The sequence below is a fragment of the Cyprinus carpio genome, chromosome A3 (assembly GCF_018340385.1).
Source record: "Cyprinus carpio isolate SPL01 chromosome A3, ASM1834038v1, whole genome shotgun sequence".
Taxonomy (NCBI): Eukaryota; Metazoa; Chordata; class Actinopteri; order Cypriniformes; family Cyprinidae; genus Cyprinus; species Cyprinus carpio.
In genome coordinates, this window is record NC_056574.1 from 21,014,338 (window position 1) to 21,158,516 (window position 144,179).

At 36.2% G+C, this 144,179-nt stretch overlaps 2 protein-coding genes across 4 annotated transcripts; both read left to right on the forward strand.

Moving 5' to 3' along the window:
* The first annotated feature begins 32,641 nt into the window (after positions 1–32,641).
* On the forward strand, positions 32,642–41,186 carry LOC109048063 (nicotinamide riboside kinase 1-like). 3 transcript variants are annotated; one of them, XM_042723010.1, is made up of 11 exons: positions 32,642–32,860; positions 32,948–33,038; positions 33,361–33,409; positions 34,001–34,166; positions 35,975–36,046; positions 36,134–36,240; positions 36,392–36,434; positions 36,516–37,862; positions 38,705–39,022; positions 39,972–40,117; positions 40,380–41,186. In XM_042723010.1, the coding sequence occupies exons 1-7, from the start codon at positions 32,832–32,834 to the stop codon at positions 36,424–36,426; spliced, it is 549 nt and encodes a 182-aa protein (XP_042578944.1). In that variant the 5' UTR covers positions 32,642–32,831; the 3' UTR covers positions 36,427–36,434; positions 36,516–37,862; positions 38,705–39,022; positions 39,972–40,117; positions 40,380–41,186. The 3 variants fall into 3 exon arrangements, with proteins under 3 accessions (XP_042578944.1, XP_042578940.1, XP_018921299.1); XM_042723006.1 differs by having other exon boundaries at positions 32,643–32,860; positions 36,338–36,434; XM_019065754.2 differs by lacking the exons at positions 32,642–32,860; positions 32,948–33,038; positions 33,361–33,409; ... (2 more) ...; positions 36,134–36,240; positions 36,392–36,434 and having other exon boundaries at positions 37,553–37,862.
* Positions 41,187–42,355: 1,169 nt separating this feature from the next.
* LOC109048039 (septin-9-like) lies at positions 42,356–114,181 on the forward strand. Its single transcript, XM_042732942.1, has 13 exons — positions 42,356–42,635; positions 50,544–50,621; positions 75,457–76,204; positions 88,519–88,582; positions 89,272–89,464; positions 102,625–102,768; positions 102,985–103,066; positions 103,429–103,566; positions 108,085–108,202; positions 110,449–110,544; positions 110,629–110,725; positions 111,740–111,791; positions 112,757–114,181. The coding sequence occupies exons 1-13, from the start codon at positions 42,611–42,613 to the stop codon at positions 112,887–112,889; spliced, it is 1,968 nt and encodes a 655-aa protein (XP_042588876.1). The 5' UTR covers positions 42,356–42,610; the 3' UTR covers positions 112,890–114,181.
* Positions 114,182–144,179: the final 29,998 nt, after the last annotated feature.

The window sequence follows — 144,179 nt, forward strand, 5'->3', positions numbered from 1 at the left end:
CTGAAAAAGAAAACAAAACAATCGTTTGATACGTTGGATTAATGCCATTAATACCAATAATTAAAAAGAGGGCATTTAAGAAACGTCTTAACGATAAGATTCATAAACATTGACAATAAAATAAATCAAGTGGTTATGCAAATATGTATACAACTGTCAACCCAAATTTATGAGTGACAAATGTGGTTGTCACACATTTATCCTAAATGTTTCGAGCATTAAGAAGGCATTTTGGGACTCGCTATGCTGTGGCTACCAAACTATCTCTTAAAAAAAAGTCTGAGAAACGTTTTTTTTCCCACTGTGGAGAATAACATCAGTGACATGGAAGGGCACACGAAAATTTGCTAAGAAAATACGTAAACATAAAGACGAAACAAACGTTATAGGCCTACTAAAATAATACATAACCATTAGCCTAAACAAACATAAAACTATGTAGACTCTCTGCGTAAAAAAGATTAAACAATCTTTCTACAAAAGGGCGGGCTGTCGGAAGAAAACCGTGAGCAAAAACAAGAACACGGAGCGCGGGAGGCGGCAACCGTGGTTACTAAAATGTATTAAACAAAATTCAACACAAAGTGATGATATGAACGAAGGGGATTAAATGAATTTGGGAGCTAATTGTTTCAAGAATTAGACGTTACTTCTAAAACATGTAAGACCAGTCCTATTTTTACATAGCCTAAATGAAACAATATAGTGTAAACAATATTATCAACAAGATTATTTTAACTTCCAAACAATATACTATTTTTCATTAAAGATTTTATACAAATATTTTACAATAACTTACTACTGTTATCTTTAAAAATAGCCTACGTATTTTTTTTTTTTACCGTATTGATTGTAAGATAATTTGCCGTGGTATTTTCGTTTAAATGGCTAAAGTTAATATTTTGGGGATACAGGAAAGTTTCAACAGAAATCCGATTATGTTATTTTAGTCAAACAGTTTAACAGTTTTCAAGGAAATCATTATTGGATAACGAAGTCAGACAGACAAGACAAAGTGAATGCAGCCTCCCACAGATAAAACTCATTTTTATCGCGGTCGAGAGGAGAAGCCTTGAAGAGAGCCCCTACTGCTGCTCGAGGTTGTTATATGTTTTGGTTGAAGGACACGTGTTATTAAACCGAAATAATAGGGCGAGACAATAACACAAATTATAGGTGCTTTTATCTTATGCCAACATTCCTCACACACAGGTACAACCAACCCTAACCGTCACGACACGCCCAGCCTCGATGCTCAGTCCTGAAGCCTGAAAACCTGACCTTTAATGGCAAAACTCCAGGAAATCTATAGAGAACCACGCTGTAGCCTAGATGTGTTTATTTTGAAAACAGACAACCTATTTAAATGTGATTCTATATTCCTAGACAATTTTTTAATTTTAACACATGATGACATGATGCATTAATACAGAACTGCAGCTAAAAGAGAATGAAATATTTTAATCTACCCAACAGTATTTGAGCTGAACAGTATAGGCCAACAGGTCATAATCCTCTATGATTGACTAAGCACTGCTTTAACAAATATGACACAAAAAGGGAAGGAGAGGGAGATACAAAGTATGAGTCTGACAGGGATAAGAGAGATAAAGAAAGTGTACTCCGTCTCAGTCTGTAATTATGTGTACATTATAGAGGAGAACAAAACGAGCCCCTGAAGTCATAACACAAGGACTTACCCTCACTTTGGTTTTCATTCACACTGGAGGAAAAGAGGTTAATAACAATACTTCCCATCTTAGGCCAGACTAGCTGGCGTCATCACTGTGTGTGTCTCTCTTCTAGTGTGTATGTATGGATATTTCTGTACTCTGTTGCCGAGATACTGTGTATTGTGTAGGTGAGTTTATGTCACCTATGATTTGAGGGCAGGTGATAATGCTGTGGCACATGTTTCACTGGCTAAAGCTGAAGCCCAGTGCTGATGAATGCTCTGCTGATAACTCCAGTGGATGAGGAGGGAATAAATCACAAGGCCTATAATCAATACTAAAAGAAAATGTTAAGGAGAAATTTGTAGGAAATTAGTTTGCTTTGAAATGTGTGAGATAATACTAAGGCATGACAATTTGGATAATTTGTTTAATTGACAGGCAATTCAAAGTCTTTGAAGTAGGTTGTAAATAGGTGTGGATAAGTTGTCCATCAGTTTGGCTAATGATGTTTAAAGCATGGAGTGATACACAAATATGACATCCAACGCAAAAGTAGGCCTAGGCCTACCTAAAAGTCTGCTGACACTTGTAATCTTTCCTATAGACAATGCCAGGTGAATGTAGTCGTTATTTATTAATTATCAATGTAACCCTCTCGTTTATCCTTATAATAACTCGATTTAAAATACGAATGGTCCAAAAGAGCTCATTTTTACTTTCCAAACCGCACTGAAATTTAGAAATTGATTATATGTTTAAAAATGTTAAATAGAAATGACTTATGCAGGAGCAGAACAAAACTGTCCTCTGCAGTACGAAAATGAAGAATCATCCAAATAGGTCCCGCGACGCGGACCGTAAACCTCTTCCGCTAAAATATATATTTCGGGTATTACCTTTTTTACAGTCTATGGGTAGCTATTACTAGAGGTTTCCAAACGTTTTTACTCAAAAAGGCGCTTTTGTTCTGGTTTAATCGCGATTGATAAAATGAACCTGCTCAATTAGGAGTCTCGATTAATCTGCATGCTTATGCACTTGCTGACCAAATGGATGTAGCACTGTTTCATCATCCTAAAGAGCCGTCATCCTCTTATATGGAAGGTAGCTTATCATAATTTGAATGCAGGCGTGGCAACCCACATCTAAAATAAACATATCCTGTAATTATAATGCACGACACGTAGGCCTATGCCCATTTTAACGAGGTAGTTTGACAAAAACATTTTGTTTTCAAGACTGGATGTTCTCGTGAACGAATTCATTTCGGTATTATTTTTTATGAAACAACTTAGATATAGGCTAATTTATTATAAAGACGTGAATTATTTGCTGGCAAAACCGCATTAGGCTAATATTGTTTTAGCAAGTGCTCTCTTTAAGTGAACATTTTCAGTATAATGCTATATTAGTACAACAATCAACAAATCATTTTTGAGCAAAGACGGCTAGCTAGACAGACAGACAGACATACAAATGATAGATAGATAGATAGATAGATAGATATTAAGTAATTTATTCTTATGCTGTCAGCATGTAAATACAGTCGGACAGGTATATTTTATGAACGATTAATAAACAGATGTGAAATCATATCTTGAGCACTGCAACTTTGGAGTGTGTGACTAAAATAATAGATCACTTGTAAACAAGCACTCTTTATTTAAGTTATAAACCAGAAAGATTCTTCTAATAGGACTAATACAGGAGGTGTATTTGCCCAAGGCACTTATTTAATTTAACCCTTTCTCCTTGGAATTTTTTTTTTTTGAGTGCACTGTCAGTGTTTTAAAAAAATGTGCATTGAATATAATGTTGTTTAAATGTGTTACCACAACAGAAATAAACAATAAATAAATAAAAATGAAATAAAATATAAATACACACAATACAATACAAAATGTAAATTTTCTGACCCTCTTTCTGCACTTTCAGACCACAGGTTGTGCATTTCAAGACCATTTCAATGCATTATGATGAGTTTATAATATGATTATCATTTGAACTTCCATAAATTATGAAGCACTTTGAATAACCAAATGACTTTGTACACTGTAAAAAAAAAGAGATTTTGCCCTTTTATTTTGTAGACATAACTATTTTTTTATAAATTGTCCAGACAACAAGACAATGTAAGTTGATTGGTAACAAAGTTTTTTGAGTTGACTCAACAAATATTTTTTTACAGTGTAGTTTTCTTAGGTAAAACTCAACCTCTGACACAATAATCACTGACCTCAATACATGCAACAGACTTGAATGATCATCAAGCACAATTCATCTTTCCTGGGATGAATGAGTTACTTATCTTGTAAATGGAAATTAGTTTGAGCAATAGTCCATATATTCATCTTTTGTCAATGCTAAATGGTAAAAGTGAATTTGAGAGGTGTCAGCATTCAAGACTGACCTGGCAACTCTGCACCTCACTGGTGTCTCAGATGCCTTTACCTGTCAGTGTAATTAAGGTGCTTGATGAGCATGTTTCAGTCTGTGATTGTGTTTTAAATCTAGCTGCAGGCCTTTGGGTGGTTTAAGGCATTGCTCAAGCTGGGCGGTTCACCAGAGAGACAGATTGTCTCCTTCTGTCTGGCAGCTGCCAGCAACATCAAAGGTGTTGATGTGAACTCATTTTGCCTTTGAACTTTACCGAAGTTCTCTCTCTACCTTACACTGTGTGCTCATTTTATTTCTATCTTCTTTCTCTCTCTCCGTGACCTGGCATCTGGGAGCAGGCTTTGGCAGGTTTACCCAAGCCTGGGGGGTCTGTATGGCAAGAAAGGAGGGACATGTGGGTAGACTGTGAAGGGCACAGGATTTGGGAGAAAGGTCTGACCTATACCAACCCTGAGGATAGAGATGATCTGTGCTTATCATTCATCCATCCATCCATCCATAAAACGCATCGAATTATCTATATCAATAAAACACCTGTCAATCCATCCATTTATCAATCTTCTAAAATATTATACTAAAATATATTTTTAAAATATTTATATTTACCTAAATATATTTTTGCAAGTTTTAGTTACTTATTTCTCTCTCTCTCTCTCTCTCTCTCTCTCTCTCTCTCTCTCTCTCTCTCTCTCTCTCTCTCTCTCTCTCTCTCTCTCTCATATATTAACCATATTAAAAATATAAAATTTCCGTCAATCGATCTATCCAAAATATACTGCTAATACATTTATCAGGACTGTCAGTAGATACATTGTTTTTAAAAATCTAATTAACTACACAATGTGGCAATTATTTAATCTAATTAAATGCAAATTAAATTTGGCTGTGAAAATACCCCCAAAGATAATTTAAACCCAATATTGATTCAACATAAAATTTATTACAGATAATCATTTAGGCAACGGTGACCTGACATAAACTATGGAACATAAAAAAAGATAATTTAAGAAACATCTGGGCTGCATTTCCCAAAAGATTGTAGACCCATTGCCACCAATGGTCTCTACGATCAATTTAGCCTATGATGCTTTTGAGAAACGCGAATCTGATTTAGAATAGATTCATTTTGAGATAATGAGTGGTACTTTGCATAAGCGATTAATCCCTTTTTTTTTTAGAGTTAAGATAGACAAAACCAATACACTGTATAATCCTTTGTAAAAAGAATCTCTGAAGGAAAGCAGAGCTGTGAGTATATCAGAAAGATTACAGGTGCATCTCAATAAATTAGAATGTAGTGGAAAAGTTCATTTATTTCAGTAATTCAACTCAAATTGTGAAACTTGTGTATTAAATGAATTCAGTGCACACAGACTGAAGTAGTTTAAGTCTTTAGTTCTTTTGATTGTGATGATTTTGGCTCACATTTAACAAAAACCCACCAATTCACTATCTCAACAATTTAGAATATGGTGACATACCAATCAGCTAATCAACTCAAAACACCTGCAAAGGTTTCCTGAGCCTTCAAAATGGTCTCTCAGTTTGGTTCACTAGGCTACACAATCATGGGGAAGACTGCTGATCTGACAGTTGTCCAGAAGACAATCATTGACACCCTTAACAAGGAGGGTAAACCACAAACATTCATTGCCAAAGAAACCGGCTGTTCACAGAGTGCTGTATCCAAGCATGTTAACAGAATGTTGAGTGGAAGGAAAAAGTGTGGAAGAAAAAGATGCACAACCAACCAAGAGAACCGCAGCCTTATGAGAATTGTCAAGCAAAATCATTCATGAATTTGAGTGAACTTCACAAGGAATGGACTGAGGCTGGGGTCAAATCATCAAGAGCCTCCACACACAGATGTGTCAAGGAATTTGGCTACAGTTGTCGTATTCCTCTTGTTAAGCCACTCCTGAACCACAGACAACATCAGAGGCGTCTTACCTGGGCTAAGGAGAAGAAGAACTGGACTGTTGCCCAGTAGTCCAAAGTCCTCTTTTCAGATGAGAGCATGTTTTGTATTTCATTTGGAAACCAAGGTCCTAGAGTCTGGATGAAGGGTTGCTTGAAGTCCAGTGTTAAGTTTCCACAGTCTGTGATGATTTGGGGTGCAATTTCATCTGCTGGTGCTGGTCCATTGTCTTTTTTTGAAAACCAAAGTCACTGCACCCGTTTACCAAGAAATTTTGGAGCACTTCATGCTTCCTTCTGCTGACCAGCTTTTTGAAGATGCTGATTTCATTTTCCAGCAGGATTTGGCACCTGACCACACTGCAAAAAGCACCAAAAGTTGGTTAAATGACCATGGTGTTGGTGTGCTTGACTGGCCAGCAAACTCACCAGACCTGAACCCCGTAGAGAATCTATGGAGTATTGTCAAGAGGAAAATGAGAAACAAGAGACCAAAAATGCAGATGAGCTGAAGGCCACTGTCAAAGAAACCTGTGCTTCCATACCACCTCAGCAGTGCCACAAACTGATCAACTCCATGCCACCCCCAAATGAGGCAGTAATTAAAGCAAAAGGAGCCCCTACCAAGTATTGAGTACATGTACAATAAATTAACATACTTTCCAGAAGGCCAACAATTCACTAAAAATGTTTTTTTTTAATTTATTTTTTATTTTTATTGGTCTTAAGAAGTATTCTAATTTGTTGAGATCGTGAATTGGTGGGTTGTTATTAAATGTGAGCCAAAATCATCACAATTAAAAGAACCAAAGACTTAAACTACTTCAGTCTGTGTGCATTGAATTTATTTAATACACAAGTTTCACATTTTGAGTTGAATTACTGAAATAAATGAACTTTTCCACGACATTCTAATTTACTGAGATGCATCTGTACATCTTTTCATATGTGTTTCATTGCATTGATTTTCAGATGTATATAATTCCTTATTGATAAGATTGTGCATGTTTTAACACTGTGGTACAACCTTGAAGAGGTTTTTCTTTGGCAGATAATTTCTTACTAAGACAATTTACAAAGTATTGTGTAAGTGGTAATTACTTAAACAAGTGGTTCAATATACAAGTCAAGTACCAAGACCAAACCCATAGTTGCCAATAAAAGCATTAATACAACAGTGAACATACAAATGACGCTTCGTAGATTTATAGCTACAAATGTTTTGTGGACTGTCTAGTAATGTATTGATGACATAATGTGTTTGTTCATTCATTGATTGTTCCTCAATTTAAATGCTTACAAAATTTTAGAAATACCATTAGAATTTCTGTATTGCTTTTTTTGCCACTCTGACCAGGAACAGAAGATCTTCTTTATCCACAAGCATTGAGTGTTTACAGTAAATGCAGGGAAATGTCAGATTGTTTGGGTACAGTATGTTCATGCTGGCTGAACTGTCGTTACTCCTATTGGGGATTTCAAATGCTGTTGTAAAGGTTTTGAATGATATCCAAGAGCCACATCGCTGTAAGATTCAACTGCTCCACACAACTCACACAAAGGAATGTAGCCCAGCTACTCTGGCTGATTAACCAAATCCGCTTTCAGCAGTGGGTGTGTCTGTGTCCCGAGGCTCCAGAGAGGAGATCTGAAAATTTAGGAGAATCAAAGATGGAAGATTCACACCTCTGCCAGGAGGAAACACCCATAGCCACCTTGCAGGTGGTAAGAACTTAATCTCCCAGTACACACCCTCTCGCGTACTCATTTTTAAGATCATCAATCATTTGGGGGCTAACATTACAGCTGAGTGTCAAAATATAAAGGAGGATAAGAGCGGATTAGAGGAAGATGGACTCGAAGTTTACACATAAACGCAGGCACTGGAGCTTCTGTTATAAAGGATTTGGACAGAATGTAACACTGAATAATTGTACAATAATCACTTCTTTTTCTTTTGATCAGTCTATTGTCTATACATCTTTTTTTAGCCTTTTTGGTGAATAGGCCATATAGGCCAGACTTTTTGTTGTTATTACTATGGCTTTGCGATAATTTCAAGAATGTCTAAACAAATTTTCCTATCTCTGAATTAAATTTGACCCATTTTCACATACTCTTCTTTATGATCTCTACACTCTTAAAAATAAAGAAAAAAGGTTCTAAAGTGTTATTTTCTTTCTTTCAGCAATGCCATAGAACGTTTCATTGAACAAGAACAACTTTTTTTTTTTTCTCAGTGTGAAGAACATTTTAAAAATCTAAAGAAACTTTTACCACTATAAAGAACATTTTGTTCGATAAAAAGATTCCATGGAAGTTAAAAGTTCTGTACGGAACTGATGCCAATAAAGAACTTTTATCCTCATTGCACCCTAATGGTAAAATGCTATAGTAAAATACTGTTAAATAAGTTCCCTTATATAGTTAAAGACATCTAATGCAACATCTAATGCATTTCATTTCATTTTACAGTAAAAATCTGCAAAAAATAAAATAAAAATGGAATTAAGTAAACAGATGTTAGGCTCTGTTCTATGTCTAGTGTTGTGTTTTCCTCACCGACCTGCTCTGTTTATTTTTATGCCCATATTTGGTCTTCCCGTTCCTGTCATCATGTTCATTTGTTCCCAGTTGTGTCCCATTAGTTTCTGTGTATTTAAAGTGTGTTCTGCCACTTGTTTCCCGTCCGCTGTTGAACGTCATCTCATGTTCTGTGTTTCCTGTGTTCCCAGCTTTGTGTTTTCATTAAAGACTTTGGATTTGCTTTAATCTTCGTCTCCTCGCTCCTTCTTTCCCATGCCCCATGTGTGAATCGTGACAACAGAACTGATTGCCTTTATTTTTAGGTAATAAACTTGAAAATTGTATTTTTTTAGATGTTGGATTACATGCTACATGTAATTAAAAACTTTGTCGGCAACCGAATGCCTCAAAGACATTGAGTGCAACTAACTCCATTAACTTTAGTAATGCTCGTGTGTGTGTGTGTGTGTGTGTGTGTGTGCGCGCGTGTTTTTGTGACATATCAGGACACAACTTTGTATAATGACATGGGTATGACACAGGTATTACAAGGAGAGGGTGTTTTATGAGGACATAACCCATGTACCCATTTTTCAAAACGCTTATAAACCATACAGAATGAGTTGTTTTGAGAAAGTAAAAATGCACAAAGACTCCTGTAAGGGCAATATCAAATACAATTTTTGGTGTAGGGCAATATCACATACAGTTTGTAAAGTATAAAAACCATTATGCCTATGGAATGTTGTCACAATTCACAAAAACAAAGATGTGTGTGTGTGTGTGTGTGTGTGTGTGTGTGTGTGTGTGTGTGTGTGTGTGTGTGTGTACGTGTGTACAAGGCTATCTGGCTTAAACACTAAAATTACAAAATGTTATCATTTTAAAACAAAATGAAATCATTTCCTTTCACACATGTAGTAACACGTTTACTACACTGTTATTAGTGATAAGGTTGGACGCATATATATATATATTTTTTCATAAAAAAAAATAAAAAAAATTAAAAATTATTGAGCAGACAAGTGTCACTCATTCAAAATATGAGAATCTCCAGTTTCAGCCCATCTGCAGTTTGGAGCGGTTAGCCAGGCCCAGGCCTGGATCTACGGGGGTTCAAGTGAAAGCAAAAGATCCCTCACTTGAAGCTGTAATAATAGCATAGTGGCGAAACAGATCTGGCAAACTATCAATGGAACATCTCCAAGATCTGCTCATTTAGACTCTTCCTGAAAAAATGTGTTAGAGAGAGATATTAATCGCTAACTAATTTATAGCAAGTTTATTTTTTAAAACCCAGTTAATGATTCTTTTCTGTTCAGTTGCAGGTTCAGCAGAAAGGTTATTATATGGTATGAATTTGAAAATTCTATGAACTAGAAGATTTTACAACATTTATTATACTGTTACAGTACAGTCATATTCATTTAATTTTTGTTTCATATTAATTTTGTTTAGGCCAGATAGCATGGTAAGGAAGTGGATACTTTTAACAGGTGATTATAAATCTGAGCAGGTGCTGGGTTGAAAAGTTAAGTAGTACAAAGGTTATTCAAAATCAAAGCACTTTGCTACACAACACATTTACTAAGTACAAAAATCATAAAAATTCATATTAATCAAACAGTCAACTCCCATACTGAATGCCAGTGAAAAAGTCATATACATTATTATTGTACATTAAACGTAAATACTCACTTAATGTCAGCCAATATAGACAAATTAAAAGCAACTATATTAATAGGCAGTGCAGAAACCAATAATACAAACTCAAAGCCTTAAAAAGCCTTTATAAACAGAATTCCTCAATTCAAAGTTAGAGACTTACATTCCTAAATAGAAGACTAAAGATTGTTTTTAGCTAAACCTGTGGTCCTTGGTGATTCATGCAAGTCCACTGGTGCCTGGCGATATACTGAAGTCTTCTGAAACAAAATGACTGGTCTGTGTATGGACATTATTTACAGCATTATTACCAGCATTATTACCTGTAATCCAGAGCCTCAGGCAAACAGTCCTGGAGTTCACATTTTGTCCCATAATGACATGCAGTTCTTGTCAAACGTTTGGAAAATTTTCGATTTTTAAACGTTTACAATGAAGTCTCTTCCGCTCATCAAAGCTGCATTTATGTGCTCAAAAGAAGTTAACTTTACTTAATCTGTTTAATTACTTTGAACATTTGGGTTTATGTTACATTTCATTTTATCCAATTTACATTTAATCATTTAGCAGACACTTTTATCCAAAGCGACTTACAGATGAGAACAATAGAAGCAATCAGACCAACCAGAGAACAACAACAGTATACAAGTGCCATGACAAGTCTCAGTTATTGTAGTACAGAACACGTAGCTTTGTTTTTTGTATTTGTATTTGCGTGCATGACACAGTTCTACATGTGATGAGCTTTGATTCATCATCTGGCTTTCTTGGCTTTTTGGTGGTTGTCAGTGTATTATAAAGGTACAAAACAGATTTTAATACTTCGGTAGGCATATTAACATTATTTTAGCTTATTAAATGCATGGTTTTATTGTAAATTTGAGTTCAATCCATAAAAGCTAAAACGTTGCAACCATATTTTTCATGATGAAGTTCTGGCAACCATAGCTGTCAGATTTTTACTATAAATTTCCCAGATTATTTTGTAATTCTGTTTTTTAGGACAGGAGGATAAAAAATGTTCCACCTGTTCAGAGTTTGAAAATAAAGCATAAATATTGATGATTTTGCCCAGTGAAATGTTCTATATATAATGAGTAGCAAATCACTGGTCGGTGTCTATTAACTTTTTTTTTATTATTATTATTGAATGAGACGTCAGTATATCTTTTCTTGCATATTGTGAAGTATTATACAAAAAAAGAAAAAGAAAAAAAAAAGAAGAAGAAGTAGAAAAGGAAAATGGATGTAGGGATTGTAGGAAAGGGATGGGATTTAATTTAACTAAATGTTTGGAGAAATCCTGCAAAACAGAGAAAAGTCTGACCTTTCACCAGAATACTGAATTCTGACATGATTAAAAAGTATGTGGTAAAAAGGTTGTTTTAAAAAAAAAAAAAAAAAGTCATTTAAAGTCATTTCATGCTGACGTTAAATCCTTAACCATGCATTTGGTTACTGGGACTATGGGATAAGTCTATGAATATGTTTTTATATACACACCTACAATTTAATCAGGCATCACCTTGGACTGCGATAGCAGTAATTGCAAGAATTAAATTATGGGTAATGCTACCACACATTAATACATTAAATTACAGCTTAGATGAAGACTGGCCTGGCTGACAACTGAGTCTGCCAAACACAAAACCATTAAACTCATAAATCTGTACAAAGAAAAGACCAAGCCCACTCTTAGATAAAGAGGTGTTTCTACATAAAGACATCCTGAAGAAAACCACTAGAAAAACAAAATCTCTCAATGTAACGACAATGTAACATCTGACTTCATTTGATTAAGTAACTGCCCTGCCAAACATCTGCTGTAGTATCATTCTCATTTATATTACATTGTCAACAATCTGCCAGCCTTAAAAAACTATTTGAGAGTCACGTGTCTTTGGTCCAAAGTATTTTATAGTCTCATCAGTCAAAGTATCTGGGTAACTTTATCAAAGGAAGCGATTGCACATGGATAAAAGATACAACAACACTTGTCTTAGGCTACGTTTACACGACAACGATGTAGTCAAAAATGGAACAGTTTTTCCCTAGCGTTTTTAAAAAGTTTCACGTATACATGAAATCGTTTTCAAAATGATTCACGTTTACACATATCTGCGAAAACGGCCAAAAATGCTGTATTACTTATGCCAGGCCAGAAGTTGGCATAGTCACCTTGTTAGTAAACAGTGCCTGTAGGGAAGTGACAATTATATGTTTATATGTATATGATGCTGTTGGTTGTTATATTGGTGAAGTAAATCCACACTTTGCTGAAGAAGCATTAGCAAACTCTTGAGCAGCAATAATAATAGCATGTACTCCGTGATTGTTGTGTATGTTTGTTCGTGCTTGCCTTTAAAATCAACACGTACTGCGCATGTCTACATACCTAACACATACTACGCACGTGCATGCCCTCACAGTTTTCAAAGATTCCTGTATTAGGTGTTTACACGGAAACGATAACGGTGGCGTTTTCAAAAACGTTCACTGTGAAACCCATTTTCAAAAATACGCGTTTTCATAAATGCATAAAAAGTTTCCCATTTTTGGCTGAAATCATTGTCGTGTAAACAGCCCCTTAAACAGGATTACTTTACAAGCAGCAACTTCGAGAGGCACTTCACTTACTCAAGTTACCAAGGAAGATGTTTCAAGAATTGGCAAGAGTCTTTCTGGGTCTCTCTATATTAATGGTTCAAAATCACATTTAAAAGTTTTGATTTGCATTTACAGAGGTGAGCATTTGTATAAAATATTTTAAAAGCACATTTATACGATTTGAAGACACTCATTTAGCAAAGACGTTGTGTAGTGTGAGAATGCTGCTTTCTCACACCCTTGGAAAAGAATCAAAACAACACAGACAGATACATGCTGTACCTTAGGCAACCCACGGGCTGAGTTGGCATTGCATTTATCAGGCGTCAATGCCCTATATAATTCATACCTTTGAAGAACTAGGTGTCACAGTGTCTGCTAAACACAGGGTTTTTGTGGCATGCTTTTGGCATTAATCATTATCAAACAATTAATTTGACAGAACGCAACACCTTGAGTCTGATTTTCTAAGAGTTTGCGTGCTTTGCCACCACAATTTTAGCATTCTTGTGATCTTTTTGGCCTGATATCAAATCCTCACCCAAGAGAGACACGCGGATCGCAAAAGGGAGACAACACAATATACAGTGGTACTACCTGTAAAAGTAAAATGACCTGCTTGCATTAATCATTAATCTCTGGAACTGGTGACATGACGAAGCAGTCTTGTTACTTATAGAGACAGTTTACTTAAAAACTACAAATTTTTTATCATTTTCCCTCATGTTGATCCAAATCTGATTTGATTTCTTTTGTAGAAAAATACAAAAGTATAGAAGAATACTTGAGTTGCTGTTTTTACATTGACGATATGTTGAGATAGAAAAACTACACTACCGTTCAAAATGTTTAATAAATATAATATAATATAATATAATATAATATAATATAATATAATATAATATAATATAATAATATAATATAATATAATATAATATAATATAATATAATATAATATAATATAATATAATATAATATTCAAAGCTGCATTTATTTAATCAAAAATACACTTAAAAATGTAATATTGTGAAATATTACTACAATTCTAAATATGTTTTCTATTTTAAAACTATTTGTAATTTATTCATGTGATGGCAATGCTGACTTTTCAGCATCATTACTCCAGTCTTCAGGGTCACATGATTCTTCAGAACTCATTCTAATATGCTGATTTGCTGCTCAAGAAACATTTCCTATAGTTATGTTGAAAACATAACTATAGCTCTTTCTTTAACCCTTTTCTGAAACATTTTTTAGAAACCATAATGATTTTTTTTTTTTTCAGAATTCTTTGGATGAATAGAACAGCATTCATTTGAAATCCTACCATAAATATATCAAAACTTAATTTTTGATTAGTAATACATGTATGCATTGCTACTTAATTTGGACAACTTTAAAGGCGATTTTCTCAATATTTTTTTTTTTTTGCACTCTTAGATTCCAGATTTTCAAATAGTTGTATCTCAGTCAAATATTGTCCTGTCCTAACAAACCATACATCAATGGAAAGCTTATTTATTCAGATTATAATGCATAAATCATATGCATATAATGCATATGACTGGTTTTGTGGTCCCGGGTCACATATTTGATCAGTGTGTCCTTTTTAAATAGAAGCATTGATTTAAAAAAATAAAAATAAAAAAAGAAAGAAAAATCTTAATGACCCCCAAACTATTGAACAGTAGTGTACATTGGAAAAATCATTATGCAGCTGTTATGCATTGTTTAGGTTGGACTTTAATTCTTGGGGACATACAGTAAAAACACAAAAATAGTAACAAGAAACTGCTTTTTCATCCACACTGAGACACTGAATAGTTTGGTTATGAATGGTCAGAGGCTGATTAGACTCATAGATAAGTTAGCCAAACTCCTCCCTGTCTGACCCTGCTGCTGCCGTGCCCTCTGTGGACTGTGGGAGATGGCAATCTGTCTGTGCCCTCCCCTGTGTTTACCCACCCAGTGATTTCATCCTGGAGGCTGAGCTGCAGGCCTGGGGCACATATGGGAACTGGTGGTCTGCTGGTGGTGCCCCTTCCTGTGGCTGTGGTTCATTACTCTCTGTAATCACAGCACTGTGGGTGTCTGAGATACAGGGGACCTGTGTGTCGCACCGGGCATCATCAGGACACCCAGGCAAACAAGATGATGCCAGTCTGACTGACAATCTGGTGCTTTCATAAAGCCCATATTTGTTTTATTTAAATTAAATATTTTATATAACTCAAAATAACAGTAAAAAGTCAAAAAAAAAAAACTATATACATAAATATATATAAATAACTAAATAAATAAACTATATATATATATATATATATATATGTATATATATATATATATATATATATATATATATATATATATATATATATATATTTGTGTGTGTGTGTGTGTGTGTGTGTGTACATACTCATCCACACACACACATAAACAGAACATAAATAAAAAATAAATCTATTAGAAAAATGAGGCCCTTATAAGGGTTGAATGTATAATGAATGAGTAAAGTTTGAAGATGTCATCATAGACGGTTGGATTAAGAACTGTAAATGGCCTAATGATTATAATAATTTGGCAGGTTGGGACAAATTTACCATTTCATTTCAGGATTCTTGAAGGTTTTACGTGGTTCATCATTAAGTCTTCATTTAAATCAAACATGAAAAAAAATCATGATAATGATAATGATCAGAGAGTGCATTTACAGTTCAGAATTATTATTATTAGTATTATTATTATTATTTTGATTATGCAAAAAGGAAATTTGATTTGTGTATGTGTGATGCTATTTTGGAATGGTAATGAATTTTACAGTAGTTATACAATATTGCATCTTGTGTTGAAATACACTGCTCTATCTGTTTGTAAGCTAAAGAAAAGCACCAGAAATTCAGACACAAGGCAAACAGAGGAGGAAAAAAAAAAAACATTGGAATTTTTTTCTCAGATCTTCAGGGTTTTGCAGCAATTATTGTGAAGTATTACCAGATGTCTCATGGTGGAGGTTATCTTATCCTTGAGCATTGCTTTGCTTTGCTTAAAGCTTTATCAGTAAAAAAAAAACAAAACAAAAAAAAAACACCATGCAACCACATGGCAACAAACTATGATTTATGATGTCATCAACAGGGTACAGCTAAATCAGTAAAATACAAATCTGACTCTGTCTTTTAACTTTTCTCAAGCTCTGCTCTGTATTTTTCTCTCTTGAGTTTATTGACAGCCCATCCCATAGTGGATTGCATTTCAACTTTCAGTCTTTCTTGGACTGAACGATTTTACCTAAATCCTCAAATTGCACTGAAAATGGGGCTGTATTAGCTATTTTTTTTCTTTTCTCTCTCTCTCTCTCTCTCTCTCTCTCTCTCTCTCTCTCTCTCTCTCTCTCTCTCTCTCTCTCTCTCTCTCTCTCTCTCTGTATGGATGAAATATTTACTTAAACAGTATTTTTAGTCCTTCAGGGTAGTCTCACTCAGTTATTTAACCCAGGGATGGTTTTGATTTTATCCAACAGTGTTTTTCAGACAGAGAGCGAGTTCTGTTGTTTTTGGATGAAGCAATATGATGCCACGTTTGGTCTTGAACAATTTTCGGTGTGACAGCTTAGATTTTATTCAGTTAAACATGCTAGACTTGTTTCAAAGCCAAACCTTCGATACCCATGAGAATGGGTAAATTGCAACGGAAGCCTGTGCTACTAAGCACCGGTTGTTCATTTTACAGATAGGGATCAGCAGGCAAGAGCGCGGAACACACATCTGGGAGGTTTGATGCAACATACATGAGACGTGCCATGAAGCACAAAGGTATGCACCGACTATCTTAATTGACCTTCACAAAGTCAGCATATAATGTTTAATACAACATATTCTACATCAAGCAGATGATGCAAAGCATGGAGCAAAGCATGGAGCCTCGAAAACACATGAATTGGTGGAAACTTTGTTCGTGAGGCAAAGTGGCAGGGAATGTCTGGCATGAGATGAAGATGGCAAAGTCTGCTTTCTCCAGTCTGAGGTGACAAAGAGCCCGTAAAGTCCCAGCAGGAGGTGTAATTGAGCCATAATGAAACATTTTATTCTCTAGTAATTGTGTGATGAAAAAGAATAGCATCAAAACCAGAATAAACGCACATATGCACTCGCACTCGCACGTGCATGCTTGCAATGGTATAAATTCTCTTTGAAAGCTGTAGATGCTGTCCAGTCATTGAGATTTGATTGCGTTCTTGTATAAGTTATGTCACTTTAATGACATGATTGCAAACCCACGCGGTGTTGTGTGGAAGCCTCCAACCCTGTAACTTGGAGCTCACGGAGGCATTTAATGAGGGACCTGCAGATTTAAGAAACAACATTTTGAATTCAGTGCGCGGTAGGGCAAGAGCACAGAGGTGGAAAGAAGGACTAAACAGAAAAACGGGTAAGGAGGGCCCAGCTAACATGGAGTGTTCTCAGAACGTTCTAGCAAGGTTCTTTCAAAGTTATCTTTTAGTTATATTAATAGAACGTTGGTTCAATGGTATCTGGTCTTTAACTAGTGTTCTCAAAACATTAGCACAAAAACATTATTTATACATCATTTATGAAACATTTTTCTGAAACATTTTAGTTGGATATTTGTTTAGAGAATAACATTCCCATAATGTTTGAAAAATAATCAAGTGGAACATTTGCCTTAATGTTGTGTTTAATGTTCACATAAACAAGAAATTGTTTTAAACATTTAAAAATGGCCATTTTGAACGTTCAGAAATAAAGTTTTCATGACTTCATGGAAACTTTAGTAAAATGTTCTTAGAACAAATTTTTGCAAGATGGGAAGGTGCTCAGGAATATTTTACACTTTAAAAAATGTTGCATATTTTTAGGTTAATGGCCAAAATTATTTAATGTGTTCCTGCTGAAAAGACCATTTTAGGTCAGCGTCAGTTAATGCTGGTTTGCTGCTGGTCCAGTATCATTGTGCCATTAACCAGAAGAAGCTTGAGCAGCCCAGTCTTAGTGATTGGTTGACCAAGGTCATTTTAATAGTTTAGTTAGTTTAGACACATGGTAGAGTATAACCAGTAGTCAGCATATGTTGGTTTTCTTAGCATTGAGTTAATTTTATTTTTCATAATTTTTCAACAGAAATTCAAAGAATAAATAAATAAAAAAACAAATAAATTACAGGATATCTTTTAAATAATTTTACACTGAGAATTAATTAGCAGGTTATGTGTAATTTCAGTGCACATTAATCTCACATCTTCATATGATTTTAAATAACATATGGATTTAGCTACTGATGAAGAATGATTAAGGAAAAGGTCATTTGACTGTGTTTAAGCCAAAGAAATGATGGACATATGACTGAGCGAACCCTCCCATACTGGGCTAAACCCATGAGAATAACTTATAAAGAATAGATCAGGTTCAAATGTTTCATTAAAGTTTTTGTTCATAGTTTGAAAGCACATAGCTTTGCTTTGAGCAATTTAAGTGAATTTGTAAGGACTGATGAAAATGTTCCCTCGTTGGTATAAAGAACAGGGCTGGAATCAAATGTTTGATAAATTGTGCCACACTTATGTTTGACTGGAGTAATTCCCCAGTGTTTGATGAGTCCACAGACAACATCACTCACAGAAAGCAACATACTTGTAAACACTTTATCTGAATGCATATGTGTGTTAGTGGGAGGGACAATCGAGGAGGCAGACCGGCCGCCCCCCTGGCCTGCTAGCAGATGGCTTCAATTGAGCAGGAGATGGTGGGTGGACGTGCTTGCTGGTAATTACTAGGACACCTCTATATGATTCCTTAAATAGCAGCCTTGTTTGGACTAAAAATAAACTCTAGAGTACATAAAGGAATCATGACCTCTGACCTTTGACAGAAGGCTCAGAAGACTTTGACCATGGCCCCATTAAATAGCGGAGGTCACATTTATAGATCACCTGCAAACGTGTACACACACACACACACACACACACACACACACACACACACACACACACACACACACACACACACACACACACACACACACACACACACACACACACACACATACACACATAATGAACTACAATTGAAGCACAGCCCCAGGCAGCAGGGCTTTGGCTCAGAATGGATGGCAACTCTAGTTTAGATTGCAGAAAATTGTAGTTCAGAAATCCCATTCAAGTGCTGTAACATCAGTAGTTAACAATTAATGTTTGTCACTCACAACATAAAGATATCAACTGACTTTTTACAGAATACATGGATGTTTTGTGGCAAGGAGTTTGAATGACTCTGGAAAGGCTATGTCTTCAATCATTGACTACATTGTCTGAGTAGGTCATTAAATCTTTAATTTAACCAGTTTTTCAAATCACTTATTCATTCAGGAACGCGGAAAGTGAGTCATTGAACTATTCACTCAGTTGACTAAATAAACACTGCTGTGTGTGTTGCTCGGAAATGCACAATGGCCAGTTGTGTTTCAACACTTTGTTTGTAGCTATTTTCATTGAAAGAGCGATATTAGTCAAAATAATGGAAATACTGTCTATAATGTAAGTTCCAATATTAACTTCTTGAACTGTTGTGCAAAAGCAATATTCCAATTACACTGTGCTGTTTGAGTGAATTGCAAGCACAATAGCACTCTTGCTCATGTAGAAGGGCCATTGCTTAAATTATCCGTCAAAGGATTTCTTTTATATGCCATCTGTATATTCTTTTATAGTCTTACAAGCTAATAAAAAATATTATAGATTAATTTCAATACTGGATCCATTTTTTTAATTATTTGGTTACACAAGCCATCCAGTTTTAAATATCTATGGCAACAAAATATAAGACTCACAAATACTAGGCTATTTCTCTTTTCTGTGGCTTATAAAATGTGTCCCTCTTTCTTCAGAGAATGTCACCTGACTAATGGGCTGCAACAGATGTTTGAATCCAATTGAAAGTCTAAAAACAACACAGAAAAGCACAGACACACACACATGCAAACCAAACCTTCTCGTTTCACCTGGGAACACTCTGCAACCAGCCATTGCCCAAACCATCGAAACTGCATGAACTTTGACCTGGCCTTCACCAAGCTTCAACCAATAGTGAGCTGGCATGCCGTAGACATAAAGACAAATGGCCCTATCAGTGTAAAGTGCCTAATGACTGACAGGTGTGTGGGGCTTGGGGGGGTTCATGTGGTCAGACACATGTGGTGGCCCTTGATAAGCCGCTCTGAAATGAAAGGGCTCATTTGTGGGTGCTCTGTGGATCAGGAACCTCACCTCCAGCTGAGAGAGGAAACAGGTCGGTTTGCCTCAGCTATGAAAGAAGCAAAGTCTACCACACAACCATTATCCGAACTTGACCATGGCTGACAAGTGTACTCAAGCATACAACCAGCATCCAGGATGCTTTTCAATTATGGTTGCCTTGTCATAATATGGAATGCATTATCGTAGAGGATTCAGACATGAGTTCTTTCTCAGCGTTTTTGCAGTATTGTCATCATTCATGTGTAAATGTATTCTTTCTCTCCCAAGGTGATAAAAATAAATAGCATAGATAAGCAGATCTTTTCATCTCAGAAGAATTTAATAATGAGAAATGTTTGAGTTTATATAAAAAATGCAATGATTGCATAATTTGGTGTGTTGTCAGGTCTGAGCAGGTTGTGTGACATTAAGATCTCTTTGGAACTCTAGATGATTTCTACAGCAGACAGTAAAGCTAAAGTCTCCATTTGCGATCCATTTAATCTTACTGTTGTCTAGAAAAAGCATTTCGATTTTTTTCTTTGTATTTGTGTGCAGTATACACTATCATTCAAAAGTTTGGGGTTAGAGTAGTTCTCTTCCTTTCTTCATTTTTTTTAATTAGTACATTTTTTCAACAACAAAGCAATGAATTGATCAAAAGTGACAGTAAACACATTTATAGTTTTATAAAAGATTTCTATTTTAAATAAATGCTGTTCTTTCTGAACTTTCTATTTATCAAAGAATCCTAAAAAACATCACAATTTCCACACAAATATTAAGCAGCACAACTGTTTTTATCATTGATAATGAGAAATAGGAAACAGTTACTTTTAAATTGCAATAAAATTTCACAATATTACTGTTTTTATGATCAAAGAAATGCAGTCTTGAGACTTAAATCCAACATGGGAGACTTAATATTACAAAATCTTACAGACCCCAAATCTCTAAACTATGAACGTGTACAATTTACAACGTAAAATCATTATTGTTTTAAATTATAAAAGATTTTACTGAATTTCAATTGAACATTGTAAAATAAGTCTTAAATTTAATTATGACACAATGTGTTTTCAGGAAATATATTATTTTTTTCCATATATATTTTATTCCACACACATATATATATATATATATATATATAAACAAGTTAAGTTTTAGTTTTCCTTTTCATTCATTCATAATAATTTTGTTATTTGCATTTTCATTTTCATTAGTTTGTTAATTTTATTTTATTTTATTTTATTTTATTTTATTTTTATTATTATTATTATTGTTTTTTGCAGTGATCCATTTGGACGCATTCACTGCACTCTCCAGAAAAATGATGGCACGTCTTTGGCCCCAGTGGCTCTCCCTGAGACTATAGGAACTGATGATTGTTTCAGTATGTCTGCTGGTGCAAAGCCTCAAGAGTGAAAAAGGGAAGAAAGATTCCTGAGATCCATTCAGCTGCAGGTTTTTTTTGCATCTGTTTAAACAAGTTCTTTATAAAAGTTGAGCTTAAAAAAGCTGAAAGTTAAAGTTAAAATAAAAGTTTTAATCTTGTTTTTTTTTCTTTCTTGTTTCTCAGGCCTATAAAATAATAATAGAATCTAGAATTTTTCAAATTAATTAATATATAAAAACATTAAATAAATGAAATATACAATAAATTATTTAGTATTACAACAAAAGCAAAACATTGCAAAGTTTCTGGATATTTCAGGGGAAAGTCATTCATGACTTGATATCTGAATTCATGATTATGTGTTCATTTTGGAAACTTTTAGTATAGTATTAGTATAAGCCTTACATATATATATTTAAGTATTTAAATATACATTAGCGTGTGTGTGTGTGTGTGTGTGTGTGTGTTTGTAAAAAATAACATTTTCAGTAATCTTAGTTATTTATTATGGAACAATAGCAAAATTTAAAATACAAGGCTGTTTTGTAATTGTGTCTGATACTTGCTATATAATCAAGCAAGCTGTTTTGTTATTGACCTGTTTACATCTCCTTACACATTTTTAACACAAGACATTTTACTGTAAAGTGTAAAACATCTAGCAGTGGTTTTTTGCAGAACAGCTGCACTGTAAAACTATTACTAAGGCCAGGAATTAACCATCCAGCTGTTCTGTAATAGATCTGTAATGCAATCCCTCCAGTGCTTTTGTTTTTCACTATTGTGTTAAATCTTTTGCAACATTATATTAGCATATTTCTTGAAATGTCCATACTTGAAATTCAGCAGTTTCAACTGTTGACAGTTTATGATTGTCTTTATTTGTTTTGTGATTTTTAATGTATTATTAATCCCACAATTTTTTAGAATGTACAAAAAGTACTTTTATTGGAGATTTGTCAAATATAGTACACTTTTTAAGAGTTAATTTTGAAGATGGGAAGTTCTAGTGAAAGAGTTAGAAAAGATAAGATAGTAGTGAGAATATATTTTAATTCTTTTTAAGATTAAGTTCATTATTAAGTTGTGAAAATGGTTAAAACACCTTCATACACTTTTTAAAATACATTTTTTGTCACTTAATTTTCTGTATTTAAATTCATTTGAAGGTTTCAATTTGATTGTTTTTGTTGAGCTCTTTTAGTTAGATTTATAATGGTGACCTGGATGGCTGTGGATTCACAATACATCTCCTAGCCATGATTCAACAATGACTCAACTGATAATAAGGTTAACTGAACATAGTAAAAAATACATAAAATCCAACAATTAAATACAAACTACATCTCATTTGGTGTTATGATATAGTCTACCTCTGATTAAATTATCTCACTCCTTCTCTCAGAGAGAGAATATAGCTGTGCAAGAGTAGAAAGAAAATGCATCACTGTCGCACTTTGTTAACATTGGCAAACTGTACGTAAGTAAATATTTGCATACTATTACAGAAAAGACATTATGCTCACAAATTTAGTACCATTCTGTAATGGTTGTTAGGTTGTGCTGCCCTCTACTGGTGACAGTCATTGATTAAAAAATTTTTTTCCATCATGCACTTAAAAAGAAAATGTAGATTCTATTCAGAGCAATAAATAAATAAATAAATATATAACCAAACCAAAAGAAAACCTCTTTATTAAGTAATGGTGATTTCTTTGTCCACTGGGAGTCCCTGTAACTTATCGAATGAGGACAAAAGAGACACACTGCTGTGTGCACAAACTAAAGTATCAACAGAGAACAAAGCAATATTCAAATGCTGTACTGTCGCAGAGTTTAGAAAATAGGGTGTACTACATGGACTAGAAAGACTGTGATCTGAATACAGGGAGTGTTTTTCCTCAGTGTCAGACAGTGTTCTGCCCACGGGCTGTTCACTTGATGCTGAAACACAAAAGTCTGTCTCTGCAACATTATAGGGAGTGTTTGAATATTATACTTAGATGAGCATTAATGAGATAATTCATAATAATTGAAGAAGCCACAAATGAACAGTAAGATTGAATTCAAAGGCTGCGACTGAAATGATACCTCTGGTGGAGAGCTTGGGGATTTGCATGTGGGTGTTAGCATTTTCCCCCCAGTAGCTAAAGTCTCATGTATAATTTTAACCGAGTTGCAGAGAGTATTTGCTCTTGAATATCTGTAAAAACCAAATGTCCTGCGATACGAAGTTTATTTGATCCTGAGAGCACAAACGTCACTGTCCATCTTCCTTGATCCGTTTTTATTCCTTGTGAGCACAGTCTTACTAGATGTCTTTCTCTAATGCAAAAAAAAAGTATGTATTTGTGAGATCAGTGTAGTCAGTGGAAACCCACCTGTTTAATAACAGCTTTGTCCTTATTGTGTCCAACATTCATGTGTGAGAATCATGTACAGTCAAATACGCATGTTAACAGTAAAATATTGTTGAAAGTAGTCTTTAATTAATTATACATTATAAAAAAGTGTTTGAGTGCCTTGTGAGATGGATATATGGATTCATCACTCTCACACTGCTATGAGCAATGCAAGCCTATATGTTCAAGGCAAATTCACTGAAGTGAAAAGTCAAAAATGGTTTTCTGTCCAGTGCAAACAACATCTTGAGTGTTTTTAGCCCTAGACTTTTTTTATTGTCACTTGGTGTGTAGATTCTGACCTTATAGTGTAAAAAAAAAAAACATAATTTAACAGACAATTCCGTTAACTTTAAAACACAATGCAATGCAGTGTAAAATGTAATACTGGTAATAAATAAATAAATAAATATGGAAAAATTCCTGGAATATTTATGAACTATTATACAATATGCATAAGCAGATGATGTTATGATTAATATTTAAAGTGAAAAGATATTGCAAGTAATATGGAATTTTTTAACCCTCTTGAAGAAAGAAAGAATTTTTCATGCAGTATAGATTTGCTGAGATGCTCACACTTTGTAGCAGTTGGTATGCTGTTCAATCCATCGTTAACCTGGAGGTGATCATATAGCTACTGAGTCATAAAAATATAGTGACAGAATGAAGAAGCAATCAACATGTCAAGACCTGCAAACCCAATCCCTGCTGACACCCTCCTGAGGTGAGTGCTGTGAAAAATGAGAATGACTGAGAAAATGGAGGATATGATTTCAACAGTGCTGTCTGATATCAGACAGCGAACATGCAACAGGATACATGACATTACATTTATGTTCCTGGGATATACTTTCAAACTGAAGTGAAAATACTCAATGCAATTATAATAAACTAATACAATTTTAGTAAGAACTCGGTGTAAATGTTATGTTAGAAAGTCCTCAAAATAACATTAAGAACAGAGGATATAAATGCAGCATTAGTGTAATTTGCCGAGGTATTGCAGTAGAATGCTCAAGTATATTTAAGCATATATATTCAGTAAATAATAAATATAATAAATTATTATAGTTAGTGTTGCTTTATAGTAATGCAGTACAATAAGTCTTCAGGTTTCTTGAGGCACTTTTCCATCCAAAACAACCCTTTAAAATGTATGTTAATATGTACGTTAAATGTTTGTGTATAATCACATCTGGAAAATTTGAGGTTGTCTAATTTAGACATGAAAGAAAGAAACCGAAACTAACACCACACCTGTGATCCAACAAATAACACTGATATTTCGAGGTATTTCACAAGACTGGAAAACACTCTAATTGTGACCTTTTTGCTTAGAGTAAGGTGGATTAGATGAAAACAGAAACAGCAGTTCGCCTGTCCACTGGCTAGACATTGAGATGAGGACCTAAACATTAAGCTACTCAACTCATATGTGCTGGACTCTGCAAATACTCCAGTGCTGGAAGCAATACATTCATCACAGCATCTTGTCCAAAGCTATCAGACAGAAAGGAAACAAGACTGGACACTAATGATGAAAAGCAAAATGGTTAAAAGTATGTATTGTTTTGCATGTGATTACATATGTTTTAACCCCTTACCTTTGAACACAGATGTTAAAGTGCACCATCCAAACTTAAATTGTTATTAATTCATGAACGCTTTTGAATACAGACCTAAGGGTGGTCTCTTTTTAAAGAAGACAATCAGCAAATTATGGCTGAAATAAAATCGTTTAAAATAAATGTTTGAAAAAGTATGAAAAAGTTATAGAAGTTTAAATTTACTGTAAAGAAAATGTACAATTTTTTTTTATTTTGTATAAAATAAATATTTTACAAAATAGTAGTTAATCCAAAATTGCTAAAAAAAAAAAAAAAAAAAAAAAATTGAAGCCACATGTCTACATAAATTGTGTTCCAATTTAATTTGAAGATGATATGATATATATATAAATTGAGGTTCTATGCAATTTTGTTTAGGTGTTATACCAAAAAAAAAAAAAAAAACACCACCAGGTGCCATCCAAACTCCATTTAATTTTTTTATGCCTTTTTCTGTCACAAATGTATACATTTCTCTCTCAGTTTTACTTAATTACTTAATCTTAAGAGTCAGACCTTCCCAACAATATGTATCAAGATTATAAAAAGTTTTGATTTTAAAAGACCGTAATACAATTTGTAAGGGGGAAGTCGTGGCCTAATTGTTAGAGAGTCGGACTCGTGATCCAAAGGTTGCGAGTTTGAATCTCAGGCTGGCAGGGATTGTAGGTGGCTGGAGTGAATGTAGTGTTCTCTCCACCCTCAATACCACGACTGAGGTGCCCTTGAGCAAGGCACCGAACCCCCAACTGCTCCCTGAGCACCGCAGCATAAATGGCTGCCCACTGCTCCGGGTGTGTGTTCATGGTGTGTGTGTGTACTTTGGATGGGTTAAACGCAGAGCACGAATTCTGAGTATGGGTAACCATATCTGGCTGTTTCTATGGTAACCCAATGTCCGATTTCAAAATGGTTTTCACAGGATAAATTTTGAGATTATAAGCTTTCAAATGATATTTGAAATTATATTTATGATGGTTACTAAAACATTTGATATGGAAAAAGGCAATGGAAAAAAATACTTTTTGTGACAAAGATCAGATCTCCTGCTATGATATAGATTTGTTATGATGTAGAGGTGCACTCTTGTCATAAATTAATCTATTACTGTTCCCACATCATTTGTAACAAAAACTGGTGAAATATCTATTTATGAGTCTAAGACCTTTCCAACGATATATAGTTTGTCATGATTAGATTAGGTTTTAATAATAATATAGTGAAGTAAACTTAGGCGTCCTGTCAGCGGGACGGTGCAGTTAAAGGTTAAACTCATTTTTACAAATAGAAGTTAGAATGCTCTAAACAGATGTCGTGGTCACAGGTGGGGTACCAAAATTAAGCATTGCCTGATTTACAGATTTACACACCACAGAACCCTCCAGTGTTAGCTAACAGTGCTCAGGAAGCCAAAATACCATTTTGGGTTGCTCAAGACGAACCGCAACCGCCCTGCTGACAGACAATATGCAACCACTTATTTACTGAACTTATTAAATATCTTTATCTGTTTAAACTTATCTATTTAAAAAAAAATGTGGGGGAAAATTCTAAAAGATGAATAGCTTATAGCCTACTTGGAGATTCATGAGCTAGCCTAAATAAAATAGGAGTGAATGGGAGGAGCGCGTGGCTGATGTCTGATCTCTAAGGATCTGCGGCAAACAGCAGAGTTTTGTATTTTTTGGGGAACTGAAACACAAAACACAAAGCACATAATATCTTCAAATAATGGACATTTTTAAACATTCTGTTTTAGCTTTCGTCCTTCGCACAGGTGCATGTTGTTGGATCCAGTCTCAGTGAAGACAGGGATATCTGGAACGTGGAAAACCTGCAGGTTGAAATGATTTATCATTATTATATCAATAATTTGCTAAATAATCTGCAGTTTCAAAATCCGTCATTAAAAAAGTAAACTGTCTACATTAACTGAAACGCCTTTTATTTGTCTTTGTCAGGAGAAGAGCCAAGGCAACAGATAGGCTTTAGGCCATTAGTGCACATTGCTGATCTGGTGAAGAGATCCAAATCCAGGAGCAGGTCAGAAGCGTCATGCCCATTCCAAGCGAGGGGTCAAAATAAAATACACAAACACAAAAAAACAAAAACACACACACACAAACACACAAAAAATAAAAGACACACACACACACACACACACACACACACACACACACACACACACACACACACATATATATATATATATATATATGAAGAGTTCAGATGCGAAAGCATAAGTGCCATCTGAAATTTTCTTCTAAAATTAGCATCTTCCCAGGCTCCTATATTTGTGTTCAGTTATTTCACTTTAATGGCAGTGAAAAGAATCTATTTGTTGACATTAAAGTGAAATTACTTAAACTACAAATAGGAGTCTTATAAAAATGCTAATTTTAGAGGACAATTTCAAATGACACTTAGATGCTTTTGTATCTGAGCTCTTCATATATATATATATATATATATATGTGTGTGTGTGTGTGTGTGTGTGAACTTTATATAATATTTCCATCCTTAGCTTTACATAAAAATAAAATAAATTCTTTCTTTCTTTTTTTTAATTAAAGAGAACATATTAGATATAATATGGGCTGCTTTGGTGCTTGACACTTCTTTATTTGTCATTTTGTGTTTCAAGTATAAGGTCCAAGGTTAAGAATATGCTAATAGTTACTTAAAGGTGCAATGTCTAATATTTACAACGATCTATTTACAGAAATGCAATATAATATACATAACTATGTTTTCAGAGGTGTATAAAGACCTAACTTAATGAACCGTTATGTTTTTATAACCTTAGATTGAGCAATTTTTATCTACATACACCGCGGGTCCCCTTACATGGAAGTCGCCACCATATGTTTCTACAGTAGCCCTAAACGGACAAACTGCTCTACAGAGCGCGTTTCGTCACTTTGTTGTTCTTGCGAATAAAACACTGACACAGTGAAAAACAAGTACATTAACATTTGCAATAACATCGATTTATTGAATAATTAAGTAAATATAATTCCTTAATTTACCTTTGTAAAGAAATCTCATTGCTCTCTGCTGTCTTTACCAAAGACATCTTTACCTGTGTCGGTAATATTTTGAAAATTATCTGAGTAATTGGTGGTTAAAATCACAATGCTGCATGAACTTAACCAATCAGCATGTTTAGTGCCCAAGTCCCGCCCCCGAAAGTTCCGGACCTTTGAAAAAGTACTATCTCGCAAAAAGGAACTTTATTTAGATCCTGGTTCCTGCAGTGGAAACACACTGAGTACCAGCCCAAAGTCCCTAATTCCTGGGTAAAGTTCCAGTGGTGGAAACGCAGCTTTATAGAACCTTTTTATATGCATTTTTCTTAAATATTTTCTTTGGATTACACATGAAAGGGTGTATATTTACAAAGATACTTCTAAAAATGCATTTACAGAGAAATTACAATTTCAGGAATAATTTATTAAATGAATGTTTTAATGTGAAATTATATATCAGAAATAAGAAACCATAAAAGACAAAATATATGACCGAGTTTAAGGCTACACTGATACTGCATCATCAAAACATTGGTGTGCAAAATTTTTCAGTTTTGAATTTATCGAAACATCTGGCGACACCTGCTGGTCAAAAAAGTATAAATGCAACAAATTTTTTTAATTATTTTTTTATGTGGTCTATTAAATGCAATCTAAAACTTATCAAATACTGTTAATTATGAAACATCTGAATAGTATGTTTTTTTGTTTTTTGTAGGGCTTGTTGTATGTGTTCTGTTGAGGGCTTGACAAATCATGCCTACCTAAGACAATTAAATACTACTGTTCCTTTTTATTACATAAATGTCTGAGGGAGAACCTCCATCAGGTGCATGCAATCTGTGTTCTTGTTATTCTGTTTTAATTGTTATTCTTACTTGATGTATATTTTTCATGTTTTTTCAGTCCATCATGGACCATCCTGGGTGATGAAGCTCTCGATAGAAGCTTGACTATTCCCAGTGGATACTGTCTGCCCAGTAATGAACACTTTCATTTTTCATATAATTTTTTTTGTTCATTCCTAAACACCAAAATGTGGTTCACAACAGTAGCTCTTGTTTTTCCTTCAGAACATCCACTGGGATGGAGATGATGAATTAAATATTGTAAGTAACTATGCTGTACTGCTGAATTAAAGAGAGTTCTAAATAAACATTTCCTAATAGAGTACTGTAAAAGTGTTGTTCATCAATACATAATTCTCTTAATCAGATGCCCCATGCGACTTATGGACTTTTAGGAAAAATGAAGCCCCATAAAATTGAGGTTAACCCCTATTTTGATTTACGTCAGAACTGTGATGCAACTATTGTCACTCGGTATCTGCTAGGTGATGACAGGATAACCTATCAGATGCTATCCTCTGATAGTGCTTAATAAACATTCTAATTCTTTGAGAATAGTGAAATCCACACCACAAATATAATGGTAACATTGTTGGAATCACTTTCAGAGTAACTAAAACACTGACATCAAAATCCATTGCTGTGGATGCCAGTATAGTTATAGTTAGGCCTTTAAAGATAACAGAACAGACTTAGATTTTTTTTAAAAACTGTAGCACTGCTTTTCTCTCAGGTTAAAGAGAGGTGGGAATGGCTCGGGCTGGATGTTAGAGGCCCATTCTCTCCCACAGTAGACCAGCACACACACATCATGATGCTGACTGAACACCATTGCAGATGGGTGGAAGCTTTTCCTTTGACTCAGAAACTCAGTCAGGATGTGGACCAGTGTCTCACTGAAGTCATCAGTCAGCAGGGATACCCTCTCCGAATTCTCTCTTGGCTTCCCAGGCAGATCCTCATGAAAGTAAGAGACACGTACACCTAGGGCTGTGCAATTAATCGCATTTGATTGTCATGCGCATCTCGTCAGTAAAGCTGATCCGTGATTAGTATTAAATCACCATCACCTGCTTTCGATTAATTGCACAGCCCTACATACACCTTTCAGAAGTTTAGGGTCGGTAAGATTTTATTTTTATTTTTTAATAAATTAATACTTTTATTTAGCAAGGAGGTGTTAAAATAAAAAAAAAATCCTGTAAAAAATGTATCATGGTTTCCACAAAAATATTAGGCAGCACGACTGTTTTCAACACTGATAATAATAAGAAATGTTTAGTGAGCAGCAAATCAGCATATTAGATTAATTTCTGAAGAGTAATAGGTGCTGAAAATTACGTTTGGTTGTCACAGGAATAAATTACATTTTAAAATACTCAAATGTAAAACAGTTATTTTAAGTTGTAATAACATTTCACAATATTACAGTTTTTATGGTAATTTTGATCAAATAAATGCAGCCTCAGTGAGCAAAAGAGACTTTTAATTCAATACCTTTAAAATAAATTGTGCCTACCATAAACTTTTGAACAGTCGTGTATGTATCTAGGAATTCCTTTTTCAGTCAGTTGTTTTGGAAAAACGGTTTCATATCATGGATTAGTGATTGTCATTTTTCTTTTTGCTCTCTGCAATCTAAATCTTGAGAATAAAACAACCTTATTAATAAAACACCACCAAAAAACTGGATACATGGACTTAGTCAAAGATTCACTTCTTAATGAGTATGACATCTTCAGACATGTACTGCTCAATTTATCTCAGCTGTCACTATCAATTTTGAATTTTGAATTAGTATGATTTAATGCTAATATTTATGTCTAAACTAAGACGACATTTAATTATTTCATGATCAATTTATGTTCTTCTTTTTTATCATGCAAATAGGAAAAGCTGTATTGCGAAAACTAAAAGTTTTGTCATATTTACTTGACCTCATGTTTTCATGTTTTCCCATGTACATATACAGTAAGTAGAAAAGCAAATGTGCACTGTTGCCTTGTACAAATATTATAAAGAAATATAATTATTTTAAAACTGAAAAAGAAGCAGTATCTTTTGTGTTTTATCTCTTTTGTTTATCCTTTGTCTTCATTTGTGTTGATATTATAAAATTAGTTCCAACTTGATTGGTGTTCCTAAATTGCTGATATAATAAAGTCTAACGGCACTGAGAAGTTTCACTTCCCTCTGCTTGTCTGTATTTTTGTGCTTTCTAGACAGACTGTGGATTTTAATGGTGGTGGGAGTTTTACAGAATAACACAATGCATTATGTCTCTTCCAAGCACATTTATGTGGTTTATCTACGATATGAGACCTAGATCGATCAAAGCCTTAAAGGGATAGTTCACCCAAAAATGAACATTTTGTCATCATGACATTTTTTCCGTGGAACACATAAGAAGATTTATTTATTTATTTATTTATTTTGAGGAATATCTGTAACCAAACAATCTTGGAGCCAATTGATTTCCATTGTACGGAGAAAAATTGCTGAGACTTCTTTTAAAATATGTTAATTTGTGTTTCATAGAAAGAAAAAAAAAGTCATATAGGTTTGAACAATATGAGTTTGATTAAATGATGGCAGAATTGTAATTATTGTGTGAACTATCCCTTTAATTAGCATTAAAGGGATACTCCATCCCAAAATGAAAATTTTGTCATTATTCACTTACCCCCATGTCATTCCAAACCTTTAAAAGCTTTATTCGTCTTCGGAACACAATTTAAGATATCTCGGATGAAAACAGGGCTGTGCTGTGCAGTATGCAGAGGACGTACACTCTTCTGTGTCAGCCACGTTGCGCCGATGTGCTGTCTGCTTTCAAACCAAAGCATAAATACACGTAAAAAACATATCCTTGTGGCGCGGCTGAAACAAAGAGCGCTTGTGTACTAGTCAGATTTGTCAAAATGGCGCTACGCTGATTTGGAGTGACACAGAGGAGAGGAATTGTTGAATAAAGTCATTATTTTTGTTTTCTTCGTGTACAAAAAGTATTGTCGTCGCTTCATAATGTTACGGTTGAATCACTGATGGCAGATGGACTTGACGATGCTTTTCATACTTTCCTGGACCTTGACACTGTTATGTATTTGGCAGTCTATGGGACAGTCTCAAGCCTACCTGTTTTCATCCAAAATATCTTAAATTGTGTTTTGAAGACGAACGAAGATTTTACGGGTTTGCAACGACATGGGGGTAAGTGAATAATGACAAATTTTTCATTTTGCGGTGGAGTAACCCTTTAATACTGGATATTTTGTACTCCAGTGAGCGCCCAGCGCTGCAGGCGGCGCTATAGAGCAGTTTTGATCGGTAAGTGAACAACGAAGAAGAGCTGCACCAGACACGAGTTTCAGTTAGTTGAGCTGAAGTCCACTAACTAACCGTTTGCAAATGTATACTCTTAATCTTAATGTATAGTCTTAAATGCATGCATGTCGCTGCTTAACAAAAGTTTAAATGTTGAAAACATACGTTGAAAAAACTGATTTAAAATGAGAAAATTAATCTTAGGAATTGGTGGGTGAGTAAACTAAGCGCGTATAAAGTTCAAATATTGTCCCATGTTCAGTCCCCGCATATGTGAATTATACATGAATCGACTTGGCAGGATGACAAATGGAGGAAAGACGACTCTGAGTAAAAGCCTCCAGGAGCTTCTGCAAAACAGCTGTGTTATATCTCAAGACAACTTTTTCAAGGTACCTACCACAGCCACTTTATTTGTTTGTTCATTTGCCATTCTCTGTGCAAGTAGATCAGTTAGTCATTTAACATGTAGAGCAGGGGTGTCAAACTCGATTCCTGGAGGGCCGGAGCCCTGCAGAGTTTGTTCCAACCCTGGCCCAACACACATACCATGTAGTTTTCAGTTAATCCTGAAGGACTTGATTAGTTGGATCAGGTGTGTTTAATTAGGGTTGAATCTAAACTCTGCAGGGCTCCAGCCCTCCAGGACTTGAGTTTGACCCCCCTGATGTAAATGATAAATTCTTGTTAATTTGTGTTTTTTTTTTTTCTCAGGATGACTCCGTGGTCCCTGCTGATGTCAATGGCTTTAAGCAATATGACAGTAAGAACAGTTCTCTTATTTGCTACTTAGCTTTGCTTTTCTGTTTAATGTCTCTCAACATGGCAGTTGTCCTGTTTCGCAAAACACTGTTTTATATAGGGTAGAGTGGGGGAAAAGCCAAGATACATTTTTGTTGTAACTATGGACTACGTTGAAAAGTGGACGTATTTGACGTATTGACCATAAAGCTTACACTGGTGATGAACCTGAGAGAAAACGGATTTCACAATAAAGTGATCTAATTTTTTTTTAGCAGTAAGCGGGAAAAAAATGTTTTAAAGCTTGTTGTTTTGTAGAACATCACAGTTATATATAATGTGAATATAAGGCCTGTAGATAGAGAGTATGTGTTATTTAGTTGAAAAATAATGATATTTTCAGAATGACATTTTTTTTCCAAACCTAGTCTGTGGGGTAAAACAAATGTCATTTTTGTTAAAAATCGAATAGACATTTTTCCTATGCGGTTTATAATTTGTCATTGTCACTTAAACTATGATAACTCTTCTGGACACATTTTACCTGTTTCACAGAAGAAAAAAAAATTACACATTCCTAACCCTACATCATTTTTTACAAAACTCTCTGCAGCTTTGGACGCCCTGCACATGGACAAGATGATGGCAGACATTGGCTTGTGGCAGGAGGATCCTCAGAGCTTCATGACGTCTCGTGGTCATGCAGTGAAATCCACAGCATCTGAGCTATCCAGTGTGTTTATTCTTATAGTGGAAGGATTCCTCATTTTTAATCATGGGTAATTTATCTGAGTAACTATCTGCCTTTTATGAAAGATGAAGAGGAAGTCATACAGGTGAAAGTTTTTGGACAGTTGTTATGGTTTGAAAGACAAGATGGGACAGAACTCTATCAGTCTTGGAGAAAAAAAAATGATCTCCTCATCAGATGCAAAAGATCTTTTATGACAAATTTGTGACATTATAGTTCACCCAAAAATGTAAATTCTGTAGTCAATTACTCACCCTCATTTTGTTCCAAACTTGTACAATTACTTTCATCTTGGAAACACAAATGAAGATTTTAGATCTAATAACACCTGACAGATTTCACAGAAGGTCTGTGAAACCAAAACCAAAACTTTGATGCTTCTTAAAAAGTTCATAAAGTCATTGTAAACATAATCCATATGAATTGAGCAACGAGTCTTCTGAAGAGACACAGTTAGTTTATATGATGGAAAGATTTAATTTAGACTGTAATTGACTTATAAACACTGATCAGTGCACATACATAAAGCACTTTTTTTTTTGGTTGTCACATCAAAAGGGAATGCTTTAGATCATCACTGAACAATTTTTAATTAAAACCTGGTATGTTAAGATGTTGAGGTATTCACATATTTGCAATACTCCATGAGTATTGCAAAAAATTTAACATTTCCATTGCATTATTCAGAAGTGTGGGGTCACTTAAAGGGGTCATATGATGCAATTTACATTTTTCCTTTCTCTTTGGAGGGTTACAAGCTCTTGGTGCATAAAGAAGATCTGTAAAGTTGCAGAGACTAAAGTCATAAATCCAAAGAGATATTCTGTATAAAAGTTAAGACTCGTCCACACCCTCCTGAAACGGCTCATTGAAACACGCCCCCACATCTCTACGTCACTGTGTGGGAAGATTTGCATAACGCTGCCCAAATGTTCATGCAAAGAAAGAAGGCATAACTTTTATTCTGGCTGTTGCCGCTGGCGCCATGTCGTGGAGACGCTGTGTTTCGTTGTGAAAGCGAAAATACTTTGTTTGGCCTTCCAGAAGAGGACACAACTAGAAATCAGTGAAGTTGTATTTCAACACTGTTCCAGAACAGTCCAACCCAAATATTCAGATGTGTGCAGCACATTTTATGGAGGATAAGGACTGTTTCCTGAACCAGTAGCCTACGTTGCGTCTGTGACACAAAGGCTGTTTCTATAAAGTGGGGCAATTCCAACTTTGCAAGGACAGTCTGGCGCTTCTGACTCACAGCCTGTAAGAACTTTTTTTATATTTAAAGAATTTGCCACTGATGATTCAAAAGCGAGTTTTGAGCAGTGTAGAGTAGGGTTTGTTGTTTCTCCGATCACGAATGCAGACATGGTTTTACGTTTACGTGGCGCGATACGCAAAGCAACACACAAAAAGACAGTATAAGTCATTGTAATCAGTAAATATGTCCCCACTGGATGCAACAAATGCCTCGTTTGTAATGGGTTTTATTGTTTTTGTCTCGTCACGCCAGGACTCAGCATCACAGTATGTTAAGGGGCGTAACACTTCCGTCACATGCTTGAGGCATTCGGCCAATCACAACGCACTGGATAGCTGTCCAATCAGAGCACACCTCGCTTTTCAGAGCGATGAGCTTTGTAAAAATCGAAGCGTTTCAGAAAGGTGGGGCATAGAGGAGAAACAATAATGTACGTTGTTTGTAAAATATGTTTTTTGAACCTTAAACCACATGTTCTTTTTAGCAATGTCATATGACCCCTTTAAACATACTTTAACATGGATTGCACCATCATGAACAGTTTAATGTGTTTTAATCAATCCATGTTGTACTTCCAGGCCACTTAATAGCTTGATCAACAAGAGGTACTTCCTGCAGATCCCTTATGAGACATGTAAAGAGAGAAGAAGGTTGGAACGAGACTCCTGTTTGATGAGTTTGATGAACCATTATTGTTTTGGCTGACACCATCACCTTTTTCTGTTTCTAATCAAAAGCTCAAGAGTCTATGTGCCTCCAGATCCACCAGGCTACTTTGATGGATATGTCTGGCCCATGTACTTGAAAAACAGAAAAGTGATGGAAGAAACTGTAAATGACATGGGTACTGTAATATTTGAACACTCAATAAGCACAGTGACTTCAGTCACTTTTTTGAATTGTGGTGAATTGTGTGAGTGAGGTCTTTGCACTTCATACAGTGTTTCTGGATGGGACACAGAAGAGTGAGACGTTGCTCTCAACTGTTCTTGCAGACATTCGGGAAATGCTTATGGTTATACCGAGATGAGTTGTCACGTGAGTAGTTCAGCAGCACACTTATATGATTTTGCCATTTACGCTCATTCATTTCTTTCTCTGTCTGAATTTAATTCCCAGATTTTAAGGACCAACGTTTTTCCAGCTGTCTGTTTCTGCAAGTATACTATCAGAATCAGAAACAGGAGGAGATTTATTACCAAATATGTTTACAAACACAAGGAATTTGACTTGGCGACACGAGCTTCCAGTGCAGAAGTACACACAAAGTGCAAACATACATAGAATTACACAGTAAATACAAGATAACAATGATATAAGAAAAACAGAAAAATAAATAATGCACTATATATAGAAATATAGAGAAAAACATGAATGTTTAAATGAATGTACAGATATGTTATTTACAAGTGTACCGTGTATACAATATACAGTTTCCAGATACTATGTATAAGTGTCAGTTATGATGGACAGTGTGTAGTTGTGACACTTAGCCTGTTTAAAAAAAAAAAAAAATGGTTGCTTGTTTGGACAATCTGACAAGCAACTTCGTTTCTTTACCTTCATGATAGTCATATTCTCCATTGCATTGACTGACACTCTGTCTGCTCACAGTAACCAGTCAGTGCAATAGTATAAATGCAGTAGGGTAATTCGTCAAACGGAATGCCCCTTCATTGGAGAAAAATCACGTTCAACATGAAGTTGTGTGACACTGTAATCCAAGTGATGTAGTAGACGTAATAGAGGAGTGGAATGACTTTCTTTTATGAGGTACATTTTTTAATTTTTACAATGTTTTTGTAATGTATTAATTATCATGGGCTATAATAAAAAACAAGTAGGCCTATACTGATGCTAACAGTATATGCATTTGGTTTGAATATATTTTATTAGCCCATTTTTTCATAAGCCCACATATAAATATGTTGCTATGTTACATCTCCCCCTTAAAGCTCTTGTCTTCATCTCATTTTCCATCTCTCCAACCCTGTTCTGCTTGCAGGTGTTCGGAGATGAGTGGATAGTGAGTGCGTCCCGCTTTGTTGCAGTTTGCAGATTTTTGTAAAATAACATCAGTTTTTACATTTCAAATAAAAGAGTGGTTTCAGTTTAATAAGTTGCAGGCTCATTTATTGGTAATAAATAACTAATAATAAATAATATTGATGATAATGATTAATTAATAATATTGGGCTTGTTTTTGAAGCTGCGGTTGCTCATTTGTCTCGCGAGAGTTGGCAACAGCCTTCTGCCAAAGTCCCTTTATAACTAAGTTCAGTGATGTAAGATGTGGGCTGGAGCGCATATAAATACACTTGTGCAGTGCAGACAGAAGAAGTTTTATTTCCTGTGTTAGATGGAGCACACTGACTAAGAGAAGGATTGCAATAACAATGAGGTCTCTGCAAGTCATCTTCTTGCTGTTGGTTGTTCTTTGTCTCACCAACTTTGTTGCAAGTGCAGGTCAGTGCTTTGTACATTTTTGTAATGTGTGTGTTACAAAGTGTTGCAGCAGTATTTACATTAGTTAAGATTTGCCCTACTTTCGATTACTTCACAGCTAGTCTTATATGTGAAGTGAAAATAATCCTTTGACAGTGATACATTTATTTTTGTTTTTTATGTTTGTAAATGATGGTTTCCCCTCATGTCATTCCAAACCTATTGTGGAACATAAAAAAATATATTTTGAGAGATGTCTCAGTGTTTAATTTTTTTTTTCTCCATATTGGACAATTTTATTTAATTGAATTTATTAGACAGTAACAGAAATAAATGCATAACAAGATGCCATCACAGTGACAATTATACATTAATCAGAACCGACGAGGATAACAAGAAAGTTACACACTTATTTCCATTGTGGTCCTTGTTGTAGAAACAGAAGTGAATGGTCACCAACATTCTTCAAAATATCATATTTTATGTTGCACAGAAGAGAGTCATACAGGTTTGGAATGGTGTGAGGGTAAATGAATAAATGATGATAGAATTTTCATTTTGGGGTAAAATATCCCTTTAAAGCATAAAAACATGTAAACTGTCAATGTCAGATGTAGTGACAACATAGCACTTACCTGATGTACAAAAATAAGCCAAATTACTAATGATGATAAGAAAATATTTGACTTAATGCAGGAACATTCATCAGCACTGTCCAGGTGTTGGTTTTGGTGTCTGAACTAGTGCCAGAAACACCTGATTCTTCTCCCTCACAACCCTTTTTTTTTATCAAACTAAACACCTTAACTTCTGTTTGTTTGGATGCTGTGAACTGATCCAAGCTATTTCTTTAATCATTTTAGCTGAGGTCAAATATAAAGGTGACAATTACACCATTAAGTGTCCTGAACATCAGAAAGAAGCAGTAGGTGTGAGTCTGCTCACCAGACGTGAGGTCAGCCGATCCGTCCTCTACTACAATATTAAAGACGGGAAAATTACTCCCCATGAAGACTACAAAGAACGTATTAAAGTCGAAAATGACAACAAGACTCTGACTATACACATCATTAACCTACAACTGACAGACACTGGGGCCTACTGGTGCACCTGCAAAATTCTGTCGCAAAACTCTGCAAAATGTAAAATGTCAGAATCAGGTGTTTTTCTTCTGCTGCATGGTGAGTGTACATTTCTGTTTTGTTTTTTGACATGTAATTTTCAGTATTTAATTACGGACGATTTAGAATTCATTATGCCTGTAGTGATAAGTATGATTTAAGACCATTATCATTATCATTACATCAGGGGTGTCAAAGTCAATTTCTGGAGGGCTGGAGCCCTGCAGAGTTTAGATTCAACCCTAATTAAACACACCTGATACAATTAATCAAGTCCTTCAGGCTTATTTGAAAACTACGTGGTATGAGTGCTTGATCAGGATTGGAACGAAACTCTGCAGGGCTCCGGCCCTCCAGGAATTGAGTTTGACACCCCTGCATTACATTATCATTCAAACGTTTTGGGTTAGCTAGCCATTTATTTATTTATTATGTATTTATTATTAGTTTGTTTATTTGTTTATTTTAGTTTAGTCAAAAATAAATTAATGCTTTTATTCAGCAAGGATCCATTTAATCAAAAGTGACAATAAAGATGTTGACATTGTTACAAGAAATATATTTTAAATAAATTGTTCTTTTGAATTTTCTATTTATGAAAGAATCCTGAAAAAATTATCATGGTTTTCACAAAAATGTGAAGCAGGTCAACCGTTTTCAAGACTGATAATAAAAAGAAATGTTAGTTGAGAAGCAAATCAGCATATCTGATGTTTTCTGAAGGATCAGGACTTGAGTAATGACTGTTGAAAATTCAGCTTTGCCGTGATAGGAATATATATATATATATATATATATATATGGATCTATATATATATATATTATGTTCTATTGCTATAGTTTAAAGCTGCTGATACTGTTTTGGCTGTACTTTTTCTATCCTGAAGGTACAGCTAGTGACACAAATAAATAAATAAATAAATAAACACATGCATAGTTCTATTGCTATAGTTTGAAGCTGCTGATACTGTTTTGGCTGTACCTTAATTATTTGGACTTCTCTTACCAGAGCCATCGATCGAACCAGACCGTTCTGTAAATGCTAATTCAAAGTCGGGTGGCATGAATGACCTACTGATACCAGTGACGGCTGTGACAGCTGGCAGTGTGCTCTTACTGTTACTCCTTGTGTTTGGAGTGTGGTTCGTGCCCAAGGTGAATGAGATAGACCCAAAACTGGTTGCATGTCTGTACATCCGAAGGTCATCAGAAACTTTGTAAATGCATTACACATGCACACTGGAAAGTGCTGATTTCAGATTTGTCTGTTGCAGTGTTTTTGTTGATCTCCAGCCATATGTTTAAACACTTAGTGTCTCTGACCAATACTTGTGTATTATATATCAAGAGGCATTTTTTTAGCAAATGTGTCTAGAGGTTAATAATCAAGTAGAATTGTTCCCCTCTTTTGTCCCAGATAAAGAAACAGATCAAAAGAAGAGAAGAAGAGAAAGTAGACGAAGATGACAAAAGGTGTAACAATGGAGTGTACGAGGTCATGACTATTCAACGAAGGACAGAGTGTATATAAGGCATTCATACATATCCCCTGTATCACAAATATCCCTAGTACTGGGTGTTTTTTTTATTTTATTTTATTTTATTTATTTTTTTTCGGGGGGGGGGGGGATAATGCCAGGCTACTGGAAAATCACATATGTGATGTATGTGTATAAACATATATTTATATATAAAACAAAAAGTAACTTGTTTTTGTACTGTTGTGCATAATGCTGTGACTGATTCAGCTCATTTAGTCCCACGCACCTACTTTAGTTCAATCTGACCTATTGAAATATGGCAACATTCAAGGATTAAGATAAATGAGCCAGTCTCTTTGTTTGCAGTGAATTTTCTGTCCTCTTCTATTTTCTGTAAATATTTTTTTCTGATTTATTTTGTATATTTATTTCAGCTTTGCATTAATGCTCAAAATTTTTAGCATTATATGAGTGATTCAGTTTCGGCTGTAGATACTTTGATTCTCTTTTATCTATGCATTTTTTTATTCAGTTTTCAATTAATGAATTCGTGTATGTGGGTTCTACATATTGTGTAATATACTTCAGTGTGGATGTTGCCTTTAAACACCTGATGTAAATATTTTAATAACTTCAATGTATAGATTCAGTAATAAACATTTAAGTTTTGCTTTACAAGAACAATGGCAAATGTATGTCACTCTCACCCATAACAAAAAAAAAAACAGGATTTGAATATGTTGTCTCAGTTTCAGTCTGTGCTTTTATTTGGCTTGTGGTCTAAGTCTATATTGGGGGCTTGCACAATGTGCTTCTCTGAGACAGCTGCAGACTTCCTCCCGTGCTGAGGCATGTAAGTATCAAGACCCCTCTAGAGGAAACCTGCCTCTCCTTCTGAGAATTTCACCTCTATTCTCACTTCAGTCCACCAGCACGTACATTTTTGTCAAATGGCTTTATTCAGATCTGAGTAGCATTTGGGGACAAACTGTTGTGATAATTTTACCAGAAACAAGAGGATGTGTGAGAAAATGTGTGTGTTTAAAAATGCTTGTCAAATCAATTTTACTGTCAGTCTTGTCTAACTACATTTAGAATAGTTTATTCTGTACTTGGGAAATGTCTATTTCAAAAAGTATTTTCTCGAAAGAAAAAAAAAGTCCAACATTTGCTGTAATGTGTGCTTACACTGACTGGAAACATGTAACCAGTGCAAGGTTTTGGTTTTAACAGCATAGGAAACAAGTTTGTGTATTGCAGTTTTTCTCAGTTGTTTTTTAAAAAACAACCTCTTAAACCATAATGACATTTCACACAAGTTCTGAACCACTTTTCAAAACCTGAAACACAAATTCTGCATTTCCCAGCAGGTGCTTATGTTGAAAGCCCTAGCATTTAGAAAACCCCACAGCGGCATTACAGCTTGACTGGTTGACATACAATTGTAACCAGGTGAGTCATCTCGTGAACCTCTCATGGGTTATAACTCAGTAAGACTGATTGAAAATACGACTGATATTAAAATGTCAATATTACCATGTTTCTAAATCTTAAAAATGTATACAATTTATTAATATTTGCTGGCCTGGAAATATGTATTTTGATATTTGTATATCTTTTTCATAACTTGTTTGTGTTTTTACTGCTTTTTTAACAGAATAAAAGTTGTGGGGGGGGAAAAAACAAACAAATAAGAAGAAACTATCTTTTAAGACAACTTTGTTAGAACATCTAAAATAAGATTTTCAATTTTCTCATACAGTCATACCAATTTAACCTAAAAAGACCATTCATGTCCATGTTATTTGTCAACTACTCCTGCAGTTGCAGCGTGAAACCTTAAGGTGTGTGTATAGTCTTATCTCTATCCATAAGGCGGAGTTATACACAGGTGTGTGTGTGTGTGTGTGTGTGTGTGTGTGTGTGTGTGTGTGTGTGTGTGTGTGTGTGTGGACAGGTAAAGCTGGAGGTGTGTGGGAGTTTAGTTCTAACCGATTTAGTTGGTTTAGTATAAGGACGATTTAAAATACATTTTGATCGTTGTCCATGTGTTTTGCGGACAGCCAGAGAGAAATTCTACGCAACTATCGATCGTTTTTCAGATGTTGCAATCTCAGATACGGACCTGATAGAGTAAAGTCGACATTCTCAGGATAAAAAAGACCCCATGAACATGAAGAAAACATACTCTGGTAAGTACTGGACCACTGAAAGTTTAGTGTCAACAACTGACGTGACATTTGCAGTAATAAAATAGCAATAAACTTAGATCTTATCATCATGAAAAGGGCGTTTTTTTGGCGCTGTGATATACTCTTTTCCTATTATAAACGTTTAAACTTACACAATATGTAGGCCTATGCAAATTGTTAGGGAAACAAAAACAAATAATTTTTTAAGCAATTAAATATAGTTAGGCCTTTAATATGTAGGCCTAATTAACATATGAATTAATAATGACTACCTATAATTTCAATTAACTAAGATGAGAATCTGATACAGTTTGGCTCGTGTGCTCTGCATTTTCCATCAGGGTGAGTCAGATGCATTTTCGACTTGGTTTATTGGCATTATTTTGTGTATCTTTTTGTGGATAAACGTGTCCAGTACTTTCTGACTCTTTTTTAGGGTCTTGGACAATTATTTAACAGATAAATTATTTTCCTAAGAATGTGATTACAATTTAGCAAATTATAACATGACTTTTAGCGTGGTCGACTATTCTAAAAGAACGTCCACTTTTTAAACGAAGGTTCAACGCCGTGTGTGACGCAAGTAAAGGTTTTTTTTTATGAATTTTTTCTTAGCGCAATTTGTAGTGTCGTGCCACTAGCGCAATGAGCCAAATGGCAGTTATCTAAGAAATATTTTATTTATTATTATTATATTTTTTTTGCACAATTTGTAGGCTCGTGCCACTAGCGCAGTGAGCCAAATGCCATTTATCTAAGAAAGGTGTTTTTTTTTTTTCATTTGTATGGTAAACAATATTACACAGGGGCGCCGCTATGGTCTCTGGGCCCACCGAACAGCATATAGACTTGGGCCCCTCCGTGATCGCGTTCTGGGGGGTTGATGTTGCCCTCTGTAAAAATCGCATTCCGGTGTTGTGCCCAATTTTGACCCCCTGCCAAATTATTTACCCCCCTCGTTCAAATCGCTACCTGATTGCCTAATCCTAACCCCACCCCTAATCCTAACCCCTCCCCCAAACCTACTCCTAAACCTACCAATACTAGGGGGGTAATAATCTAGCAGGGGGTCAGAATTGGGCACAACACCGGCCCCCCTCTCCCTCATCGGGCCCTTGGAATCATCCTAACCTACCAGCCCCACCCCCCTTCTCAAAAGTCTGTGATTTAGAGTAAGGCCTGTTTGTATTTGATTTTGAGTTATCTTGTACAATTAAAAGACTGTATACAGCTAGACAGCTCAAGTAGGAAAACAACTTGTAAGTGCACTGGCCTTAGCAAAGCATCATGCGTTATAGTGTTAGTACATGCAGTTATCCACAAACTAACCAGAAGCTCTACTCTTCTGCACAATAGTAATGAATAGAAACTTAAACATAGCAGAAACTCTTCCTTAATTTTATCAGCTTAATCAGTTCCTCAATTCAAGGCTCAAAATTGCTTACGTTTCCATTAAAAAAAAGGAAAGGGAAACATATCTCTTGGTTTTATTAGAGAAATCTTATCAATATTTTCTATATAACATGATTATTATTATTCTTTTTTTTTTGTATTTTACAGTGTACTGTTCCTTAGCATATATTTGGTAACAAGTTAAAATATGCACTAAACTATCTAAAATACAGAAATGTTTGAAAAATCCACTGAATGAAAAAGAAAGCACAAGAACCTGCACCCCATCTTGGGGTTTAAATTTTTTTTTTTTATATTAAGCATTATAATAATTACTTTTCCTGACCTTGAAGGCATGTAATCAGAATGAGAGTGATTTTAGTATTCTACTTTTGAGAAATCAATTTTGGTGAGACCCTAGAAGAAAGACGAAACTTACAACCCTAGAAGAAAACCTCAAGGCTGGTCTATACATTAACAGTGATTGCAGCAACTCATTTGTGCAACCATTTTCACAGTCCAATTTTTTGAGACACTATGTAGTATAGAGAACATTTATTGCTTGTTCTCATATCTTTAACCACACTGCTTCCCTTTTGTTGTGCAACGAAGCCTGCAGTGCTACATAGGGCCCTTCCATTTAGAACAGCCGCATGTTTCTTCCCTATAATCTCGACGCATAAGCTGAACTCTCTGTGTACACAATGATTTTGCAGGAATGTAGAGTTTCCTCAGGCCTACCAAAGTCATTGTCACAGCACACCCAACTTCTAGCACACACATGTTGGATCATGTAATCAGTCCTTTTCCTCTTTCCTTCTCTGGCAGCACATAGCGTATGTGATCTCATTCAGAGAATATCCCTCTAGTACAACCTTGGCCTCCACTGAGAAAACAATGGTGCTTAAAGGGATAGTTCACGCAAAAATTTAAATTCTCTCATCATTTACTCACCCTTTTGTTATTCCAAACCTGTATGACTTTATTGGACAATTTGAAGAATGTTTCAACTGCTTTTGTCCATAGAAGGAAAGAAAATGGTGTGAAAAAAAGTGATATTCTTCAAAATATCTTCTTTGTTTTCTGCAGAAGAAGAAAGCCATACAGATTCGGAATGACATGAGAGGGAATAAATTATGACAGAATTTTCATTGAGTGAACGATCCCTTTAAAATCATAAGTGCTTTAAGTTTGTTTAATTGATTTATGTATTTTTGAGAATACACGACACTTTGAAATGCATGTGCACATGTGTGTTTTGTCGTGTAACACACCCTGAGCACTTGAGGTAAATCAGTAACTCACAATAAGAAGTAATCAAACATCAGCACAATAAGACTCTGCTAGACATGTTCATGCATAGACGGCGTAAATCACGCAGATTATTTATTAATCACGACACACTGTCAGCTCTTTCTCCAACAGTTTAATGCTTGGATGAACTTCTGATTCCTGAACAGTTATGAGTCATTGTTTGTTGGACACCGTTAAGTGTTAAGTTTACCCTGTGAAAACCGAATTTCTGCATGTTGGATTGCATGCTGTAGCCTACTGCCCATGTGAAATTCTTTAAGAATTAATGCTAGAAAATGTCTCCCATGTCTCATCTGGAAGTGAATCATTTTGAGCGGATGAATGAATCTCTGTCAATCCTTTATTTTAGATTATTGCCCAACAGAGATTACTGAGGCAACAGAGACTCTGAACTATAGCACTTTTTTTTATGAGTATCTGGCTCCTTTTCCTTCTCTGCCTCCCTCCCCTTTCCTGGCCTGCCCTGTCATCACAGTCGAGCTGACAGGTGAGTCAGTGGCAACACAAATCTCCTGTGAAATTAGCCCAGGCCAAGAGAGCTTTGAAATTCCTCTTTGCTCCAGAGGCATGTCGACTTGGAGGGTTGATCACAGTCATTTTCAGTACCATATCACACATTTCACATGCTAAAACATCTCCTTTGACAGCACTTGACACTGAAATTGAAAGATGGTTTGATCTTATGACTTTTGCCTTTGTCACTCAAGACTGTTAGTTTAGTGAGTACTGAATGCGGACACTGGAATGTCATGGATTGATAATGGACACTTCGTCTCACATGGTGTGTACGGCTAAGAATCTGGCGAGGAGTTAAAGATTATCTACCGTCACTATCACATCCTGCAAAGCTATGCATTTCTGTTAGCATCACCACATAGAACTGCAAAAATCATGACTGTATTCAAGCAAACTTCCCAAACACTCCCCCATCTTTCATTGGTCAGTCAAACACATAGCCCCGCCCCAAACTCACACCATTGGTTGAGTGGGTGTTGCTATGTCAGGCATGTTCGGAATGTTTTGATAGCGCCACAGATATAGAGTGTTTACATTTTTCAGAGGAATTAACCTACATTTTTTTTATTTAAACAGTGTGTTGTTGGTTGGATAAACATTTTACCAGAGATAAACTGACTCATTTAAGCTTTAAAGTTCAGATTAAACTTAACTGAAGTGTCTCTCTGACTAAGATACTGTTTACTCTGTGCTAAGCCGCTCACAATTTTTTCCTGTTCTTTCTTGATGTATCAGTTTCAATTAGAGAACTTGGCTATCGAAGAAACAAAAGGCATGATTTTATTTTAGCTTTTTCTTCTTCTTGACCCGTGCTTGAGGAGGTGAACGGACCCGCCACCCCCCACCTCTGGAACGCGATCAAATCGCCAACAATCAAATCCAGCTAACTGAGTTAGTGATGTAAGAAGAACGGATCACAGAATAAGATATTTCACATAAAAGACGTTTACATATTATAGTCCACGGGAGAAAATAATAGTTCAATTAAAAAAAAATGACCCCATTCCAAAAATTCACATATGGTTGATTCTATATACTCTTTTGGATGATCTACAGCTGTTTTTATTATTATTATTATTATTTTTTTTTTGATAGTTGTTCATGAGTCAACTGTTTGTCCTGAACAGTGAAACTGCCCACTGTTCTTCAGAAAAGTCCTTCGGGTCCCACAGATTCTTTGGTTTTCCAGCATCTTTTGTGTATTTGATACCTTTCCAGCAATGACTGTATGATTTTGTGATCCATCTTTTCACACCGAGGACAACTGAAGGACTCATACGCAACTACTGTATTACAGAAGGTCACTGATGCTCCAGAAGGAAACACAATGCATAATGTCCAATATTTGAAACATGTAATCATAATAATAGTGATTTCAAAATTAACCTCTTATTTTCCTTCAAATAGAACAAAAAAATATTATTAAAAAAAGACAGTTAGCATTATGTAGTACATAGATTAGAGGCTGAAAAAAAATAACTGGATTTATTTACCTTTCATACAAATAAGTAATGCAATGTTTTTTTTAAAGCCTTTTAGTTTAATTAAGCTTAATTTCTGCCTTCTCAGTTTAAGTAAAATCAATGCAGTCACAAAGTTATTACTAACAGTAATAAAAGGTGTATATTTTTATGATAATCCAATTAAAAGAATCTGAATTTATTTGCTGATGAAGAAAATTTCTGTCACTCAGCCTTTTACCTTCATTGTGTGAATATTTCCTGTTATTTAGCCTGTGGTGTATTGCATGTCAAGACCATTATGCTTCTTGAGCAGAGGGACCTTGCTGGCGCTGCAAGATTTCAGTTCATTGCGGCGTAGTGTGTTACCAATGTGTTGTTTGGTGACTGTGGTCCCAACTGGCTTAAGATCAATAACAAGCTTCTCCTGTGTAGTTCGAGGCTGATGCCTTACCTTTCTCATGATCATCCTTACCCCATGAGGCATGATCTTGCACAGAGCTCCAGACCGAGGCCGATTGATGGTTGTTTTGTATTTCTTCCATTTCCAAATAATCACACCAACAGTTGTCTCCTTCTCACCAAGCTTCTTGTAGCCCATTCAAGCCTTGTGCAGATCTACAATCTTGTCTCTGACATCCTTTGACAGCTCTTTGGTCTTGCCCATGGTAGTAGAAGAGGTTGGAATGGAAGATACAGATTGTGTGGACTGGTGTCTTATAAACCTAATGAGCTGACATTAGGAGTAACTTCTTAAAGAGACAGGACTAATCTGTGTTCAACATGGGCACCTAACCAATCTGTGGGAGCCAGAAATCTTGCTGGTTGGTAGGGGATCAAATACTTATTTCACTCACTGAAATGCAAATCAATTTCTAACCTTTATATATTGTGTTTTTTTCTGGATTTTTTGGTTGATATTCTGTCTATATCTGTTAAAATAAACCTACCATAAGTATTACAGACCCTTCATTTCTTTGTAAGTGGGCAGACTTACAAAATCAGCAGGGGATCAAATAAATATTTTCCTTACTGTACATTTGAGCGTATGCATTAAGCAACGCTGTCCTGTTCAGTCATGTCCAAATGTGCAGGGACCCCTCATATTTACACAGCAAACAACTCAAATGATCTCACCCTTTCTTATCTCTGTAGTGTGTCAATAAAACAGAGGACACTTTCAGCAAGTTCATAACATAATGAACACACATTGACAGCTTGTCAGTCACAGTCATGTATGAACTCCTGAAGGCACTTTTTAATTTAATATATACAGTGTTACATGATATAGATTGTATACCTGATACGTTATTTCTGTCACTCAACCTTTTACCTTCATTGTGTGAATATTTCCTGTTATTTAGCCTGTGGTGTATTGCATGTCAACACCATTATGCTTTTATCTTTGGACTTGCTGAATTGGGTCTCTCAGGGCTTGATGAAAAACACAGTAGTAATGATATTTTGGTTCATGAATGTAAGAAAACAACAGATAGCGAACTAAATCATCATAGTACTGTAGTATCATAGTAACAGCCTGAGTTCATAATGCAAAATAAACTCAAAGAGCAGCTGTTCGTCTAGGCTGAGGTAAACCAAAACACTTTATATTGCTCTGGGCTTGACTGATTTAGTCTGAACTGGCAACGTTGTGCTAGAAACAGTACAAGGGCACTGTTCCTCTGAATCAGCCTATTTTATCTGTTAGATTTCATCTCTATGTTTGCATGACTGATTTTGTTATACTGTTGACACATGCCCCTAAGTGTCTGGATGCTTTAGTCTTTAACAGACATGCCAGTTGATGTTTTATTGGTGCCCAAACATTCAACCACAGAACTATTAGGAGGATTCCTCTGCAGGAACAGTAAACTGACTCAGCAACTCACCACATTGTTTCAAGAAAGAGTATGATGAATAAGCATGCACATCTGAATGGAAACAAATTAATGCTTTGTCCCCTGCGAAATGCAGTAATTGTTATGCTTGTAGGGACTAGCACAGAGTCGGTTCATTATTTCCTTTGTTAGCGGCACACAGGAAATTCACACATTTAATATATGTTTTTTTTTTTCAGCTTCTTGGTATCAGCAAAATCTCAGACCTGTAAGAATGTGCATTCAAACAGACATAGATAGCAGTATTTCTCAGTGATAAATTTCACAGAAGAAAACAGCAGATAGTTGCATAAAACCCTCTAAGTTGTGAAAACTGTTATTCACAAATAATGTTTTTTCTTAACCTAAGTGTGTGTTTTTTTACTTTTCATTCTTAGATGTATTAAAACGTTAGGGTTTAGTGACCTGTGTTGTTGTGTATGATGATGGGGCCTGGTTTGGGGGGATATGTAGATGTTTTCTATCCCCTGCTTGAAGAAGAACGAAAGAAATCTTGAACATTTTTATGTTTATTGTTTTTGTATATCTGTTTTAAGAATAATGGTTCATCGCAGTACCATGTTTTGTTCTTGTTTCGGTATCAGAATGAGTAGGCTTGACATCTTATTTCCTCTCTTTTTTTAAATAAAATCAGTCAGGAGTGGTACCATAATTACAATTACAGTGATGAGAATAAGCTTTACTGCATTATTCTGTAACTGCATTACAGTTTTGAGAATTAGAAGTTAAAATGTACTTAATTATCATGAAAACAAAGTAAAAAATAAAATAATTACTGGTCCTAAATTTTAATTGATAATGTTTTATAGTTTTATGAAAAATCATCTGAACATATATTCTTTTGTGAGTTGAGCCGACCGGGAATGAAGTTAGTTTGATCTTTGTTCTTTAAATGATCACATTTAGCAGTAGCACCACATACAGCATGACCTAGATTGCTGTTCAAACCTGTGCAAACAGGGGACTTTAGTTTGACCTTTAGAGTCATCTCTGTATCTCAGTCTATCACTTTGCAAAAACTGGAACACTTTTTGTACATTGTCTGACACTTAAACACTCTCCTGGTGATCTTAAAATTGATTTTCAAAAGACAGCAGTGTTTGATTAGTCTCTGTGTTTGTGACCCATCTGACTTGATTTTACAAACACATGTGGCACATAATTGAGTGGGCCGAGCTTCATTGCACTGATGTCTGTTCCCAACACATCTGCTTTCCCCCTGCTCCGTTTCTTCTAGACACAGTGTCTAATACATCTTGCTCTATATCCTTCCTCCTATAATCAGATCATTCTGAAAAGTGTTTCTATTATGTCTTCTGTGTTGACAGGCATTGCGAGGTCCACTAGTGGCAGGCTGAGGAGGCCAGAGAGAGGAGAGGCAACAAGTCCTACTGGTACTGGTTCTGGTAAGTGTTCACATTCACACGCAGGTTTGCTGATGTTCGCTGCTGTGATGCACAAATCAGTGGTTCTCCAAAAATGGCTTGCAGGTTTTCCTTGATAGGGTCTTGGACAGGAGGGAACGACAATGTTAAGTGCAAATAATGAAATGCATCTAAGCATATAAGCATGCAAAATGAATACTTTTAAAAGGAGGAGGAACCTCTGTTGTTGTTGTTGTTGATGATGATGATGTCAAAAGCAGTGTGTCCAATCAAAATGTACAGTTTTTTGGTAGAAGCAACCAAATTAGTTAGATGCCATCCTAGACAAGTTGTGTGACAAGAAACCATGGACAATCCTATCCAGAAAAAAAAAAGATCCAGATTACATTAGATACAGCAAGGAAGAACGTGGTTTATGCTGTACACAGTTTGTTTTGTGTGGTGAATTATTGGCAGATGAAAATTTGTTTAACGTAAAAATAATGTAAAAGACATTTGACAGCTATGTTGTTCATGTTATAAGTCATTTATAAGAGGAAATATTTAAAATATTAACATTAATACTACTACAACTATTATTAATAACAACAATACTAATAATAGTCTGTATTTAGTTTTATTACTATTAGGGCACATGTATGTTTTCATAAAAGACTTTGCTGCATCAGACATTAGGCTCTGAATTATGATTGACATTGCTTGTAAATACAGCTGTTTATGGAGTGCTTGAAGATGTACGTATACAGTTAATAAAGGCATTTAGTTTCACATTCATAATCCGGTTTCTTGCTGCCATTGGTAAAAAATAAAATAAAAAATTATATATATATATATATATATATATATATATATATATATATATATATATATATATATATATATTATATAGTCTATGTATATATAACACTATATATAAATATAATGGTTTATATAAATATTTTCAGTTTAGTGGTAGTTTGAGTAGCCTTGAGTAGCAACACTGCAGACACACACAAACACACAAACAAAACAGATCTGTAGATCTTAATTAATCTTTGTACATATTTTATCTTAAAAATTGATAAGTAACCCCTGAAAAGCTCTCAATCTTAAATCAACAAAAATCATATTAACAACATTTTTGTTGTTTTCAAACAACTGTATGTCACATGTCACACTGGTTCATGATAAATAGACACAAATGTGTGTTCTTTTGTAAAAAGTTTTTAAATGTGTGTGCATATCTGGGTCTTAGGGGACAGTGGTTACAGCAGCTATAGATTGTTTGTATATAGGTTGTTTTCTGAGTAAGGTTAAATATATCTAGAGAAAAACCACAAAGAGCTGCACAGTTGTTGTACATCTGTTGGTGTATTTTTGGAAGCATTCTCTTGCAGTGGACAAAGCATATGATTTCTGACATTTACATTTGTGGAAATGTGTCTTTTCATATATGTGGTTGAGTGAGCATTCACACCTTGCGTGTGTGCGCTGTGCTGTGATATCTCACCACTGAAGCATCCTCTCACAGCGGGAAGAACAGTCTGCTTTTGCACAGTCAGCACATCTGCATATGGGGGCTGGTTGAAGATCCAGAGATCTGCTTGACAAACTTCACAAACAAAGCATGCACATAAACACGTTCACAAATGACACACACAGGAGAAAGAATGCTTATTAAAGTAAATGTTTGTTTGTGTGGTGTCCAGGCGGTCTTACATTTTTAACCCAGTTTTACTCTTACATAAAACCTGAAACCGATTTCCTCAAACTGTGCATGTGTGTGAGTTCATGCGGTTACATGTAGTCTATGTGCATGTGCTTGAGTGATTTTGGTGTGCTCATGTGTCAGCCATCAGACAACATAAAATAGAACATTTTAGAGAAGAGGCATAAAATAACAACAACAACAAAATTTTTTTTTACATTATATCCTCAATGTATATACTTATTTTATTGCATAAAATATTGAAATTCACATAATGTACTGTATGCTATATAAAAATATATATGATAGTTATATTTATTACTATATAATATTTATTACACACACACACACACACACTTAAAATATGTATTTTCGCATAGCAAATTAAGCCTTGGAAGAAATTCATGATGCTGAGAATATGAGTTTCTCTGACAAACTGTTAACTCTTAAATGGCCTTTGGCATGTGGATTCATTTATGGTTTTAAGAATATGTATCGTTTGTATTGACTTTTGGTGACTGCTGTAGCAAATGTCAACATGTTCTGTCTTTATGTTATGCCCTAAACACACATGACATGTTGTTGGTTAGAAAATATGTCCTGGCATCTGTTAGACGACACAAAGTCTGAATGACTGCTTAAAACAAGATATTCAGCTAATGTGTGTGTACAAGATGCCAGAAGTCCTTGAAACTGTATTTAAAGCACACTGTGCTAAATATCTTTGACTGCCCCAGTGTTATGCAAAGAGCTACACTCTGTGACCATCTATTTTCTGGCATATGATCAGAAAAGGCCAAAAGAAATTGTAAAAAATAACACACACACACACACACACACACACACACACACACACACACACACACACACACACACACACACACACACACACACACACAAACTAACTGTACTGTAAAATAAAAAAGTATTTTATTTTATAATAATGATTGTTATTATATTATAACATAGAGGATTTGTGATAATGTAATGTTGTTGTGATAAGGTTTTTCAGTATTGATTTTGTACAGGTGTTTTACCTGTATTTTAAATTATGGATTTGACGTCCAGTGAATTGTAGGTTTTCAGTGTTGGAAGAAATGTCTGTAAATGTACGGATAATTTACTGCAAATAGATTATTCTTTTTCCCCCCTTCTTCACATCCCTGATTATTTATTTTAACTATTACTTTCAATTATTTACTAAGCAAGCCTAGTAATCACTTAATCACTTAAACAGCATTGTTTTTAGCTCTTTTGAGTGAAACAGAGTGTGTTTTATGCATGTAGCAAAGCCTTTTGCTACATTAAGACTGTGACACAACCTCCTTTTGAGGTCTATGAAATGTCATGTGTTTGGGAATTTAAGGCTGTGAGTCTGGCAGTGGGTGTAGATCTATGAACTCTCTCATAGAGGCAGTATTGTTCCTGTGTTAAGAGACCTGAGGACAAGATATCTGTCAGCTCAATATATTGGCATTTGGTAATCAATTTTATTGTATTTGCTTTGTTTTGTATACATCAATATGAATATTGTTGATAAATAGGTCATTTAATTAGAGTACAATATCTATGCATTTCTGATTCTGGGTTGCCTGATCTGGGCCGGTGTACTTCTTCACAAGTATTTAGGCTTGTCTCCCAGCTGTCTGCTTGCCAGACAACCCTGCAACCCCCCAGAGGAAAAGGTCAAAGGTCAGTCCCACTTCCTGAACAAAGATCATGCAGAATGAGGTCTGCATTTGCTCTCATTGAGCAACACAATGTAAAATGAAGGAATCTGCATTGTGTGTCTTGGCCGTACTTGAAATTAGGAGCGGCAGGCAGCGTATGAAAATGTTTGTCTACAGTCTGAGTCAGTGTTCAGATGTTTGTTTTCGATCACAGGGGTGTGGTGTCTTTCACGGTGTCTCCTCTGCCCTTTCTCTTGTGACTCACCAGAGCCCTGAAAAAAATCAGAGGGCAGTCCAGGATTTCTCAAGCAGCCGAGAGGAGATATTTTGGGAAGAAACGCTCATATCACATGGCCTTGGATTTCCATCTCACACACAATGCTGCCTCAGTGTCAGAGAACGGAGAGAGAGAGAGAAAGACTTTGAATCAGACGGACACAAAAAGAGGACAATAAAAGCGCAAAAGAGCAAAGAACGCTCCATATGATCAGCACATGGGCATGCCATAATTCTGCATCCGCTCATTATTACAGCACACGGAAGACATTAAATCAAGAAGACTAGGGTAGAGTTAAAGAAAGAGGAGGAGAGAGAGAGAGAGAGAGAGAGAGAGAGAGAGAGAGGGAAAAGCCAAAGGAGAGTGAGGGAAAGCAAACAAGGAGGAGAAACTGCGCTGGGAGAGAAAGAGGAAGTCCAACAAAAAAGGTTGGAGGAAAGACAGGCTACATGTGGCAGAAGAGGGTGTGCGCTTAGTCATGGAGGGGGACAAAATCGCAGGTAAGAGACTGGCACGCCACCACCGGGACGATTCTCGAAGAGATTTTCCCATACTAGAGTCTATCTTCCGCTCTTTTCACTTGCTCTGTAAGATTTCAATGGCAGTGTTTCTTTGCTTTAGCTGGGATCTATGACTTATGGAGACTTGAGCTGGATGCAAAAACTTCACTCTTTACACGTTTTGTGGTTTAAATTAAAAATTGAAACGCTTCTTTTATGACCTATCCACCAGACAAAGCATTTACGCTGTACTACTTTTGTCCCTGGTGGCGTTGGTGCTGCAGAGCAGCGTGCGTTTGTAAGATTTTCCATTGTCAGAGCTGGTTTTTCCATAGGCTTTGACTGGAAGAGGGAACCAGCTCATCAGGCTGTGACAACAGCCAATAAATAGAGATTTGTGTGTGGATGAAATGCTCTGTATCAGTGCTGTTGTGTGCTCTGCACTGTCAGCACACAGGCTATTTGTAAATGTGTCCGGGACTCATCCAGAAAATAACGGTGCTGTGCTTCAGCTGTACAAAAAAAAAAAAAAAAAAAAAAAATTAAACAGTGTGTAATATGAGCTTTTATCCTTTATCTGAGTTGACACACCTGGTGCCCAAGGTCCTGGATCACTTCTGAGATAGTTAGCCACCATCAGTCCAAGAGGTTCTATAATGGATTTTGCAGGAACTGGAGAAGAGAAAAGCAACAAATCGGCATTATCTTATTAGTAATCGTAGGTATTTCAACATTAAATGTGGTTCTTGTACGTGTGTGTGTATAAGTGCTTTTGTTTAAGGTTGTGGAGTGGATAAATGCTTGTAGAAGAGTTGTGTCTTCAGCTACTTTTTGAAAGCTGTTCGGCAGATCATCTGACAAGAGAGGAACAAAGAGGGTGAAGGTTTTGGAAAGTGACTGAGTGACTTGCTGACAAGCCTAAACTATAAAGTACTCAAATGAATTGTTATAACTGAATCAGAACTGACACATTTCAGTTTATCTTGTTTGGCTTTTTTGTTTTGTTTGTTTGACAGTATTCAGAAACCAGATGTAAATCTATATACTATTGTGACTGTACATTTTTCTGTATATTATATATACAGTGGGTATAGAAAAGTATCACCACCCTTTAAAATAATCAAATGTTGTTGCTTTGCAGCCTGAATTGAAGACGGACACTGTTTTTGTTTTATCTAACTGTATTCACTCTTATAACATCCAAGTGAAAGATATAACATCAACATGTCAGAAAAACAAGAATCAAAAACAGAATCACTGAGTTGGAAAAAGCATGATGCACACAATGACACACAATGACCAGTCTTTGTCATAAATTCCTGCAGCTGCTTCAGAGTTGCTGTAGGCCTCTTGGTCGCCTCTCTGACTCCTGGCTCTTTCATCCAGTTTGGAGTGACGTCCTGATCCAGGGAGGGTCTGTGCTGTACCAAATACCTTCCACTTCTTAATAATAGACTTCACTGTGCTTCAAGGCATTGATAAAGCCTTTGAAATGCTCTTTTTTGTATCCATCTCCTGACTTGTCCCTGTCCACAACTTTATCCCAGAGATCTCTTGACAGTGCATTGCCACCCATAGTTGATTGTTTGCTTCAGTTGCACTACCAAAGACAATGCTCCAGGAAAGCTCTTTGCATGCTGAGCTAATCAAAATGACCACAGCACATCACAGTTGAAAGTCAAATGGCTTTGTGTGCCATTGAGAAGGTGATTAGCTACACCTGACTATGTTTACTGAGGCGGTGATTCTATTTCCACTGTATATATTTTTTATATTGTCCGTATATGGTTAGCTTTAGGAGTAGGGTTCAAAAATAGCTATAAAATAGTAAAATATAAAAGTACATTTATATATTAGGGATTAGGGATATTTAGTGATTTTTACATTTCTAAAAACATTAATTTTTTTATATGATGTCAGTAAGTCGATATTGTGCATTTTAGTGTATAAGATACAAAAACAGGAAGAAGTGAGCATGAGAAATAATGTAAGAATGAACCTAAGTTTGGGAAGATGCTTTTTAATTTAACAAAGATTTTTGGGGGATAATGCGGGTGAAAGACTGACAGAGTACAACATATTTCTAAGAAAATGCAGGTTGTAGTATTTTTTTTTTCATTTGTGTCGAATGAAAAAACACATCTAAACTGATAACGACATGCGATGACAGAAATATTCAGGACTATTTACAGCCATCTGAGTAATCATAATGCATTAGTTAACAGCAAATGATTTCTTGAATACATGCATACAGTTGAGTCACTTCCTCAAAAAGCAGCTTTTTATTTTGTTGTGCAAATCAACAGGCTGCAGTCACAGTTGACCTTTGTGGCTTCCTTTCTTTTATATTTTGATCAAGAAAGATAATAGACATGATAGAAATAGGAGTGAGAATAAATAAAAAAAACACCATAAAGAATGACAGGGTTCACAGCCATTCACAAGTCAAACAATGAAATATGACGATGGGATTGATCTTTTCGAGGGATGGTGTCAGGTCTAGTCTTGTCTAGAAACTGTAACTCCTGCTGCATTTTGACTCTATTAATATGTACTGTGCCTCTTAGTTGGTCAACATTGTTCTTTTTCTTGTGAATTCCCTCCCCTTCCCCTTTTACATAATTTTTCACGTTTCCGCAGGACTACTATAAACACTTTTAAGTGATGACTCAAATGTATCATTGAATTATATTTTTAAATCAATTAATCAGAAAGAACCACCCAAACAAAAATCCACCGGTGCTCAATGATTGTACTTGAACTATAAACAGTGTCTGGCACATACGAAATTAAGACAGAACCTCTATAAAATATAAATATATAAAAGAACTCTATAAAAGATCCTAAATAAAATCTTTGTTCTCAAAGAGACATAATTAAAGAGACAATTTTCTAAGTGACATAATTTTCAAGTGTTTTTATACTGTCAGCAAAACTTTTTCTTTGTTTAATGTTTCAGTTCTATTTTGGACATGTAAGCACATGCAAATATGTCTCTTATTTTCAAACTAGCTTTCATAAAAGTTAGTAAAAGACTTTCGTAAAATTAATGGCACAGTGCACAAAAAACTTAACCTAATTAAAAAAAAAAAAAAAAAAAAAATTCCAGTTAAAGCATGATGACATCATATCCTGTTGACCAAACTGGTTTAGTGTTTAGCGTTACCACACCTTTAGGGTAAACACCTCTCTCTCAGTACAGTCAGGTGCTGGCCCTGCATTTGAATAGCGTATAGCATATGCTCATACTTTGAGGATATATTACTACATCAATATATATTATCCTTTAATCTTATTATTTATTCTCTGATGAAATTATAAATATACCAAGGGTGACTAACGATCTCGCTTTTCTGTCAACAGCCAAGAGAGCAGACGTTGTCACCAGAGCCTTACATGTATACTACATCATGTACTATATAAAAATCCTTCACACAAGGCCAAAACAGGAAGAGGGACACAAAACTTGTAAACTGAAGTAACAAGAACCTTATAGCAGGGCCCCTTTTGTGTGTGCATGCTTAAAATGGAAAAAAAAAAAAAATAGAGACGGCCTTCCTGTTTACATGCAAACAGTATCTGGTAAAGGTAGTGCCCAAGCATTTGGAAAGCTTTGATCGGTGCTGTTAAATACTTGGCCACTTTGTAGCATACATGTGCATCTGTATGAGAGAGCTAAATATATAAATAGAAAATATTATGTCTTTCTATACATGTAAATAACAGCGGATTTTGAATGTAACTTTTATAGATTTATTAATTTATTTACCAAGTTGCATTCAAAATTCACTTTGCATCCCTCAAAATCTATCCACTTGGCGCATCTGAATGATGCTTCAGGTAAGATTTATTATGTGCCTTACAGTTACGGGTCCTTGCAAATTCTACTGCTCTTCGACATTTCTCACCTCAGAGGCAAAGAAACAAAATGAAAGAGTAAATCTCAGTGGACTCCCTTGGTGTTAGGGACCTTCTCCAGATGTTCTGCTGCTGGAGAGTGTAATGGGGTCCAGGGAGACACCAGTACAGATAGCCTGACTGTTGATCTGAGGCAGTGTGCAAACATGCAGAGACTCAGGGAGGAGGAGAAGGATACTGCCGCTATGCTTAGCTAATAAATTCAGAGTTCTACAGAGACAATTTATACACATCTGGAAAATAAGCAACACAAATGCAACATAGATCACATGGCACTTACAGGTCCCACTTAAATGGAAGCTAATACTCAAATGATTGTTTACATTTTCCATTATCAGGGATCTCTCTCTCTCTCTCTCTCTCTCTCTCTCTCTCTCTCTCTCTCTCTCTCAGTTTCATTTTAGGTGAGCTTTATTGGCATGACAAAAACTGCACATTTGTATTGCCAAAGCAGTTGCAGCTGGGCTGCTTACAAATAGTGCACATATGTATTAACAGAAAGAAAAAGAATAATAGTAATAATAAAAAAAATATAAAAAAAGTATTAAGCATGTACTGCAAAATGAATTAGTGTGTGTTAAGTGTATAAGTTAAAAATAAAATAAAATAAGATATAGTATTAGATTTACAGAGGCAAAATATACATCTAAGTAATATAATACAGTAATATGGCATATCATAATCTACATGTGCTGGAAACATCAGATCAGGGCAGGTTGAGTGTTTTCTCTTCTATGGTGACAGGCAAACACATATTGAGCAGCAAACACACAGCAGTTCTTGTGCTCTCCTAACAGATATGGCAGTTTCTCCTGGTTTGAAAGAGTTTTAAATGTCTGATGGATCTGCTGTATTTTATCATAGAACACTGTCCGTATGTCCGTGTATTTGAAACATTTGGTTAGGAAGTGCAGTTCTGTTTTCATCTGATTCAGATCACAGTAGTCTCTGCTCCGGTGGCAGCCATGTTTTTCTGTGTCTGCCTGTCTCTATCATCAGCTTGTGTCCGCTGAGTCTGTATCTGGTCAGCGTGCTTCTCAGTTTCTTATGACACTTGTGTACAGATACTCTGCCATACTGTACTCTCTCTTTAGGGCCAAATAGCATTGCATTTTACTCTGTCGTTGTGTTTGGGTTTGCCAGTTAGAGATGTAGTTCTGTTTGATTTGTGCAGTAATCTGATTGATTCTGATGTGATTCAGAGCATCAGTAGATGTTAGTGAAGCATCAGGATTGAAGCTCTGGATCAGCTGAAGGAGGGGACTGCTTTCTTTGCTCATCTCTTGGTGTTGCAGGGCTTTATAATCATATGATTGGGGGTCACTGAGATTCAGATGTTTCGAGAATTTAATTGCCATTTTTTGTCTTTATGATTAGAGGATATTCGCCTAATTCTGCCCTGCATGCGTTATTTGTTGTGTGCTGGTGCACATGTAATGCATGCAGGGTCTCAATTGGATGTTTTTCCCATTTGGTGAAACCTTGATTTGGATTTGTCAGTGGACCCCACACCTCACTGCCATAGAGGGCAATGGGCTCAATTACTGATTCTAATATTTTCATCCAAATTCTAATAGGGATTTCTATATGACATTGCTGTTTTATGGCATAGAAGGCCCTGCGTGCTTTATTACATTTACATTTACATTTACATTTATGCATTTAGCAGACGCTTTTATCCAAAGCGACTTACAGTGCATTCAGGCTATCAATTTTTACCTATCATGTGTCCCCGGGGAATCAAACCCCCAACCTTGCGCTTGTTAACGCAATGCTCTACCACTTGAGCTACAGGGGCACTGTGAGTGCTTTATCTCTCAGTTCATTCACAGCATGATTAAAGTTTCATGTGGATGTGATTTTCAAACTCAGGTAGTTGTAGTGTGATGTGTGTGTTATCTGGTTAGTGTCTAATGTAAATGTGTGTTGTGTTCCGTGGGATCTGGATCTTTTCTGAAAGATCATGATTTTGTTTTTTTTCAAGTTGACTGTCAGGGTCTGGCAGTATTGTTCTAGCAGGTCCAGGTTCTGCTGTAAATCATGTTGAGTGGGAGACAGCAGAACCAGATCGTCTGCATACAGCAGGCATTTGATCTGTGAGTGAGGCCAGGGGCTGCGGATCGCTCCAGACTGTTTGCCAGTTCATTGATGTAAATGTTAAATAATGATGGGCTTAAGCAGCAGCCCTGTCTCACTCCACGCTCCTGGGAAAGATACGTTGTACGTTTGGTGCCGATTTTTATGCCACATTTACTTTCATTGTACATTGATTTGATATGCAATATGTAAGTATGTAATGTATAGATGTGCTCAGATGTACGGTAATTTGGTAAAAATCCAATTTGACTTCTGCTCAGTACATTATGTGTGGTCATGAAGTCTAATAGTCAAGCGTTTATTATGCTACAGAATAACTTTCCCAAGTTGCTGCTCACACAGATGCCTATGTAGTTGTTAGGATCAAATTTATCTCCGTTTTTAAAGATTGGTGTTATCAAGCCTTGATTCCAGATGTCAGGGAAGTAACCTACACTCAGAATCACATTTTTAGAATGGCCAATTGAAATTTACTGCTTGTGTGGTTTATCATTTTATTTAATATCCCATAAGGTCCAGATGCTTTTTTGAGTTGGAGGTTTTTGATTTTTTTCTTTAAGTTCTTTATCAGTTATTGTGAAATGGGTTTTGGTTAATGGGTTAATGGGTTTTGTTTATCTTTGATTGCTAATTCTAGTTTTCCCAATTGGTTGATTGTTTGATTTTGTTTACAGTTTGTACTTTATTAAACAATGTTTGGAAATGACTTTCACATATTTCTCCATTTTGGATTGCCAATTCTTCATGATCAGTTTTTGTTCCAATTATTCCAAAATTGGTTTGTGTTCACTGACTTCTCAATTATTGTCAGTTGTTTTGGGTGTTTTGTGCTTTTTTGGTTCTGAGTGTATGTTTGTATTGTTTTAGTGTTTCACAGTAGAGAAATAGTTTGGCAGTCCTGATCAAACCAGTTTTTGTCATTTTTGGGTATTTGATTTTTTCCATTTTTTGTTTTCAATTTGGATTGTTTTGCTGATTTTTCAAATATGTAATTTGTCTTTGACTGCAAGATTGACACCTTCATTAGTGTGAGCATAGGTGTTATTTAGAAAGTTATCTATCAGCGCTTTTATTTTTCTCATATTCTTCAGCTCTGTTTCCAGCCCATCTGTATGGTTTTCTGATGTTGTACAGTTTACTGGGCTTTGTGTTAATGTTATTTTCTGATTCTCTCTCTCTCTCTGCGGTATGTCAGTGTGAAATGAGTTATGGCTTCTGAGAGCATTTGTTTACGGAAGCCTCTCTCAGCCTGGTACAGCTCTCCATAACATATCATGTGAGATCTCGCCGTCTGAAGAAGGAGTTATGCCAGTGTTAATTATTCCATATCAGTTTTTACATGGAAGAGTTGGTATGTTACAGCGACATCTAGTGGTTATGCTGCTCTTTTTAATTTTATGAATGACCAATTTCTGGGATTTTTTGTGTGTGTGAATGTTAAATGTGCAGAATTGTGTATGTCACAGATGACAGTTAAATTACATAGTCAGCATTTTGAAAAAGTATTTAGCTATATGCTGCATAATATATAATAAACAGTAGCTAATCTACACTATTCAAAAATTTGGGGTTCACAAGATTTTTCAAAAATGTTTTTGAAAGACATCTCTTATACTTATGAAGACTGCATTTATTTGATCAGAAATACAGCAAAACATTGTACATAATATTGTTAAAAGTTATTAATATTTTTAATAACTGTTTTCTATTTAGATATATTTTAAAATCTTATTTTTTTATGCGATGGCAAAGCTGAATTTTCAGCAGTCGTTACTCCAGTCTTCAAATTCACAAAACAATTCACAACTCAATCAAATATTCTAATTTAAATCTTAACCACCCCCCATAAACATCAAATATAAAAAAAAAAAAGAAACAAAATGTTTGTGGAATCTGCAATGTTTTTTTCAGGATTCTTTGATGAACGGAAAGTTCAAAAGAACAGCATTTATTTGAAAAATAAATGCTTTTTAACATTATAAATGTCTTTACTGCCGCTTTTGATCAATTTAATGCATATTTGCTGAATAAAAGTATTCATTGCAAGGCTGCACGATTAATCAAATGTGATTGTCATGCGCATCTCGCCAGTAAAGTCGGTTCTGTGATTAGTAGCAAATCTCCATCACATGCTTTCAGATGGAGCAGCATTTACTACATAGAGCCGTAGTTCACTGACAAGCTACGCAAAATCACGTTCATAATCGCAGATAATTTAATCGCGAGATTATGAAATCAAATAAATCGTTCTGCGATTATGAAAGCTATTTGCGTAGCTTGTCAGTGAACTACAACTCTGTGTAGTAAATGCTACTCCATCTAAAAGCATGTGAAAATACCGCATTTAATAACATGTTTTTACTCTAAACTCACTTCATAACGTCAGTCGAGTATTTGAAGTAAATCATTCTGTGAGATAATGTGGTTTCTTACACAGAATAAGGCACGCAATATATTCCATAGTATTCTAAGCAGTGACAAAGGCTATGTCGATTAGCACTGCATTATTATATATTTTATTATTATAAACATTATAATAAAACAAACTCAGATAAACCATATATTGTCATAGTCGTGTGTTTATTAGTCAAGCTGAATCAATGAAAGCAGTTAAATCGTCTGTTTATTCAGCAGCCACTATAGCAGGGTTCCTCAAATCTTGCCCTGGAGGGCCAATGCCCTGCAGAGTTTAGACCTGATCAAATTCACCTACCTGTGATTTTCTAATGATCCTGAAGACATTGATTAGCATGATCAGGTGTGTTTGATTAGGGTTAGAGCTAAACTCTTCAGGAAAGTGGATCTCGTGGGCCAGATTTGAGGATCCCTACACTATAGGGATTTCCTGGATTTCTTCTGTGGGGTGTATGTGGAGTTTCAGCGCGAGAGCGCCCTCTTGCCTTTGGATGGAGATTAACTGCTGATCACAGAACCGTGCTTCACTGAAAGATACGCATGACAATCGCAGCTTCTGCCTAATCACGATTTATCGCCTTTGCGATTTAATTTAAATTAATCATGCAGCCCTACATTAAAAAATCTTGCTGTTATAAGAAACACCTTTAAATTTCGCTACAAAAATGTCTTATACAGTACTATATTGTTGTCAGATCAGGAATATAACTTAAGAAAACAGAGGACAAAATGAATTATGCTCCTGTTCTGAATAATCTTTCTGAATAATAAGCAAATTATTTAGGACTTCTTGGTGTGCCATACTTCATCAAATTAATATTCATGAGTCAGTCTGACAAGGTTAATCCTATGTCACCTTTGAAATTTCCTCCCTTACCGGATTTGTGTGGTGTGTGTATATGTGTGTTTGCAAGTCTGTATACAGAAGGCCTTTTGTTTGCATTAGACCTGAAGATTAGTCACATACAGCTTGACTTTCCTGTTGTTGTAGGCTCTGGCCCATGACACTTCAGTCCTCAGTGCAACACGTAACCCTCCACCTCATAGCGTTTCCCAACAGTCACAGTGTAACAAACAGAGAGAGATTTCCGTCAAAAACCCAACAAACCAGTCACACAGCAACATATCTACAGTTAGCAGATCAAATCTGCAAACAAAACCAGCTCTTCATGTAGCCAGAGTTGATAATGACTGAATGAAATGAAAATGTGTTTAGCAGACGGTGTGGGCAGAAACACAGCTCTGATGGAGTCCGAGCTGTAGATGAGGTCACTGATTTATGACACCCCATGGCCCCGTCCTCCCCTCTGCAATGAGGAGCACTAGTGGCCTCAGGCTCAAATTCAGGAAACTACTGAGAGAGCCACAAGCGCAGACGTGCTCTCCTCAGGGATTGTGATGAAATATGTACCGCCACTGAATTCTTATAAACTTCTCCGTCACACAATCTGAATGAGCTTAATCTAGAAATACTCATGTTATCTCTTCTACAATTGCAAAAGAACCTTGTTTCGGCATGTTCGGGGGTATGTTAGAAAATCAAATTTAAGCATTGACTCAAATAACTCTCATTAGAAGCCAAGCGACTCGGTCAGAGTGAGAGAGGGAGGAGAGAGGGAAGGAGTGAGAGGGTGAAAGAGAGCGAGTGGGGGTGGGGGGTTGTCATCGGTTTCTCATTCTGAGGTCTGCTGCATTCAGAGAGCTGGAGGAAGTGGGAAAACTCAGTTGGTCCTTTAAGAAAGTTGTGGGCTTGGATCTGGGGACCGTTCCGATCGCTTTCTCTTTTTTCCTCCCCCGTTACCTCCTAATTTGGGATTTGTTTGGGAGTTTGAGAGCATAAAGTCTGTGAGAGTTTCGCCTTGCTGGGAAGGGTTGCTTTGATCCCGCAGAGTCAGCTTCAGAATGTCTGATTCCAATGTCAATGCGCATTTGGAGGGAATTATCTCAGACTTTGAAGGTTTGTTTTCATTTCTCTTTAAACGATTCTCTCACATTTTTTAAAGAAAAAGTTGCGTTTTAAAGTACAAAACATTAATCATAAATGGTTCTGTAACTTTTAAATGTTTACTTAATATGCAAACAGTCAACATGAAGCTGAGTTATTATCAATATCTTTGTATATTAATGTATTTGTATGTGTGTGTTCCTCCCTGGAGTCTGTTTCTATAGCTGAGTGTGCTGTGGTTGATTTACGCAGGTCATGTGGCCGTCTAGTGATCTGTGTGTGTATTTCTCGTACACAGTACGTGCTATTCATTCTTTTCTGTAGGCTATACACACATAGCATGCATGACAGGAAATGTCCTCACTGTGCTAACACAAAAGCAACTTTAACCATCAGCACACTGACCGCAGCTATGAGGATCACACCTGGCTGCCGTCCATTCCTCCTGCTCTTTCACTTCAGCATCGGTGTGCTCCTGGCATCGATTTGCTCTGTCATCCCCCCCTTCCCCCTCTGTTTTCCTCTCTCAACACCTCTCATCCAGCTGTGAGAGACCCTGACAAACGCACACGCCTCTCACAAACAAGAGTATTCCCTCTTGTCTGGCTTTTTAAGAGTCATCACTTCTCGGAATGCGCTTTGTGCCAAATATCGTGAGGTTAGAGGACAAGGAATGGCATGTGGGTCAGGGCAGGGTGGTCTTCATATGTAAGCTGGCTCACCCAGATGAGAGGTTTAGCTGTGCACCTGGCTGCTGCTTCATGGGTATATGCTTTGTTTCAGACAGAAAGAGATACCTGAATGGATGCGAGAGGGACAGGAAGAAAAAGAGGCAGACAGTTTGCTCTGGCTTTGAGCTAAAACTTACAGACAAATGAAGGAGGAAATTCCACAGAAAGCGCAGAATCCGCCGGGTGCCGAAAATGGCAGGTTCGCCAGACATGGAGTTTCATCTCAATTTAAAAATGTCTTTATGGACCTGAATGGAGCATTTTTGCAGCATATTGTAGTTAAGGACTGTTTACTTAGGGGAAAATTCTGGGCAATACTTTTAAGAGAATAATTAATATTATGGGCAATAACAATAAATGGCCGATGTTGAAATTCAATATTATTTCATCTATATAAACTAAAAAATAAAGCACTAAAAACTAAAATCAGCTGTTTTTAATTTCACAGGTGAATTAAGGCATCATGACATTATAATATAAAGGTTTAAAAATATATATTCATTTAGGGATTTGCTAAAGATTACATTCAGCAACAGTGTTAAAACATTATTATTGTTTTAAAAGATTAACTTAAGTAAGTGCAAAGGTCATCTAAATGTAAAAATAATGAAAATGATCATAAACAATTAAATATACAATTTAGAACAGTACAAGAAATTAAAATTTTATTTGAATATTAATATATAATTATATTACTGCTTGCAGACATTTAATGCACTTGCTACTAAACCAGTTAATCCGGTTAAAGCTTGCCAAATCAAGTTTTTTTTTTCTTCAGTTTTGTGAGTAGTATGCAACAAGCTGTCAGTGAACTGACTATGGGCTGTTGCAGGCTGAGACTAAACCAGTACAGACACATTCAGTGTCATTCGTAAGTAAACACTGGAGTGAGAGTGCTTAGATGATCAAGACAGACAGAAGCACATATGTTTATGTATTTGTTTTCAGACTGCGACAGTTCTAGACCAGCTAAGTATTTATGTGTCTCCAAATGGGTGAGCACTCTGCTGGTGCTCTGGATGACCTAAATTGGCACCTTTTGGTCATTTCATGAACACATGACAACTATTTCAGACTGGGACATTGCTAACAAATCAGACATCAGGACTGGAAAAGCACCCTCATTATACTGCGACCAAATCACTTTCAAGTTGTTGCATGTAAAGCTAAATGTTGTCTCTATTGCCATCTTCAAGCACAGCTATTTGCAGAACTTAAAGGCAGGACTGACCACACTATAAAGAGAAGTATTCACTTTATAGTGTGGTTCTGTGCAACATTACCTCAGGGTTCGAAAAGCATTTCACTGCTGTATGTTCACAAAGTCCATTAGCCTTTGTTAATGACTAAATAAAAACAAGCAAATTCTAGGGTAACTTTCACATGAAGATATGCTAATACTTCAATTGCTTAAAAAACAGTTTAGAGCAGTTTGAATTTCCCAAAAGGTCTAAAGAACTAGCATCATTTCAAAACCTTGCTGGTGATGCTTGTCGACATGCATGTTCTTTATGATAAAGCTACTGTAACTGACTAAAAAAATGTCTTGCTAGATAAGTGGGGAATCAGTGCACAACATATGCTATGCTAGCAATGCTAGTTTTCTCATCAGGTTAGCGACTCTCAAAAAAAACCAAAGAGATGCTGGCACTGTCCTGCTAATGACACCACATCATTTACAGCATAATGCCTTTTTTAGACTTTCAGGGAAGGCTTGTGGTTGGGAACGGAGCAATAAATGACTTCCCTATATTCAATGCTGGCCTCTGCACAAGGATATGTGCTTGATGTATGAAATTCATAACTGTACAATCACATGACTGTGAAGTCTATGGCTGTAGTTTATCTGTAAAAGAAAGGATATTAAAAGTTCTCATTTAGGAAACTTTATGGATGTCCTAAAGCTTAACACTTGCTAAGCTGTAGTGCATGTGAATGAGTGATTGTTATGAGTGTTGGCTTAACTCAGTTTATCATCAAAATGTGTTGTGCAGAGCTGGTTAAGACTAGTTATGATGCACTCACTGTCTCAAAAATATTGCGCAATCATTTTAAGTAGATTTGTGGGTGTGCATGGGAGGGGTGACAGTCTGATAGGGTGGTTAAAATAGAGACAAAAAGAGTTCATAAAAATAGCGATAAGGGAGGTGATTGAGAAAGAGAGGTTACTGATGACAGTTGTGTCAAATGCATTTCCCCTGTCTTGTGATTACTTTTGCCTTTCTTAGAAATGGGCTCAAAAAGACATCTTTAATCACACTTACCAGCACCTACTGTAGTTGGGGTTGAATTAACTAGTCAATTTGTAAGCTAGTTGATTATATACAGTAGGTCAGAAAATCCAGTTTTAGTTGGTAGCTGGCTTTAGCTGGTCGAAACTAGCCATTAGCTGGTTGACCAGCAACCATTTTATAAAAAAGCTTTGCTTTTAATTTTTTCCCTGCTCTTAATGGAAAAATCACCCAAAAATGAAAATTCTGTCATAATTTACTCCCTCCCCTGTTGAAAAAACCAGCATATGCTGGTTAAGTTTGTTTTGAAGTTGGGATGCTGGTTTGAGCTGGTCCTTTACTGGTTTATGCTGGTCCTTTGCTGGTTTATGCTGGTCCTTTGCTGGTTATGTGCTGGTCCTAAACTGGTCCGACCAGCCTAAACCAGCAAAGGACCAGCATAAACCAGCAAAGGACCAGCTCAAACCAGCATCCCAACTTCAAAACATACCTAACCAGTATATGCTGGTTTTGCATTATTACTCATAACCTGAAATTATACAAAAGTGAATATAAAGTGTACCCAGAGCATCGCATTATAAGCAAACCACCCTGAATTTTCGCAGAACGCCCGTAAACAAATCAGCTGTTTCCCAGAGGCCATGATGAATCTGGACGAATCTGACCTTTCTGACCATTTCTCACCTGCATCGCCTCTGTTAACACAGCCTTGGACATGGACTTGTAAACCTCTACCCGTAGTTTAGTTCTGGACAACTAATTGATGAGAAGTCATGCATACGTACAACCAAACACATGCTCTTGCTTCCATAGATGTGCATGTGTTTTGTTTGCATGTGTGAGAGCAAACGCATATGTGTGAGTTTGTATGTACGTGTTTACTCAAACCTGCAGCTGTGTGTACTGTGGGAGAGAGAGAGAGAGAGAGAGAGAGAGCTCTTATGTGTTTTTGTACAGCCCATTTCCCACCACAGCCTGAGGCTGCATCACACAGCTCCCAAATTCTCACAGATAAGCAAGGCCAAACATATCATTACAGCAGAATCACACATCATCTGTTTGTATCCTGTTGTTTTTGTCGGCACATACCTCAAACACCTCTGATTCTTCTGGCTGGGCAGATGTGACTATGATAATTACGACAGATTGCTCTTGTCTGAGATTATAGTCGAACTGCTATGTTCATTTCTAGACCGAATAGCTATCAAACTACCCACATTTATTTTAGTTAGTGGAGTTTGTTCAGGGAAGCATCACTATTGCAATTTCCACATACTTTGGTGCACAACTTCAGAAGACACAGACACAATATTAAAATGGACAAAATATCCCATGGATTTACACTGAGAGGACTAGAATAACGACTTGAACTGAGACTTACAGTAAACAACCACCTTGCAACAACCCAGAACAGAGCCAATCCATCCAAAATTGAATACTTCCCTACTATATCGTTTGCCAAAAAGTGGATGGGAGGTGAATAGTATGTCCATATTCATAGTTTTCGAAAACAGTAGGTCAAACGTACCCCTGATGACCTACTACTTCTGGTGAGATTTTGATGAACACTTTACTATCCTATGAGGCCACAGGGGAGGATTTATAAATTGCAGTGAGGCAACACAACTGACGCTGTAGGTCACATGACCATATCAACATGGCGGATGTAGTACATTCGAATTTCATTCATACTTCCCATATTCATACTATATAGAATGTACTTTTTTAAAGGGGTGGTTAACTGCTTTTTTTCTTGGCTTGATTGTGTTTATGGGGTGCAGTGTAACATGTCTTCAAAAAAAATACCTTATTTCTCATATATTTTACCTTTATTGCAAGCCGCTGTCTCCATTGTCATTTGAATGGCTGGTTGACTTCCTGTTTCTTTGATACCACTCCCTCAGAAATACGCAATGGGCTCAGATTGGTTAGCTGGCCCAGTGTGTTGTGATTCGTTAACCGCGTACTGCGTGTTGTCCGGAAACTTCACGTCCATTACCATTACGTGCAATAGTTGCATGTGCTCCGGTGGAATGTAAATAATGGTGTCAATATTGCCATATCAATTTGAGACCATTTGTTGACAATTAATAACAAAATATACATTTGACATGTATAACAGTAATGAGTATGTGGGTAAACACTATATAAAAGCTGTTATCAAACAATACTGTACACTGATAACACAAACTGAAGTTCGCTGGTGTGACTACATTACAAGTTTGTTGGTATTTGTACACATTTGTCTTATGAAATTGCATTTAGCTAACTGGCTACTAAAGCCAAACAGCGTTGGTCTTTGTTTACATCCTTGATATAACCAAAGAATAACGACACAAACTATACATGGAAAATACATTTCTAAATAATAAAACATACTTACAGGTTGGGGCCCAACAACAGCTGTCTCTGCTTTTAAAGTGGGAACTGCTGCATGTTTCAGAAATAGCCTTTGTGTGAATCCGGCATTGAACTCGTGTAGATTCTGGAAGCTGTCTTCCGTAAAATGTGCAGCACAGACAGCTACATTAGGATTGTAATTATCAGGAACAGAATTAAAAATAAATTTTTACTATTGTTCATGAAGTACAGCATCCGTAGGAATGCCGAACACAGAAGATCTGTTAGCAGGGTGAAAATAACACTTTTTGATGGCATGGCTACAACTTCCTCTAAAGCCGTGCAACATGGCCCCGTCCCCCTTTGTTGCATGTTCCCAGGGGTGGGTTTATGTAAATTTCTGGGTTTGTGACGTAACGAACCCGGGAAGTAACTTGTAGTCCCTAAGAGTTGTTTATGTAGACATTAAACTGCCAGAATTTAAAAAGACGATATCTCCATTTGCATAGAACTTTCAGCGCCGTAACTTTGCAGATATTGTTATGCTCAAACAGCAACATTACGCACTAATGTTAACAAAAGTGAAATTGCAATCAACCACCCCTTTAACGTTAAACATCACATAGAACACATAAGTTGTGTCCTAAATTACGTACTATACATAAAATATGTATTCTATCAGCAAGTGTATGATTTTTTGATTTTGTCATCCAGCATCTGACAGCACCCTTCAAGATCCCCTTCAGTTATGTTTGTGTGTGTGTGTTTTGATAAATGCATCATCTGAATATTTGAAGTGCAATACTTCCTGGAATTATTAGGGTGAAAACACCACGCAGACTATTCATACTACAAAATTGCACAGAACAGTGCATAAGTACACAAATTATGATGCACATTTGGGTGTATTGCAACTGCATTGCAAATGCTACTTAAATATTAAATGCTACTTTAAGAAACACAGAAACTATATAGCAATATACTGAATAGTATATTATTAGCAACTGCAAAGCAATATGCTAAGTACGACTTAGAACACTTTAACAACTGAAACCACCCAAAACACCTTCGCACCATCATGGCAACAAGTTTTGCACAAGACAAGCACAGAAAGTGTATGTGAAAATCTTCAGAAAATGTAAAAATGTAGGTCACTTATAAAGGAATGGCCTTTTCTTAAATTTATTAGATTTCAGTGCATTTTGTGAACTAGATCTTTTAGATCAGGGGTAGGCAAGCTTGGGGCCTAGAGAGCCCCTATCCTGTAGAGTTTGACTCCAACCCTGAAAAATACCCTTACCTGCCTATAGCCTTAATCCTGAAGACATTGATTAGCCCTCATTAAATGTGTCTAGCCAGCTTACCCTGTTAGAAATGTACATGCACCATACAGAGATGAAAAATCTTATGTAAGAGATCATGTGCTTGTTTTGGCTGTAGTGCACTGTATGGTTTTTATACTGTATGTTAGAGTCCAAAAATGCAGAGAGATGGACTGTAATCATTCAATTCCTGTCTGTGAATGAAACGGTTGTTTGAGGACAAAACCTGAGAGAGATTAATTCTGTTGTATATTAAACTAATATGAGTCATTTGTATGCCTTTATTTAGTACACAGTGCAAAGTATATTATTGCCTGGACTAAAGGAACAAGACAGACAATGTCTCTTCCTGTTTAACACACATTCACAATAATTTTCCGTTGAGCCATAACCCTGCCCAAGGGACTTTGTGTTTGTGTTGCGTGTGTGTGTGTGTTTGTGTGTGTGTATGGACAGCTACTAAAGTTTTGTTGATTATGTGTCAGGTATAATCACAGAATGCATAACGCACAGTTATTCATGCAGGATTAAATTTTAATCCAGCCACACTTTGAAATGACAGGAAATGGCATCATCAGGGCGCAGCTTAAAAGAAAGCCCCCTCTGAAGATGAGTCATGAGAAAAATGGTAATTCTTTCCTCTGGCTCATGAGAAAAAAAAAAAAAAGCAGTTCAAAACAACGGTATGTTCTGAGCCGGAATTTACAGTATCACACATCCAATCATAACACCAGTAGTGCAAGGAAAAAAACAAACATCGCTCAACCACTCAAAAATGAAACAAATGCTTGGCAGGCTTCTTTTCTTTATCCAAATGCAAGGGAGGTACTGTAAAACAGGACCATTGGCTTCCATCCTTTCCTGATGAACGGAGGTCAGTTTTCCTGTGTGTTGGAAGAAAATGGATCCATGTGTGCTGTTATGATAAGCATGTCACTGAATAGCATGACGTAAATCACAGAGATATATAATGGACACCTACAGTATGTGAGCCAGTGGATGTCCTGAGAAACACTGGACCTGCCCTACTCAAAGAACTGAATTCCTACCTGCTCCTTTCATTGTACAAACCATTTTTACATTTTCATTTTAATTATATCTTAAGTTTTAGTATTTTAGTATTTTTTTAATACTTATATTTTATATTAATTTATTTTATTTTAGTTTTAGTGATTTTAGTACTTCAGCTTCCAACTTATTTTACTTCCGTTATTTGTCAAGACAACATTTGTAATTTTATTTACATTTTTCAAGTTAAATTTTTGTATTTAATTTAATATTTATATTTTGTTTTATTTGAGATTTATTTCAATAATTTTTTTTTTTTTTTAAGTTTTAGTTGCACTGCATTTGAATTAAGATCTTCTCTTCTCTAACAATTCTTTCGCTGCCTGTTGCAACCATCTTGATGCATGTATAAGTTTTAAAGATATACAGGGATATGTTTCAGGGATAGACTCTTAATATTCATATTTTGTCCCACAGCTGGCTGCATATCTGATTGCAGCTTTCTTTTATTTCTCATGAATAAGGCTGCCAATAGAACTTCAAACACTGATCCTCTCCCACACTAAACTAAGTTGTGAACTGGATGCCTTGAAGTTTGTGTGACAAAAAAAGCAAGATTTTTTTTTAAAGACCCATTGCATCCATCCAGCATTTTTGGCTCCACAGAAAGAAAATTTGCTAATATATGATTTCAGAGTAGTTTCATAGAGATACCAACAAAAGATTAAGTAGATTATCTATACTGTTTATTTTGCTAATGTGCCATGGGCACCATTGCCAGATCTTACTAGGCCAAACTACTGTTTCAGTCATGAAATAGTCACTAAGTTTCAAAACCATGTGCTAAAATAAGCCACTTGGAAAATACTCAACTTACACACATTCAATATTTTGCCAGCACCATCTTTAAAAATGATGGGATGTTGTTAACAAACAGCAGTGCCAAGGGGCCATGCCGTTCTACAAAAGAGAGAGAGGGATGTGTGGTTTAATATTTGAACAGAACAACTGGATGGAATAGCAACCACCTGCTCAGCGCTGCTGTTGGCCAGTAATATGTCTGCTGTGTCTGTGCATGACTCAAGTCAAGTGTCTAGAAATTTTCTGAGAATTAGTACAGACAAATGTCTTGAGTGTGAATACCATTAGATTACAGTGAATTTTTATATCCTTTATCTAACAATTTGTGCATTTAACTTTCTATGAATCTGACATTAAATAAAATGCTATTTAATTAAATCTGTTTCGTATGCGTGTTGCGCTTTTATCCAAAGCGACTTACAGTGCATTCAGGGTATCAATTTTTACCTATCATGTGTTCCTGGGGAATCGAACCCCCAACCTTGCGCTTATTAACGCAATGCACTACCACTTGAGCTATATCTGCTAAATGATTATATGTATATATACATATATATGTGTGTGTGTGTGTGTGTGTGTGTGTGTGTGTATATATATGTATATATGTATGTATGTATATATATATATATATATATATATATATATATATATATATATATATATATATATATATATATATATATATGTATATATGTTATGTGGTGTACATATGTGTATGTATATATATATATATATATATATATATATATATATATGTATGTATGTATGTATTTAGTTTTATTTAATTAATTAATTAATTTATTTTATTTTATTTTTATTTTAATATATATATATATATATATATATATATATATATATATATATATATATATATATATATATATATATATATATATATATATATATATATATATATAGCCTATATCTGCTAAATGATTACATTTTTAAATTTACATTTGTAATATTTCTGCTATTCGCATAAAGTAACTTACTTCCATCAGTCAAATCGGTTCGGTTCAGTCAAATCTCGGTCAGCTTGTTATTCGCTCGATTCAACATGACATGAACCAGCAAATGAATTAAACCGCCATCACGTTAGCCATGTTCAGAAGAGACAGTTCCGGTTTAATGACCTCCCCGTCGCTCCCGCTCGGACCGATTCAATAATAAAATAATTGTTTGTGAACCAATTCAATAGTCAGCCGATTCGCTGAAAAGATCCGACTCAAATGAAGGAACCGGAGACAACGCAGTCAGGTGACGATGTTCATTCAGGCGCGAGGACTCTCAAGCTGCAGCAATGTTTACGAAACATTTGAAGCGCGTGAGATCAGGTATTTAAAAATATATATATATAAAACCAAAAATTGCCATTATTTCGAACAGACAACTAGTCACTATGTTTATTTTCCCACCAGCGCAAAAGAAACTTTAGTTTTAGCGTCTTTACACGTTACGGAGCGACCATGTGAACGTTAGTAACAAACCGGTAGAAAAAGTTAAACACCTTCATACTTTCTGTACCAGTGCTCTCAGGGAAACAAATTCCGTTTATCTTTTGTTAATTCTACCAGTCTGCCTTATTTTATGTGTATAAAGGTCTATAAATTTGTTTAATTAATGGTATTTAACTCCTGTTGTTCTTGTTTAGGTGACCAACGTTTGGAAGTCATTTTCTGTTCTAAATTTATTTTGTTGTAGATTTAGTTAGCACAAATTCTAACTTAACTAATTATTTTTAGTTATGTTTTAATATAAATCAATGTATGTAGTTATCCATTTTTTTTAGAGGTCTGTTTAAAGCTTTAAAAGTTGTTTGATTTTTATGCATGTTTTATTTATATTTATTTACAGCGCTTAAGAGATCATTTGAAGTGGAGGAGGATACATCCACAAACCCATCCCCTCTTTCCCGAAGAACAACCAATCCTCTGCGTTCCTCCACCTCTTCTACGAGCAGCCGTTTCCACGACATGAGATCGCTCAACTCCGAGTCCACTTCCAGGCACACTTCAGATTCCTCCTCCAACCAGCGCTCTCCAAAATCCAGCCTGCGGCGCGTGGAGTTATTGGGGGGCCGCGTCCCAGAGAATGTGTCACGCAGGACAGAAATCTCCATCGACATCTCCTCCAAGCAGGTGGACAGCTCACCCAGTCCCGGTATTGCCCGCTTTGGTTTAAAGAGACCTGAGGTCTCGCTCCAGAGTAAAGTCACAGATGGGCCTGTTCACAGAAGGGCTGAGGGTAACCACAGCAGACCCCAGGAACCTCCAACACCCCCTAGGAGAGCCGACCCACCAATATCCTCGTCCCGGATCCCTGAGCTGTCCCAGAGGCGAGCAGAACCTCCCAGCCCTCTTGAGATCTCAGCTCCATCTAGACGGGCTGAGGTGAACATGAACAGACAGCTGGACACACCTGCAGGGGAGTCAGAGAACAGCTTCATCTCAGCAGCCAGCATCACTCCTACCTTCGATGAATACAAAACCCCTCCATTAGTACACGAACCCCCCGTAAGGCCTCTTGAGCGTAAGTCACATGCTTTTTTCATTGCTAAATTGCTTGCTAGATGCCTACATGATCTGGATCTGATATTTACACTGTGACGTGCGCTTGAAGTGTCTGCTGTGACTGTTTAATATTCAGTAGGGCTTATAAACTTGAGTAAATCTGTGACTATTTTGCAATTTTTCTAGTTAAATACAGATTTTTTTTAAATGACAAATTATGTTATCGGCATAGCAATTGGAGTAAAAAAAAGAGACATTTCAGCATTACTTTCTATAGATCAACAACAAATGTGTTCACATGATTTTGCACTTTAAATTAGTGCAGAATTTTAACCGTTTGTTAGTAATTTTGCATCATAATTTTAATTTTGACAATTTTCGTAATCATAAAACCTTCTCTTTATTTCCATGTAGTGGTGTGTGATATTGACCAAAACGATAATTAGACAGCATTTTGCCAAATGTGTTTTTGTACTGGTATCTTTTTAGGCCTGGACAGTACACCCCTATTTCCAGGTTCAAGTTAGATTTTAAATTCCAGATTTTCCATTGTTAGTGAAGACCTTTGAACACCACTTTATATACGTTCATTTCTTTTAAAATCGAAGTTGTTTTGAGAAGCAGGGACCCATGAGAACATCATTTTCCTAAGCACACTTCAGGTTGAATAGTGATCAAATCACACAGAATCCAGCATATGGTAATGAGAAAAACAGAACCTCCTCATAGGACGGAATGTTGGAGCTTTATCATTGAGTGAGGTCAACAGATCTGATGCATTGTTTTAGCACTGGATCAGCACTGAGATTATCAGGATTCCTTTTAGGCAGTAATAAAAATACGAAAATTTTCCATACCCCATCTACTCTCTCTCCACTCAGGGGTGTCAGACTGTTTATGTTATAAAAATCTGGTGTTGCTGTTTTAAGGATGAATGTAACCCAAGCAATGGCTATTCTTGCGCTCGTACTGAAAAGGCCTGTTTTTTTGGGACAGTATTATTTCTTACACTGGCTCCGAAACCATATTCCAAAGTCATGACTAAAAACTATGCATTGAGCCAATCTAGGAGAAGAACAGTGAAGCTTTAGAGCACCAAATAAAGAAGCATTTATAGAAATCTTGGATACAGACACAATAGTTTTTATCAATCTTTTGCTCTCTCTCTTTTGCTCTCTCTCTCTTTTGCTCTCTCTCTCTCTCTCTCTCTCTCTCTCTCATTCATCCAAGTATTCTGATCACTTTGCATGATGGGCAGATTTAATTTAGACACTTATTCACATATAAACATTTATCAGTGCACATGCATTGAGCAAACCTCAAACCTCATTGGTTTGTGCATCAAACATGCATTGAAGCATTAGTGTTTTGGATGCATAGACTTTTAATGAAGAAACAGAAATCTCCCGGGTTTAACTAAAAGTATCTCCATTTGTGTTTTGAAGTCAAATGAATGTCAAAAGTTTGAGACGACATGTGGGTGAGTAAATTATGATAGATTTTATTTTTGGGTGAACTGCACCTTTACCCAATTCAAAGATTTGCTATTTGTGGTGCTTATGTGTTCTGTTAGTTATCAAGTGCTTCCATTACTAAGCATCTGTTTCTTATTGGTGTTATTGGTCCAAGGTGTCTCCCATCAGATTCCCCATTTGCATATGAAAGATAAATAAGTCTCTCTGGCACAATTGTGATGAGTGAGATTGTAAGAACACAGCCTTACAGCCTAGCTAAGGGGCTTGTTGGATTGCAACACATGCATGCAGCTGGTGGGTGTGTCTGTCCAGATCTGGAGTTCATAAAATGTGCTGCATAAAAATAGACACAGTTAAAATGTCAGCCTTTACACTGTATACAGAAGATGGTGTGGTAAACAGTGTGGAGACCATGAATGGTTGATGTCATCTGACATGGAATTCTTAATTTAGTGCATTGAAAAGCAAGTCTATACTTCAGACACAACATTTTTCTCTATTTTGTGTTTTTGTGAGTATTGTTGTCCTTCTTCAGCCTTAAAGGATTGAACTTTTCTTGGGTATGTGAAATAAGACAAACTCTAAAAGAGACTGAAAACCTTTTCAGGATGTGATCCAGGAAGCCTGCGGCACATTTGGGTTTAATTAGTTTTCCTGCACAGCCCCAGTGTGGATGCTGTGAGCAGAGCCCTGCTAACACAGCCCAGATAAGGAGACGCAGAGAGAGATAAAGCACTTAGTGCTAGACAGAACAGAGTCTTTGTGAAGTGTCTAGAAGTGGGGAAAAAAGAGTGAAAAATGAACTGACCTCTGAGTAGGGTTTTTACAGATATTAGAAAAAATACTCCAGTACTAATTATTTAAAGGGGTATGATAACAATATGCAATATGTTGTGTGATATTAAATGTAAAATATGCATTGATGCATGCGATTCATTGAAAAAACAAAAACATTTACAGAATTTAACATTTATAACTTCTGTAATTTACCTGCAAATCAAATATCGGAGATGTTTTTTTCTTTTCTTTTTTGAAAGAAATTAATACTTGTTTTCAGCAAAGATACACTAAATGATTTAAAAGGGATATTAAAGATCCTGATAACTTAAAGATTTATTTTTCAAATAAATAGTTTAATTTCATAAGTTGCTGTGTGTTGCCTTGATTTAGTACCTATATTCTAATACCAGAGACTGGTGTCATACCTCTGATATTACAACTGTTAGTCCAGGTCGCACTCTTCATGAGTTTGGAAAGAAAGCTTTATTGTTTCTTCTGATATGTGACCTTTAACAGGTTATGAAGAGTGCTTACTCACTCGTTTGTGGTTTAAGTCTGTGTTACTCATGAACAATTTGAGCATTTATTGCTTTAATGGTGACTGCTGGATGACTTGGTTGTGGCCCGTAGGGATGAGAGGGAGTTGAGCTTTCACAATGAACCGATTAGAATGACACATTTACCAGATGACCGTTTGTCTATTTCTGCCATCCTGCTGTATGAATTCACCCTGTGAATGTTTGTGGGAAAAGTTGTGAGGCAAGAGTTTTATCACAAAAGCTTTTTGTCATGGAAAGTTTCATTGGTAACCATTTTGATTGTACAATGTGTGTACAATGATTTATTTTTCAAAAAATCTTTAAAAAGTGGATCAACCTTCTTAAAGGGGTCATGACATGCTTGTTTTTTTTATTACATTCCCTGAGGTGTAATTATAATATTACTAATGTTTTTTGGATGGAAAAACATTCTAAATTGAGTAATTTTTATGACCTTTTTCCACCCTGTTTCTCATCCTCTTGTTTTGTGGGGTGTTTTCCCTTTAAGAGGTCAGTGTAAACGCCCACTTTTATGATTGGATAACATCCACCCTCATTACCTCCATTACTGCTTTAAAAATAGTTTTTACATGAAATACATTACTTCCAGTTTTCTGAGGGGTATTACATAAATGCTTTTTTATTGATGATGAGGACATTAAGTTATAAAACTTGTATTAAGCATATACAAAGGGAAATTTGGTTTCTCATGTCATGACCCCTTTAAAAAATGTATAATAGAAACAGTTTGATATGTTGTGAATATTCTGCTGTGGGAATAGTGCACTGTGAGTTATTCTATAACCTAAAGTGAGGTTATTGCTCTTTTTTTATAGTATGTGTGTTTTTCAGAGAGTTTTCATGTATTACTCAGGGATAGCATGCATTTTTGACCAGTCACTGAGAATTTGGTTGGAAGACCTTCAGTGATCTGAAGTCATTGTGTGTATGTTCTCTTCTCCCTCATCCCTGGGGCTAATGGAAAGTTAAATCCCTGCAGGGACCGACTCTTGTCATGCCAGTTTTCTCTTAAATGAGGTGTGAACTCCGATTAGACCCCAGCCAGTAAGCCAGACCTCTTGAATTAGTTCTGCTGATACAGGACCATCAGCAACCATTTGGAAATGGGGTTTGCATATTGTCTGAGATGTTCTGGCATTAAGAATTATTGTTCATGGTGTAGATTTAGGCTGTCTGGCACTTTTATTACCAGGAGAATCACTAAGCATTGTAATGCTATTATTTTCTTATGTGTGTTTCTGTAACTATCTGCATCTTTTAACACTGTGGATTAGACATGTGCCGGTATTAGATATTGTGATATATCACGGTAATGAATATGTACAATATTGTTATCCTGGGCACTTCTAAATACAGTGAATCATTATATATTACAAATTATTCAGAATTTGGAATGCTTTTTAAAAATACTTTTCCCATCAACTGGTCAAAATGCACAACACCGCTGTATGCTTCTTGAAAGACACGTGTGCACTCTGATGTAAACAAGCAGGCATGAGAAGCACACGGGGGAACACGTGAGAGACCGCTGAATGCAAAAACACACAAAATCCAACACCAAACCTCGAAAAACCACAAAAAATCCACCCCACACCCTAAAAAACACATAAATAAACAATGGTGGACACATTACAAAAAACAATTAAATAATTTTTAAATAGCCATTCAGATTTGTGTATTCGCTATGGTGTAGCGCCAAATACTTAGACTTAATAGGCTATTTATTTTTCAAACTTTTTTTTTTTTTTTTTCATTTTAATCTGGACTACAACATGGCCTAGATATTGTTTGAAAGTGTTTTGATTCTTTAATGTTCATTCACACTTTACATTAGGGCTTCATTATTTAACAATAGTTAATTCATTAGTTAACATAAACTGCCAGTGAAAAATTCTTCTGAACATTCATTCATCTTAGGTATTCCAATATTTAATAACACGTTAAAATCGAAAGTTGCAACTGTGTTATTTAATGAGGTAACACGAACTAAGACTTGTATTTTTTAACAAAGATTAATAACTTCTGTAGCAATTGTAGCTATTGCTCATTGTGAATGTTAATGCATTAACGAAGGTTAACTAATGAGGTCTTATTGTAAAGTGATACCTATGGGTCTTTATAGTTCTTTTCCAATTTAATCTGTGTAAAACTTTTAACTTTATATATTTTTCTGTATTGCTTTATTGTATTTAAATGTTCAGTTATTTTTGTTATAAGAAAAAAGTTATTTAACCTGTTATACTGTATTATGACCACTTTTTTGAAACTAAATATCAACACTGTGATAATACCGTATACTGTGGATTTTGACTTGAAACATTTTTAAACACTTTTTTCACACTCTCAGTAGTCAGTTGAACTAATGTTTTGACGTTTTTCTAAAATGTCATTATCTTTTCCACCAAATTACGCAATGAAATGATGTACTGTGTATGTGGTGGAAATGGCATTTAAAAAAGCAAAAACATTTTTGTTAACTAAATAGCCTAATAAAATAACATAACATAACATACTTAAAAAAAAATTCACTTTTTGGATAATGTGACAAAATTACAGCTATATTGAAAATGATGCAGATGCAAATGCCAAAATAGGCGAAAAATACAGATATTAACAATGATTTTTGTTCTATATCTATCATAGTTTGTCTCAAACATGGTCTTCATTGACAGTGTTGTCTACTTGGCAAACAAGAAATTTGTTTGTTTTAACAAAAATAAACATTTTGGACATAAACGTGGCTGTAGTTGAAGAAACAACCATATTTCCTGGAGGAAACATTACAGAAAAGTTATTTTGCTTTGTTGGGTTTATCAGGAAGTGATCTAAAGGGGAGTTCATATTCTTACACAAGCACACACTCATACACACATTCACACAAGCTTCCTTCCTTGAGTTATCAGCTGTGACTGGTCGACCTTGCTCTATTTCCTTTGGACTCAGCATGATAAACAGTGCAGAACTGTTCCTGGCATTTGCAGGAGCCATTTAAGTTTGCTCACAAACTATGACGATTGTTTCCAAGGAGCTGGGGACAGGAAGAGAGAAGGTGTCACATTTAGGTCATCACTGTCATGCTGCTCTTTGGTGCAGAGGCTGAGATGAATTGAGAAAACAGTTAAACTGATGCAAAAGACCTTCCTGCTTTCTAAGAGTTACTTTTAATGATTCAGACATTGTTCAGACACATTTACCTCCCTTCTTTTTATTCTTTTTTATATATACATAAGAGTGACCGTCACCCTTCAGGAAGTAGTCTGGGTATATTCTTGTGTTTTATAAGACCAAAGCCCTTTAAATGGCATGCTAATAGTGTGAAGGATTTTAAAAATATTAACTATTAAAGAGAGAGTTAAACCTAAAGATATTGTTCACCTAAAAATTAGTATTGTCATCATTTACTCATCCGCATGCCAATCCAAACCTGCATGACTTTCTTTTGTGGAACTGACCTCTAAATCTGCTGACACATCGAAGTAATAGAGACTTGGTTACTGAGGCAGAAACCACTGACTGTGAACCTTTAAGATCTTTTAAATGGGATTTTAATCCAAAAACAAGACCATAATTTGAAGGTCAGTAAGATCCTAATTGAGTTTTGTGGTAACTTTTCTTTGGCACTTGACTTAAAATGACAATTTCTACTAAATTACATTTATTTTTTTGTGGTGGACAGAAACTTGTTTTCTTATGAGAAATACAAAACCTAACAAATTATATTGAAGTATGTCCTTCTAAGCCAGTACATGGCTGTTGGGAAATATACTACCATAATTTTTGTCTTGATGCCGCATCAAAGAACCATCACAAGCCAAAACTCTTGCATAGCTCTGAGGGTTGTGGACAGTATTAACCCTGAAGATTTTGACAGATTTTTCAGTTTCAGACAGGTATTCTGAACATTCTTGTATTTGCCATTGGTCGCCAAACAGATTGTCCTTCCCCAAACTCACACCAGTATGGTCTGTATTAGGGCTGGGCGATATATCTAACGATATGATCATGCGCATCTAGTCAGTAAATCTGGTTCCCTGATTACCGCTAAATCGCCATCACCTGCTTTCAAATGGAGCGGCATTTAATAGACAGAGCCGTAGATCACTGACAAGCTACGCAATATCGCGTTCATTATCGCAGATGTATCGCCTTCGATAATGAACGCGATATTGCATAGCTTGTCAGTGATCTACGGTTCCTGTCTATTAAATGCTGCTCCATTTGAAAGCAGGTGATGGCGATTTAGCGGTAAATCAGGGAACCAGATTTACTGACTAGATGCGCATGATTATATCGTTAGATATATCGCCCAGCCCTAGTCTGTATTCTTAGAGCAATGTTTTGATCCGTGTCGGCCACAACACCTCGAGCACTGCCACACTGAGCACAGGTGTCCCACAAGGCTGTGTGCTCAGCCTGCTTCTCTTCACGCTGCTGACCCATGACTGCACTGCCAAGTTCAAGCTCCAACCACATCATCAAGTTTGCGGATAACACAATGGTGGTAGGTGTCATCAGCAACAGCAATGAAACCGACTATAGACAGGAAGTGGCAAAGCTGGCTGAGTGGTGTCGCACTAACATCCTGTCCCTCAATGTGCGGAAAACAAAAGAAGTTGTGATGGACTTCAGGAGAAACTCCGTTGATCACCCCCCACCATCGACAGCTTGACTGGGGAGAGAGCCAGCAGCACTAAATTCCTGGGGGTGCACATCACAGAGGATTTCACCTGGACCACCAACACAATGTCACTCTCCAAGAAGGCACAACAGCGCCTACACTTTCTCTGCCAGCTGAAAAGAGCAAGTCTCCCCCCACCCATCCTCACCACATTCTACAGAGGAGCCATTGAGAGCATGCTGACCAGCTGCAGAACTGTCTGGTATGGGAACTGTAGTGCAGCAGACCGCAAGACCCTCCAGCGGAGGATTTAAATTAGCAAAGATCATCAGTGTCCCTCTCCTCTCCATCCTGGAAATTTCCTTACATGATGCCCCAGCAAAGCCAACAGTATTGTTAAGGACCCCACCCATCCCTCCCACAGTCTCTTCCAGCTCCTACCATCAGGAAGACTCCGCCAGCTTTTCCCTCAGGCTGTGAGAGCCCTGAACTCAAACCACCCCACCCTCCTCTGAAACCCCACACAAACCCCATACCTCCTGAAACATGGACCATCTCACCTCCTCTACCCCCCAAACACCCCCTCAACCTTACCACATCACAGAAAACTTTTTTTTTTTGTGCAATCCGAAGTGTGCTACACACAGGTGAGTGGGCCTGTACAAACCACCTGTAGTAACACACTCCTCTATGCGCACTAGACACTTTTCACACACACTGCTTTGTGTACATAATCCCACAAAAGACTCAGTAAAATGTGTGTTTACATGCTCATGCACTACAAATCATCTTGCATTGTTCCCCAGCCAGCTGCTTGACTTACGATGTTTCTCTTTGCACATGTACAGTATTCGTATAGTCTGTATTTTTTTTAGTTTATGTATAGGTAAATATTTATATATTGTATATTTATAGTCAAAATCTGTTAGTAGGTTAGTTGTGTATAGGTTTATACTGTTTTACTTCATTGTTGTATGTCTGTATTTATGTAGCACCGTGGTCCTGTGAGGCACGACATTTTGTTCCACTGTATGTCCACACATGTAGCGGAATGACAATAAAGCTCAACTTGAACTTGATAGCACCACAGTGTTTACTTTTTGGGAGATTCAACCTACGAATAGTTTAGTTAAAGCTGTCTCTGCATATAAACTGAGATAGAAAGTACTTTTACATGCATCACCTTTATTTTCAGAAAATTTGTCTATTACAGAACATCATTCGTGTCTTCATTAAGTGCACCGGATGACCAATCAGCTTTTCTAGTGGGGTTGATAGAGTGAGTTCCTGAGAGGAGTGGAATGCTAGGAGTGCTCTTAATTTTACTGTGTTTGGCACATATTTTCTCCTCAGAGAGCCCTGCAAATGTCAGCGATGTGATGATCTAGAAGTTTCCAACCTTTTTTTGTTGTTTCTTTTTTTGTGTGTGTGTGAGAAGCTACCGAAAAACAAAAGAGAGCAAGAAAGGGTGATCTGGAGTTTAGCGCTGCTCATTGATGCAGCGCTTAATGTCATGGTTTGCCAACCAATCATAGTATCTGACCACATGTGTGCTTTCAGGTCTCTGTGTGTCACATTTTCAGTCGCTTTTTTTCTGCAGTTTGGCCAGAAACAAGTAGATATAAAATGAAAAGTTACTTATATGTTCAGATTCTTGCAACATTTGTATTGATCTCATTTCGAGGCTTGACCACATCAGCAAACTTTTCCACTAGTGACACACACACACTGTGTTGGATGTCTGAGTTGGCTTTGCTCAGTAGTTATTACTCAGTCCAGAACTATTCCTGTGAATAGTCCCCATTTGTGATACCTTTTTGCGTGTCTCTGAAAAGGTGCTGGGAATATTTTCCAGCTACATCCGCATCAAATTAATTTAGACCAACTTTAGGCTTAGACTGGATCCAGATATTAAAGAATAAGTGAAGGAAAGAACTACTTGCCTGTGAGACAAAGTCATGTGGTTTCGATGGCTGTTGTGTGTGGTTACATTTCCGCTCAGAAGTATTTCAGGCTGAATTCCTATTAGAGTTGAGCTGTTATCAAAGGACCTCCTGCTTGCTTTCTCTTTTTTTTTTTTCTTGGTAAAAAAAAAAAAAAAAAGTGGCTCTGCAGCTACTTTGAGGGCCAGTAGGAGTCACTGTTCTACATGAGTCTTACCTTTTTCCATCAGGTGAAGATATTAGGCCGTATTACAGTCATGAGAGTTCGACAAACCTGTTTTAGATATCAGCCCTGTTATGTATGATTCACTGTGTTATATGTCCACACTGAACTACTTATGCAAATAGCGTTTTCATTTTACTTCTATTACAATATAAATTTTTTATGATGCTGTGCAATCATTCAGCCTCATTCATTTAAACACGTCTGCTTGTGTTGGGCTAATCGGCTGTGAGCAAAGTGACATATATCTGATGCAATAAAGTAGGGGTGTCGAAAATTAATTGTTTCTTTTATGCATCACGATGCAGACGAGGACGATTCGGTATCGGTTCAGTAATACACCATAACCGATTATAACTATACTGATGCTTTTCTGACGTCATTTGTCGCATATCTCCTTTGTCGCGGTAGCATACATTAGGCGCGTTCGGCTTGAAGCACCACTGGGCAGAATTATCAGTGTATGACATCAAGTACAGCAAGAACGATAAGAAAGCAGACGGATCCTTACACCGTGTCTTCACCGGATGCGACAGTTGTCGTGCCGCAACAGCTAAAGCTGGACGCGACAAAGCGACCGTTGAAAAATCATTCGAAATTTGTGTCAATACGCAGCAGCAGTTTTCTGTCAGTGATTTGTCGCGCCGGGCCGCATACAGTGTAGATTATAATATATTAATTTATGTGTCTAATCATGTCTAAAAATATAATAATTATGTCTACCAAGCTCTGATAATGGAATATAATATTAACAGACTATCCAAATGTTAATAAAACAATAGGCTTTAATGGTTTGGTTCACACAAAAATTAAATTAGTCATAATTTACCCAGGTTGTTCTCAACCTGCATAAAGTTCTTTCTTCTGTTTATCACAGAAGAAGATACTTTGAAGAATGTGTCTCAACTAAACAGCTGATGGTTGTAACTTCCATAGTAAGGTAAAAAACAAAAGAAAAAAGTCATTGGGGACCAGAAACTGTTTGGTTACCCACATTATTTAAAGTATCTTCTTTTATGTTCAACAGAAGAAAGAAATTATTACAGGTTTAGAACAATTTGTGGGTGTGTAAACGATGACAAAATTAAAATTTTTGGGTGAACTGTCCCTTTAAGTCAGACAGTCCACCGTGAACAACTGAAATGCATCTCTATAAACTGCGCGTTCATAATTAGTTACTGGACAGACACATTGATAACTTTCCCTTTCAGCGCTACATCTGGAGAGTCTTGTGTTCAGAGGGCAGATGTGAGCTCCTAGATGTTTTAAACCACGCAGGTTTGTTTAACACATGCTGCGCTTGTGTGAAAGGGCTTTAACGGCACGCGTTCTGGAGAGGCTGTCACTATGGAAACAAAGATGCCAAAATCATGCGCAAATTAACTTCTCTAATAGCCTAATGTTACTTCTTATTAGAGGTCAACTGATGTATCGGTTTTGCTGATTAATCGGCACCGATAGTTGATTGCAGGAACAATCGGTTTTCTGGGTTGTGTCCGTTGCTGGAGTGGCTGAGAAGGGTCTGTTTTCATTGTACAGTGCGAGAGCGGCCTCTAGTGGTTAAAATCACTGACAGCACATGCTATTTGTTTAGACACCTGATGCTGCACACTGAACAGAGCGAGAAGTTTCAGACTCGGATTTAAATGCAGCTGACAGAAAATCCCACGGCACCACAGAGCGCCATTCACATAGTTTTCCATTAAATTGTTATATTCACCCCAAATCATTGTTAATATACATAATGAATTGTATATTGAGCAATTTCATCGAAACGTTTGTCTTTCTGTGGCTCTGATAAAGTCTGTATGCTTCATTTATAGAGCTATAATATAGATCGCTCTTTCCGTTTCCTCCGTTTTTTTTAAACACTGAACTTCAAACTTATCTATGCCTCATTGTTCATTCTTGAAGTAAACTTGTGTCTGTTTGGTGATTAAATAAACCGTTTTAGATCGCTGCTCGGGTTGAATGTGTCCGGAGTGTGTGTGTGATACCGGTGAGTTCCTAGACTAAGCGCTGCTCTTTTATTTTGATTAGATAATCATTAAGTGTTCAAGAATAGAAGCAGTTAAAGTGTGAGAATATACATTGTGCTGGTATAATTGTAATGCTATGGAACTTCGTGTATAGTTTAGGGCTGGGCGATGTATCTTGCATCTTTAAGCACGACTGTTGAAATGAAATGGCAACACTTTAAATTAAGAGTCAATTTGTAACATTAAGATTAATGAAAGCTGTGTAAGTATTGTTCCTTGTTAGAGTGTGGTAATTTCAACATTTACTATTATTATTATTAATATTACTACTAGTAGTATGGTTCAGTACCGTTTTTTTAATTATTTTTTTTAAATAAAGCACTATTTTAGTTTTTGTTTAGTACCCATCTTTAAAAACTATCGGTTAATTAATCGGTATCGGCCCTTGTGGTCCAACCTAGCTATCGGTATTGGCAAAATGCACGGTCGACCTCTACTTCTTATGAAATGTATTTAATTATAATTGCTATTAGTATTATAAACAGTGCAATAAACGGGTTCATATTGTATAGTTATGGGGGTAGTTATGGGCAAATGAAGCCTCGTGAAGCACTGAGGCTTTCGTCTGACTGTTTCGGGAAAAGATTCAAAGCTTTGAGTGTCTCAAACACTGTCCTCCTCAGGCTCTCGGTGCTGCAGAGAACAAAAGAGCTGCTGTGTGAGGCGGAAGCGAGTGGTGGTTTCTCATCTGCATGAAATATGCTGCAGTGCTGGACGCATGGTGACAAACAGGCCTTTGACTGCGTCTGACTCTGTTTTCTCTAACAGCCTCCTCACCATGACTTCACATTCCCAACAGCTCTGGAAAACAGGATGGCAGCTGACCACTGAGGTTTGCTGCTTAATCAGTCTTTCCCATATAAAAGGTAAAAAAAAAAAATGATCGCCTGAATTGTGTGCTCTTTTGTGCAGTTTAGCTTGTTGGTATGTAAATTTTAGATTGTTTATGTAATATTTGGCAGACTGTCATGAAGCTTATCACGATATATTAGAGTTAGTCTCTTTAAGATTTTCTTTGACTTTGTTTTGGCTGTCATGTCCTCTGTGATACTAGGGATATAAAAGTTGAAGTGTGTGTGTTTTTAAAGTTGTAGAAACAACTGTAAGTAAGCCATGGTTAGGTTGATTGTTCTGAAAAAATGGGAAGAATGACTCTGTGGTCAGGTTGTGGTGTACTAAACATTTTTTATAAAACAAAATAATCAGGAAGTATCATGAACAAATATTAATGTATGTCACTTCACAATTTGTTTTGTAATTGTGTCTTTCACCACACAATTACAAAACAAATAGTTGTAATATCTTAGTAAGTTGCAATAATTTCGAAATGTATTTTAACTCTATGAGCGCTTTAAATCATCAAAATTATACTATGGTAAATAATGGCATAGTGTGCAATAATTCTAATCATTTTGACAACCTCATTTATATGTTTCATGAGCAGTGGCAGAAGGGTAGTGTTTGAAAACAAACTCACAAGCTCAGTATGAGTCTATAGAGTCTCTGTCGTCTCACTGTCAGTATCTCTGGCTGTTGGCCCTGACTCTGTGGGGCCGTGGTGTTAAGGGGGTCCTCCACAATTGTGAGTGTGTGATTCGTGCAGCTCTTATGCCTTTACAAACCCCAGGCTTCCTCTTTCTCAACTTGGCCCTTGTGGTTTTGACTGGGGATGATCATGTACAGCTGGCTCCCCTGCACTTGTGTCCGGGTCAGAGTAAGACCCTCTGTGCCAGCTGAACACCCCCCCCCCAAATCCTTTCCACAGCCAGGACCAGATGGACATGCTGGCACAGCTTGTGACAGCCGCTTGTGGCCATATCATGTCTCTTGGCTTCCAGCGGGAATAATGATATCTGTTCTTATCTGTCTGTCTGCAAACCCAATCCCAACAGTGCGAGCCAAGCTGTTGAACAGACAAATTAGTACTGGATCCAAGAATGGGGATAATTGTGCGGTCAGAGGGGTGAGGAGACAGGAGGTTGTAAAGTGATACTGCTGTTGTTTGTTGTGAAGCATGTTGCGTGATCAGTTACCTGATAAAGCTCTTTCTGCAAACGTCATGATAATGTGCATTCTCTCGGTTGCCTGCTGTGATGTGTCAGACTGCACACAAGTCTTTTTCTTCTGTTGGAGAAATCAAAAGTTACTTACTAGGGATGCATCTATATTACAGTTCTAGCCAATTCGATGATGATTATTTGAATTTTACAGCTGATAGCTTTGATAAATGTTTGATACTGAAATTGTAGACTGGTTGTCAAAATAAATGGAAATGAACAACCGCAATAACTAAACATTTTAAATGCTATAATTAGATGTAGACATCACAACCACTGTTATCATTAACCTCTTAGCATTCCTGTAAAATTTGCCTAAAACACCTAAAAAAGGCATACCCAAAGTAAATTGCATGCTGTTCTTAAACCATTTGAAGTAAATGCATGGTTTTGTCTCTTTTGAAATGAAACACTGAGATTTGTTCCTAAACAGAATCACTGCAAGTCTTACTGGTATTGAGTAACAGAACTTTGAATACACTGAAAAAGAAAAAAAAAAAAAACATTCAGCCTACATTTTTTTTTTTTGTAACCAGATGCCTGCAGATGACTAGCAGGGAGTTATTAGCTGGAAAACACAAGGGATCACAGCATGAAGACACTGATTGTACCTGCTGTGTTGATTGTTTATCTTAAGATGGTTTGCATCATTCGAATCACAAGAATATCAGCTTTTCAAAGATATGTGACATGTTTAGTTTATTTTTATTTTATTTTTTTAGTTGTTGTACGTCACAAAGTTAACCCTCAAAAACATGCAGTGTCCTCGGACAGTACAGTGGAACACTAACAGGTTAACTAAAACTATCAAACATTTTTTTTTCTTTTTTGGTATTTTAAATAAAGCTGAAATAGAATAAAAATGCTTGGCAACTAAATTAAGTTTGAAGTACTAAAATGACTTATTCTAAAATTACTTATAACTCAAATACAAAAACAAGCTAGAAATTTTAAACAAAATGACAAAAGTACTTGAGAAAATGAAAACAGATATTATGTAAACTATATTATTAATGTAAACTAATAATTATGAATACATTCTACTGTAGTTTGGGTGTATATACACACACTAAAATAGCATTGATCACAACAATATAATGTACAGTAAATGTATATTAATTTAAATTGATTACATTTTTCACAGTGTTACTAAATTATAAGTGTTTTTAAAGATGAAGTGAGCATTGTGTGAGGTATTTATGTGTCGTTTGGCTGCAGGTGAATATGAAATCTAAGACACTTTCATGAGTGCGGTTGCCAGATGACGAGAGTTTAAATCCCAGAATCAGAGCTTCGCTGTTACAAGGATAATTTTTCTGTCCGGTGTTTGCTTATTTTAAGCAATCTGGCAACCATGCGCACGTGCTTACTCCTCATTGCGCAAGCACCACCGCCGATGAACTGAAAACACTAACAAGCTGGAGTTTAGTGATCTAATGAAAGCATCGTTCAGCCGGTCTGTGTTCTGTGTATTGTTTGTGATTGTGATCACTGAATAAATGCACTTACTCGACCGCTGATGTTTGAATAGAGAAACATAGACTATGGTCATTTGGAATTACTATTAGGGAATTTCACTGTTGTATTTACCAGTTTTCATAATATAGACAGAGAGAGAGAGAGAGAGAGTGCAAAAGTCTTTGGTATTCATTTATATATATATTTATATATAAGAAATAACTATGTGGTTCAGCAACTAGCTCCCAATCTAAAAGGGTTTTTAGTGTCAGTGGGAACATAGTTTCATGCCACAGAGCTTCTCTTAAAACCGCAGACAGTTGACAGGCTTGTGTTTTTAGCTAAACAAAAAAAAAATTGTACAAAAATTTTAAATAAAATACTTAACCCAGTCACATAGTTTAAACTGTGAATTGCATGCACTAAAAAAGTTGACCGAATGCACTTTCTGTACTTGTTTTGCACTACTTCAGCTACATGTAGGCCTACATGATGTGTTCATTTAATAAAAAGCAGTAAGTGATCACTTGGCCTACATTTTTTTTAAATGCTTAAATTAGCTGTTCAATTTTTTTTATTTTTTTTTAAATGGGCAAAAGAAAATCATGTTTTTTTATTATTTAAATGCAAATGCAAACATATCGAGATATATATCGAATATCGTAAAAATTTTGACTATCGAGATCTTTTTATATATATATTGTTGTGAAAAAGTGTTACTTTGTGAAAGGCTGTACACAGAAGAAATTGGTACACGTGTGTACACTGAATTTCTGTCTAAGACTAATACATGCTGGCTGTTTGACAGACAAAACATGGAAGCAAACTGGAAGCAGACACACAGTTCTGTTCATTTGATATCTAGTTTACTTGTTGCTAAGATACAAGCACTAAATATCTTTTAAAGATTTCAATAACCTGGCAAATGTTTTGGTAAAAATCCAGTGAATTTATCCTCATCCTGTAGCAGCCCTTTAACTTGCCTACAGTTATGCATATGAACTCAGCACGGCTCCCAGCAGACCCAGTTATCAAATGCAGAATGGTTTATGGTTATCTGAGACTGTTTGACTTTATATAAAGCAATAGCACTCACTCTGTTTTTCTCTTGTAGTTTAAGTAGGAAGAATCTAAATTAACCAGTGGGACCCTGATGTGAGTGAGTGGTCCATGCCAAATCATGATCTAATTATGATCTGATTCCAAGCTCTTGTTTGTTTCATATGGACTGGGGTTTTAAGTTTACCACTGCAACAGAGATGCAAATAAATAACAATTATTTGAGCATATTGATGTAGTTAATTTAAGCTGGTTAGTAATGTTTCAATTAAGAATTAAGGCGACTTTATATTGAAAGTTGCTTCTCTGTTCTCTGTGATGTATTTTGGTCATAGCACAATCTCAAGTTGGGCTCATGCACTCACAGCCATGTCAGCTGTGCACTTATGACCACTGTAAAAGTGAATCTTTAGCTTGAAATCAGAGTAGGTTTCTTTTTGTTGGAAAATGTTAATTAAGCAAATACCTATGCTTTTCTAACCACAGGTTTGAGCTGCTTATCTAATATGCAGTCTCCTTTTAAACACAGAGTTTGCTGCTTTCACAAGCACTTTGCAAGAAAAGCAGAAAGGATGCCTCCTAGAAAAAGTGCAGAGATGCAAAGAGCGAAAGGGTTTGCCCTCAGAGAACGGGAATGCTGGCTTTTGAAATTGGTGTAAACCCTGCCAAACATTGGAAGGGTTTATTTTCGCTCCGTGTTAATAAAATGTGATGTTGAAACTCAATCCACCCCTCTGGTAGGTGAAAGAAGGGAAGTGGCTTATTGTCAAGAGCCACGGCCTGCAATTAATGACGCCTGCTGCCTGTTCAGTTTCATGGTACACGTTTGGAGTGACCACAATAATCTGGCACGTCTGACTCGATGAAGTAAACAAGGTTATTAGTTTTTCTAATTTTCCCTTGAACATACAACTTGCAGCAGAGACTAGGCATGCAATAGAAACACAGTCATTTTTCATACATGGGTCACTGAAAAGCGATGGGCTCACTGATTAAGAGTGTAATCTAAGCCTGTACTGTCGATAGATTCTGTAAAAGTTAAGGTGCTGTTTTCCATCTAAACTCTCTGTGAGGAATGATGTAAGTTCTGCTTTTGATTTAGGGACACTGATCGAAAAGCATGTGGTTTCCGCCTCCCTTTGATTTGTGGGGTTGGATCAAGACTAAACAAAAATAAAAAGATTCAGTGGGGTCTATTTGTGAAAATGTTGTTTATTTATTTAACAAAAGTATGAAGTAAATATATTATTTTATACCAGTTATATTTTCAGTGCTGGGATGTTATGCAGGAAATTGGAAGCAAGAAATTTGATTAGTGGCCTCAAATAGTGCAGAATATTTAGATCAATTTAATTATGAATTGCTGGAAATACTTATTTAATTTGTTTACTTAAATTGAATTTTTCATTTCATTTAATAAGTAAACAACGTGTGGGTGTGTATATAAATGTATATGCATATACACCGGAGTGTGTGTGTGTGTGTGTATAAATATGATCTCACTCAAAATCTCTCACAGAGATCCCACAAATTCTTCCAGTTGGAAGAACAAAAGCTCGGCTCAGGTAATTCAGAGGGGCTCATAAATCATTGGTGCTGGACAGTCCGAACTTGCTCTGTTTTCTCTCAATTTATAGACAGCCAGCCACTAAGCTTTGCGTGTGTGTGTGTGTGTGTGTGTGTGTGTGTGCGCGCGCACACGCTTTGTCAGGCAGATAGGCTTCCTGCTTTCTTTCTCTTTCTTTTTCCTCTGGCCATCTCTTTTCACTGAGTTCTCTGGAGTTGCAGAGGGGTGTGGTGAGTAGGTGTCACATGACACTATGTAGGTGGAGTCAGAGCAAAGCCCAGAGACTCCAGCTGAGGCTCACACTGGAGGTTTGAGGCTGAGCAGGGACGAGCAGAGGGTAGGTCAAAACACTTTCACTCTATCGTCCTCTCTTGTTCCTTTTCTTTCACTTGATATCTCCCATTCTGTTTGTGTATTGCTGACCCTTGCTGCTTTACAAACATTGACTAACATTGTAGAAAAGTTTACTTAAAAGCAAGTTGGACTTTTGTGTGTGTATATGTCGGAGTTTCTTTAAGTACTTCTGTATAAGTATGATATTTCCATGTTCACGTCTGAGACGCCGCCTGTTTTCCATGTTAGAGTTTAACGGATGTTTAAGCTGGAAAGTTCTGAGCAGGGAGGATTTATTAGGTCTCTTTAAGCATCTGTGAGTTTGCAGAGGGGGCGTGTTTGCCTGTTCCATGCTCCTTTTCCATCCTTTACTCCCTGTCTGCACCTTCTGTCTTGGCCTTGTAATTAAAAGTATGTAGGTTACAGGGCTGAACGAGACCCAGACACTCTAGCCCCTGTGTAATTTCACCTCCACAGAGCCTAATTTTTCCTATATTTCTTTTTTTGTAGGTAAAAATTTTGGAGGATTTTATTTCACCCCAGAATAAAAATTATTTATTTTATTTTATATTTAAGAGAAGCCTTTTTTTTTTTTTTAGCACTTTTATGATTTTTTGCAATGTGTTTGATTGATTGTATTTGGGTTCAACATATTTTTATTTATGCTGATTTAAATGTACAAAAATCTGTAATTAAAAATATTGTGTATATATATATATATATATATATATATATATATATATATATATATATATATATATATATATATATATATATATATATATATATATATATATATATATATATATATATATTATTTAATATTTTTTACAATTCCAGTTAAAGCATAATAGTAATTAGAAATTGGGTAAAAAATATTGCTTAATTGACACAAAGAAATCTGTAATATCTCAAAGCAAAAAAAATAATCCTAAAAATAGGCTTAATTTTCTAAAAAATATATTACTAAATTTACAGCAGTGACTTTCTGAACATGTCATTTATATGTCTGCCCACATCCAGCAGGGAATCAGGCAGAAATCCACACTCTTCCTCTCTATGCTGGTTATGTCCATGTCATTATCTGTTTGTTTGTGTGTGAAAAACCTGTTTTTCTCATTCGTTTCCTTCAGCCCATTTCAGTTGCTACCACTGACACTTTTTCTCAGACTTGCCACCATTCTTCAGGGTGTGTCCATATAGAGCTGTCTAGAGTAACAGCAATGTCAACGTTTGATTCTGTTATCAGCAGATTTAACAAAGAGCCATAGCTTGATAAGAAATGAAGTCAATAAAGCTAAAAATAAAGTTCAGGCCAATAATCAATAACAATCACTGTATGTCTCATTGTAGGTGGAAAATTTGGAGCATGGCAAAGACTATTAGATGTATTGAAAGCCAGGATGTTCACTGCTAACAAAGTGAAACCACTGTGTTTCCTACAGCACATTTCCTTCCTCCTGTGGGAGAATCTCCTCATTTTGATGAGTCATTTCAAACTCCTCGCTGCCCTTTCTCTATTTATACAGTCAACATACTCATATTCTCCCAAACCCAAAGCAGCAGACCTCTGAGGGTTTCAGCCCACTTCCACTGAAAACTCTACAGGACTTTTAGAAGGATGCTTGTGGGATGGAAATGTTTTCCATAATTGGCTTTGTTGGGAATATTCATGCTTTCCTGTATATGTCTGCTAGCACTGAACCCTTAGGCAGTAATGAAATATGGTCACCATGTACCTCTGAACACTCATCTCTTCTGTGGTGAGGGGAGCCGTGGTGGTTAAGTGTCAAACACCTGCCCGGCACATGAGGTTAACACACATAGGCTATGCTTTCTTGTATACGAGGCGCTGCTAGTTGTCTGTCATCACACCTGTATAACCAGTACTGATTTGCAATGCAGAGTATTGTGGAATGTCTAGATTTAACGGATGGTAAGAAATGAAATCCATGCCTCCACTGTAATTAATTCTTTCTTTCAGTGGACTCTTTCAATGGTCATCCTTGTTCCTATGAACAACTGAATCCTGTTTACCATCATTATGAGTGTGAATTATTCAGGTAGCTTTTGAGAAACATTAAATGTAACCTTAGGGTATTTAAGCATTAAATAATAATTTTTTTTAATCAACAGTAGCTTGCTTTTTGTGGACTGTTCACATTAAAGTGTTGCCTGGCAGTTTCACTGTATATGCTCACATTTGGTCATGAGACCAATTTCAAGGATCAACAACTCAAGTCATGATGGTTTCTGAGCATATCATATGACGAGCTATGTGAATGTGTTCATTTATCTCAGTACAGATAGCTTGCAGGAATCTCCATTTGAGCCTGTTTCTGAAGAACCGATATTGAATGTAAAAGGCCCTTTTGCAACCGGATGTTTGCCTGAGAACTGAAGCAGGCTGAGGAAAAGCGCCTAAATTTGTCATCTGATCTCTCACGGGATCTTCACTCATCTTCCTCATCGTAGAAGTGATTTCACTGTGCTGTATCAGCTTTGCCTTGATTCCCAGATGTTGTGTTTCTTCTGGGTGTCGTCAAGGCCTTGAGGTCAGATCCATGATCCATCTTTCAAATGCCATTCCTGTCGTTCCAAAGAGACACTTAACCTCTCAAGACTACTGTTGGATCATCTGTTAAGAATGCCAGGGATAGATTTCCAAAGGCCCTATCGCTCCAGCTATGCTGCGCAGGTCGCTCATATCTAGTTAGCCAGAGGAATGGATTGTGGATGACTTCATTTTGACTAAAAGCTTGCTGGCAGAACATTTCCTCTTTGCGCATTTAATGTTTTGGCAGTCAGGAACGCTAATACGCAGTGCGTCCTATAACAACAGTAGGAGTTCTTGAGCTTGTTAGCCAAGTCACACGTTTATTTTCATTTCAGTTTCTTCAAACATAAATGTTGTTGAGCATACTGTTTCCTGTTCCATATTGCTTTTCAGACCATCCTTATCACTCACTCACACTTCTGCTGTCCTTTGCCAGTTTAGGTGTATGATATACCTCACTTCCATTATTTTTTCCATTGTGCCGTGACACCATCTGCTTTTACAACCCCGAGCATCAGAGGTCCCCCTCTCTGGCCCAGCGCAGAACGAGCGGTCATCTCTTCTACACAAACACTTTGGGTCTAACACTGTGTTTGTGTAGAGTTAACATCAATTTCCCTTCTACATTGAACTGCTCTCTGCTGGAGGCCACAGTTTGCTTATTCTCTCTCACCTTTTGTCTCTCCTCTCTCTCTCTCTCTCTCGTTCGGCAACTTTCTAACTGGCTGGATCTTGCCTCTGAGTGTCTTTAGTAATTTTCCAGAGCTTAATCATTATCTTTCAGATAATTGTATGCATCTTGTTGTATATTGCATATCCTCAGGCATATTCCAGGCAGTACTTAGTGTTTTTTTTAATCATTTACTTCTGAGAAGTAAAGGTTTTAGCAAAGTGATGGCTCCCCTGAGTAATGTTTTTTCCCCCCACAATCTTTGAAGTGGTCATGGTACCGTTTGACAAAAATATAGTCTAGAAGACAAGATATATGAATCTTCCCTTTTTCTTTCTTTTTTTTTTTCTTTTGGAATCATGTTAGGGAATATGTAAGGAGAAGAAAAGGCATATTGAAAGAGTTTGTGACCATTTTTCCAGAGCTCACAGGAAATGTCTTATCAGCTGAAGTCAACTTGTATGTTTTACATGCATGCATTTGTGATGGAGCTCACATTTGTCTGGTCATTTGGGGTTCCTCTCTGGGAATGGAGCGATAATGTTAAAGTGGCTGCTTGATTCTGACAAATCATACAGGGGCTTTAATTAAGGCTACAAATACTGGAGATGCACCACATATTTGTATTAAATTTGTTATCAACATATTAGATATTTTGATTACATAGTATATATATTAATATATATATATATATATATATATATATATATATATATATATATATATATATATATATATATATATATATATATATATATATATATATATATATATATATATATAATATATATATATATATATATATTAATCTGTATGGCTCAGTATTGGATATACACTACTGTTTAAAAGTTTGCGGTCAGTAGTTTTTTTTTTTTTTTTTTTTTTTTAAAGAATTTTCTTATGCCTTTGCATTTATTTGATTAAAATATAGTAAAGTAATATTTTGAAATTACAATAAAAAATAACATAATAATAATAAAAAAATAATAAACAACTTTTGTAACAGTCTTTTACTGTCACTTTTGATCAATTTAATGCACTTGAGAATAAAAGTTTTTTTTTTTTTTTTTTTTTTTTTTACAAGTAGTATGAATAGTGTAACTTTTTATATCAGCTATTAACATGAAAATAATTATCACCTTCTCAGTATTAAGCAGAATTTTATTAATGGTGCATCACTACTATCAAACTCACTGTCTTAAACCTCTTTGTCTAAATATAAGCTGTTCATCTTGCTAGTTCGAAAGACACTCATGCTTGAAAAGATGCCTTTCTTTACAGATGGCCCAAACAGGAAGTTGCTGCAAATTCATGAAATGTGGTCTCACAGCTTGATCTGAGCACTGTAGACTCCGCTTAGTCTGGGATGAGACTTCCTCCATATGCTCTTGCAAGTCCTCTGGGGTCACTTTACAAGTGTCCCACCACGGACACAGTCCGTGATTTGCAACCTTTACCTCAGGCTGGGAGGAATAAATCAGTCATTCAGTCTGACTTCCTATCTTCTTTCTCTTTTTACTGACATCTATTTACAAAGCTATTGAATGCTTGGAGACTTCACAGTGTTAGAAGAAAGAAGTTGTTTGCCTGTAATTGAAAACCGAGAGCAACTAATACTGTCCAATGCTTGTGTTTCTGATGGAAAAGTTTTGTTTTTGTCCATTGAGACTGTGTAATATCTTGGGTTCTTGTTGGAATGTTTTTTAACAAATCACTGTGTTATGCAAAAGGCTAATTTAAAAATAACATATAATGTAAACCGTAGTTGGGTTTTCACTGTTGATGATAATAGCTGCTTGTGATGTTTGTCATGGCAGGAACTGTGATTTGGTTCACATTATGTCAAAAATGTAAAATTTCGTTATTTCTATGGATCCCACTTTGGTTAAAAACAAGTCTCAAGGTTCCAACATTCTCTAATCCAGGAAACAGCTAATCATCAGCCGCAGGACTGTGTTCTCACCTCTCCTCTCACCCTTACGTTGTCTTTCTCTGCCAGAGTTTCAGTGTTCAGTCTAACTGTTATCTCCCCAGGCATGGAGTCTGTTAGCGGTGAAGGTCCCCCAAACCTGTCAGTCCATCCTGTGTCTGTCATAGCAGTTCACTTAGTGATGACTCACAGGAAGGAGAGAGGGTTGCATGCATTTTCTCTATGGCCTTTGAAATTGCATTATTTAAGTGCCTTTTTTAATTTTTAAAGTCTTCATCTGAAAATGAGAAACATCATAATTTATTCACCTGCCAGGTTTTTTTCTTCTTTAAAATACAAAACAAATTGTGTATGTTTATACATGCATGTGTATGTGTGTGCCATTTTTTTAACATAGATTTTTATATAAATAAATATCAGTCAGTTCCTCAAGCTTTACATGGCTTCAGATGACTTTTATACAATACACAAGTGTTATGCGCTTATTTACTTTGTCGCTTTTGTGTCTTTTATGTTGCTTGAACATTTACAATCATTTATTTGAATTGCTTGCATCAAAATCAATATTTTTGAGTAATATGTTCCTTTAAATTAATGCAGCTGTTTGCACAGAGACTATAAGTTAAGAAAACCCGTAGTGATAATACCCTTAATATTATTGTATAAAGCTTAAAAATACCCTGTACAAAATGCTGCTGACGGGTGTTGAGGGCATATAAAGTTTTTTAAAAAAAATTTCCCCCCCTGAAATGGCCCCTTTCTTTAAATGTTTTTTTCTTTCTGTCGGGCAGGCCCAGGGGCCCTTTCCCAGCTACAGCACACATTGCATGCGCAGTAGCATCATGGCAGGGGTCGTTTTTCCCAAAGATCCCCCCCCCAACCTTTGCCTGGAAAAGCCCAATTGTTTTTCAGCTATGGGGGCTTTCGTCCCCTCCGGGCGCTTGGAGAAGGGAAAAGGGGCCAGGGAAACAGTGCTTTGACTAAACATCAGGGTAGGGGGGGTGAGTCAACTTTTTCAAGCATTGAAAAATGAGAAATTTCCGCTACATTTTAAAAATGTTATAGGGCAAAGAGTTTAGGGCATCACCTGATGGTATTTTTTAGTTTCAGCATTAACATCCCAGAGGATCTCTGGAATTAGCAGAACAGTAGAACTAAAGCATTAACATCCCAGAGGATCTCTGGAATTAGCAGAACAGTAGAACTCCTCTGGAATTCTTGTATTAAACCTCGAATGATTTATGTAGTGTTTACAAGAGGAAATAATTACAAGCTCTGTTGAAGACAGCAAAATGAACTTGTACTTTCGCAAGGCTGCAGCTGGTTTTTCGCATGTGGCTCTCTGGGTCAATGCGGCCAAACCTGCTGTTGACTTAACCCAGTCAGACCTGAGAGAGCCAACCCTCGGCATCAGCATTCCCATTCCCAGCTGCAGCTCGTTTGTCTTGAATCCTGTCTCTCACATTCCCTCACATTTTCCTGACGAAAGTGTCAGAAAGTCGAAAAGTGCTGCCTTTGTAGGTACTAGGCAGTATACAGGGGAAGGAGGGCAGCAAGGCACGTCTGAATCCAATGTCAGTGGTGGGATTGGATAACATGGTGTTTAAAGAGAGAGAATTAGCAGCCCAACTCCATGCAGAAAGAAATGATTACTACAGTATGATGAGCCCAAGGCTGATGGATGTGAGCTAGCGAGGTTAAAGAAAACCACAGCTAAACACGAGCTCCTGTTAGCAAGAACCAAAGAAATGATAGCTTCAGTCAAACCACAGGACAGCTCAAGTGGAAGCATCACTCATTATCTGTGAATGAATAAGGGTATATAAACAGTATTCAACATCCTTGGAAGTTTTTTTTTTTTTTTTTTTTTACATTGATTTAGTCTTTTTGACAGTGATCAAAAGAATGATGTGCTGCAAATGCAACTATTTATTTAAAAATAAAATAAATGTCCTCTCTTTCCTGCATTTTACCTTTGCTCTAGCTTGTGTACTAATATAGATTCTAATTTAAACTTGGCATTGTTTACTTATGATTATTATTGGCTCATTTGTAAGTCTCTTTGGATAAAAGCATCTGCTAAAGGAAAAAAATGTAAATGTTAAAACATTTGTTTCATATCAAAATGAAAATTCTACAAATTTGTCAAGGTTGATCACAACACAATTTGAACACAAACTATATATGCATAAGTATTCATGCCCTTCTAGTCAATATAGACATCCAACTATAAATTCTCAACTGGACTGAGATATAAACTCTGAATTTGGCTCATTAATGTTGTTGTTTATAAGCCATTATTATTTACTGTAGTAGCTTTGTGTTGATGTGCAAGCATCTTCTTTCATCCCCACAGAATGATTGTGCCACCACTGCACTTCACAGTGGGGACGGTGTGTTTGTGATGATGGACAGCGTTTGGCTGGCTCCAAATGGGGTGTTTAGTCTGACAGCCAAAAAATGGCTCAATTTTGGTCTCATGAAACCATAGAATCTTCTTCCAGCTGGCTGCAGAGTCTCCCACATGCCTTCTGGCACTCTGTAGCCGAGATGCCATGTGACATTTTTGAACAGTGGCTTTCTCTTTGCCACTCTCCCATAAAGCTATAAAACCATCTCAGCCAGTGAAGCTGAACTCAGAGTCTCATTAGTCTCAGTTTTTGAGGAAGATTTACAGCTCTGCCATACTCTTTATATTTCTTAATGATTGATTTACCAATATACTCAAAGGGATATTCAATTGGATTTGCCAACTGTAATTTTTGATTATTTTAGATAATTATCTATAGATTTTTCACTTTGACATTTGTCAGTAATTCGTCAAGTGCTAGTGCCATTTTTGAAGTGAATATTCTTTTATCTGTTATTCGCACCAAGAGTCACAGTCTACCAGACTTTCGGGTCATTCTTAACACAACAATCTTGCGCAGACATGCGCCTCATTGCTGAGAGACAAATTAACAAATGAAAACAATGTGTTATAAAATTGGCTTAAAATACCAAACATTTTTCTTTTCTTCCAATTGGATCAAATCAGTTCTGAAGTTTAAAAAAAAAAAACAGAGTCTGTGCCCATCATACACAATGTAATTTCTGTGAAGTCTGTCGATACTGACTGACCAAAATCTGCAGACTGGCTCTGACTTCAGGCAACTACTGTTGACTCATCTAGATTGCAAATCATGGCAAAACATCTGGGCAAAATTAATGTAGGTTATTCCAGCTTTATGTTGATATGATTGTTGTACATGTGTACAGGTCAGAGTGGTTTGGGGAAGTCCACACTGATGAACACGCTCTTCAAGTCTAAGGTGAGCCGTAAGTCTTTCCCGGGCACGGCTGAGGAAAAGATCCCCAAAACCATCGAGATCAAGTCCATCAGTCATGGTAAAGCTGCATAGCTGGATCTATTTTTTGTCATTTTTAATTAATGTGCCATTCGTTCATTTATGGATGGCCATTCACCTATAATGATATTGAGTTCAAAGAGTGTTACCAGCCACTAGAATTCAATAAAATCTTAATTTCATCAAGCTTCAGTGGACATGCTTTATTGAGTGCGTTAGTTGTATGATTTAATTTTGTCGTCCATTTTGTACACAGATATCGAGGAGAAAGGAGTTCGAATGAAGCTGACGGTCATAGACACACCAGGGTTTGGTGACCAGATCAACAACGAGAACTGGTAAAATAGCCTCCAGTTTTATTATGGTCTGAAATGTACTGCATTCAGTCAGGTCCTCTTTTGTGAAATATAAATGACAGTCTAAAGCAGTTCTGTTAGTGTTGGCTGTTTAGTTTTGTTCTGGGCATGCTCTGCACCCGTCTGTGAAGCCATGCTTGGAGAACATCAATCAAACTCGACAAAAAAAAAACACATGCCAACATTCCCAACTATCAAAGTGATGCTGATCAACGCTTCATCTTCTAAGAATATCCGACTGGAAAATCCAGAGAGATCAATGTAGTGCCAATCACTCTTAGTCTAGAGACATTTTGAGGGAGAAGTGTCATTACATTAATTTCTCATTCATCTCCTTTCAACAGTTGGCAGCCCATAATGAAGTTCATCAATGACCAGTATGAGCAGTACTTGCAGGAAGAGATCAATATTGACAGGAAGAAGAGGATCCCAGACTCAAGAGTGCACTGCTGCATATACTTCATACCACCCACAGGACACTGGTTAGTAAACATACAGGTGCATCTCAATAAATTAGAATGTCGTGGAAAAGTTCATTTAAGTAATTCAACTCGAATTGTGAAACTCGTGTATTAAATAAATTCAGTGCACACAGACTGAAGTAGTTTAAGTCTTTGGTTCTTTTGATTGTGATGATTTTGGCTCACATTTAACAAAAACCCACCAATTCACATCTCAACAAATTAGAATATGGTGACATGCCAATCAGCTAATCAACTCAAAACACCTTCAAATGTTTCCTGAGCCTTCAAAATGGTCTCTCAGTTTGGTTCACTAGGCTACACAATCATGGAGAAGACTGCTGATCTGACAGTTGTCCAAAAGACAATCATTGACACCCTTCACAAGGAGGATAAGCCACAAACATTCATTGGCAAAGAGGCTGGCTGTTCACAGAGTGCTGTATCCAAGCATGTTAACAGGAAGTTGAGTGGAAGGAAAAAGTGTGGAAGAAAAAGATGCACAACCAACCGAGAAAACCGCAGCCTTATGAGGATTGTCAAGCAAAATCATTCAAGCTACAGTTGTCGTATTCCTCTTGTTAAGCCACTCCTGAACCACTGACAACGTCAGCGGAATCTTGCCTGGGCTAAGGAGAAGAAGAACTAGACTGTTGCCCAGTGGTCCAAAGTCCTCTTTTCAGATGAGAGCAAGTTTTGTATTTCATTTGGAAACCAAGGTCCTAGAGTCTGGAGGAAGGGTTGCTTGAAGTCCAGTGTTAAGTTTCCACAGTCTGTGATGATTTGGGGTGCAATGTCATCTGCTGGTGTTGGTCCATTGTGTTTTTTGAAAACCAAAGTCACTGCACCCGTTTACCAAGAAATTTTGGAGCACTACATGCTTCCTTCTGCTGACCAGCAGAAGGAAGATGCTGATTTCATTTTCCAGCAGGACTGGGTACCTGCCCACACTTCCAAAAGCAGCAAAAGTTGGTTAAATGACCATGGTGTTGGTGTGCTTGACTGGCAAGCAAACTCACCAGACCTGAACCCCAAAGAGAATCTTTGAGGTATTGTGAAGAGGAAAATGAGAAACAAGAGACCAAAAATGCAGATGAGCTGAAGGCCACTGTCAAAGAAACCTGGGCTTCCATACCACCTCAGCAGTGCCACAAACTGATCAACTCCATGCCACCCCGAAATGAGGCAGTAATTAAAGCAAAAGGAGCCCCTACCAAGTATTGAGTACATGTACAGTAAATTAACATACTTTTTAGAAGGCCAACAATTCAGTGAAAATGTTTTTTTTTTTATTAGTTTTATGAAGTATTCTAATTTGTTGAGATAGTGGATTGGTTGGGTTTTGTTAAATGTGAGCCAAAATCATCACAATTAAAAGAACCAAAGACTTAAACTACTTCAGTATGTGTGCATTGAATTTATTTAATACACAAGTTTCACAATTTGAGTTGAATTACTGAAATAAATGAACTTTTCCACTACATTCTAATTTACTGAGATGCACCTGTACATCTGTGTACTTCAGAAATGACTTGAAACAGATCCTCATTTACCTAAACATCCATGTGAACATAAGACACTTTGAATACTCAAACTGTGTACTAGGATCACTCTATAGGCCTTGTGCTGCATATACCTCATGTCTAGTAACTGATATCAGCTCTGTTTGCATGAAAAAGTGTTGTACATTGCCTGCCTAATGATTATGTACAATAAAGGGGGAAAAGTCAGTGGGAAAGGATGGTTAGGAATGTAAGGGCCTCCAGAGGGCAGTACTGTTCCTTCTGCAGAATGAAGTGATGTTCAGTGTAGAGTAAATCAAGTCAAGCTGTGTCTTGATATGTGATTTTTGCACATTCAGTTTACACTTGAACACACTGTGACCAAATACAAATACACCCTAATACTTGTGTTCTCATGACCTTTTTTAGAAACAGGAATTGCCAAGGCATCTTTTGGTTTAATAATTTTAGCTCTAAAACCTGACCTGCTTGTAAAATTGGTGTTGAGTAGAGTCACCACACTTATTTTAACAAGACCTTGTATAACACATTTCTGCTTGACCTTTGGCTGGAAGGGCAGGCTTTTAACAATGTGACTCTTACAGAAACATTAGCGAGCATTTTTCCAACTTCATTTCAGTATGTGGTTCTTCAGGGTTTTAAAACATTTTATAGATTGAAATATGCTTTGCCCTCCTGAGCAGCTACAGTTTACGTCATGGATTTGTATTCACTGTTTACCATTAGCACATTTCCTTGTTACATCTAATAATATATTTTGTGCCAGATTAAGTGGGTGGTCTGTTCTGTTGTTTCACTCTGATGAATAATCATTGTGTATGCTTGTGTTTTTATGGCTGTTTTTGGCCAGCTTGAGTCTCCAGGCATTCTGCATTCTTCTTCATGTACTGCAGGATAGTTTTTAGTGGTCTTTAGAATAAAATGTGTGTATGCACATGTACACATGCTCTGTTATCCTGACAGAGGCACGACCCATATTAGCAGAGATGCTTTCTGTCTGTCTAACATGTGATAGCGCAGAGTAAATATAAAGAGACTTCTGGACTAAGAAGTGCAAAGCAAACCACCTGAATAGAGTTTATGCCAAAATATTGATCTACTCTGGCAACAAATTTAACAGCAAAATTCTTTTAAAAAATTTAAAATACAAAGTACAACCTTATTCATAATTATCAAAAAAATAAAAAAAATCATAATAAATAATATAAAAAATGAGTATTATATATATATATATATATATATACACACTGCCACTGAAAAGTGTTTTTAAGAGGTCTCTAATCCTCACTAGGGCTGTATTTAGATGAAAAATACAAGCATTAGTAATATTGTGTTTTCTATTAGAATATATTTTTGAAAATTAAATTTATTCCTTATTGACGCAAAGCATCATTACTCCAGTCTTCAGTGTCACATGATCCCTCAGAAATCATTCTGATACGCTGATTTGCTGGTCAATAAACATTTCTTGTAATTATGAGTCTTAAAAACCGTTGTTCTGCTTAATATTTGTGTGGAAGGTTGCTACATTTTTCAGGATTATTTTGATGAACTAGAACAAAAAAATTTATTTGAAATAGAAATATTTTGTAACATTATAAATGCCTTTACTGTCAGTTCTGGTCAGTTTGAGACATCATCCACCCATCTATCCAACCTATTTTGAAAAAGATTTAAGGACCGTGAACACACATACCAAACATGACTGACTGTTTCATGTCCATCCAGCACTGCAGATGTCACTGCTCAGCAGCTGCAATCTGGCTTTGAACAGCTCGGCTAATTAGAGCCAAACAGTCAGCCACAGAGACTACAGTCTGGGTCTGCTGCAGTCACACTGGCAGGAGATTTGTTCAGTTCTAAGAATCTGTGCCATTTCCTTTTACGTTTTTTTTTTTTTTTTTTCAGTTCACTTTCAAACACTCCTTACACCTTTGTTTTGCGTATTGCGTTCAAATAATCTTTCCATGGCCAAACATCTGTAGAGTTTGTGTCACATCTCAGGTGGTGCTTATTTTGGGTGGTTCTCGCCCTCTGGTGGTTAATGTGTAGTTCTGTTAGAAGTAACTTACTATAGGTTTCATTATAGTTAGGGATGTAATGCTTAACCGCGAGCCGGTTAAAAAACGATTCAAATATGTGATGATTCAAATCAGTCGAGATGCTAAACAAATCACAATTAATTAAGGTGTAGGAGTTTATATGAATGCATGTCTGAGGAGAACTTACTGTCTTTAGAAGAGTTTAGATGGCATTTTTTCTTTTCATCTTCCCTCTATATAATGCATATTAAAGTTCATAATTGCAGCACTGCTTTGTTTACAGCGGAAACAAAGGAAACGCTTTAAGTGCCACCTGCTGGCAGAGAGTGAATCTGTGTCTCATTCAGCTCGTCCGCTGTTTCATGTTCTGTTTTTGCTTCAAATTTCGAAATTATACAATCTAATTTAGATTAAAAACTGCTCAAGTTGCATGTATGCAGCATATTTGTTTGGATCATGATTAAAATGCAGTGGTTGCCTTTAATTTTAAATGGAAAGAGCACAGACAAAGACTTATTTTGTTTATATGAAGATATTTATTTTGTGTTATTTATTTGAATTGGGGCTTGTTTTATAATTTCAATTTAGTTTTTTTTTTACATTTACATTCTATTTAAATTTTGTCATTTAGCAGATGCTTTTATCCAAAGCGACTTACAAATGAGGACAATAGAAGCAATCAAAACCAACAAAAGAGCAATAATATGCAAGTGCTATATTAGTATATTATTATAGTGTTATATTTCAATTACACAAAAAAGTGCAGCATTCTGTCGAAGCAATAATAAAAGGACACATTTTAATTTAGAATTTGTCTTAAATCTCATTTTGTAAAAAAGAAATAAATTCGAATAGAATCATGAAATTAAAATCGTGAATCGAATCGTAAGTTGAGTGAATCGTTACATCCCTAATTATAGTGCTTTTAAAAAGTGCAGTCCATCACATCTATTTCTCCTTTGTCATTTCCTCAGTCTTAGGCCTTTGGATGTGGAGTTCATGAGACGTCTTAGTAAGGTGGTGAACATTGTTCCTGTCATCGCTAAGGCTGACACCCTGACTCTGGAGGAGAGGGACTTCTTCAAAAAGAAGGTGAGCTAAAGTTCGACTTACAAATGAATGGCTGTTACTGCTTTCTTCTTTACAGAGTTCAGGGTAATTTTTTTTTGTATGTATATATTATCAGCTCATACTGTTCTATAGCACTTACTATTAAGTTCTGTATATCATTATTTTTAAGAAATTATGTAGTTATTTAATTGTATACACTTAATTATTTGTCCTAACCAGCAACTCCTTAACATACCCATTGGTAACCCTCTTGAAATACTTAACCTTATTTATTTCAATATATTTAAAGCCTAAAAATCCTACATAGATCCCCCCCCTCTTTCTTTCTTTCTCTCTCTCTCTCTCTCTCTCTCTCTCTCGATCTATATATATATATATATATATATATATATATATATATATATATATATATATATATATATATATATATATATTTGTAATATAGGATCTATGTAGGATCTTTAGGTTTTAAATTGTTTGATGTTTGAATCAGGTCTCCTATGTTGGACTAGAGTTGGCTAGATGGCGCTGTCACAAAAAAAGGGGTGGGGGCGGGGGTCCTAGTAGAAATGTGTCCTGAAACTGCAGCCTCTGGTATTTCAGGAACACAGTATTGGGTTAATTTAATTAATATAATAAGTAATTGATAATGATTGTTTAAATGAATATAATAATTAATACTTTTGACTCATCCATTTTATTCAAAATAGTTTAAAGGCTGAAATGTGAAATTTTATAAAACTTTTTGTTTTTGTGAAAACTTGTATGTGAACTGTAAATCATGCTTTTTACAGTTTAATTTGTTACTATAGACATCTCCCTACCCTGTTCATATGGTATTAATTTTATTTGTGCAAGTCTTAAAGGTCTTAAAGTCTTAAATTTGAGCTTAAAAATCCTGCAGAAACCCTGAGAGTTAAAGTTAATGTGCTGCTATACTTATTTTTTATTTAAATAAAATACTGTAGATACTGTAGAATATTCAATAGAACCATTTCACTGCGTATTAATATTTGAAAAACACTTTCATATCAAACTGAAGTGGTGTAAAGTATCTTTAAATAACAGATGACTTGACATTTTTATGACAAGATAAGGCTAGTTCAGGTTTTAAAATGTCATGTGGTGTGGCAGCAATACCAACTTAATATGAGATTTTATGTTATGATATTTGTTTATTGAATATAGGAAAATAATTTTATTAATACTTTGTTGAAAATAATGAGATTAGGATGTGTACACTCACATGTATTCAAAATGTACGGAAAATATGTTATTGGTACATTGCACATTACCTGCAATTAGTGATTAAACTTAAATTTTCTTTGAAATCACATTAATGTTTTTCAAAACCCCATTTCTGTGTGTATTTCTAAAAACTTGCCGCATACATTTAAAAAAAGATTATTCCTTTCATTTATCGTGGAAACTTATTTTTATGTCCGGCATGTTGTATGAGATAGAATCAGACAAAATACAATGTGGATCTTTGTGCGGCTAGCCCCCGGTGGAATAATGTGAATACCACAAACCAATGCATTGATGTGTGGAAGAACTAGTACATGCTGTCTTTTTCTTCATTTCCAAGACTGCAGATGGTGTCTCTACAGTTTCTACAGAAACACTGCTGCCCTGTCAAAATACAAATGCAGTTTTATTAATAATGTGTTGATGGATTACTTAAGACAATATGCATGGCAAAAAACAAGGATTGTCTTGGAAGTCTTACATTTTCTTGTTGCTTTTGATTATTCTGAAACAAATCTGCAGTGGACTAGTTCGTTTATGCAGTTCTAGAGCACTGGATTGAGTCTGAGATGACACATGGTATGATGAAGTGTAGGTAAGCAACATCTGTTCTGGGATTGTTAGTTGCGTTTCACAAAGCAGTAAAGAAGTACTCACCAACCTCAACAGCTTCTTGTGCTTGTGCTGGCATGCCTCTTACAGGAGGAACACATGCTGTTTGGAGCGCACAGACACAGATCTTTCTGTTTTGGAAAAAGCTCCTGACAGATTCCAAAAGCATTTGTTTTCTAAAGCCAAACTTAGTTTAACTTCAAGGAAAAATTAGAGTATCAAAGTTTGCTCACCCTGTGATGTCACTTCCAGTCTTGCACAGAATGTATGCGTTGAAAAGAAATTAGTTTCTTTTGACTTTCAATATGTATTATCATGATAATTATAAATGAAGTGTTTCTGAAGATGACATGATTTTTTAATTGTTTATGCATTTTATATATACAGTACTTTGTCATCTTGTATAGATCAGGGAAGAGCTTCGAGCCAATGGGATTGACGTCTATCCACAGAAAGAGTTTGATGAGGATGCAGAGGACAGAATGATCAATGAGAAAATAAGAGTGAGTTTGCAGTACATTTAGAAAATATCCATAGTTCATGTAAGAGCGTGGTGATATTCTCTGTTTCTTTCCTCTGTCATTTAGGAAATGATTCCTTTTGCTGTAGTAGGAAGTGACCAGGAGTATCAGGTCAATGGGAGAAGACTATTGGGAAGGAAAACAAAATGGGGAACCATTGAAGGTATTCTTTAGAGAAGAGAGGGAAAGTGATTAGCAGACTATGCAGACAGCTACATTCCAAAAGTACATCAAGGGAGCTCATTAACCGCAGACACACGGCTGTGAGTCAAACATCAGAAAGCTTTATCCTCTGTAAATGAAGACTCACTCAGAAGACCATTATGAGTGCGTCTTTTTTCCTGTGAGTCAGCGCACTGCTGGACAGTTAAATGCCTTTATCACCATTGATGGGGACTTCACCACTCCCCCCCCCCCCCCCCAAGTAATTTAATTACGTATAATAATAGAACTTATTACTTAAGGATTCTTTGATGAATAGAAAGATGAAAAAACAGCATTTATTTGGAATAGAAATCTTTTGTATCATTAATATTGAATTTTAGATTCTAGCATATATTATAATTGTAAAATTCTGTGTTATTTTATATTATATGATTTATACAGACTAAAGTTTTATCATTATAGACTAGTATAGTTTGACTATTGTTAATAGTAAAACTATTTTTTGAATAGTAAGTATCTGGGTGGTTGATGTACTTAGTAAAAAACTTTCATTTTTGGTGAGATGTTTTGAGTCAAATGACTCTGTAATTATCCTGTGATCTTTCTGAAGAGCTTGACTCCTCTTATTAAAGTCTTGCTTTGAAAACCTTTAATTTCCTGCACTGGATGTCTATTCCATGGTGGCTTTCCCGTTCTATTTCATGGAGTTTGACATAATCTATAATTCATAAACATTTCTTCACATCCAGGCAGCTGTGGATTTGTCACACTGAATTTGTCAGGCTCTCAGGGTTATCTTTCTGTAAGGCTTCAGTTGAAATTGAATTACTCGAGTTTGGGGTGATTCTGTCTCATCTCTGTCCACCTCTCCCCGAGTATACCTGCAACAGCTCCACCTAGTGAACAAGTGCTTATTGCTTTGTGTTGCTCCAAATGGCTAGAGAGAAATCTGATCAGTGCTCTCTGCCTTCTGTTTGTAACTCTTGTGTCTGCTGTGTTTTGGTGTCTATAGTTGAGAATATTGCCCACTGTGAGTTTGCCTACCTGCGGGACCTCCTCATAAGGTCAGAGGATTAATTCTATGTCTGTAGTTAACAAACAGTATTACAAGTATACCCTTGTGGAAAAGAAGTGTGCTTAATTGTGTCAAATGTGCTTTAATTAAGGCCATTTAAATTTAATCAAGGAGTACAAGTTTCTGACTGTTTCTTAAAACACTGAAGTACACTCTAAAAAAAGTGCTCTTTGTAATATGTAACATTTGTTGTACTATTAAAAGCAGATTTTAACTTGATTTATAAGTAGACATGTACTTGATTTATAATTTTAACTGTAGTGTTATTTGACATTTTAAAGTTAATATATTTTCGATGTACTAAATAGCAACTTCATTACAAATGTGTAATTACAAATGTATTTAAATACAGGTTTTGATAGAAATTATATTAAAGAATATATTAGTTTACCATGAATCCTTATCAGGATATTCGACAGTTCACTTTAACCACATTTCAGAGACAATAGAAGTAATTATAAATTGGCATTTAATTGCAATTAACATGGATTGAAGTGTCAGAAAACATAACATTCCGTTCACACTGAAGTATGTTGTTAGAAAGTATATTAATTCTGTAACTACTCTTTTTAAAAGAATGCTAAAGTGTATTTCTTTTTTACAAGTGTACAGCTATGTCACTAAATTTTGGATGGTTTATCCAAAAATTTAATTCTGTCATCATTTGCTATTTGCATGTTTCCCTGTTTTATCCATACAAGGAAAGTCAGTCAAAGTCAAGAGTCATTGGATGGACAAAAAAAAAAAAAAAACGCCTTTTTATTTAAAAAATATATTTTGTGTTTCACAGACTAAAGTAGGTTAATAATGCTTTGGACCTTTTTAAGGGTCAGTAAATGGTGTCAGAATTGTCATTTTTGGGTGAACTATCATTATTATTATTATTATTATTCATTAGCCATCATGCTGGGTTGTTTTTGTCGTCCTAATGTGTTTTTGGCTCATGTCCTGCAGAACCCACATGCAGAACATTAAAGACATCACCAGCAGCATCCACTACGAGATGTACCGTGTCCGCCGGCTCAACGAGAATAACACCCAGGCCAACGGCCTCGGAGAGCACCATCCGGCCTGCCGTGAAATCTAACTCCCCCATCCAAATGACCCTTCCAGCTCTACCCCCATTCTTCACTCCTTTACAATCCCCAAACCTTCATTCACCTTATGCTCTGTCCTGCCCCCTTCCATCAGCCATGGACTGGGGTGAAGAGGTCCATCTAGAGAAGCACATAATGACTTTACCTCCCAGAAGCTCCAGCACATTGCCCTTTAATCCTCACGCCCACTGCACGGGCACTGGAGGGGCGAAGGGGTCAAAAATACAACTAGAGCTTCTCCATATACTGCATGCGTTTGACTCACTCTGCTGATGCTTCAGGTCTGTGTCTGTGTGCAGAGGTTGATTATGAGGCAGGTTCTGATAGGTCAGGCTGTGGGAAAACTCCTCCTTTTGATATTGGAATGATTATTTTACAAAATAATGCTCAGAATTCTCCTTTTTATGTGATTTGTTGAATGCTCTCTTAATATTTATGATTAATTTTGAGCAAGACAGATAAGAGACAAGGCTAAGCCATCTATTGAAACCAGAGCTGATGTGGCAGCACATTAAAATTTCCATTCCGCATTATAAAACTACAGGTAATCTGATTTCTTTCACTAGTTGCCTACGGCATTGTGGAGAACCTGTTGTGCCACTGCTATTTGTTTTATCACATCTGTGCAAATAATTACAGGAAAACAGTCTCATTGGACCCCCGCTACCATATTAAAACAGTAATGATTGGGATTACAGCTTTGGGATTTGTGTTGGAAAGGTTTTCCAAACTGAGTAGTATTTATGTTGATTAAATGGGATCGTTACATGCTTTAAACAAACGATCTTATTTATTGCAGAATGTCACCTGAACTCGGAGAATTGCAGTGTGTTCAATAGGCTTTTAATGAATGAATTATTTTTATTTTTTTATCAGGCAGTATTCAGTGCCGTTTATCTTAAACCTTCCAGACTGCCTCGTTCTCTTCCATGCCTCATGTGGAAATCTGCACCATCTTTTGTCAGTTTAGGTGTCTCGTTTTGTCTTAGCCCGGAGGAAAGAGCCGACAGGAGAGGAAACTCAAAGTGCCAAGATGTCTGTGTGCCTTAAAGCTGCCCGCCTTGTCTGAAGAGGAGCCACTTTTAAGAACGGTGAAATTCCTCAGGCTTTATTCTTGTCTGCAAACCCCTTTATAAATGCTCATCATTGGGAAAATATCTTTGTTTTGTCCTGTGCTGTATATTCATAGTGATAAAATTTTTGTATTGGTATTCAGAGTAACACAAATAACTTTGATATCCTGTTATTTTAAAGAAATAAAGATTTAAATGGTAAATAATTATTTTGACTCTTTTTGTTTGACTCTTAAATATGTATTGATGTAATTGCACACATTTTGTGCCAGTGAGAAACAATTAATGATGACTCCTGTTTTCCACTCCATGATTTATGATTGTTTTTTGTGCAACATTTTCCATCGAGGTGCTAAACTAAATTGTAAATTAGGTTAAATGAATTTAACTTTTATTAAAGCCATATCATTTTGACAATCATTTGACATTTGCTCTTCTAGAAGTATGTGAGAATTGCTTATTTTTAATGCATTTCCCAAGTAATTAGTTTTATTAACAAGATTAGTGTACATTACTTCAGAGAGAGCAATTTGTCTTTTAGTACATTTTATTTGAATCTGTTATCAGTAATGATTATATGGCTCTTTAACTACCATGATGATGACATTTAAGATATTTCATACATTCTAGAATATTTTATTTATTTTTTATATCTATTTTGGTGTAACATGCTGTAATTTCCTCTAGATCATTTTGCTCCTTAGCATAGAGATGAGCTTAAATCTGACTCTTTTAACTTCACATGTATTGGAAGCCTTTAACATTTTCAGCATATTTTCATTTTTGGGTGAGCTATTTCTTTAACAGCTCACCTGAATGAGGTTTCTTACAGTAGAGAACAATCCCTCTTGAATAACCCATTACTATCACAGTTACAAAGTTTTTTACTATCCTGAAATGTAATGTTATGTGCATTTTAAGATGCATGGAGTTGATCCTAAACACAAGCACCCAGGATTTATTAGCAAATATTTTATAATCCCTCGCCATGCATCTCAAAATGGAGATGCGTTTTCATCACTCTTAAAATGGTGCCCCATTTTCTCACCTTTTAAAGAAACAGATGGTGCCCTGTTTTGCTTGCACACTGCCTCTCAGCTCACAAAACTCTCTTTCCCAGAGATCTCCCGTATCCCAGGGAATAAGACATTTGTTATCCACAATGGTATGTTTGCTCTCCCTCCCTCCTGCTCCTCCCATTATGTGTGGCAGAACCGCTTTTGCATGTTGCTGTAATTAAATTAATTTGCCATTTAAATAAGCATAGTTTGTCTCTGGATGCCCTCTTCATGAAGATGGGAGAATCTAAAATAATCTAAAATAGTTTTAAATGCTACGAGTGAATTTATAATCTGGTTTGTAAAATGGATATTCAGAGATTTACTAAAGGTCACTTTTAACAGTGATATTAAATTAGTGTTTTTTTTTAGATTAAGTGATGGCAAATGTAATTTAGCTAACAAAATAAACCTGAACAGTTAAATAATATAACAAATGTAATTATGTGGTACTGATATAATTGTGTATCCCTAATAGTAATGCATTACTGCTTGATTTTAAGTGAATTTAAATGCAATATGTGTGTGTGATAGCCTATATTGAGTCACTGTGGGTCAAGAAGCCAAACCAGCTGAGAACCGCTGGTGAACAGTAAAGCCGTAACAACCATAGACACCCCGTAATTAGAAATGGCCAAATCGCCCCCTCCAGAATTTGAAATTCTTGCACTGCTTGCACTATTATGCAGCACTTTGTTTGCTGATAGGATGAGAAAAAGGTCTTGGTGTAACTTTCAACGTTACATTTTAAGACTGGTCTGCCTCAGTGCATGTCAATGTCAAAGTAATTGAGATGGCCAATCAAATCAAAGTAGGTGGGGTTTACGGTAGCAGAGCGTGAAATCCACCCAGTGATGCCAGATTTGGCGGTTTTGAATTTGATTGTGCAGGTAAAATTTGGTTCGGGCAGGTGGACAAAATTTTGGCTCGTTTCTATGGTATACTGAAAAACAATGATGAGCATATCATATGTTTTAAAGGCTTATATTGGCAAAAAAATAATTTACAGTGTTAACCCTTGTTCTTCATAACCTTCACTCTGGCCTGCTGGATATTAGCTTCTGGGACAAATCCTGACTGATGGCGATCCATTCTTGCTTTATTAGTTCTCAGAGTTGATCACAATTTGTGGGCTTCTGGTTGTCCACTCGCCTTTTGATGACTGACCACAGGTTCTCTCTGGGATTGAGATCTCGGGAGTTGCCTGGCCACGGATCCAAAATTTCAATTTAATGATCTTCCAGCGTCTTCTTTATCACCCCTGCTTTGTGACATGATGCTCCATCATGCTGGAAAATGCACGGATCATCACCAAATTACTCATGGATCGTTGGAAGAGATCGCTCTTGGGGGACGTTTTGATGCCATTCTTTATTCATGGCAGTGTTTTTGGGCAGAATTATGAGAGAGCCCACTCCCTTTTTTGAAAAGGTACCCCACACATGGATGATCTCAGGATGCTTCACTGTTGGAACAACACAAGACTCATGGGTAGCGTTCACCTTTTCTTCTCTGAACAATATATTTTCCTGATGTCCCAAACAGTCGGAAGGGAGCTTCATCAGAGGAAATAACTTTGCACCAGTCTTCTGCTGTCCAATCCTTGTACTTCCTACCGAATTTCAGCCTGTCCTTGACGTTTTTCTTGGAGAGAAGTGGCTTCTTTGCTGCCCTTCGTGACACCAGGCTGTTGTCCAAAAGTCTTGGCCTCACTGTGAGTACAGATGCTCTCACACCGACCTGCTGCCGTTCCTGATCAAGCTCTGCACTGATGGAGACACCATTCTGTAGCTGATTCCTCAGGAGGAGACATCCTGGCGCTTGCTGCACACTCTGGGATGTCGTGAAGACTTCTTCACTGCAGTCGAACCTCTCATATTGAAGTTCTTGATGATCTGGTAAATGGTTCTTTCAGGTGCAATATTCTTTGTAGCAATTTCCTCGCATGTGAGGCCATTTTGATCAAAGTGATGAAGGCTGCACGTGTTTCTTTGGAGGTAAACATTGCTAACAAGAACACAATGATTGGAAGCACTTCTTCCCTCTTTTTATAGGAATCAGTCTGCTCTTACACTCTGTTTAGTATGATAGTGATTTCACCTGACTAGCACTCATTCACACTTTGACGTGCTGCTGATATTATTAGTCAATTAATGTTAGCTGGTCATTTTGTGTCAGGATCAAAAAAAAGTGACTTTTTTTTGTTTGTTTGTGTGAAAAGTTCTTTTTTTTTTTTTGGTCAATGAAGCTTTGAGCAATTATTTGAAATGCATCTGATCACTCTATAATCTAGAAACAGTGTTAATGTTTAAGCAGCAAACAGCTTAAGCACCAAATTTAGCAAAATACAAAATTTATGTCACTGACAAAACTTTTGGCCATGACTGTACTGCATCTAATCAGTCATCATATCGTTACTAAACACACGCCCACAGTGTCTGCTGGTGCTGATGTTTACATCACGGCCGTACTTTAAGCCAATCACTAGCGATCAGCAGAAAGACATGATGGCTCGTGTGATGGGTTTTTAAGCGTGATAAGGGATCAGATTTTGAACGAATAGCTGTAGCTATATTTAAGTGATCACAATGCCAGAGCGGCCTAAAGATAAGTTACACGGTAAAGAGTGGGATAGTGACTCGACTCTCAAAACGTGAATTAGGCCTACACCTGAAATTCACAGTTGAATAAATGAATCAAAATCGAAACTGAATATGTGGGACTATAGCTATCCTATGTCAGGACATATTTTAAAAAGCTGGTGGACTTGACTAGTTTTGACTGCAAAGTGCTGTATTATGTTCTTCAATATGTAGCCTTCACGAAAGACTAGTTCTGTCTGAAGTTAAAGCGTGACACGAAGGAAAGTGTATTGTTTTTTTTGTCACATTATCATACAGTAGGCTATGTATCAATAAATTACATCATTTTAACTGTCATGGTGTGTGCCTGAATGAGTGTGAAATAGCTTGTTTTTCCAATCACTTTTTGCATTTAAATTGGCTTATTCTGACTGTTGACACTGAAAATGATGCATGTGTTTTTTTGAGGGTATCGGTTAATTTCTTGATTGCTGTTTTGACAAAGTGTCTGCCTGCATATAATTCTCTACTGCCCTGATTTGATCCGTTTTCCTGTGAAATTTATCTATTTTTATATTATTTTGTCTTCATTATTTTGTTTTAAGGAGTTAAAAATTGTCCTTATCAACCTTGATTTACATGGTAATAACATTCTTTGACAGTTAAGCCCTAAATTTTGGGCGTTTTTGTTGTTGTTTTGTTGGATTGGGCGTGTTTTGGTGAGTTTTAGGGCTGGAAATCGTCCATCCAATCTGGCAACATCGTTTCCAGCGCAAAGCTTCAACTTTAAAAAAAGTTAAGAAGAGCTAGTTGTGAGTAGCAAAAGATTTAATATATGACAGAACTATTCAGACAGAAATATAAGGCAGAATATAGAAGGGGTGCAGTCAGTAGTCATTATGTAGCTACACATACGCCGGCACAACCTTTGTTCAACTCTCCTCCTTTATTTTTTTCCCCACAATAATCAGCATCTGCTCGAGTTGTCCTTGAGGTCTCCTTCGTAGTAATTAGCAGAAAGTTGACAGCTCCAATTCTGACTCCTCCTCCCTAATCTGCATATGTTAGCTGCTAAAAGACTGTGTTAATTAAAACTGCTGATTTCAAAAGAGCTTTTTGTAGGACTCCACTTTAATTAGATGCATTTTGTTTTATATCAGTGCTCAGAGCTGGTGGTCCACCTGCCGTAATGCTCCATCTTGCCCCTTGAGTACCTCTGTAGGCATCTGGGTGGTTTGTTTCAAATTAGTTTTTTTCGACCTTTCTGCATTGCTTCATTTTCCTGTTTTGATTTTGCATCTACCTTGCCACATCTCTGCATTGCTCTCTATGTGCTTCATATGTCAGATGTTCTTGGTTCCTTTCTGACTGCTGGCTCAGTGCCAGGCTCTCAGGCATGCAAGGGAGGCATGCAGCCATATGCAAATCATACTAGCCTTGATTAGGAGGCAGCAGCATTTCAATTAAATGTGGTGTGGTGGGTGGAAGAGGTGGTCTGTCAAGTCAAGTGCAATCTTTTTGACACTTACAATTTCAGAGAAACTTAGAGATTAAAGTTTCTTTTTTCTGTTTTTCCAGTAATGCTATTTTTTATTTTTATTTTACATTTTATTTGAATTATTTATTATAACTTATTTTATTCATTATTTTGAGATTGATAATGAAAGTAAAACTTTATGATATCAGGTGTCAGAATTTTAAAGAAATTGCGTTCCATTTCCATTGCATGCACAGTGTTATTTTTATTATTTTACATCATTATTAATTGATTTTTTTCTTGTTTCTTATTTTGTAATAATATATTTTAAAATTGTCTCTATTACTGTTTATTCTTCATTATATTTCTATTTTATATAATCAAAAATCTGTAATATCATTCAAAGTTTTAAATCAATTGTGGTGCATTTTATTTTACATCATTTTATAAATGTATTATTATTTATTAAATATTTATTACTATTTATTTTTATTGTAAAAATAAATTCCACTACATGCACAGTTCTTTAATTTTTTATCACCACTATTATTATTTGTTATTCATTTATTTAAAGTCTTATATTTGTATTTTATTTATTCAGATTTTTTATTGTATTTTTATTTTAAATAAGCAAAATTTTGTAATACTGGGTGCCAGGATTTGAAATCAATTAGATGTGGTGCATTTCCATGCATGTGCAACGGTTTATTAGGCGTAAAACAGCAGAGCAGGAGATTGAGAGAGAGAGAGAGAGAGGTAGAGCAAGAGAGGATCTTCCCTCATTTCCATTTGATGTGATGGTTTTTCCTGAAGCTAATGTCTGTGAGTAATTACACCAATCAGTTTCCAGTGTTCTTGCTGTCGTAGCATTGAGTGAGACAATGTTGTGGTGTCGTTAATGTATACTAATTGTGTGCATGAATTTGTGTGTATGAGTTGTTGGAAAAGTGGGCACAAAGGGGTGACAGTCAGGAAGAGGGTTTATGCAGTTATGAGAAAGATCTAATATGCTTGCAGTATACCAACCTGACAGCATCTTTGTTCGTCTATCTTAGCTGTTGTTTGGACTTTGACATTTCATTCTTGCAGGACTGCCCGCGGGTCTGGTGTGCTGCATCATGACATTGTCTTTTGGTAAAGACTGAAAAGTCAACAGAAAGGAAAAGAGGCGACATACAGTAGGTGGCTGACTGCATGTGACACATTAAAAGTTTTGTTAGGCTGTCAGTGTCTAATTCACTCTCTTTCTGGCAGTGTCTGGGTTACCCAGCCTCTTTTTACATGCTTGGCCAAATTAACAGATGTCTGTTGATGATTGGTGGTGAGGGCAGAGCCTAATGATGGGCATTGCTCTTTAGTAAAGTGTACATAGCCTTTGTTCCAAAGTCTAGTGAGCTGCGTATGGAGGCATCATAGTTGCCAATGACTATTAAATGCTGCCTTAACATATCTAGTTATTACAAAATTCTAAGGGAAAGTCACATTTGTCCTTCACAAAGAAGGCAATTCCAGAATGCACTGCGGTGAACTCAGTAAAGACCTGTATGGCCTGTATGGCCTGTATGTAAAGCTAGAGATATTTCATTCAATACTATTCAGTATTTTAAAATACTAAAACAGTTAAGTGCAGTGTCGTCATTGTTAACTAAATGAAGTAAGTACTAAAATGACTAAAAACTGAAATAAATATAAATAAAAGCTAAATGGTAAGCTAAAGCTAAACTTTTAAACAAAAATTATTCAAAACGACAAAACACATAACAAAATTACTTAAACTAATATTAAAATGTGAACTATAAATATAATAACAGCTGATACGAACTAATAATAATGCTATAACAGTAAGTGACACAATACAAAACAAAATGTTTAGTGTATATAAATATAGACCTATATTTTATTTAATACTTAGTATTGATAAATATTGTTTAGAGTAATTAAAAATTGACATTTTACACAACTGCCAAATTTAGCCTCTCTGAACCTTTCTATTCAAAACGAATCAGTTCACAGTGCTTTTTTCTTCCCCAAACTACCCAGTGCTATTGATAAAAATGTTACCTAAAAAAAGCAGCTTCAAAAACAAGTTTGAAGTATGACTGTGTGTTAAATTTGTAGTGCAACAAACGTGAAAGTCTTTTGAAGTAATGTTAACCACACATCTAAATGTGCTTATAATCCGAAAAGCGGCATTCTAAAAACCCAGATAAAATTCAATTATCCCTTTGCATTGGCCTAAAAACAAAGGTCATGATACATTGTGAGATTTGTCTGTACTGTATAGCGACACCCAGTGTTCAGAATATGAATTTCATGTAATTTCTCAATAGCAGCTCAGATTCTTTTCTATTTTTAATTATGTCACCGTTACTAATCCACATCAGGGTAGGTGTCTGTCCGCACATGTACAGCTAGTTTGGACTTCCCTGCCTTATCAGGGGGCTTCTGCAGCTGACTGCATTCCTTATTTTCATATTCAGCTTTGTCCTCTAGATAGCTCTCCAATCTCCATCTATGGACAAGACCCTGTGAAGCTCAGTGTGAGAGTAATCAAACTGACTGTTTGTATTCAGGTGTGAATAGCACTCACAGCACAGCAGATTTATTTGCACTTCAGTAGTTTTGTAGATTCAAAAAATAAAATAACAGCAACAAAAATTAGCAAGTTTGATGTCATATATACGGTATGTGCATGTGCTTGTATATTTTGCATAGTGGTGCTTATGTGTCAGGGTGAACTTGATTTTATTTTATTATAACTAGTTAATTGTGTTTTTCTAAATTTAATTATATCCCAATGCTCAATAATAAGTATGTTTTCTGAGCTATCAACAGAGCTCTCTCAGACCCCAAACCAACTTCTTGATGAGGTGATTAAATTTTGTTAGTGTTTTGTCAGAAAATCAATTAGGTATCACGGGAGAATATTTCCATCTTGCATCGGTCGAGTCAGTGGCCTGTTTCCTTCTCGGGCAGGATGCTGTTGTGCTGTGTTAATAATAATTATCTGCATTAATGCAGCAGCTCACTCATTTATCATCATCTCATTCAATCTGCAAGTGCCTGACTATAGCTGCACTGCCTCTTATCAGTAGCCTGAGATTTGTGTGTTTGTGTGTGTGTGTGATGCCAATTGCGGTCCACTGAATGATTTTGTTGTGCATTGCATTCATGCAGCTTTGATTTCCATATTCTACATTTAGCATTTGTATTCAGAATGAATTTAAATGTAAATATACATCCGATCATGCACACTTTTATTTATTCAGTCTCTATGCACCACAGGTTTTATTTACTTTAAACATGTTATTTTCATCCGTCCAGGCCAGGATGAAGGCCTGTTTGACTCTTTGTTGAATCACATTTCTCATATATCATCTGCTGTCCATTCTGCCGGTGGCTATATAACTTTACTTTTAAGAGGCTACTGGCCAATCCTAACCTCACAAGAACTACTCAACATCAGGATCCATAAAACCAGTGATTCGTCTTCTCGCTGGAAAACGAGAGTATATTCCATCGAGGCAGCAAGTGCACGTTTGGAGCGTTAACACAATCAGGGCACCTCTTTAACCTCCACACCGTGTCTGTGGCTCTTTATATCCCTTATCTTTCCTCATTCTGCTCCTGTGTAAAATATGGAGGGTTTGGAGAGATTGTTTGATGTATTCAATCAGATGCATTCGATGTGGGACAGATGATGCATGACCGCAGGATAGCTGGAGAATGAGTTTCAGATGAAAAAAAGAGTGGAGGGCATTACTGAGGAGATAAGGAGTGGTCTTAGGGTTGTAAAGAAGAAGTTGAAGGCGCTTCCACCCAGGCAAATTGCCCTTTACTAGCATATTGCAGAAGCGCCAGTCTTTATTTCATTCGGTCGGGAGTCACTTCTGCATTCATTATGGTCTCCTTGTCGTCTTGTATGGTAAAAGTGCTGATATGGACAATGGATGGACACGTCGGAGCTAAGGCTAATAGTATAATCAGGTACTAAGGAATTCATTTTCTCCTTGGATGCACTCTGCATGCGGTGGGGATGCAAAGGGGAGTCGAGAGAGATCTGCGGGTTAACCGTTAGCCCACAGTAACTCCCCCACTCTATGTACTACAAACTACAACCTCTAGAACTCCCACAGCCCTCAGCCAAAGGTCACGAGCAAAGCATTCATTTAATGCTCATGCCACTCACAGAGATGAGGAAGCTTTCTTTACTGTATATTATTTGATGTAACAAAAGATCCTTGAATGCTTTCCTGTTTATCACTACAACATTTTTTTTTATGTGAATGACACACAGATGCTGAGTGTATTGTGCATAATGTGGTATTTTAAGTCCGTTTTTTTATTCTGCAGAGTGTAGAGAGAAAACTAAGGCTATTTTGGCTTAGTGAATGCATATTTTCATGAAAATTAAGCATTACTGCAATAAGTTCATGCTTTTCTATCACTTTATATGTATGTATATGTATACTGTATGTGTGTGCTTATTTGCCATGGAAATAATTTCAAAATAGAAAAAATAATGGCCCTAAAAATATGACTACTTTTTGCTTTCTTTCTTTCTTTCTTTCTTTCTTTCTTTCTTTCTTTCTTTCTTTCTTTCTTTGTAGTTATAATTATTATTTTTCCTTATTATTATTATTATTATTATTGTTATTACTTTAATATTTTATTATTTGGATTTTTTTTTTTTTTTTTTTTTTTTTTTTTTTTTTTTTTTTTAATAATGACAGGTTTTGTGAGATGTCCCATTGGTTAATGTATGGTATATTGCTTTTGGAAGTTGTGTGACCCCACAGACTAATCCTAAACCAGCTCATTCTGCCAGCATAGGGTCCCTCCACCTCCCAGAGCCACTCTTGTCTGTGCTGCCAACTTTCTCCCTTCCCCTTCAGCCTTATCTTCCTCTCCTGTTTACCACTGGCTCACTAATGGAAAAAATTTGCACCAATATGCAAAAAAGCCGCTAAGGCAAATGCAGGTTGCCCAGGCAACAAGGGGGTTATATTCCTGGGCGCTGATGGAAATCAGTGTAGCACGCCTAGCTCTCGCATCCTGACGAAAATTAGATAGGAGAGGAAAGAATACAAAGAAAGAGATGTGGAAGGAGTGAGAGTAGGAAGGGTCCCAGGGGCCAATTCTACTTCAAGCCATATTTAGTTTTCATCAGTGGCCCTGGCAGACGTGCTGGCTCTCAGTACTTTGTGTTTCTGTGGAAATAGATGAAGAAACACAGCAACAAATATAACTTCACTGTGAGACATTAAGTGATGGTGTTATATTGCATATTTTAATTAAAGTGTAGGATTCACTTATATTTTGCAGTATTAATATACATTTTTGGAAATCAGCTATATGTAGGCTACTAACAGTATGAGATAAATTTTATTGCAGTCTTCTGTGGGTTTAACCTGCTCAGCTTTGAATATAATAAAAGAAAAAATCTAGTCTCCGTACGTAATCTTGTTTCGTTAACTGGCAGGATATGAAAAGTGCCATCAGGCATCTGCGGAAACACGCTGGACCACAAGTTTGTCATTGAAAAATCTAGTCAAGTAAAGTCATGGAAGGTAGTGAATGAGGAAGAGAGGTAAATTAAAATGACACATGTCAAGAAGTCAGTTTCTTCAACATTAAGAGAGAAGGATTTTGTCTCCAGATATTCTTGAAATTTCCTTTCATGTGTAATTTTTAGCTACATTTCCTGGAACAGCTCCAGAAAGGTTCATATTCAGCAAGCTTTTTAATTTAAAAATATAAAAATGATGTTCTTCAGTCTAGTTTTAAATTCCACAAGTCAGGTTCAGTGTATTATCTCCATAATAATATCAATATCAATTAGTTGAACCTATTTAGAGAAATGTACAATTACACCCAAGACATCCACTGAAAAGCAGTTCAAGGCCGAAAACATCTGTAGTGAAAGAAAATGATATTTAAAGCAACAGTATGTAACTTTTTCTGTTCAAAATTTGCAAAATATATATAATGAGTGAGAACATCATAAATTCAACTACCAAACCGCATTTTTGTCTTATCCCAAATCACTACGGTACATTTATATTTGGACTATTGTAGCTTGTTCGGGTCGTCAACGCTGCGGAGTAACACATACCTGCGTGAATCGCCATAGACATAAACTTGGAGAAGTAGCTCCTGTTCGAATGTTCTTCCGCGGGATGCGTGCAGTTCTGTTTATTAACTGCTAGAGTGTCAAAATTTACATAGTGTTGCTTTAAAATAACTTTTCTCCTCAATGGCCAAGATTTTCATTTTTTGATAAATTCAATATTTCATTACTTTTACTGTATGTATGAGCCTTTAGCTTTCATTACTTCAAATTTACTTATATTTACATTTTCATACAATCTAATTCTGAAGTAGCTATTTAATTTTCGATATGCATTGTCCGTATTCATGTGCTTTTGTGGCGTTAAAGTTAAAATCTTTGAGAGCAGCCACGTTAACCAATGTAACCCTGCTCTTCAAATCAAAAGATTTTTGACTTCCCTTTTTTCTTACAGCTAAATCAAATCCTTAAATAAAATTTCTGATTGGCTCTGAACAGCTCGGCTCTTTTTCTCAGCTGGAGTTTACCTGCGGGAAAGGGGAGATTGCTAAACTTCTGTCTGCTTGCCTCTTGATATTAAACAATAAAGGCAAACACCATCGCCTGTAGAAGTGCAGTGTTTATTAAAGGGGAATGAAGGCATAAGGCCCTCTGAACAGTGAATATGTTGCTTTCTGTCTTTACTCCCCCCATTTTAGTTGTTTTACCTTCTTTTTCATTTATAGTGCACTGTTTTATGTTGGATTTCTGTTAACATGTAAAGTTAGTGACAATTTCTCTTGCTGAAATGGCATGCTTTAATTAGCGACTGATGTGTGCTGAACAGCATAACTTATATCTATTCATTAAGTGAATATTTATATCTCTGTTGACCACAGAAAAGATACAAGCTGGCAGACACTTAATAAAGAAATGGGGGGTAAGTGTATTGAGAGCAGAGAGGACTCTAAACAGGTGATCTTCAAAACTGTGGGAGGTTCATAAATATCACTCTTCCACAGCTTTGACATTTCTAATTATGCCTTTCGTACTTCACTCGTGACTTCTTTTTCCCTCTCAGTTTGTAATTTCTACAGTACTATTTTAGATGTTTGCAATGTACTGAAAAAAATTTAAATTGTCACAAATAGCAGTCTATAAAAATATTAGCAGATACAAAGAGACTCCGTAATATTTCATAATTTTTTCATTATCTAACCATTCAATCTCTTCCATCTTCATTGTCCTCTTCCTGATCTTGTTGTTCCCTTTTTTCATCTCTTTCCTGTTTGTCTCATGATGACTGTATTGTGATCAGGATAGCAGTAACAATGCTTGACCAAGCACATCAATCTAACACTGGGCTGTAATTGGGTTTATTTTCCTTGAATGGTCTAATCTTTCCATTCGTACTTCTATTTACATGTATTTAGAGCTCTTTGTAAGCTTTTTTTTTTTGTAAGATGTAAATCAGTATTACATTAGATACATCATCCTTATGAAAATTATTCTATATGCTGATTTAAACATTTATTATTATTATACTATAGATTTTATTGTAACAATGCACAAGTCATTACAGTCTAGTAACTGGTCTATTATTAGTTTAATCTATCCTTGCTGAATAATGAAATACATTTCTTAAAGAAATACTGACCCAAAAAGCAAACATTTTTAGAAGTATTATTCATTATGTGTAAAATGTTTAATTGAGAGGGAAATTAAGGCACCTTGAAACTCCTTAAATGAGAATATGGATCTTTTAACTCTAGCTGATGTCTCAGTTAAGCTCAATTCAACCTTCCTGACACCGTGTCCCTTGATAATGTCTGAAAAAATCTTAAAATCACCCCAATGGAGGTAAAATCATTCAGGAAATGAAATAATCATACTCTCCTTAAAATGAAATCTTTAACTCCCTAACTGATGTCCTAAATGAGCTGTGAAGAGGACTCAGCAGACATTTTAATCAGATTTTGACTTGGCTATACTGAGACCGGTACACACAGTGAATCTTAGTGTCAGATAAGATTATTATCTTGAGGTGTGATATGATCTCTGTCTTTATCTGATAGGCCTCATCAGTGTCAGGAGCAGAAATGTATATGAAGGAGGGATGATAAATGGATAAGTGTAAAATCTTTGCTCTATCCTTTGACTGCTCTGCCAGCCAGTGTTCCTCTGTCTTGTGCCACAGCCACTCCATTAGAGGAAATGAAAGCCCTTAGCTGGACTGAGCCACAATTACAGGCACAATTACTTCCTCTACAAATCGCCCCAGATCCCTATGCCTGATTATCAAATTAGAGCTATTAATAAGCTTCCCGCTGTGTGCGTGTGCGATAGACAGTGCTTTCTCTGCCACGAATACACATTAACATACATCTAATCATCTATCTATCTATCTATCTATCTATCTATCTATCTATCTATCTATCTATCTATAAAGTATATGATGAGCTCTAGTCGGATGAGCTCTCATTTGTGGAGCATGTGATTATAAGCAAAAACTTATACTCAGAATTTTGACCGTTTGTTGATTTTAATCAAGTCTCAGATTTTAATATCACATAATTCAAATGATTGCTCAATGTGGCATTACAGATTGGTCCGTTATGTACATGCAAACTGTTCCTCTCTTCCTCTTTAGTACTAGTTATGGCACGAAAAAATAAAAAATAAAAACATAAATGAATATCAGATGGTGTTGAAAGATTTAGTACAACTTAATGAACCGCATCATATTTAGTCTAATCTCCCAATCAGTGCTTTATTCACCAAAAATAGTGAATAAAACAGCTTGTGTAAGACTTGCCATGTGACTTGATAATGGCCTCCAATTGGACATTGTCTTACCTCAGGAAAGTATAGTCCATAACGCTGAAATGGTGAATATATTATTAAATATATGCACGATATTATACATTAATTATATTTTACTTGACCTGTTATTGTTTTATTTAATATAGCCTCCTGACTGAATAAATCTCCTAATTATGTTTTTTAAAAAATCTAAACTCAAATGCACAAAATGACTTAAACAAAATGGCTAAATCTGATGGAGCAGGTAGCAGTCAGAAAAAGTGATCTCTTTACTTTCTCTCTTTCTTTCTCATTTTTATTGAATCACAATGTGTTGTAAACATACTAAATGTGTATCTCTTCAACTAAAACAGAAGGAGTAAGCCTAAATGAATTTACCTCAGAGAAAATTGGAATAGACTTGGCAGAGGATGTTGAAGCCAAAACCGCTGAGTTAAATCTGATATTAGGCAATGTGCTGGCTCGATTCAGGCCTCAATGCAGAGAGAACTATCATATCTCTAAATCAGAGTCTGTATTGAAAGTGTCACCTAATTGAAAGTGATTTAGGGCCCTGCATTGGCTGGCAGTGCATATATAAATTCACCCCTGACAGCCGCTCGAAAGTCTCCCATATCAACATTATGAGGCATTTGCATGGCAGAGCCTTGGAGATTATGCACCATGCAAATGATGAAGCTCGCTGGATGAGGTGATTTCAGTTTTCCCCTCACCCGTCCTCGCCCTCACACCCCAGGGGATAGGAGCTCCGCCTTTGTTCGCATATTCATTTTTCGCCCCTTGTTTTGCATGTCCCTGGTTTTATACGCTCGTCTGCTTGGGCATCTAAAGGCATCAGTGCTCACAGGCTCCTGGGACACAAAAAGCCATTTTTCATTTAAGACGCGTGGAAGCCCAGTACTCGGCCCAACCCCCATTGTACCTTTTAATAATGGCCTCTTGGATATCTCAAGGTTTTTTATTTTGTATTTTTTTCATATTGGAGTGGTTTTGTAGAAGATGCTGTAACAATGGCTGAATAGATCGACCATGGAATAATTCTATATAATAGCATCTTTATTTTGTCCTATTGGCCTACATTTTTACATTTTGGAAACTATAATGAAAATTATAAAAATCTCTAAACCAACTTTACTAACTGTAAGCAAACTGTTGTTTTCTTATTTGAAACCTTTACATTTGTGCATTTACCAAAAGCTTTCATCCAAGGCCACATACAATGCATTCAATATATATTTAGTCCATGCTCTGCTGTTTGATCTACAGGAATACCTTTGCAAAAAATGTGGCTTGTGCTATATTTCTTTAAAAGAAATGCCACTTGGTTTGATATTTTGTTATATAATGCATGTTATGTTAAACAAGGATTAAGTGTCCTACTATTTGAGGCTGCTATTTATTATATATTATATACAAACCATATACAAATTATATTATATATGTATTATATGTGGTACATCCTCAAAAGGTACAAATTTGTACCTTATTTACCCCTAAAGGGTGCATTCTGGTACCTTAAGGGTACATATTAGTACCTAAAGTGTTCATATTTGCAGAGCTTACTTAGAAATTGTAGTCTGTTACTGATTCCAAATCACAAGACAAATATTTTAGTTAGTAACGTAATCAATTTCATTACACATTTATGTAATATAATCACACTACTTTTTGATTACTTTCAGATTACTTTTAACCTAACTCATTCATCACATTGATTTGAATAGGATAATCTTGTACCATATTGATATAAAAATACAAGGAGTAAGAAAATGTATTCCATTCATTGTAATGGACATGAAGTGCATTCAACATGACATTATGTCAAGGTTTCCTTAACTGGGGTTCATAAAGGAACTGCAGGGGGTTTGTGATTTTAATGAAAAGCTAATAATTCATTAAATCATTAAACTGTAAAATAAATAAATAAAACACTTAAAAAATATATTTTATTGTTTACCTGCATGTCACGTGACCATTAACCAATGTCAGAGAACAGTGAACATGCAAATGTGATAATTAATATTTATTTTAAAATCAGTGCTATCAGTGGTACTTCAAATAAATATATTAGGTGAAAGATTTTCAGAAAACAAAAAAGTTTGGGAATGCCTGCATTATATGTAAATAATAAATAACATTATTTTGTGCATTTTAATGTGTTTGAAATACAAAAGCCTTCCAAAGACATAGTAATAAATGGTTAAATTAAGTACTGAGTCATAATTTAAATAAAAATGAATGTGTTTATCAGTAGTTGATGCAATGTTAAAACACTTCGATTTTATACTCTTATGTGTTTTCTTTGCCTGACACCTGTGTGTTTGCCTACAAGTGGCAGCTCTTCATTCACGATGCATTAGTATGTCACTAATCTATCTACTGCTGAAACAAGTGCATTAAGACTTATCATCCAGACAGGCAATAGCATCTGATGGATGACGCCCTTCACTCGACCCTGACAAGGGTTTCCCTCATCGCAACAGAAAATAGAATCAGAAACAGCTCTCTTACTGTAAGGTGTGTGTAATAGGATTTTCAGCAGAGTCCACAGCTATACTTGTGTACAACAGCAGAGGCAGGAAATTCTCTGTTGTTTGCGTGTTCGCGTGCACTAATGTTGGTAGTGGCTCTTACCTTTGTATGTTTAAAATTTACCTGTCTAGACCTGAATATACTGGTTTGTTAACATTGGCAGGAGCATTTAATGGAGAACAGAACATATAGGGATTTTACATTAAGCTCAGGATAAAAAGATGAAGAAATACACAACTTATTGTGAAATATAAAATACCTGTTTTCAATTTGAATATATTTTAAAATGTTATTTATTCCGGTGCTGTCAAAGCTGAATTTTCAGCAGTCATTGCTCCAGTCTTCAGTGTCACATGATCCTTCAGAAATAATTTTGATATACAGAATTCCTTCACAAAAAAAAATTCCAAAAAAAATCAATAACTGAGTTACTAAATATTTTTGTGGAAACCTTAACACATTTTTTTCAGGATTCTCGGATTAATATAAAGTTGAAGTAGAAATTTGTAACATTATAAATGTCTTTACAGTCACTTTTAATCAGTTGAATGCTTCAAAAGTATTAATTTCAAAAATATGTGAACTGTACTGCGCATAATAAACTATGAATATTTATAAATATTAAATAATTTAACGAAATACTTAAAACACCTGATATTCCCTTCTATACTTAATAATTCTGAAATAATAACACCAGTACTATCAGATCACATCATATTGAATCAGCTCTTTCATAGACTTTCTTTGCTTGTTTTGACTAAATGACTAGCTATAAGATGCTATAGACAGATGCATGTTTTCTGCTTCTTTATAAGCAAAGCTAATGGAGCTCAAAGTGTTCTTTAAGAGTAGATTCGCTGGTTACGCTTCGGGGTCATTACGACCCAGGCCTGCTGTGTGTTTGATTAAACGGCGCGAGTTCACACAGAAACAACAGGATGCTAATCGCAGGAAAGAGATGGGAGATCATCCTCCATTTCCCCTCAGCACCAGGACTTTGATGATTGGGAGGAGGGAGCTAAACATGGAGAGGCAAGAGAAAGTTGATGGAAAAGAGATGAATAACAGAGCAAGAGAGATGGCTTTGATTAATTAAGCCTCCTACACTCATCAGGCTCCTCACATGGGTGAGTGCTTGTCCTGATCAGACGTGAGTACCTCAGGGAGTTCAGACAGAGCAAGCTGGATGGAAAAGGATGAATATTAAGGCTTGCCTAACACCCAGTTTACTCACAAATGGGCTGTGTGTTTGTTCGGCAAACAGAAGTGTTGACAAGACAGGAAATATGTACCCTGCTAATGCTAATTAAAATTATGCATCTCGAATGCATTGTGGCAACGTGATTATTTACAATGAGGAAGTGAAATTATTTTTTTTCTCAAATGCATCTGAATGCGTGCAGCCCTTATGTTTTTTCAAAGACAATTTCTTTATAGGTTAGTCATTGCCAAGGAAAAAAGAGGCCGTTCACAAATACGTGGTGTATAGTAAAACATTTGATATTTTTTTCAGACTCTGCAGTCTATTTCATCTGCCATCCACAGCCTCAGTGCTGTGCATCAGAGATACACGTCACTGAGTTGAGTCTGAGACAAGTCCATGAAGGACTAATCAAATCTGTGAAAACAATAATACTTCATGTTTGCCCAGGATCCTCAGTTAAAGGATAACCTCATCAAACTCCAAATTAGCGGCAGCCATAACTTTATTGCGGCCATAAATAATTCACTTGGGCCATCTGTAAAAGTGGCTGATTTAATTCCAGTGAATGCAGAGCCAGAGCAGTGAGTCTGTGTGGTGTGGAGGGACAATCCAAGAGCAGGTTCAGACGCTCATCTTGTGGTGAATATTCACTGCCTCAAGGCCCTCAGAGGCAGAAAGCAAAATGTTATATACTCTTAAATGTAGACTGCTGTTCAAACGTTTGGCATGAGTAAGATTTTCAATGTTTTTCAATTTTGATCATAAATTAATCATTCATTTGAAATACAGTAAAAACAGTAATATTGTGAAATATTACAATTTCAAATAATGGATTTCTATTTTAATATACTTTTAAATATAATTTATTCCTGTGATGCAAAGCTGAATTTTCAGCAGTCATTACTGTAATTATTTTAGGTCACATTTGGGTTAAAACTACCTAGTTTTTAATTCAGTTTTAGGTTTTGGTCTAAGCTTTAAAGCTTTGCATATAGTGGAGGAAATTTCAAGGTTTATTATTTGCAGTACTACAATACTTTATAACTGTGTGTGTGTTTGTACATATGGTATATATTACAGATTTCATTGTATTTATTTTCTATTTATTTTGTTATTTATTGTATATTTGATTATATATGTAACTACATAAAATTCGCATCAAGTTTAACTTTTTAACAAAATTTAAACTTTCAATAAAACCGCAACAATATATAATTGATATAGTAAGCTTCTTTTCAAACAAGTTACCAGAGAGGTTAACCTTTAATTTAACCAAGCTGAGTTTGCACTAAACCTCCCTCACATAACATTTCTTATTCATTTCAAGTTAATTTTGATTTGGACATGACTGCACCAGCTTGATTCATTCACATGGATTTGCAGAGTGTGGCGTAGCATTGAAGTGATAATCTGCCAATCACAGCGATCATATCGAGCGTTTGCTTGTATTTCACCATTCTCCATCACAATTTGTGTCTTTGTGTTAATTGACCATTGTAATAACCATTATGACTCCAGGTACAGACCACAAACACTTCCAATTTCCAAACACAGACACTTGCTAGTCAATCTAGTTGGCTTTTGGCCAAATATCTTGCAATTCAGCAGCATTGTGCCCATAGTGAAAGACAGAATATTCTCACTGCTTGAGATTTTGTGTCAAACAATCAGGTTGTGTTAGTCTGTCTTTGAAAGTGTGTGCAGTAACAGCAGGAGATGCTAAAGCGGGTCTGTTGTTAGGCAGAATGGGGCTCCAGGGAGTGGCAGATCTGCTATAACACCTGAAGCCCTGCAGCACCAATTATTTGCCCCCCTTCTCTGCCCTTACTCACACTTTTCCAGCTCAAACGGCATGAGTGACAGGCAATATAACCTGGCTTCGAATGAGATCAGTCCTCTGTCAGCAGACACTGAACTCTCATTCTGGACACACAGCAGGTGCTCAGCCCAGATGAGACTGGCTGAGAGAGAATGAGTCTGGATTGGACATTATAGGAGATTATTTATTTATTCTTCTGTCTTGTGTTTAAATTGTACTCTATCAAGACACCGATAAGGAGAGAAGAGTAGACATTCAAAGGGGAAAAAAATGAAATCCACAGTTTTTGTCTGCTGAGGGAGCTGACAAATGGACAGGAATGTGATTTTTTTTTTTTTTTTTTTTTCAGCATCAGAATTTCAGGTTAAAATGTATATATATGGGAAAGTATGTTTTAGGTGCTGTAATTCCCAACCATTTTTTAAACAGTTTTCACCACGATTAATCAACTGTTTGTTTTCACTAGTTCATTTCACAAAATATCTGCCATATAAAAATGTCAGTCATGAATGTGTGCGCACAATCAATAAAATACAGTTTGGAAAATTACATTTGAAGTATTTTTGGATGGTGTTTAGTCGTCTGTGTGTCACACCACATGACATTTTATACTATTAAAACTAATTTAACCGACATGTAATTTACATCTGCATAGATCACCCCCCCCCCCCCCCCCCCATTAATCATATTTAAAAAAGAACTTTTTTTTAGACTATAGATGCTTTATTTGGTCTTTACAAAAAAATATTAATTTCTCTTAAAAGTTCATGATTAAATTGATGAAGTTGATAATTGAAAATAAAAATACTATTTAAAAAAATAAACTAATATTTAAAAAATATTTTATATTTATATTTTTGTCAGTAAAAACATGATATAAGAAATAACAGAACTCCTTGTTCAGTCAGAGGTGGAACAGAACTGTTGAGTACATTTTTACATGGTTTGATGCTATAATTACTACATTTCTTATAGGTGATCTTCATTTTTGAAATTACTCCAATGAAAAAAATACACATTTTTAGATTATAATACTATTAGATGTGACTTTCATTAGAAGACATGAATATATGCGAGATTACAGTGTGGTAGTGCTCTTTACACACACACACATATACACACACACAGAACTCAGTGTCTTAATTAGCAAAACCTCATTGGCATAATGAGTGATTAAAAAGCACAGCCTCCCACACACTTTACTGTGTTCTGTTTAGAGCTGTGAGTTTTGCATGCGTTAACTTACATTAACTGTCCCTGAGCTAGCTGATTACAAGATGAGCAGAGCAAAATGAAAGAGAGGTCAAATTAGGCTGCTGAAAAAAAAAAATTAAATATCAATAGTGGTTCAATTTGCAACAACTCTTAAAGAGTGGCCTTTTTTTAACCAACCATGAATTAGTGTGATGAAGCTAATATCTTAACCTCCAGCTGAAGATTGTGTTTATTATTGTGTCTGAACAGTGCAGGACTGGTCAATTAGAAAATAACTCTGCCCTGGAGCCTGTATGATGGAGACCTCTTCCCAGCAGAATTGGGCCATTAGGTAGATAGAGTATAAGGTTAGGAGAGCATAATTCTCTCTTAAATGAATACTACTTGCACAGTTAAACCCACAGAATCCCCCTGCTGCTTCTGTAATGAAGCTGCTTGGTGCAGTCGAATCCACACACATGCATCCTGTTAGCTTCATCACCAAGTTCACCAGTGTAGCCGACTACCATCTGTCCATCCAAGAACTGTATTTTTTTAATCAACTTCATTATTAACTAATATTTTTTTCTGTAATCCTTCACAGAACAACATATATATATATATATATATATATATATATATATATATATATATATATATATATATATATATATATATATATATATATATATATATATAATATAGATATATAAACATATAGAAACATACATAAAAAAATACATACATACATACATACATACATACATACATACATACATACATAGAAACTGTCATTCTACTTGTAATGTGTATATACTGTATGCATTCAGTGTGACTCAAAGGCCATGGTCTGACCTGCTGCAAATGCCATGGTGACGGATAGCAGGGTACTGTCTCTGCAGTAAGGTAAAACTTTATACCATTAGCATGATGATCGTCAGCTCTACAGGGAATACTGTCTCCTAGTTAAGCTGAATAAATGTTTTGTTTTGGCACAGGCCATGTTAAGGAAACCTCTCTCCAGTCATTTTATAACTATAGATTGAAATCTTTGTGTTGCTTTGAAAAAAAAAAAAAATAGAAGAAAAAAAAAATTTCCTTGGCAACAAAATGAAATAGAATAAATTTAATTCCTGAAATTACTAAAACTAAAAGTGAAATAATAATAAATTATAGCTAAATGTATTATTTATTTATTTTATTTTATTATTATTAATTTATTACTAAAACTACACTTAACACTAAATAAAAATAATAAAATTCAAAATATTAATAAATACTATAATAGTATAGCCTGAATACTACCAAAACAACCCAATTTTTTGTATACTTTTCAAAATGAACAAATCAAAATAATAGTCATTATTTTTAGATTTTTAATTCATTCCTTTTTCAAACATGTTGAGTTTGTGCAATATGGTTCATTTTCTAAAGATATTTTTCATGTTTTTATTTTAGTATTCCTCTGCAAATTAACCACACAGACTAGACATAACACTAAATGTGCCTCTTAGCCAACAGTTGTTTAGTTCTAAAAATAATCTGGACCAGGCTTTTCTGAGCCCTTGCCAATGACCCACTTATTAGAAAGAGAGAAAGAGAGTGAGAGGAAAAGATGGGGAGCTAATTAAGATGAATAAACATGAATTGTGGCACTGGGACTGGACACAAGTGAGATATACAGATGACATATCTGTCTTAGCAGCTGCTTTAACATCACAGGGAAATGGACGATCTGGAGGATAAACATCTCATTTTGGTATTTAAAAAAAAATATATATTTTTTTTTCTATTTTTCTTCAAGGAGGTCCTCTGAGAAATATAAAGAGAGTTGAAACAGCTGAAAACACACACGCACACACACACACACAAACATCACAATAATCCACAAGTAATCCACACAACTCAAGTCCATCAGTTAATGTCTTGTGAAGTGAACAACGGTGCATTTTTTGGATCAAACAGTGATAGGATCAGGAGAGAAATATGCTCAGATCAAGCACTCTCATTACAAGTAAAAAGATTTCTTTACAAATATATCAGTGGACTTTGATGTGAGAGGACAACAGGGGATGGACTTTTTCACTGGAGGAAACATTATTATGGATTAGGGATTATTTTGGCCAGAAGCAACGGTTTGTATTTAAAAACATCTTAACGATGAATTTGTTTTTTATAATCATGCAGCTTTTCACTTCACAAGATGTTAATTGATTGGCTAGAGTTGTGTGGATAAATGAACTGTGACGTGATCCTGACGGCACCCATTCACTGCAGAGGAATCATTCACGAGCAAGTGAATTTTTCTTTCTGGGTTAACCATTCCTTTAACCAGCCAAACCTTGTTCCCTTGTATTTCTTCAGTCTCTAAAACATTACACTTGGTGAATCATCTGGAGTTGGAGATGCTAGACTGACCAGGTCAGTGTTGAGGATCAAATTGGGCAGTGTCTGTTTGCGAGACTGTAAGCTCCATTTTTCATCCGGGCGCTCTGCCAAACCACAGGAGCTACAGGACTGTGACACTCACCTACATGCACCACACACACATCCAATAAACTTCCCTTCATTAAGTGACCCATCACTGTGCTGCAGTGGTCAGCAGCTCGCCAGTGTCTGTGGTGACTTTATTGTCCCCTGTGGAGGAGTGGATCAGATGCGGTGTGTCTGATGAAGCGGTGCCCTGCAGTGAGCCCGTGTGTCAGCCTGAGATCAGCGCATGTGTGATAACAGCGGATCATGCAGGAGCGATTTCAGGACTTGTGTTAAAGGGATACTCCATCCCAAAATGAAAATTTTGTCATTATTCATGTACCCCCATGTCGTTCCAAACCCGTAAAAGCTTAATTCGTCTTCGGAACACATTTTAAGATATTTTGGATAAGACCGGCAAGTAGGTAACAGTGTCAAGGTCCAGGAAAGTATGAAAAGCATCGTCAGAATAGTCCATCTGCCATCAGTGATTCAACCGTAACATTATTAAGTGACGAGAATACTTTTTGTACATGAAGAAAACAAAAATAACGACTTTATTCAACAATTCCTCTCCTCTGTGTCTCTCCAAATCAGTGTAACGCATTTTGGCAATTCTGACACAGAAGAGCGTATGCCATCTGCTTTAAACAGCTAACATGGGACTGGTAAACAGGGATACTGTAACTGTCTAGTCCCACTAATCAGCTCCAAAGAGACTATAACCTCACATGCAGACATGCACGTAGCATTGTGCATGTAATGGAAGAAGGTACATGTCTGTCTGTCTGTCTATCTATCTCTCTGTCTGTAATGCTATATGTCGATGTACTGTAGTTCTTTGTTGTCAGGTTTGAGTCAAGTATATGTAAGCTAGTGCACAGTTGTTGAGTTTGTCACAGTAAGCAGAGACTTGCCCCTGTGAATGATGTAGGTTGCCAAGGAAACAGCCTCATTTTTAGGTAAATTACTCTACTTGGCACTCGACAAAAGTGCAATTAGCTCACCAGTGGCCTGAGCCGAAGCACAATTAAAACCCAGAGGAGATTTGAAGGAGCAAAGAGGATCACGGGTATCTGACAGCTTGCTTGTTCCTAATCTCCTTGTTGCAGGGGGATCGCTCTTTGTGTAGTTCCCTCTGAACACACGCAGCGAGGAGGAGATGGCTTTAATTATGCCGTTTGGTCCATAATATTCTGCAAAGAACCATTTGGGACTTACCTTTTTAAATAATGACTTTAGAAAGCAAAAATCACTTTCATTCCTTAGTCCTGACAGTGTATTTTTGCAATTATCTTGTCATCCCCTCTTCCTTTCGCTTTAATGTGCCCTTTTCCATGTCCCATCAATGCTTTCAGTTTTCTATTACTTGCAACTTTATGATGTATATTCACACGTTTGTTTGTCTGTGTTGCATTAATTGTTTTTTTGCCTTTAAACAAGATTTTAACAGCAACATTGGCTACTGGAATTGAGGATCATATAGTGTAGTGGTGATGTGTTCACATGTTATTGCAGATTCATAGAGAATTAGAGTGTTTCTAGCATGTATTAAAGAGAGAAAGAACAGAAAACCCAAGTGTGATGAAGAGTGATGCTGTAGTATTTAATCACACAGGTTTCAAAAGGGGCAGTAAACAGACGGAGGGATTCATCCTGCATGGAATTGCCATCTCAGCAAGATTGCACTGTTGTAATGTTTTTGCAGTTTTTTTTTCTGTGAAGGAGGTGGAGTGGTGAAGGCAAAGAGAAAACAAAGCCAGAAAAAGAGACCTGTAAGAAATCTCTGGAGTCCTGATTATAAAGAGCTCACAGACGATCCTGTTACTACTGAAGACGTGTCTGCCAACTCACATACGCTACAAAACCGCTACCAAAACAAGGACAGAAACAGTATGAGTTCTTCCCATAATACACCTCTAAACATTTATAATACAGAGCATTTGCCAGTATTTTGAATCATTACCCAAACAGTGTTATGGGGTATTGTTAACTAATGTTTTGTTAATTAAAATATCTGAAATAAAATATAAATATTATAAATATAAATATTAGATGAAAAACATAAACTTAAAAAACCAACAAAAAAAACCCCATCAAGAATAGATCCTATAATTGTATATTAATAATTCTAAAATAACACCCAAATAACTTTGAGCAGATGATTTAAATGTACAGTATATATTGAGGTTGTAGTTTATATTCACCCAATTCTGCTCCTTGAGATCTACTTCCCTGAGAGTTAGGAGTTTTCTTATGAGTTTGATTATGACTCAATTTAAACTCGTTAGTTTACAGCTGAAGTGATCCATTCAGAAGCCAGTGACATTATACAGCATTTCATCAAGAGACAAACATTTTCCATCCAGAAAAAAATCTCAGAAAAAATGTTGCTCTGATAAGCAGGGACTGCTGGGCTAGTGGCATGGATTCTGTAGTGAGTCTAGTAACATACATTCTGTAAGGGCTTATCTGTAGTTCAACATGGCTATTTCCCATTTGAGAAGCCTTAATGTCTGTTTTCTGACTCTCTTTCAGTAAGTTTTCAGTGAATAAGAAATTGAATTTTGGTCGGTTCCTCACACAAATCTATCGTATGACTTCAGAAGACTTAGATTATAGTTCTTGAGTTGTATAGAGCAGTTTCATAGTGAGCCTATAATGTTTAAGATAGTATAGCATATTCCTTTCCCTTCTGCAGCTGTGTATTGGTACAGTACATTTAAACTGCAATGCAGTCTCAAGAAAGTTCTTTCTGTGCGAATGTGGGTGTGTGTCTTTGCACCCTGCACAACCTGTTCACACTTGTGTGTATGTGAGAAAAAGCCTTCTTATTTGAAAGGCTGAAATAGGTTTGTGTGTCTGTGTGCTAGAGCAGTAAGATCTCATTAACAGAGAGAGTAAGGCAGACTGGTTGAGGAACTCATCCAAACAGTCTCAGAGCAATCATCCTCCCACGACTGCCTGCAGAAGTTCACAGCAAATTAAAACTCTAATGGATATCGATCAGATACCTTCTAATAAACCCACTGCTATCATCCTATCGCAGCCTTCTTTTGCCTCTCTCACACATGCACGTGTTTGTGTGGCTTCCAGACGTACAGTGTTGCATTGCCGTAGATGTTTTGGAGAAAAAGAGCAGCAAAAGCAGAAATATCTGCTGTCAGCTCCAATAACAGCTGTATCGTTTGCTTTCCTGTCCACAGGCTTAATGCTAGTTTGAGTGACTGTTTTGTTTTGTTTTTTATCTTGTCTGCCATTGTATTCACTATTATATGCAGAGTTTTAACAACAGTCTTGAAAACAATATCGAAAAGAGAAAATGCTGGAAGAGAAAGCGGTATAAATAGATTTTTTTTTTTCTGAACAAAGGTGGAGCGGTTATATAAAAGGCTGAAAAGGTCTAAAGGTCTCCATCTGGTATTCACAATAGGAGCGTCAGTTTGAATGGAGGATTCAGATTTCCTAATTTTCCATTCAATCAGCTGAGCCGCTAATGGTTTTTAGAAGTGAGATGAGTCATGAATTTTCTGTCTGTGTGCATTATTCTTCTGAGAGCTCTGAAGGGCGCTTTGATCAGATAACGTTCGGAGAGCCGTTGACCGGGTAAGAGGGCTGCGTTGGGTCATATAGGTCAGCCAGAAGCCTTGACCTTTGATCTCTAGCTTATAGGAGTTCCCTGAGGAGTCTGGATTACCAGCCGAGTATAAATCCCACACATCAGTATGTCTAGCCAGAGAGGTTAATAGGTCAGGATGCTTTGACCTGTTCTGTCCCATCAGCACACGCAGATAACATGCGGCCCGGTGGAGCAAATGGTCATTATTGAGAGATTAGAAGAGATTCTATGATATATGACTGATGTTTAGCCGAAACCAGGTGAAGGTCAGTGAACTAAAGGGAAGTTGTGATGTAATCCCAAGGTCAGGAAAAAGAAGCAGACAGACAGGGGAGAAGTTCACAGTCCCCTGCAACATAATAAGTATGTCCATTCACTGCCATCACTACTTCATACAGGCTTTTATGATGCTGTCTGTCTCAGATACATTAGAATCATTGAATAATAGGTGTGGAGGAAAAATAATTTACCATATGATATTGTATCAATATTATCAGAGCATATTAATTTATATCATATACTGTACAGTACTGTTGAAAAATTTGGGTTTGGTAATACAGATAAAAACAGTAATATTGTGAAATATTACAATGCAAAAATATATATCTGAATATGTTTTGAAATGTAATTTATTCCTGTGACAGCAAAGCTGAATTTTCAGCAGTCATTACTTCAGTCTTCAGTGTCACACAATGCTTCAGAAATCATTCTAATGTGTTGATTTGCTGCTTAAGAAACATTTAAATATATAATAAAACCTAGAGAAAGCTGTCCGTTATATCTTCCTATAGGTGTAAGGGTAACAAAGATTGGCAATATTATCGTATCATGCCCCAGATATTGATGTAATATACACTCTAAAAAATGCTGGGTAAAATACAACCCAGTGCTGGGTAAAATATGGACAAACCCAGCGATTGTGTTGTTTTGACCCAGCAGTTGGGTTATTGCCCAGAAGGTTGGGTTAATCATTTAACCCAACTGTTGGTTGAAAGCAACCTAATCGCTGGGTTTGTCCATATTTAACCCAGTGCTGGGTTGTATTTAACCCAGCATTTTTTAAAGTGTAGTATTGCCAGGTCCCTGCTGATTTTTTACTGCCTGATGTACTCAAATCTTAGTGCCTCATGTACGTGGTTTACACAAAGTGAAATTGTTCTTCAGCACAAGTCTTAGTTGGAGAATAAAATTGTTTAGCAAGACCAATATGAACAATCAGATTTAGTGTTGCAATCAATCCAAACCTCATAAAAACTGCCATGTATTGAGATGGAGATTTCTAATCGGCTCTGCCCATATGTTATAAATGAAAGCTTCGGGGATGATTACTGGGGTAAGTGTTCATTGATATTAAATAGAAACCCTAATGGGGTTATTTTTCAGCTGTATGGGGATTGAAATCTAATGAGATATTGGCACGTCTGCCTGTGCCGCTGCCTGCAGTCTCTTCAGCTTTAAAGAAGACTCCCTGCCAGGCAGGAATAAGGCTCTTTGATTGGCATCTCTGAAAATATAGCTTCATCGGACTTGATTTGATGGCTGGAAGTTTGTTCATGCATCAATTGCCAATCAGGGCTTTGATGCATGATATGCTGCAACCAGAGGGCTGTGTTCCTTATCCTCAGGGTTCATACTCGAGATGGATAGACAGAGAAATTACAAGTTTTCCCCTTTGCCTATCCCTCCTTTAGAAGCTCCTTAAAGCTATGTGTTGCTGATGTATAGTCACTTCAGATGTGGATGACAGCCAATTCACAAATGTGTTATTGTTTGAGCTCGAGCTAATGAACCCTGGCAAGTGTTCTTAGTTAAAGGGGTCCATAAAAGTGCAATTTAGATTGTCTTAAAAAAGCCATGAAAATGTCTTAAAAAAGCCATGAAAATGTAAGCCTGCTAGTAAATTGCTTTGCATTTTTCTGCATTTGCACCTAACATTTTACATGTATTGGCTCATTATTCAGATTTACATAGCTTTCAGAGGAATCATTTATTATCAATGTTTTGAGTAGTTTGTTGTGGTTCCCTAACCACTAAAATGGCACAGCACACAGATTCTAATGTCACAACTACATTTGTCTTGGCCTGGTGGGGCAAAAATGACCAAATTAGCAAAATCACTTTTCATAGGTAGCCCTGCCCATTGTGAAATGTCATTGGTCCAAAAATCCCACTTCATAAAAAAATTTAAATAAAAAAACTTTCAATGAAAATTTTAGTTTTAGGATTAGAACTGCATAAAATGAAGTGACTTTACATTTCTGTTGATGAAACGCACCTGTTTTTACTGTGCAAAAGTATGTATTTTGCATTTTGTCATAAAATACTGAATTTAATTCAGTCCACAGATGTAGTCAGGTTACACCTGAGATATAATCACAATTTCTCAGTGGTCTTGCCTATGTAGCAAACTGCTTTTGGTTCAGTGTATCTCCTGGAGGCCTGTCGCTGCATTGTGTTAATTGGATTATCTGAGACAGGAGATCAGCTAATAAAATCGTGTGCAGGAATTAGGCATATCATTTGCAAGGGAAGATTAAAAGATATTATGTCTTAATGAAGCCAGCACTGCCCCATGAGCGCTAATCAAGGTCTTTTCTATGCCTTATATCAGTTATGTCAGCTGCTCCACTCTTCAGCCATGGCTTATGTACGTATGAAATAGAAATAGAAACTTGTACTGTCACTTTTGATCAGTTATCTTCATTCTTTGCCAAATAAAAGTATTCAGTTTTTTTAAATCTTTCTGACCCCAAACCTTTCAATGTAGTTGACGTAAATTATATTTTGACTTATTTATATAAATAATTTATTTCCTAATATATTTCTTCATTAGTAATAGTTTCACCCTAACTGATATTTATTTTCCAACTTTTGTGCCAGAAAACATGGCTCTTGTTAAATTACGTCAGTGGATAGTTATATATTTAAAATAAAAACATTGCCCCTTTGTCTTGTAGTTAGCATCTTTTTAATCTTTACTGGGGGCATGTAACTACTTTTTCAAATTTTAATAGCTTGTAGTTAAAAAAAAAAAAAAATGTAACAGGAGGCACAATTTGCACCATGGAGACATTTTACCACTGAAAATACTCTGAAAATAAAAATAAACTGAGAATTATGGATTGTGAATTTTCATTGTCACATTAACCCATCTCAATACTCTGATGCATGTTACTGCTGTACTTTAACTGTTCTTCAACAAAACATCCCAAGCATCCTGTTTTTCCTGCTGGCAGAGGCCTTGGCAGTAATTCTGTGGCCAACTGTGTGCATTAGAGGTATGAAACGTTAGCTGCATGTAGCATTTTTTTATACCAGGAGGGCATTTTGCATAATAGCAGTCAGCAGTAGGTCATCAGTTGCAGAAATGCCTTGCTG

What these genes read in the sequence shown, in the direction of transcription:
- LOC109048039 (XM_042732942.1), top strand. Translation starts at nt 42,611, where the DNA reads ATGAACATGAAGAAAACATACTCTG. An exon ending in ATACCACCCACAGGACACTG is followed by an intron (nt 103,567 to 108,084) that starts GTTAGTAAACAT and finishes TCATTTCCTCAG; the next exon opens with TCTTAGGCCTTTGGATGTGG. An exon ending in GGGACTTCTTCAAAAAGAAG is followed by an intron (nt 108,203 to 110,448) that starts GTGAGCTAAAGT and finishes CATCTTGTATAG; the next exon opens with ATCAGGGAAGAGCTTCGAGC.
- LOC109048063 (XM_019065754.2), top strand. Translation starts at nt 37,793, where the DNA reads ATGAGGTCTCTGCAAGTCATCTTCTTGCTGTTGGTTGTTCTTTGTCTC. An exon ending in TGTTTTTCTTCTGCTGCATG is followed by an intron (nt 39,023 to 39,971) that starts GTGAGTGTACAT and finishes TTCTCTTACCAG; the next exon opens with AGCCATCGATCGAACCAGAC. An exon ending in GAGTGTGGTTCGTGCCCAAG is followed by an intron (nt 40,118 to 40,379) that starts GTGAATGAGATA and finishes CTTTTGTCCCAG; the next exon opens with ATAAAGAAACAGATCAAAAG.